A 101,221-nucleotide genomic window follows, 5' to 3' on the forward strand; every position below is an offset into this window, starting at 1 on the left:
CTGCTAAGGAACGGCATCAGACATTTCTTGGGGCTCCATGCTCTGTAAATTGCAGCAGTTTCAACAAGGTCAGTGCTGTGGAATTCAGCTAAAGTATAGCAACTCCACATAACAATGAAAGAGATATATCTTTTTTGTGTCTTTTATTTGCTGTGTCTTCTGTTTTTGCTGCATTGCTTACCTCCTTAGACAGTCTTTGCAAGAGGCGTTCGTCACAAAGACCACTTTACCTATTATTATGACTGCCTGAACCAGTTTGTTCTTGGTTAGCATAGTGCTGAAATGATTGTTCTTTATGCTTTCACAGGTCTGTCACTAAGTGTAGGTAGAAGTAATACTCTTACAGTGTTTTAAACATCTCTGCATCTCTGGTTTGCATTGCTGTTTGCATTTAGGTTGTATAACTAAAGTACTATATAATGTCACGTTAATCACAAACATTAGCATGCTGGTCAGTGCACGGAAGTCATCGCTATTTAGGATCAGACATAATGAAAGATTGAGTGAAATAAATAGTCGACACCTTAAATCATAGTTCAAAAACTTACTTCCCAAACTTTGTATCAGTTGTTTGCTGATCAACAGATTACTGCTCACTTAACGATGGGCTACATATTGATTAACATATTTATTGATAGCTGCACAGTGAACAGGAAGGTAGTCAGATCATTGACCATGCAAGGTACTTTTAAATACAAGTTTAACCACAGCGGGAACTGAACAGTAGAAACACAGATGAGATGCTTCTCTATATGTTACACAGCATTTATATTTCTGCATTGAGCAGAGCCATGAGGTTTTATATTCATTTATTCATGATGCCTCAAGAACGGAAGAGGAAGTATTGCCACAAAACAGACAACAATGACCTGAAATGTGCATTTCCTCTGTTGAATATCTGCAAGAATAGTGACGGCAATGTGTTTATGGTGAGAAAATACAGTTACAATAAGGCCACAATATCACAATGGGAGAATCTAAAGGACCACCCCCCCCCCCCCCCCCCCCCCCATTGCTGAACCACTCCAGTACCAAAAATCAATAACAGCTTACAAACCTAGTTTGTATCACTAGTCCTTTGCTAGATATGCATTTCTGCGCTTCATGATAACCAATTGCATCTTTACAGTATATATTGCTTAATCCACAGTAAAGTTCATAACACAAGGAACAGGTAATTCACTTTAGGGATCACAGTATAGACCACTGATAGATACACACTACAGCTTCACTGTCGAACATTCAGCTTCATCTTTTTCAGGCGTTTGGCTAGTCTGAAAACAAGCTGGCGAAGGATTTCCGTAGCTTCCTGATACTCTCTGCTTTGGTTTCGTCTTCGTTGCTGGAGCGAAAGAAGGAGGAATCCGTGAAGTTGAAAGCGTTGGTCAAAGACTGGGATTTGCTGTAAAACAAAGAACTATGTTCAGCTTGAGAATCACTGATATGCATTGTGAGTGCTTTGCAATGCTAAACAAATCATTAAGATCTAGTAGTAGGGCTAGAACACAAGCAACTTTCATTTCCAATACTGCTGGGGAATCTTGCATTGTGTACATGACTCCTTTCTAGCAGGGGTCTCCTTATTTATTAGACTTTGTCAACATGAGTGCAGTACCACAAGGTGGCAGTATAACACAATGGGCTCAGTTGATCAAGGCTGGCATTCTTTGCCATCTGTCGTGGATTGTTTTCCACTGTAGCAGATAACTGGATAATGCTGTGGCCTCCACTTTACGTGGAAGGCATCTTAGCACAGACGTTAATGCTGATCATAGGGAATCTGCTTAAGGAAACTGCCTGCATTTCATGAAATAGTCTAGGTTCAGAAACCTATGAAACAAACAACGCATACAGCAAGCGTCCGAATTCAAAGGGACAGTTACACCTGAGATGCAATTAGATAGGTGTTGATTAATTTCAATCGACTGCTTCAGAAGGTATCAAACTCCTTGATAAATCATGGCCAATGTTTACAAAAGGGGCTACTTCTATTTAAATGTCATTATTTGCGAGACAGCTAGCTTGCAGGGATACAAGAGTAACATATCTATCATGAGATTGTAGTACTGACATCAGGGTCACAAGTAGGGAATAAAATCAGGGATGGAGTCACTGAAAACAAGTGGACTTTGTCCAGCGTTCAACAGTTCAAGCCTCTTTCCCTACACTATTATTATTTTATTTATATATATATATGATGATGCCTTTAATAGAAACTAAATTTTAATAACAGCTGTTAAAGTAATCATGATAAAAATGTCCCTTTCACTGTAATTTCCCTTCCCATCCTCCACCTACAGTATACACACCCACTATAAACACTTGAACAGTCCTTACTTCAGCTGTGGATGTGGCTGAGGTTTCTGCTGACGGGCAGGCTGAGTCGGTGACTGTCTCAGCTGATTTTCTGTCATTCTTGCAGGGGGAGCCCCTTGTCCCTGGGGCTGGGGCTGCTGTGTGGTAGGGGCAGGGGGTTGCTGGGGGCTGGCTCCCTGTGTAGACAGGCTCTGAGCTTGCTCTGACGGTGGTGCTTGACTTTGAGATTGCAATCCTTGGGGTTGCACTGGGCCCCCTAGGTTCAGTACAAGAAACACTTCAAAATGTTACAACGTTTTTAAAACAGCACATAGATTTTAAATCCAGCACTTTTTTATTTTTTTGGTCTTATAAAATGTTTATAAGACATCAGCTTTTAAAAAGTTGTAAGACAAGACGTGTAGATCACATATTCAGGGAAGCAAGCAAACCGTCATTTAGAATGCCGTTTTGCTTCTTAGATATCAGACATGGGGGTGGGGAGCGGGACAACCAATAATGTTTTAAAGAATACAAAGGAAGCCACACAGTTAACAGCAGAGGGGAAATACTGGAACCAGTCTATTGCACTACAGTTTCATAGGGTGCATGCACCATAAGCAATGCAAGGAGGAAAAACATGCAGAACTGTTTTTAAGAGAATGCTTGTTTATTTTTCAGGTGTTTGTTATTCAAAATGCTTGAGGTTGGGAGTTTTTGCTCAAGGAACCTGCATGGTTTTATAACTGGGTGAAAGATTAAAATCTAATCTAACCAACAAATAAGCGACACACAAGGATTCTGTTTACCACATTTTATTTCCCTAATAACAAAACAAACAAAAAAAACATGATAAAATGATACTAATAGTCATACATAATCTCAAAAAGGGAACATGCATATTTGTAAAATGGCAGCATTTTAATTTTTGATATGTGAATGATGTTGCGACAGGGGATCAGCAGTGTAATTAACATCCTGCTGCACTGATAGTTTAGCCTATATTCCTCAACATTAGCCTGTGCTTTAGCATTATGAAAATATTAAGTAAGTGTTATTGTTCTGTTTGATAAACCACACGATCATCTCATCTGTTCAGGAGAGCGATCATTCTCTTACTCCTTGGTAATTTACTTTTAAAGCTAATTGGCTTTTAGAATCTTGAAAAAAAATTGTGTGAAATCAAACCAAAGAAAAAAAAACTAAAGAAACTTCTAAATAAAAGCAATAGAAGAAATTATAACAACAGTAAGTCTGCAGTGGTGAGGGGAAATAATAAGTGGGCAGAATTAGCAAGAAAATTGGGGGGGGGGGGGGGGGGGGTGAACATAGTAAATTGTAGATTAATGGCATTAATCCCCAAGAGTTAAACATTACTGTAACACAGGATAGCTTTTATAAATACGGACCACTGCTGCTGTATTTGGACATAATACCACTTATAACTAAACTGTACTCGGCTAACATCCAGCTCTTAAATAGGTGGGCCTGAAAACACCAAACATGACTTGATTCAAAGCAGTAACCCTTGGCTCCTAGTCCTCAGTTTAACCACAAGAGAATTACGACACGTTGTTGTTGAGGGTGGGTGGATGTTAGTTTAATGGGTCTTCTAGAAAAACAAAAACCAAATAAAAGAATAACAAATATTGCAACACAAAACATACAGATCTTGCAAAGAAAGCTTTATTGCTAGGGAAAGGGAAGAGGCTAAAATGTCACACAAGAAGCAGGGCACCTATTAAACTGAAGTACTGGATTTAAAAAAAAAAAAGACAAACATGTTTCAAAACCTTTGTATAAATACACAGCAGCATGTAATAGACTTGTGGGAAGTGAAAAGCCCAAAGTAACTGAATGCTGCCTGTGAGTCCTTTCCTACAAAAGAACATTTGACAGTTATCAAGGGTTTTTTTAAAATCTGCCTATTCCTCATGATTGAATCAAGTGGTCGGGAATACTGAAGTTAATGCAATACAGAACCTCATGTGATAAAAGCCACATTGCTTGTCTAAAAGGAAACATCCACAATAAAAAAAAATGAAATTGGTTACTTCATTGTTTGTAATAGATGTTGCCTTGTTGTAAAGTCCATGTGTGCGCAGTAAATCAACCAGGCCTGGATTAAATCCAGATTATAATTCCGCCATAACTGTTATAAGAATAGATACGGCTGTGCCATTAACTTTGATTTAATTTAACATTTTGCATTGGCAATTTAGCATGTGTACATGCATCTAGAGTATAATGATGCAATGAACAAAATGCTTTGCAGGGTATTGGTACCATTTCTGTGTTTGGTTTAGTTGTTCATGCTATATGATCATTATAATCCAAAATGATTATTTTAAATGTTATTGTTAATACATAAAACAAATTGAAATAAAAAGAGAATTACATTTTTGTACAGTCAAATCTCCTACAATGTATTGGTGAATGAAAGAGGAAAATATACAAAATATATAGGTCTATACGATTCCAATGCAAACCCCCCCAAAAAACTATGAGATAATCGTACAGTTTGAACTACATTTTAACACACTGTCTGTATAAGAAAAAAAAGGTCCAGACCTTAAAATCATCAACACTAAGTGGGAAAGGCTTTACACATATGTTCTTAAATACGGTATTACTTTGACTGACAAACTGAGACACTAATACAGTGGTAACATCCAAGCCAATTGGTCTCAGAATATAAGGTAGCTGTTCTGAAATGACACTGATAGCATTTCCAAGAGATGTATTTTACTGCACATACATCTGCACAGGATAGAAAAGTACACCAGAAACCACTTCATTAGAAAGCCCATAAAACATTAACCCTAGATTGGCTGGTTCAATACAAATTATTTACAGCCATAAAATACACTTTCATAAAGAGCTACAGTGACACTGAATTGACAGGTGCGTGCTTGCATGCTGATTGTTTTTGGTAGGTATACTAGATTACTACGCACTCTGATATAAATGACAGCTAAACCGTTCTTTTTAATAGACATGCTGTACAGTAACACCACAAATTCCCCACTATAGGTAGGTATTGTCACACTCACAAAGTCCACTAGATACAGCTTGACTAGTTTAACCACTGCATGCAAACAGGTAAAAAAAACACTGTTTGACTGTTTAAGATACATAAGGATATTTCTGAGATTGCTGGTAAACAGGGCTTAAAGATGCACCCTTGTACCTACCAACCCTAACTGAGAGATAAAGCATAATAGCTTTTCAAATCATTTCAATCTCTTATGACTCTTATAAACAAATAGCTAGATTTGTTTGTTTGTGTTACACTGCTTAAATATGGCAGACCTTGCTTTCTTGAAATTAACAACATAGGTCTAGATACACGAAGCATGAACACACAATTAAATGCAGAGACTGCAATGCCTTTTGATACACTAATGCTTCATGAGTATTTTACCATTATCACCACAATGCCCTATTTGAATCTAAATATATTAATATTGTGAATGTTTTGAGTGTCTATACTTACATAAATTATCATGAGCACAGGCTATGAGGGTTCAAAGTATTCTGCGATATTATTACTGGTGGGATGAACCTAGACGTTCTATTTCATATACTCTTTATAAAATAAACAGCTAATTTAATTTAAAAACTTTTTATACTTCTTTGTTTGCATGGATCAATATTATTATATACAATTATATTCTGTTTACTGTGTTATACTTAATACATTGGAAAGTATTGCACTTGCCACATACAAGATAATGCTTTACAGTAATTTAAAAGCAATATGAGTTTCCAGTAACTGTCATAATCATGGCATTAGTTTGCAGTTTTAGCTAACTGACAAAATATCAATACTGATGTGAGAAGAATAAAACAAACTCTCACGCAGAACACTGCTTTTACATTTTCTTGTGTGGATGTTTGCTTGTTTGTTTCAGCGAAAGTTTGTTTCTCTAATAACTCCTGAGCTCCTTGCAGGCTTGATCCGTGAATCTGAATATGGCTTCAATATGGTGGGGACTGAAACAGGCCTAGTTACAGAATTGAATAACAAACTGTTTCCCCAAAAGATCCTAAAAAAAAAAAAAAAAATCTGCTGGCTATTAAGAGAGCTAAGAACATAATCAATAATTTGTAATAATGTACGCATTGGTGTGATTTGCTTTGTAAGGCAAACACCCTTTTTTTGTTTTTTTAATACATGGTTCCATGGTAAATTTTGAGAAAACTTCTTTCAGTTGGTATTTTACTGTACTTGCATACATACACATAGATTGTTCGCACAGGTGAAAGCATACCGAAAATCATGTCCATACGCTTTGGAAGAAAATATTGCATGGAAAAAATATTATCCCCCTGTACTGTATTTCAAACTCAATGTTGTTTTCAGTACGTCGACTACATCCATTTTGTTCATACTGTAGTTCAGCCAACATTGAAGTCGTTTTATGCATCTCCATCTTTCCAACATCTTATATATATATATATATGAGGTTGGACTATAGGAGAGACCTTCCACATAGATCCCATATGTAAAAACAGTCTTAAATAAATTTATCTTTACCTATTTCTTTATCACCCATGCAAAATAAAAAAATGAAACATCACTGTAACTAAAATAAATACCACAACTATCACACGCACAGTTAAGCAACGGGTTTTAAGTCTGAAACTGCATTTCACCCCACAACATGAGCACACTTTGGAAGTAAAAAAAAAAGAATCAATTTAAAAAAAAAAAAAATCAATCAATCAAAAAAAAAAAATACTAAACTACTTAATAATAATACACAGCAGCACTGGACTTAGTTGAGGCACAATTTGTTATGTACACCATCGACAACAGCCCTGAAAAGTCACAAGTTTTACATAGAAACATCATTGGCAGGCATTACAAGCACAAACATGGACAGGTAAACAATTGGACAGTACATTTTGACACTGCATAGAAAAAACACAGTCCAGGTCAGCATTGAAACACTGCAACAATTGCACTGAAAACTTTTTTCTTTCCTTTTTTTTGGGCTAAAAACTCTCACTTCCACTAGGGGCTAGTTAATTTGCCTGGACTTGTTTTGGTCCTACTGCAATGCCATTACAGTCGAGAATGTACTGTAAACAACCTTGAGGTGGGGGTCTCTGGGGTGGGAGCCTGCTGGGGTCAGTCTGGCCTTCCTTTAATGCTCCACTCTGAAAGACAAAACGAGAGACTGGCAGGTCATCCAATTCTACAAAGGTCATTTAACCACTTAGGGACCATGGCATTTGATTTGTGCAAAAAAAAAAAAAAAAAAAAAAAAAAAAAAAAACTACAGCGACTCTCTATTGCAGCCAAGAGAGGGGTTTACACCAAAACTGAATTCTCATTACTGGTCTTTTTGGGCATTAATACTTATCAAAATAGAAAAGGCAGGGCTGGAGCCATCTGCACTCTGGTTTGAGGGCAAGCGTGTTATATATAAGCCTCCCTTTAGCCAAGCTGAATTGACATGGCTTTATTCTGCTGACAGAGAACAAAATAGTGTTTGAGGAAAACCTGACCTGGAATCCTCACTCAGTATATGCAGGTGGCAGATTTGGTGGCAGTCTGAAAACTGTGAGGCTTCAACACTTGGTGGTGCACTACACAAAGCAGTTGTTCATTAGTATTAAACTAATGTACATGTACACATTCTGTACTGTAGGAGCTGCCGCACCTGGTAATACACGTGTGATACCAGGGTAGGTGGTTTTTCTTTTTAAATTTAGATTCTCCTTTCACTTTCTTGTGTGATAGCATAGTAGTATAGTATATTGCTGTATTTAAAGATTTGCGTCTAGCAGTTCCTACACCTTACTTTATGTAGTTTTGCAGTTCAAAACTGTTTTCAGTCCCACCAGTACATACACAGGTGGTTGCAAATGGAAGCAGGCTGGATTTGTACCTTATTGCAGCCCATTCCATCTTTACCTGGGGTTGCTGGGTGGCAGTGGGTCTCTGTGGTGAAGGGATTGGCATCCTTGGCACAGCCTGGTTCATTTTGGTGATGACCATGTCAGTAATGAGCTGCTTGTCCTCTGCTTGATGCTCCCCAATCAGTTGCATAGAAGAACCCATTACCTGGAATGCAGTGTGATATGAGAACTGGTTATGAGAATTCACTTTGGGTAATGAAGCTTATTGAATGTGTTAATGATGTGTCAGATGAGTTTAGTGGTCTCAATTCAGCCCCCTATAGACAGTGGTCCCTATCACAAAACCACCACACAATTCAGCACAGAGGTTAAGAATTAGAACAGGGGTGTCCAACCCCAGTCCGGGAGGGCCATTATTCCACTCCAGGTTTAACAGGTAGAATGAGATCAGTAACTATTTCAGGGTCTGGAGGTTTAATTGGTTCAATCAAACAATTTAGAACAGGGTTGGAACAAAGACCAGAAGTGGAAAGACCAACCTTGGACACCCCTCAATTAGATGAACACAGAAACTGAATAGCTCCCACACCACCCCCTCTAGCTCGGTCATTCCAGTAACTTTCTCAGGCACCAACATGCATTGCAAAAATGGTAAACCAACATTTCTTGTATTATAGTTATATTTTTATTCAGATGGTTTTGAAGAGCTTTCTGTGATTTCTAATTCTGGAGAAGACGAAATCAGAATCATATGTCTAGCCCAACCCAACCAACATACTTGTTTAATATAGGTGGATAGATCTGTATGAATGGAGTACAAGAATGGGTAATTGTGTCCCTGGAACTGAACAGTTTAAAAAAACCAAAAAAAACAAATAAAGGAAGATCTTTTGCTCTCTTGTATGTGTCTTGGCTGTAGCCAGACACCAAAATTGTTCAAAACAAGAGCAGCCAGGCTTCCTGTAGCTGGATGCTGAAAATATCCCTGACTGCAGACTGTCCAGTGTGAGAATACAGGAAGCAGGGGGAAGAGCCTTGAATTACAGAGGTGGTGTCACACACAAGGAAAAAAAACAATCAAGTATCATCTTGAAAATACTTCAAAGCTTTGAATTATAGTAATATTATTTCCGAACTGTATTACTTATTTTATTTTGCAAATGCCCAACTTTGGACCTATTTACAACAACAAAGGTTTGTGTCTATAAGGTATACATAAACATTGGACCTATTTACAACAACAAAGGTTTCTGTCTATAAGGTATACATATACAGTGTAGAAATGGAACAGTTTTGCAGCAAGGCTTGTAAGCACACACCCTTGTGGAACTGCAAAGCTTCTTGGATTCACAAACAAGTCATTTTTCATAGTGGTCACTTGCGATGGCAGCATTCAGTGTTGTTCTCTGTTTAATCAAACTTGTTCAGGCTAGGTCTTAGGAAATGTGCGACTACCTCAAGCATATTTTTGTATCAAAATTGAGTTGAGATATAAACATACCTAGCCACACCCACTATTGCACCCAACCACACACATACACACATGCATACAGTTATGGACAAAAGTTTAACACCACTTAGAATTTTAGGATTGAAACAGAATAAAAAAAAAAAAAAAAAAAAAAACAAAAAAAAAAAAAAAAAAAAAAAAAAAAAAAAAAAAAAACACTATATGAACACAATTTTTATATTTTATTTAATCATGTAATCAGAGAATGACAAAATGATACTGCAAAAGTCGTCCAGAAGCCATAACAGTATTACAGTGTTTCATTTTAGATTTCAAAATGTCACATTTTTCAATTTTTGTCAGTTTTTTGTTAAGTATATGGAAAACTACAAAGTGGTATGCAATTCAATATGTTAACACTATTCAGCTGGTTTCATGCGACTTTATGAAGCAAAAGTAGTCAATTCTATAGGATTATGTAAAACTTTTGGCCACAGCTGTACATACATACTGTACATAACTTAGCAAAGCATTATCCGTGTAAAAAGAGTCCTGAATGCTTTTAGTTTAGTTTGAAACTTGTGGTACTGCATAAAAGTCAACTTGTTATATTAACTGCATACTGTATTACCATTTTGCCTGCTTTAATGATTTTTTGGCACACGTTTTATTTATTTCAGTTGGTGGGTTTTGCAAAATAACTGTCATACTTCGGTAAAGAAATCATCACTGCACATACTGCTGTATATGAGTTCATACCCTTTCTTCCAGCCACAAGTGGTAGAACACATCAGACTGGGTACATGAACAGCCTTGTTAAAACACACACTACTCTTACAACTGGACAGTAACACCCCTTTATTCAGCACCACGCCTGGTGACTTGCGCTTAGGTAATTTAGCTAGTCAAACAAGCTATTGTGTGGACTGGATTTCTTTTCCAGGAACACACGTCTTCCAACTCGACTGGGGGACTGAGGGCTGCCCTATTGAGTGGATCTTGAATCACTCAGACAATGTGATGTGTGTGTATGAATTTTGTAACAGTTTGACCGTGCTAGACAAAGACAGAATGATTTTAGTGCTAAAACACTGGATTCAGAGTGCGTGGTTCAAGTGCACTTTTATTAAATGAAATAAAAAATAAAATACTGTTAACCATAAAAAAACAATAGTGACCTAATAGGCTTCTAGCAGAATAGCTCTTCTAGCAGTACAACAGGCACACACACAAGTAGCTAGCCTCTCCCTGGAGTCTAAAACATAACTAACTGCAGCACAATAAACTATCCTGCATCTCCTTGTTCAACGTCAGGGCTGTGGTTTTTAATAAAGCTTTTGCTGGGGTGTTGGTCTTTGTGAAATCCCTTCTGTTATGAAATGTACAGACTGAGTAAAATGAGCTTAACAGAGAGAGGGTTAGAAAAGAGAAAGATCTTCAAGCTCCTCATGCATGACTGTGAATTGCCAGTGCAAGGATATCCACGTCCACTCTTGTGTAACCAATAGGTTTCATAAAGCTACGACTTTCAGTATTTCTTAACTGTAGAAAAAAAAAATGTAACCTGCTTCCTGTAGTTGTTTATGGAAAAATGTCGTCCATGAAATGAGATATTTATAAGGACGAGTAATGCGCCTGCAGATGTAAAATAACATAAACATTTACCAAATGCGGGCAAGTTTGATCTGAACAGTGTTTCCACCACGGAACTCAGTGATGACAACTTCACAGGATTTAATACTTGTTACCTTAAAAATAGACTGGCATGTGCAGAAAGGCATCACATTAGATATTATAACTGATTTATTCAACAGATTTATTCAGATTTATTTGACACTTGTGTTTTTTGCATGTGCCAATGGTTTATTTTGTAACTGGTTTTATTTTGTAATTTTGCTTATATTGATTGTTATTCAGACTAATCACTGGAACCAACCAGCTGTATTTGTATCAAATATTCTATTTAAATATCCTATTTCATAAATATCGAAATTGATTCTATTGAGCAATGTATATCCTCAAAGCAAAACCTCTGAAAACAATGGGAAATAAATATTTGCATCAGATTTTTATGTGCACTTAGTAGGCTGTTAAATATATCTATGCTCTAAAGGGATATCGATGCATTAGTAGCCTTTCAGGGTCTAGGAAATTCAGAACCTGTTTTGATTTCAATCTGGATATCTCAGGGCTTTAGACAAAGGCTAATACACCAAGGTTATTCAAAACCTTGTTAATATACAAACATATGGCACCAGTCACGTTCTTCCAACTGACACAGAACTAACAGGGTGACTTGTAATTCATCAGAAAAATACTCATGCATTTCACAGTAATTTGGGACATTTTCCTTGCCTTCTCTGTGTCTATATTCATGCAAAAGAAAATAGCATGTGGAATTTATATAAAACAGGCAGCTGAAATGATTTCTCTGCCAATATTGCTTCATAATGTTTACCACATTGTGTTTTAAATTGCCTAATTAACTATAAGAGTTTACTTGCAATGAAAGCATAATGATATAGCTTAGCGTTTTCTAAAATTAAGGAACCAGAGCTTTTGAAATATTCATTACTTATGTATAAGCAGGTCCTGTTTTTTAAGTACATTAATTATTCAAAGAACAATAACATTTTCATGTTTCAGAGTTTTCGTTTTTCGTTGCTGCACACAGTCCAATTATCCATTTATAAGGAGGCTGAAGTTTGTACATTAGTACGATAGCAGGGTCTTAGGTTTGGATAAGGAAAGGCTATTTAATCTGTAAACAACTTGTATTTCTAGCCTATATTACATGGTATTTTATTAGTAGTACGTGACTTACCTCAGTTATATAATCTTTTCCATCCTTCCCATGGAGGGCTTTCACAGCACAAATATCCAATCCACCAAAAATCTCTGAACAGGTATCCACCCAAAGCTTGTACCTATTCCAAAGAGATGTAACAATATAAACTATTAGGAAGATGTAATAAGCCATACTGAATTCTGGCGTTCATATAACTTGGGAGTTAAGAGCATTTAGGGAACAACGACTGGTTTGACTACCAATTGATGCATATTCAATTACCTAACCCTAACCCACAATTCACAGTATTATTTAGTCAATGTAGGTTGTGTGGTCCCAGTACTGCATTAAACAGATCATTGCCACAAGAATGAGTCTAAGAATAACTCCCAAGTAACGTACAAGCATACAGAAATAATAAAATCAGTTCTATAGATTACCAAATACGGTATTTTGTAAAACATTCACCGCACTTATAATAACCAATATTAACTTTAAATGAAACTGTTCATAATAAGGAGAGTGCTGAGTCAATATCCCTGCAGGGTATCGAGACCAGATGTAGAGCACTCTAATTAATATTTGTGACAGCGAGGGCCCTGTCGCTGTTCTTGTGCAGATGTGGGCAGCTGGGACGCATAACAGGAGACAAGTTGCTAGGCAACCAATTGAGCAGGTAGGCTTGCCCGGCGCTAATCTGATTGGGAGGTCCAGATTAGGGGAGATTGCACGCAGCTCAAAATGAGCCTGCCCCACAGCTTGCGGCGACTGCACCTCCATGGCTACACAGACAGGCACTTTGCTTACATAGAGGAGGACTTCGGGAGCAACAGCAGTAGGTTAGTTTAGAGGATGCTGATCTCAACCAGTATAGAGAGGGTAACGTAGTGTAGTAGGTTCCTGGAGCGGGACGTCTCTTTTAGTGAGGCTAGTGCTCGCCTTGTGTACCAAACTTTTATATTTAGCTTTGCTTTGTTCTGTTCTGTTTTCTTAAATAAATCTGACACTAGGGCTACCATTGCTGGTACCCTAGTGGTGGTACTTTTGTTATATTAAATCTACACGCCTGTGTGGTGTGCCAACACCCAGTGCTCTGTGTCTCTAATTATTATTCAGTGACGACCCTCCTGTTACAATATTAAACAGGATAAATTATGCATCCCTTTATTTTCAATAATTCTTACTGGTTTTAATTCGTGCAGTAATGTGTCCCTGTGTGAAGCAGCATGCGCCTTTGGGAAGATAAATAATTTATAATAGCATGACTGTCATGCAAGTTAATAGCAACTCCTTAATAGCAGCACAACTCAAATAAATAGAAAAATACAAAAAGGGACTTCTTGTTATTGCATTTGATGTATTTTTAACGTCGGGTGCCTGCCTCACCATACAGATTATGATAGACCTGCCTTGTGATGAAAATGTCAGGTTAAAGCTTTGGAACAGAATTGCTTCACCATCTGCTTCAGAACGGAATGTACTGTGACCTGACTAAATGATTCTTCTTCTTGATGTATTTACTGCCAAACAAGGTGTTGGTTGCTCAGTACTTTCTGCACATTAACTATCTGAACCCAACTGCTATTAACATAATGCCTGCTGTAAAGCTAGCTCTATTAGTATTGCTTTCTTATCACAAACCTTTAGTTTGTTTCAAAATATAAGAGCTGTCCAGTTTAGCCTAAATAAAATGTACACCAGAAACACCAGGGAAAACAATACTTGTAGAAAAAAGGTAGTGTAATGCTTTACCTTCATTATATGACAATTAAATTGATTCCGGTATGAGAAATACAAACAAGTACTGTAACTGTAGCGTTGTAATGGGTTCCATTGCCGTTGCTCTTGGAAATCAGTTTGTACAATATAAATCTGTGGTACACTGAACAATGCTAGGCACAGTCAAAATCTGGAATAAAACGGCTTATTCATTTCATCCATAACTATGAATCACGAATAGTGCTAAATTAAGAAACTCTACTAAGAAATAACAGTCATTGAGTTTATTTTACATCTTCGTTATAGCTTATTTATGTAAGAGGACCAACTGATCCTTATAAACCAAGACAACGCCCTTTGTTCCAACGTCATACATAGAAATGTAATACTGTCCATAAATACAAACAATAAGTCATTATTATTAATAATAATAATACAAACTTGGCATTCTTACAGGATTCCAGCAATGCCATAAATGTTTCCCCAGCATGGGTTTCAACAGAAGTGGTTTTGTATAAAATTGGAAATTCATGGCAAAAGCCATCTTGCAAGAATTCTTTTCTTTTTCTCATATCCTCTTGACATGCATTGCTAATGTTAACCTCAGGTCAATCTGTAGCAAACTCACGCACTCACCTGTCTGTCATGGCAACTTGTTCCAGCATGGCTGATCCTGTGTTTGTCTTCCAGTTTCCAGAGATGGAAGTCCTCCTATTGCAAGGGCAAACAGGAACAATGTAAAGGGTGCCAGTCATCAAGTATCTAACTCTTTAAGTTATCTCTGTGGAACCCGGTAAAGGAAAAGATACTGCCAATCGTTATTCTAACTTTTTGATGCAGCCACTGTATATTTTCTTTCAGCCTATTCCACAAAATGCAGATAAAACCACCAGTAATAAACAGAATTTGGTATCTCATATTGAGAAACCCTGTAATTGAATTGCAAATGTGTTGTACTGGTTTGCGGTAAAACATTGTTCTGTTAGTAACTGTAGCAACCAGAAGATCGCCCAAAACCCTACGCAAATGAATGAGGTCCTAAGAAAAGCTGATAGATTCTGTATTTCAGGAGCACATGGCAAATGTATGGGGTCTAATGAGATTAGTGTAGTCTGATTAAGAGAGAGCATTGGCAGAGCTGTGGCCGCGTGTCTTTGCTCCATAAACCAAATGCTGAAGAATTAAAACAAAGCTTCTACAACCGATTTTTTTTTTTTTTTACAAGTTTTAGTATTTATACTGTAATGTTTGTTTTTGCCTCTAAAGTACATTCCCAAACAATTAAATTGAACACTAAGATTTTTTTTTTAAATCTGTTGCATAATATTTATGTTTTATGGAAAACTTCAACGCTATAAATCACCATATAATAAATGCATGAGTAGATAAATACATTATTTTGCTCCATTACATTCATCTGGAAGGAGGAATTTCCCTCAGAGGAGAACTGGTTGTTATCTGAAATCTTATCCAGTGTTTGAACCCATTTCAATAGATACAAAGCTCTTTAACTCCAATATACAAAATGCTGCTGTTTAGTGCTGCCCAAAAAAACAATAGTGTTCTATGACATACTGTTGTATGAACTGCAGTAAAGTGTTTTTGGACAGTGCTACAGGCTACGCAAAGTCTGTATATTTTAAGGCAAATTGGTAAGTCTAGCACGCAAGAGCATTTGAATTAACATTTTAAAGCATTACATTTTACTTCTTTTATTTTTTAAAAGAGGTGCAAAATGTGCATTTGAGCAAAAACTTTGGCCCAGTGAAGCAACATACAACTGTACACATTTTGTTTTCATTTACGATCAGTCAGTAGCAAAAAGCAGTGCTGCAATGCAATAGAAATAAATGGCTTCCATTCTACTGACTGCACTGTAAGTGCCAAAATGATTTATGAAGGGACTCGATAATTAAAAGTAAGTAGTGACCATCACCGCTGTGTCATATCAACACTAACTTTCTCTTTGGGACTGTTTTTTGCAATAGTTTAGTCCTGCTATTTTAACAGTCTTTAATATAAGCTATTTTAACAAGGGATTAGTTTGTCAGTGAAATCAATCAAAGACATGGTGAGGCTCCTTTGTAACTCGCGGTTTGCACCCAACAGTAGATCTGAAATAAACAGGCCTTGCTGACTGACTCTATGCTGTAATCTTCTCATTATAGAAGGCTTCCAGTCCTCGTTCAGAATGCTCTGCCTATAAAAGTTTCATGATCCAAACCACAGACATGTATCTTCAGAACATTCAACAATAACAGACAGATGTGTTCTATAAACTAATAATCGAGAAGGCAGATGTTAATTAGCAGACTGGAACATGTGTTGCCATGGACTACTGTATATTAGATTGCATTGCTACATATAAAGCAGTCAGTACTTACATGTAAGCTTTGTAATTGTCACCGATCTTTTGGATCCTTAAATCATACTTGGAATCGATGTAAGGCTCGATGGTAGTGTAGGTCTGAGTGAGGGCCACCACACTGACAATGTCCTGGAAGTCATGGTGATTGTCTATCTTCACCTGCTCACGTCCAGTGGCAGAGTGCATGGGGAATGGAGATTTGAAAAGCATCCGGAAAACGGAAGAGTTAGCAACCTCCTTTTCATCCCTACTTAAAAAGGTACACATTACATTGCTTTATACATAATATACAATGGTTTAATTGTGTTTGAATATACGTTTCATTTGAACAAACCAAACTAAAGCACAGGCTCAGCTGTGCATAAGAGAGGAGATGTGGAGGTACAATACACATTACCTGTCTATGAGCTTCTGCCCCCATTGATAAATCAACGTGCTTTAATATAAATATCTGCCTTTAGCTTGCGTATCCAGGCTAATTTGATTGGTATATTGTAATCAGTTAAGAGAGTAAAACAAAAATGACAATCAATGCAACTCTTACCTTCCCCATGCCCGAATGAGCATGTCCTATCTTCACGACGACAGGAAACGTAGGCATTGTTATCTGAAAGATATTTTAAAAAGAAACAAAATGAATAATTCCATGCAACAGCAGCCATGTCTATATACTGTAAGTGTGTGACTTCCAATCCTGGACTGCAAGGATCACCTTGTGATTGGTGAGAGTGCAGTTTAGTACCCGTGTCTGTTCCCTATCCCTGTTTTTCTTTGAAGGTGCCCATTATTTGCAACATTTGATCTCCAGCAGGTCATCGGGAAACAGCGTTCTGCAGCTGCTGAACTGGCAACAGGCTTACTGCATACACAGCAATTGCGCACTGAACAGCAATGCTCATAATTGTATCGAAATATTCAAAGCAAATACAAAAAGCTTTAAGTATTATTACTATCACACATCATGTAGCTTTCCACATATATTATGACATGACAAATATGTTGTAATAACCCGTTTATATAACTCAACACTTAATAACAGGTTTATAGATGCTTAATAATAATAAAACTTAGTAGTAATCAACATTTCTTTATTTTAGGGGCATCTAAACCAACGACAATACTGTATATTATTCATGTCAAAAGTGCTGTAACACCCCAGGTAATTACACAATTTCAAAAAACTAAAAGCAGCTGGGTCATGTCCATTTTCCATGTATTTTGAGGCACAATGATCCTTCTCTTTAAATGTCAGTGGCTGTCCAGCAGACAGTTTTGTAACTTTACTAGTGGAAAACTCCATGTGACTCTGTGTCATTTCCCAATATACTGGCTCTGCTATAAGGCTTCCACCCTTTGTTCATTTACTAGGAAAGGGAATCAAATTGACAAATAATACCATCTCTATAGAACAAAATAAATACATAAAACATGAATGTTATTTTCTGTTAGTCATGCAATTCTATACTTAATTTTGTTTCACATTTGGACATGTAGTTGCACTTCTTGTTACCAGTATAAGAAGCGGTACTGATATTAGCATATATACAGTACTGTAAATACCCTATTTTGAATTGTTTTTAATTCAAAAAATATTGTTTAACTTAAAATATGAATCATTATTTACTCTTAAGCTGAATGATGTACAATTAGTATTTCAATTATATTACATGATTTCAATTCAGAGGACTCAATAGTTTGGTAACTTTTTCAGGTTTTTATCTCTTTTAATGTTGTGGTAATCAACACGGATTACACATGCTGTGTCAGGTGATGCATTTGGAGAGTTCACCGAAAATCATTTCAAGTAATAATTCACACACATTACACTTATTACAAAGTGACACCAATAACTCTAAACGTGTTGGAGCACATTTCATTCCAGGAATCTTGTTTCACGGCTGGAGTACAAAGCAAATACCAAAGTGTGCACTTTTTAAGGTCAAATTGAATTTAATGAAAATAACCTGACAGCTACATATGCTCATGTCTTTTTATGGTGGCTTCTGTTTTCTTTTGGCACTTTTACAAACCACTAATATGTGTGTTTTAAGAAACAATATCCCTACTTTAACATTTGTAAACCATGTTTGGTGAGTATATTTCATTGAAAAAAAAAAACTGTTTAAACTCAAAGCACAGCAAAGTCCCTTGTTTACAAAAAGTTGTTTATTTTGATTGTCTTCTGTCTGGCACTGAATGAAGCTGCTCTTTAATACGCAATGCTGTAACAAAACACAGCTCTTTATTTTAATTGTAGGTCAAATGTTAATAGTAACCACCTGTCCACATGTGGGACTACATATCCTTTGAGTGTAATCTCTATGGCCGCACTAATGGACATAAACACAAACAATGGCACAGATTACAAGGGGACTTAAGTGTAAGACATTTGCGTCAGTGCTTCCCACATCAAAATTATTACACTCCTACACTTCTAATCATGCCAATTGTTATGGCATATTGATATTTACATATTGACCTAAAATTCTGTTTGAAAATTGCTTTGAAAATCTGATGAAAATAACCTACTTTTGAAAGTTATAACGCTAGAAAATTCTAATTTTATCACAGGGCTTGCTTATTCATCGTAAGCCTATTTTATTTGGTGATAAATAACAACAACAACAACAACAACTTAAGCTTTTAATATACCTTGCACGCATAAGCATCCCACGCAAACATAAGGGGCAACCAAACTTGCAACCTCACTCCAGGGAAAACAAGTCACGTTTTCCCATTTTGGCAGCAGCTGAAAAATACATCCATAGCATTGGCATTTAACCAAGAATTACAGTAAAGTTCCCTGGAATGGACCATTAAGAGTTAGGTACAATGTTAGGTCAAATATTGGCTCGTAAATCAAGCAATTGTTGTACCAACCATCTTGGGATAAATAACAACTTTGCATTGACGTCAGTACCCTAGCTCAAAGCGGCAGGCTGGAAACATGGTGATAATGAACCAGCACCGTCACTTCCATTGAGAAGCAGAGAGAGGACAGCGAGAGCTTCAGGGGTCCTGTTTTCGGAATAGAGCGAGAGGAGAGAGAACAGTGCACCCTAGTGGCTAGATGTGAGTATGGCAAGCAAAGTGAGTACAAAGTGTGTCTGTTTTTGAGATCCTCATTGAAAAAGTGAACCCTTATGCTGTTTGTGTCCATCTTTCTGTCACACGCTACTTATAGATTATAACTCCACTGAATTTTCCCAAACCTTCAAACTTTTATCATAGACTCCTAGCTTCCTGTTGACTTTTTGAATTGGGTATATTCTGATAAACTGTTGATTTTACTGTATACAGATTTCACAAATAATGATGCTGTTATGATGAACCTCTGTGTAAGCCTTGGTTAAGCCTGCTTTAAAGCTGGCTGTCATTATGACCTCCAGTATCACAGAATGCAGATAGGATAAGATAGAGTAATATAATAAATCTAGTAAAATAACGATTCAATCAAGGTACTGTAGAAGCAAGGGAACCAAATTTCATTTACAGTAAATCTAACTTTAAACAATTATTCAACAGTTATTGGCACCCACATAAGGCAATTAAACCAAATCTGTTTGCAAAATGTGTTCTATTTGTTTCAGTCATCAGCTAACACAAAACATTCCATATAAAAATCCTTGTGGTATTAATATTGGTTATAAAACAATGACATTGATGTATGCAGGAATTTACCAGATATGTTAAACAAACACGAAAATGTGAAAGCTGAGAAAAAGGTTACTAAAGTGCTTGTTAGAATTTTCTTCCAAACTTACTCTTGTACAAGCTGGGGAAAAAATGTTGTCATAAACTGGCAATAGCTCAACAGAAATAATAATGTGTGAATAAGGCTTTGGTCTCCAGAGCCTTTAGATCTGTATTACTACTGTGACACACTGACCAAAAACTAAAACAAACATTATGACTTACAAATGACTGTACTGTACTAGTCCAAAACGGTATAGTATTTTAATACAGTTCTTATATAAAGCAAGCTGTGTTGCATTAGTAATATGAAAAATAAGTGTGATCACAAAGATCTATTTAGAATATTTACCTGTTCCCATCATTGTACAGTAGAATAACAATGATTCAGGGCATGCTAAAATATGTGTATATTTTTAACCTTCACCCCCTCTAATTTGGTGTTACATTTAGAATATGGAGTATTTTGGGGTATCGATAACCTTTATGGAATGAACAGGTGCACTGTTTAAGAATCAGAAAGAAAAAAAAAAGCAGGAACCTAGCTATTGAAGCAACACTGCAAGACATATTTCATCTAAATTGTTAAACATTAATTTCCTCCATTCAAATAATAAAAAAAAGAGATTTGCTGTAAACTGTTTATTTGGTGACTCAGAAGTATGACATCTTTTATTAAATGGGACGGGTCTAATCTGTAGAGGCGGGCTCCTCAGTGTCAAACAAAGACCTACAAAAGAGGTTCCCTCTGTCAGACTGAAGCACCAGTGTAGAAGAACCGATGTGCTGAGAGGGTGTTTTCATTGCAGCACTGTAGCTTTGAGCAGCTGTTTCTACCTTGAAGAAGGACTGAGAAGTGAATACCGTGCAGATTTGCTAAGAGGAAAGAGATCTGCTTGTGCTGCATCATGAGTACTCCTGTTCCTGGCTTGCTGTCCCTTGTACTGCTTCTTCTGACTCTAAGACTTCAGGAGCTGGTGGAGGCATGCAGCTGTGCTCCAGCACACCCTCAGCAGGCTTTCTGCAACTCCGAAATAGGTAAGCTGTGTTAACTGTTCAGTGCATGCAATAAGCATGGTTAGCTTCTCAGCAATAGTGAACCCTCATTGAGTTATCTGAACTTCATTTAAAAAAAAATAAAATAAAAAATATCAATATAGCATTTAAAGAACGACCTCTTGGGAAAGTTTATTTTTAATCCAAAATATTACCCAGAAAAAAGTCTGTTCTATTTCTGTAATGTAAAACAAAATATGTTATTGCCTTGCTAGTGAAAAGAGAAATAGAAAATGGAAATTGTAGTGCTAAGCGATATTGTGTATATACACACACACACACACACACACACACACACACACACACAGACACACACACACACACACACACACACACACACACATTCAGCTTATAGTTTTAACAGATGTTAGAGGGTAGCACCGAGTATACTATATCAAAATAGCAACAAAAAAATATTGATTTTCAATTAAATGACAAGTTTTTACGTTTTTGCTAATATAAATAATTTCCAAATGTGTTCAGCTTACTAAATTCTTTTGCAAGCTAAGGAAACTGTCACAGTCCCACGGTCCATTGAAATGTTGGAGAGTTCTGTTTGGTTTAACATTCTCTTTCCACTCTCCACACATGCGGTCACATTCAGCTTCACAGCCATACAAACAACCCAGTGTGCGAAAAACCACGGAAGTGTTGCAGGGAGTCCACAGCATTAGACAGGAATGTATAGACTTCATTTGCTGTTTCCAGCTCTTTGAATCACCACTGGTGTATATCCATCTACACAGCCTGGACTGAGTTACGCTGCTTTAGTGCTATCAGCATGTAAGGTTTCTGGCATAAATAGCTTTTTTGAAATCTAGAGGATTTTGGTTAATTATAAATGTGCTAAATAAAATGTTTGAAAGTATTTTTTCTTCTAAGTCTTTTTTCTTGTTGTTCTAATCTGCAGCTCTTTGATAAGTTATTGTATGTAAGTGTAAATATTACCTTCCAAAACCTTCTCTAGGTATTTAATTTAGCAGATGTGCACAACCTCCTCTTGCTATAACCCTCAGAGCACTATAAAATTAGAAGGGCCTTTTCAGATCTGGTTAGTTTATAAACAAACCGAACTGAGTTCACCTGGAAATTAACTCTGGAGGAAAATATCTCAGTTCCTTTTGTTTTCAAGTATGCACCTTGGTGCAAAAAAAAAAAAAAAAAAAAAATTCTTAACTGCAAAACGGAAAAAAAAAAAAAAAATTACTCAGTTCGGTTTGATTAAACAAACTCTGAAAGGGACTGGGTTCTTTTGGAGCATTCACATATACTTCCAAAACTAACCGAACCGCACCACACTGAGGTCATCCTTAACGAACCAGTGTGAATGCACCCTGACCCTTAACAAAACATCCCTGGAGGCCATCTCATTCTATCATATTCACTGCACCACCTAAAGCTGTTACTGTTGTTTACCAGTTACAGTATAACAGCACTAGTGCTCAACCTCAGAGGATAGATACTGCTGTTTGCTACTGTACTTAAAATGATTTGCTTCTATATTTTTTACAGCATTACGTTAAAAATACGTACTTGTTTTTGTTAAAAAACAAAATTGCCATAGAAATCTGTTAAAGATTGAAGTTATGACAGAGGACATTTCTCAGATATTTAAAAGACCGAACCAATCATTTTCAGGGACTGCTTTTCAATAGCAGACAGTGCATCTATGTAAATTAATATTATTCAAATTTTCTAAGACACATAGAATTTAATGTTATATATATATATATATATATATATAGATAGATATATATATTATATATATATAAAATATAATATATAAAAAATATAATGTTTTTTAAACAACAAAGAGCGAAAGGATTTCATCACACAACAATTTGACTTGTATGTCTTGTAACTTCGACACACACAGAGAACGTGACATTTAGCAGTCTGTGAGGTTCAGAATGCTGACCCGCTGTTGGTCAGCTTCCAAGCTGCATTAACATTAATGTACAACACGTTTCAAAATTGTCACCAAATTAGCATCTCTATAGGAGAGAGGAAACTGCTTGCATACTGATTAATGGCTTTAAAGACTCTGACAGGGAATCTTTGTGAACATGACAAGCCCTGGGCTCTGTCTGGGAATATTGATTTTATTTTTATTTTTGTAAAGCTGTTATTTAAACAATTTTTATTTTATTTCTAAATATCAGTTTCAACTAGGATTAATGAAGGTATCCAAATATTTTTGCTATTAGCTAATGCCGAGCTCCAGGAAACAGCTACAATTACAAATCTTCGACACAGTTTCTGATCAGTACTTATCTTTTTCATAGTAAATGTTCATACTCAAAGACTGTTCTTTAATGTGTGTGTGAAAAACCTCTTTATGATTTTGGTTCTACAGGTAAACAATAAATAGGTTTTAAGAGTGTAAGAGAGGACTTCCAGGTACAGTATGGCGGCATCTTGGCACATCAAGACTATTTGAACACTGCTAAATCCAATCACAGTCAGAAAATAGGATCTTGAGCTGAAAACGTCAGGACCTGCTGGGTGTCCCTGCCTCGTTTGCTTGCTGTCTGAGTGCGCAAGGCCAGTCCCGAACAGTATCATGTAGTTTAGCACTCCCGGCAAAACCAAGTAGAGAAATTAATTAGGTCTGGGCCAAGCACTTTTCACTGTGACTTTTTTGTCTAAATGATTAGTGGTGTGGCTCTCTGTCACTGCTTGACAGGGTACCTTTGTTACTGAAGACCATCTTTTCAAAACACCCTAGCTACCATACATTCAGCACCACTGGCAGAAAGCACACATCCACTGACAGCTCCTGCGGGCACAGTAAAGACCTTTAGCACTTTGGCAGGGGGGATGGTTTTGAAGAGAGTGTCTGTCTCTGTGTGTGTGTGTGTGTGTGTGTGTGTGTGTGTGTGTGTGTGTGTGTGTGTGTGTGTGTGTGTGTGTGTGTGTGTGTGAATCGGAAATTGATAACGCTGGAGCTTTGGGGCTCCGCCAGTGCATAGACAGGAGAACAGAAGCAGTAGCCTCATGTGGTATGATCCATTCATTGATGCTGTTTACACAGTCTAAGCCTCAGAAAAAAAGATCTCCTCGTTCAAAAATAATGTTAGAAAACTTCTGTCACACAGCAGTAGGTTCACTGTAGAGTATTTTCTAGTTAAATGTGTAACTTTACAATGAAGGTGTCCCGAAAAGGGTAGAAATGAAAATGAATGGTACTGATGACACAGACCTGGCACTGGCCCAACTGAAACAGAGCCCAATGTCTTTTAAAAACAGTCCCTCGATGACTCTCTCAAATACAGGACATTCTCATCACTTTCTTTATACTTTGTGGTGCCAGTGGTGTCTGCCAGTAAGTCTTTTAAACGATGGTTAGGGGGTAATTCTTAAGCAATCAGGCCCTACTGGATGTCATGGGGTATTGAGTTCTTCCAGTGCTGTGGTAAGGTTTTGGTAAGGCAACCATATCTGTTCAAAACTAAAGTAGGCTTTTGTCCAGATGTTGGTGTCTCACTGCAAGCCATTTCTTATAGAAATAATTGTGGGGTCTTTTTTTATTTAATGGAAACATAAAACTTGATGCTATGGAAAAAAAAAAAAAAGATATAATGTATTTAATATGCCATTCCTATGAGGCATATTATTACATAGAGAAAACATTAAAAAGAAAATGACATGGTTTCTAAGGTGCTATATATATAGTGTTTATGGCTTTTTAGAACAGGTTATTAGGTATCTGAAGTTATCATTTATATTTGTTTTAAAAATTGTAAGAATCTCGCATTTCTGTTGCCTAGTACGAAAATGTTTCAATACATACTTAGCAGATTGTTATGAAACTTTAATAATTTTAAAGAAAGGGTATCATTTACTGGTTATTTACTTGTAAATAAACAGAATAGATGGCCTATTGGAAACAAGGATATTCTGTTTAATAGTGTTGTTTGTATTGGGTTATCTGCATAGTATTTTGCACTGTGTATTCTGAAATACAATGAAAAGAAAACTAAGTTAGAAAGAAATAACTTCAAAGCCCTTAAATGCCCGAGTGCAAATTGCATCTTCAAGCAAGACAATTCAATCCATTGCTGTCTCCAACAATCCCACAGAGCTCTGACTGGGCTAAGAGGGACTGGGGATGCAGCTGGGGAAGATCTAAAGCTACGGACAAAAGTTTCCCATCACCCTATAGAATTAACTAATTTTGCTTCATAAAGTCGAATAAAACTTGCTGAATAATGCTATGTTAACTTATTGAATTACATACCGCGTTGTAGTTTTCAATCTTATTAACCAAAAAAAAAAAAAAAAAAAAAAAAGTGTCATTTCGAAATCGAACATGAAATGCTGTACTACTATTATGGCTTCTGGTAGACTTATGCAATATCATTTAGTAGTTTATTTGATTACATGATGTTAAATAAAATATCTAAATTATGTTCTAAAATAAAATTCAAGGTGATAGAAAACTTTTGGCAGTAGCTGTGTACTGGGTTAATTCTCAGTGATCCACTTGACGACCACTCTCCCTTCTAAACGTTGTCTACAATGATTCATGCTTACACTGTGCATTTAGTGAGCTTTACCATGGGCTACACCATGTTTCACTTTAACTTTGCTTTCACTTTGCTCTGCAATACCTTACAGTCCTGAACTTTTACGAAGGCTGATTGCACACTTCTTCACCAGAATGATCAGAAGCATATTTTCTTTCTGTCTCTTTTTACGGTCTCTTTATTGTTGTAATTTGCGCTTTGGAGAAAAGCAGTAGATTTATTGCAATGATTGCTAACTCATCTCGTTTCACACAGAATGTTCCGTTTAATAGCATAGTGTGTTCAGTATTTCAGCTGTAATATCAGATAGCAGATTCTAGCCTGATCAAATACAGTATGATACTTGATTTTACTAACTTTTCAAGGAATTAAAAAAAAAGGAATGTAGAAATAAATATTCCTTTGTGAAGCTTTGGTGAGAGACACTGTAGAAGGGGTTCTGGGGTTTTGGCATGCCTCAGTTCAGCTGACTGCTGTTTTTAATAAAGTAAAAAGCAACAGAAGCAAAAAAGTAGCGGTTGGAAAAAGGGTTTAATGTTCTTAAAAATCTTTTTGTACATGTTTGTGCTGTACATTGCTGCAAAAGGAAAGTATCCCTTGTTACTCAAAGAGCAACCCGGTACTCGTATGAAATATTATCATAACTAATGTAACTGACGCATATCTTACATTCATTAGAGGCAGAGTGTTTCAGGGGGACAGGTTAGCGGTTACACTCTGGTGTACCACAGATACTCAGTGAGGACTAAATTGAGGCTGCAGCAATGCTTTAACTTTTTAAAAAGTCACCAGGTTGTGAAGACTAAAACAGAAAAATATGTATATACAAAGAACATTAGTTACTTGAATATTTCATATCAATATCAAGTTGCTCTTTAATAGAATAAAAAAGTTGGGCTCTGATACCAGTTACCAGTAATGCTGGTTATACTGTATTTACTGTACTAAAGCAGTGATACAATATTATTTCACAAAGACACATTAATTGACTTATAAACAAGACAATTTCAAGAATATAACTATAAATTATTATTATAGAGTTGGCTTTTATTTTTCATAGACACTCTCATGTAATGAATCTGAATTTATGTTCCTGAATGAGGATGCAGTGACTCCAGTGGTCTTAAAGCTGACATCACACGTTTTGCATGTCGGTCATAGTATATAGTATTATGTAATTACATCGGTTTACTGAATAAGCTGCACAAATGCCTTATGGTGTTTGGGCATAGAAATAAGCTTATCTTGGATTGAGCCTGACAGATTTACTGCAGCATTGACAGAACATTATACTCTCGGGGGTCCAACGGTAGTGAAATATAGGGAGAAGTGTTTAGCATTCCAGAGGCTTTAGGCACAGGCAACACTGCATGCCATTACAATAGACAGTTTTGTTGAAAAACAAATGATGTTAAACTACTGGTGGCTGAGATCTCTGAACTGAATGTACAGTATGTGTGCCACACAAATATAGCATTTAAATTGCTTACCCAATTGTGGGCAGAGACAGCATATGGCATGTGTAGTTTGGCAGCGAGGTGGGTGGCAGTGGATTAGGTGGGTTAGGTTTCTAGAGGCATGTATTTTTCTGAAGGCATTCCTTCTGGATTTAATGCATAATCTACAATGCTGCAAGAAAGACCTGAATACAAAGTTTACAAAATGCAAGACACATTTGCCAGTGCTTCATATCAATAGAGCTTGTAGGCTCAGTCTTTTCTACCTCTCTTTGCAAGAATGCATGCTTGCTTTTTGTTTTAAAGGCTGTCCAATAGAACAGATAGTGAAGGGCTTACATGACAAGCAACAGGAACTGAATATTAAGTATGCAGCAGGGTCTTCACTGCCAGATACAGTGAGAATGGAGGCTGTTCAAATGGAAAGTATTCTGTTTCCCCAAACATCATCCAACAACAGCACAAACAGTATTAGAAGAAACAAAGCCATTTCATGCATTTAATTTGTCTGCTTGTACTTTGAGGGAAATTCAGCATGTTTCATTAGCATCATTTTGTATTCTGATGGGAGAAAAACACCCACTTGTGATAAACTCAGTAATTTGACTTTAGGACTCTAAACGTTTTTTTTTTTCTTCTAATTTGGCAACATCAGCAGGTGTTAATCTATTTTCAAAAAATACACTTTGGAGTAAAAGGCTTTTTGAGAATAATTCAATTTGTCGGATATTTCAAACTAAAACCAACTATAATTTACATTCTACACTAGAAGGTGTTTCCTCACATTTAGGAACTATTACAATGGTTTTATCAAACACTTCCTCACAGCCTTTGCAGTAGGTATACATGGATATAGCCTTCATCCAAGATCATTTCTCTAAAAGCAGTGCAGATAAGAAAAATAAGTTTGCCTTTTTCATATGCTATCTACAGTGACTGATATATGTAGGGCTGCAAGGTTAGCATCTGCATCATCACTTTACATTTGTCCCTGGTTTTGACCAAATTGGATGCAGCTTTCTTCAAATGTCTGCATACTTGTCCTGAGAAAACTATTGTATTTTCTATTGGTTTCTAAGAACCAATTACTATAAATTAATGTTCATTTAAGCAGGGTCTAGGGCTGGTTTGTCACTAGGGATTGCCTAGTTACCCTACATACTGATTTTGGCACCTGAGGTTATGTTTTCTAGCCTGTTGCCTGAAACCTCCCTCCTCACACTGATTAATGCAACACTTTTCTGTTACTAAGCAGGGAATGGAAATTGCTTGTCATTAGTAGAGTCAGACCTCAGCAGTTTTTGAGGAACAAGTAAACTGGATTTGCTTAGGGCCTCTCTGGTTAGAAAGTAGGCAAGGCAAAGAAAGAAAGAAAGAAAGAAAGAAAGAAAGAAAGAAAGAAAGAAAGAAAGAAAGAAAGACCATTTGCAGCAGTACCTGATGCAAAAACAACTTTTATTGATTGCAGAAATAAATGTGGTCAAAAATTGTGGAAATGTAATAAATTGATCTCAGCACTGAAATTCCAAAAAATACCTGTTTATCTTTATTTCACCTCACTTGATGCTTTGTACTGTATGCATAAAACATTTATGCATTAAAAAAAAATATATATATATATTTTACAGTAATTCGGGCCAAAATTGCTGGTGAAAAGATGGTCTCCCCCAGCAACAGCTCCTTATCCCACTTCAAGATGATCCAGTATGAAATCAAACTAGTAAAGGTAAGAATAGTAGAACAATGGTAATAACGGACAAGACTGTAGTGATATTATACTCATTTTAAACTGCTATGTATCAATACCTGCAGACCACAGTATCTCACTGCTAGCATTTTCATACATGCTTCAGCATTACACATCTGCTCCTTTATTTATTCCCTACTGAAAATATGTTTCCATACTGACATATTTCTATAGTTTTACTTTGCTTTTAGTTCCAGATGATATACTTCAAAATATATAGGAACAAGTTACTATGGCATTCTTCTGTGTTATGATGACAAGATGTTTCAACTAATTATTTTATATCATTTATTTCCTCACCCAGATGTTTAAAGGCTTTGAAAAGTTCAAGGATATCCAGTATGTGTACACCCCTCCTTATTCGTCTCTGTGTGGTGTAAAGCTTGAAGCTAATAACAAGGCCCAATATCTGCTGTCAGGTACAAAAAACACCAATGATCTGCTTTCAGTTTCCAATTCACAATGCGCTTTCATTTTGAACGCTTTGCCTTCTTACATAAGTGACTGAGATTTGTACACACACTATCCACACGTAGCCGAAACACTAATTCAGCTGTTCGAACATTGAATGAAATACCTAACAGGGTTTGTTTATAATGTAAAACAATTGCCCTCTTCTGGCCATTAAGATTTACTTTCCTCTGATGAGACACTGCTTCAATGTGTGAGGTGACCCTTTTCAATCAGTTTATATACCTCAGTCTAGTAATGGTGTGTGTGGCATTTAAAATATTAACGATACATTAAAAGACAATGGTTTGTGTTTCAAGCGTATAGGGATAACATAGTTAAATAATTAGACAAAAACTCCCAACTGCAAAAATTAACAAACAACGCTTTCATTTTCCATGGCAAGTTTCCTCTTTTCTGTTTATCCATAACTGTGTCACACTGTGTTTCTGACAATAACTAGGAACCTTTAAACAGGAAACACTATCCATAATAATAGGTTCCGCATATATTGCTATAGTTTGCATGACACACCGCTAATAAATGCTTGGTAAAATAATTGATTAATAGAACTACGTGTGACCAGTTTCCACTGTCTATGTTATTTTGTCTCCTCGTCTTAAATCTTTGTAACTACAGTGTGCCTTTAATAAAGCAAGGTTAAACATTTTTGCCCCCTGTCTCACAGGCAGGGTGTGGGAGGATGGGAGAGTTATGATTGGCCTGTGTGATTTCATTGAGCCCTGGGACAGCCTTTCAATGTCACAAAAGAAGAGCCTCAATCACAGATATGAAATGGGCTGCGACTGCAGAGTAAGTGCCTTCCCTCTGACAGCTGCTGCAGCAGCTACTGCAGCAAGACACATGTATAATGTATAAGTAACAGCTTTCTGAAAATAACAACTTTTGCAACTGTGAATTGCTTTTACTTCAACATTTAGTTTTAGTAGACATGATGGTCTAATGGATAATAGTTCTAGGGTTAAAATCAATGGAACAGTGCGTCAACAACTTGAAGGTATCAACAATTTATTTAAGCTAAATAAAAAAAAATACTAATTGTATTAATGTTAGTCATATGATAATCCCATTAATATTAATCATATTAATGTTTAGTAAATATATGTCGCATGGGAGGTTGATAAATATGGAAACCAAAATTAAAGCAGCTTTGCATAGTAGGGTGCCACATTCGCTCCATTTCATTGAAAAAAGCTCCAAAGGAAACTAGGTATATTTTCATCCTGACTTTATCAAGTGGTATTTACTTCACCTCAAGGTTTAGAACTCAATGAAGCTTGTTTGCTCACACTGATTTTTGGAAATTATCAAATCAAATTCCGATGTAAAATTGGCTTTTAACCTAAAGACAAATGGTTATGTCAATGTATTAAAAAAAATAACCGTAAACTTCTCTTCAGATTTCCAGATGCTACACTTTGCCATGCTCTACCACCGCAGAAAATGAGTGCCTTTGGACGGACTGGCTGACAGATAAGAGCCTGAACGGGCACCAGGCCAAGCACTTTGCCTGCATCAAGCGCACCGATGGCTCCTGCAGCTGGTATCGAGGAGGCTCTCCCCCGGAGAAAGAGTTCATGGACATTTCAGACCCTTAAACCCAATCAGCTCTCAAGAGAAGAGACACGAAGGTGATGCTTGTAGTCAGATCTGCTGCAAAACCAGTCCATCCTGCATAAAGAAACTCTTGTGGTTCAATGCATTCCTTTAATTCTGTCTAAAGCACAACTGCCTGCCTATCCACCATTGTGAATGTACAAGAATAAAGACCTGAAGCTGCCATCACCCTCCCACTCCCCCCCCCCACCCCCGGGGGGTGAATAATCCCAGTGGTGGAAGGGAGAAACACTAATTATTAGGTAACCAGACTTCCCTTATAAAATTCTTTGTGAATTAATTCAGTACCTATTGTTAGTAGAAGAGTTTTTTGATTATTTCTTTTATGGGTAAACTCTTTTGTGAATTTGTCTTCTGTTACAAAGGAAAGGAGAAAACTCCTTCCTTCCTTTTCTTGTGTACTGTTATGTTGTGCTATGAAAAGTGCATTTCTGATCAGTGTATGGCAAGTATATACCCCCCCCAAGCTGTATGGCAACCCATGTAGTGTTGCATTTGTTATGTCACATCAGGTAAATTATTCCCTGTCTTAAGCCACTGGAACACTGCTGGTTAAACTATAGATTCACCGGTAAGAGTTCAAGCAGTCCCCTGAATTAAATAAAGAATGGTTTACCGGATATAAGCATATCTGATTAATGACCTGACAGTCAGCTTGATTGTTCATTAGCGACCGAAATAAAATAAAGAATTACTGTAATTCTTATGTATTAGCCACTTTTGACTCCACCATTACTTCTGCTGTAGCACTGGTGTTGCAAAAAGCAATGTATTCCTTAATTTGTGATAAACCTTGCTGCAGTCTAGCAATGTGTGTGAGATTTACAATAGTAAAGATAAACTAAAAGGTAAGTCACAGTTAAAATTATTCAGCAATCTGGGAAATACATTTTGTAAGAGATTTTTTTTTTTTTTTTATGAATGAATCCCAATTTCTGTATACTGTATGATGAGAATGTATATATTTGTATTGTTATTATTAACAATGTAAATGTTTAACTGCACAAATGGTATAAACAAATAGACACAGCATATTTGTAGTGTTTATATTTTAGATATATGCTATTGCATTTCCATATTCAATCATTAATGATGGGGTAGTCAAAGGCACTTCTTATATAATGTCACACTTCCTGATATTGTGCTTTGTAAAACATTACCCTCTTGCCAAAAAACTAAAACAAGCCTTTAATAGATGCATCTGTACATGTAATAACCATGGCTGTCATGTTTCTGTAGAAAACTGTTTTATACAAAAACTATGTTTCTATGTGTATTTATGTTTCCCTGTAGTGGATTTTTGTTTTCTATCCTGTCATGCCAAAAATTGTTTATAAAAGTCATTCAATACAGTATTTCACGAGTCACACTCTTTACCATTCATGTCCAAGGGGGATTCATTCAGTCAAAACATATTGTAAAACACTACATTGAATCTTGTTATATGGCTCTATTCATTAAAAATGTCCAGATATAGGAGGGCACATCCTAAACACACCACTATGTAAACAGACGTGCTAAAAACATGTGCTAGCATTCAGTAAGCTTTATTATTTAAAACACATATGATCTTGCCTGAGGAAAGCTTGATTGAATGTTATCATAGTACAATGCATGGCGCTGTATTTTATTAAATGAATCTGCTCATCAGCATTCAAATCCATCACCATAAATAAAGCATCGGGGGTAGGAGATACTGAGGGTTCACACAACATGGTTCAATTGGCAATTTCTTTCAGTGATCTTACTGGGCTTAAATGAATATTGCTTCATGCTGGTTGAGTTGGTACATGGTTATTGTAGATAGGATTAATGCAGAGATTACATACAGTAAGAATGGAAAAACTGCAAGAGTCAAGCCACTCATACATTCCGCAGATATGATCAAAACTCTCTGCAGATGTCCCTTCTCACATGCTTTCCATGAGCAAAAGTATTTAGTCTACAGCTGGACCGCAAGCAAACACCTGGTTTGCAAGTCTTAATGTTGTACTTGTGTGTCAAAATGTATAGGGACCTTCAGCACCAGCCCTGCTCCTTCACCAAACAGCCTGAAAGCAGACCCTCTACTGCAAAGCTTTTTCTGCAGTATCGTAAAAACATACTCAGGTCCAGTCTTACCATTTCCTTATGGTTCGGGTAGAAGGTCTGCTCTATCAGAGGGAACTTCTCAGCACCAAAGCTCCTGTAGGTGCTTATCAACTGGCCAAACTGCAAAATAAAATAAAACCTCAAGTCAAAAATGCTGATGTTTATGCACGTGTCTTATGATGATGTTCTTATGCTAATGTCAACGTTAGCACCTCTAGACAACTTTATAATGATACCTCTAAATCCAGCCTCAAAAACCGATTGTTTGAACTTGAGGTTAATGATTTGAACAATAACAAAAGAAGCATACTTGAACAAGGGACCCCCCCTAACATTTTGAAAATGTATGTTATTTAGTTTTTCTAATTCTACCTATTTTATGCGCAAAATTCAAATTCAAATTTAAAATCAAATTCAAAGAAGGCTTTATTGGCATGACAAAATTAAGTTTTCCCAAAGCCCTTACACAATGAACATCAACAAAGACAAAATAATGTCTAACAGTTTAACACCAATAGTCTCCTTCTTTGGATGCATGCAGTGTTAATGTACTGAGACGATTACACGACAGCTGATGAGAATTAACCTTTTTTGTCCTTACTGATCAAGAATTAACGGTGCCTTCAAGAAGTTTTACAAATAGCGCAAACAGCAGATGTTTCAAATCAAACCAATGTTTCACTAACACACTGAGGAGCCATTAAGGAAATTAATGTGCAAAGCAACATGCTTTGGAGCTGTTGTAACTAAAGACAGTATAATAATTATTTTGTGAAAAATGAATGGAAAGAGTTTGTAACCTCAGGAACTAGGCAGTTACACAACAGCAGTCAAGATGCTCTAAAACATCAGTTTTTTCAATTTTATTCAGTATTAAACTTTTAAACAATGTTATTTAACAGTCCAATAGACAGGACTCAATCTTTAGCTCTTTGACTGACTATACAGTATAGTACATTTACATAGATGTTAGATGTCAACACATACTTGCATCAACTTATATTTCTTTGACTGCTAAGCATTTCCTAAACTCTGTACTTACCACCCAAGGTTTGTCACAGAGGTTGTAGATAGACTCCAGTGAGTTGATACTGGGAACCCCGGCGTACTGCAGTCCTATAATCATGTTACGGAAATCTTCATTCTCTGCCATACTGAAGGCATGTTGTCGAATGAGGACAAAGTCAGGCTTGAATGACCTGTAGTAAAATAAATCATTGTTTAACATTGCACTTAACAGAAAAAGCATGCTTTCCACAATGAGTTTACTAGACCTGCAATACCTATTTTAAAAGCAGGTGATGGCACAGTGGGTTTTCCAGCACTACCTCTTTGCAATCCTAGAATAAACTTAGTGTCGAAATAAAGGGTCCATAAATGACCAATTGATTGGATGTATAGACAACTTGGAATAGACCTTCATTTAAATGTAATAATAATAATAATAATAATAATAATAATAATAATAATAATAATAATCTCAGTAATAATATTGTGTATGTACTAAATAAACATCTTAGTAAATCGTAATAAATGACACCTTGAAGAGCTCTTAAAAAAATCCAAACAGCAAATCATGGCATAGTGTCTATATAGCACGAGGAACTAATACCAAAAAGGTTGATTAAAAGCCAGTGGCTCCATGAGGCGACTGTCTTTCTTTAGTAAAAATTGTGCGAAAGAAAAAATGGCTTTCACTTCTAAACGTAAATCAGTAGCAACAGAAGCATACTGTAGTGGTGATCACCGTCCCAATTGTAACATATAATTGCCATTCAGTTTAAACTACACCATTAATGGATTCTTAAAATGTTATTAGCTCCAGCTAACCTTTATCAAATAACAAAAGCCAGTGACAGCTAATAAAATGCCAGCCACTTCCAAACTGCTTTTTAAGATTAGTCTGTCTGTGGATAAAATAACCACAATGCCTCTAGGCTAGAAAAGTTACATAACACACCGGAAAACAACAGGAAAATATGTTACTACTCGCCTTGCCCCACGTATTCCGGTTACACTTTACAACGTGTAGACAAAACAGTCTGTCTACTGGCAGTGTAAACATGCCCTGAGCTCTGAGTAAAAGATCAATAGATCTAGTTTCAAAATGTTACATATAATTTGATGAGAATTACAAATGCTTTGCTGAGCACTGCAGCTTTGGAAGCCATTACCGGTTTCATAGGTTGTGGTCAGTATTTGATTAGCGAAGAGCTCTGGTTTAGCCTTTTGACCAGTTCTGGAAACTGTATACTGTATTCAATTAAGCCTTCAGTCATTTTGATGTTTAGCTTCTTTTTCTTTAACTAAAAACTTAAAACGACCAATTTGATCACAAAATATATAGATTTTGGGTCAAAATCCAGTTATTTGCAAAGGTTTTGTTGATGGGGTGACAACCCCTCCCTCACATGCAAAATTTATTGTTTATTATAGTGTTTTTTGTATAAATAACTTTTTTTTCATTCACTCCCATGTTCTACGGTTCATAAATGCGCATATTTATTCCACAAAATAATTATCTATTTCTGTTTAAATGTTTACTTTAACCCCTGTGTTTTGTTTTAGTTGCAGTAAGGGGGTATGATATGTGTGGTCACATGACTGGTTTAAAACAAGGAAAATGCCTTAAAAGTATTATTTTCTGTTGTGATTAATTATTGTTTGAATTTGTATTATTTAGTTTGTTGAGAAAAAAACAACACATGGCCTCCGCTATTGTTAAAATACTTTAAAGGTGTTTTATTATTATTTTTCTGTTTGGGCCCTCCTTGTCATGTGACTCGGAGAGTGTGTATAACAGTCAGCAGTTCCTACTTCCAAGAGGGAACAGAGGCAGTTGCCACTGAGCACTAGAGGGAGGCAGTATATTTTGTGGCTAATTTGAATGCTCTTTTGTTTTACATTTGGTTTGTTGTACTTCTACTATTAGGTATTCTGCCTCTATAATTATCTCTTGTGGGCAGGTTTTGTTTCTTGTTCCAATTATGATACCATAGCCACTATTAATATCTGTGGTCATCTCCAATCAACAATGCATCCCAGGCTCACAGGCATTCTGGGAGCAACGAAGAGTAAGCATGGAAACCAACCAGACGGCACATTCCTGTGCCAGTGTCATAGTGATTGGACCTTTAAATGTGTATTTTTTTGGAAGGGGGCTGCAGTAAACAAGATGAAAACAAATTAGCAAATGATGAATGAACTCCTACCAAAACCACCAAATATCTTGCAGTTCAAATGTCATATTGTAGCAAGACCCTATCAAGACTTCTTGTGGTCACTCAAGAATTGTTCACCATACATTTTCTAGACTTGCACACATGAATGCACAGTGTACAGGAAATTACTTGGGAGTTTTAGGCAGCGATAAATCTTGTTTGCACTTTATTTTTATATTTATTTATTTGTATTTACAGTTATTTTAAAATATCTGGGTTAGTGCAATATGGAAGACAATGATAACTCATATTCCATGAGATAAAGAGATTAAGAAGCTTATTTTGGGCTACAATCTATAAATAAATGCCTAAATGAGGAAGCTAAAAGTTGAAATTCGCAGAAGAGCCTCAATGACTATCCGTGGCTTTATGATTAATTAGAAGTAATCCAATGGGACAGCCCATGGGTATTTTTGTCCATGCACTCCCTGGCAGTATTTCAAGTGCCAAATTAGAACCAAGGGAGTCAAGTAGATACATACCATGTAAGACCACAAAAGACTGTGTGGTCTAAAGCAGAAAACAGAGGACCCATTCTCAGCCATCACTATGATCATAAATAAATACAATCAAACCTCTCTGGGAAGCTGGGAAAGGAGAGTAAGGATGTCAGCGTGCATCAACATTCCTTAAAAGACCATTTGATCTGAGGTTTCCTTTGAAACTTGCCATCTTCTTTAACATTTTTCAGTTGTTTATTTTACGGGCTCTAGATTCTTTCACTGCCACACAGCAGTGTAGACTAATTACTTGTGCAATGTGAGGAAGGTTGTGTTGAATTAGGTTCTATTTCTCATGTGGTTTGTATATATTCTTTGAAGTGTTTTTCAGTCTTATCCAGCAAAATATTTTTAGTTACTGAGCAACACATGAACTGTTCCAACTTTGTACTTTCACTAAGCGATATCCATAAATGAACTGGACTACATGAACATAATGTAATTCTATTTCAGTAGACACCACACCAATCTTGTACAATCGGAAATAAATGTAAACATAGCTATAGGTTGCTAGTTATTAAAATGTAAACAAACCATGGTCATTTTCAAAGACGCCTTCCAATCTGTCTCAATCCGGATCAAACAAAAGGTTTTATTTCTAACTCTATTGAATGATGTCTAGATATGTAATGAGACAATGGTGTTTTAAAATAATGAAAAATAAAGATAAAACGACACACAAACTGTTGTATGAATAATTGTAATAAATAAAGGTAGTTTTAGTGAGGCAACCTAGAGCCTTTAAAACTGCCTTTAATTCCAAATGATTAATGCTATGCTAGATGTTTCTTTCCATCACTTTGGAGGCTCTCCAAACAAGGTCTTTCATTGTAGCTTTTTGTCACATTTGTCATTTGTTAACAATTTGTAAAGTAATTTGTGGAGACGAATAATTATTGGTTGTATCCCCTGAGTAAACATTTCTCGCAACTTAATATAGTATTACTGTAAACATAGCTGGTAATGAGTCAGTGAGTGAAAAAAAGCAACAACTACAATGTTTACCACCCCACATTTCCCTGTAGAAACCCAAGCAGACCACAAAATGGAAACACAATGGATTGGGAACAAGTATTGCATGATGGTCCTGATGTGATATCCCATTGGCACTGGTATGGTACCATTATACTGACTTGGGTTACTAACATGTATTTTTTCATGTAATTAGGATAGAATTGATTTGTCATGTCATATGAAATGCTACCACTGTAGCTGCACTTGTACTCACATTGCCATTGCTACTGAAGATCATTTTGTAATTGAATCCCAAGAACAGAGTAGGACATCATGACCTGACAGATTAGCCCACAGACACAAACAATAACATGGTGCTTCTGGTTTGTTCTGTTAATGCAATGAAAGTACTGATAAAAGTAATGGAATTATGTACACATGAATAGACATTATAATTGTATAGCAAAAGGCTGATTTGTTTGTCTGCTATCTTTCAGCAGTTTACATTTAAAATAGCTGGTTTACACCTCCTGGACCTAAGACACGTCTTATCATGCACTAATTACTAAAACTTCTGTCTTGTAAAAGCAGTTATGCCTATGTGTAATTGTCAATGTTCAGCTATTATCAGAGGCTGTCTCGTACTAGCATTCCTTCCATCCAAGCGCATCCACCAGTGGATAACCCAGTATATTACTATAGGGTTATAGGACGGCAAACATCTGTGTATTGCAAAATATCAGCACAAATAGAAATGAACGGACCGATGCTGAAAGCACACTAGGAGTGTCGCTATAACCTATACACAGACATTCACCGAACCTTTATTGAGTCAAAGAGATTTCGGTCTGTGATTCAGCCTCCCGACAGTAGATGGCATCAAACCAACTCGGGACTTCCCTTACCAAGATCTCGTGACCATGGCAAAAGTCATCTTTTGAGGGTTTTCACCTTGGTGAGGGGCGGAAGTACGAGTATGTAACTTCCAGCCACTGGAGTCAAGTGAAGGATAAGGATACGTGTCAGCTGGGGATTGGTGTTCCACTGACTGCAGAGGCGGGACATTACATACTAAAGGGAACGTACTACTGTGTTCGGGGTGGGTCCGAAAGTAAAATAGGAGGAGTAACGGGTGGAGGGAGAGACTGGTTTGGTGCAGCGGGATTTAAAAAAAAAAAAAAAACACTAACATTTCTTTTGTCTTTTTTTTGTTTATGTATGGTTTACCACGAAGACGATAAAAGACGAGTTATCACGATCTGTTTTGGATTTCACCCCTGCACTCCTTCCCTCACACCATTTTGTTTTCTTTTGTTATTTAATTATTTTGTTGTGTATAGATAATAAAAATAAATTATTTTATTTCTGTACACACAAATTACTGTCTGGACATTCCATTTAATACACTCTCGCCTCACAGAGTCCATCGTCAATTTCGTTAAAAAGAGGGGAACGTTTGATAAACAGAATACAGTTAAGTGGCTGAGGTATTGTTAAGTTACTGTTTTGAAGGAACTTTGCAGTTGAATGGAATTTAGAGAGGTGCCTCAGGAATTAATTTTTAAAATTTAAAAAAAAAAAAAATCAAATTTGGTTACTTGAAGAGCCATAGGTTGCTGACCCCTGGTGTAAAGGGAGGTCAGCGAGACAGCCAGGGGTGCCTAGCCTTTCTGTGGCCTCTTTGTTGGGACAGGATTGTTCTTCATTTATATGAATTATATATATATATATATATATATATTCTTTGAAATATATATACAGCATTGTCATTTTTCAAAGTCAAACAAATACAAATATTAAACGTAGAAGCAGATTTTAACATTTGGCTCTTTTGACTGTGTGTCATTTGTTCTGGCATTACTCCATGTCAGCTCAGTGAGCACATGAATAAGGCATTTGATGGTCTAATTAAACTAATTTACTGCAACAATACCAGTAAAACAGAAAGAAACTCATGCCAATTAACTCTAACACAGTCTGACTAAGAGCCCACTCAGACCATGTTCATGTGTCTTTGCCTCACCTGACAACCTTGGTGCCATTTCGAAACACTTGCATGTCCACATTACAGGTCCCATCAGAATTAGACACCAGGTTGATCTCAGAGAACTCAGCCTAAAACATAATTGAAACAAGTTAAACTCACAATTAATATGAACAACATACACACTCTGGTGGTCTACTGTTACTCTAACGACATTTGTAACAATTCAGTCTGATATTTACTGAATGCAGCAACATTTCCACAAAAATCAAGTAGTTTTCTCCTCATAAGTTTAAAATAACCTTTGCATAATGATTAAGTAGAGAGAAACTATGATTGTTTCCTCGTCCAATAAAAGTGTGCTTTTCACTGTATTAAGGCCTTCATTTAATAAAGCAGTAGAAGTGAAAACACGGCAGGTTGTTAAAGGGTTTTATGATTAAGCTTTAACCCAAGAGTTATTAGATTACAGTTGGCTTCTTTAACAACAGTATGGAAAAGTTTTAAGTGTAAGTTCAATTCGATTACTAATCATCACCAATGAAACTACATTTATTTATGAATTGGAATTTTCCAAAAACCCTTTTTCCTAACAAAAGGTTAATTCAATGTACTGTATCGTAAAGCAGACAACGTGATTTGCCAGCTGCCTGTCTGAATTGTAATACTTGTACTGTTTTTATTTCCCCACAAACACTGAATTGTTTTCTTTTAGAGTAAATCTGCTGAACCATTAGCATTGTACTGGCATGACAGGACAGCCAAAAAGGACTTGAAAACAAATACTAAAAAATAATATATTATTCAGTATTTATGAGACCATGCTTTAAATTGTTCCATACAAAGGCTACCATGTAAACACTACAACATATGTTCTTATTGAATGGCAACCAGCTAGACCCATACCTACATGATTTTTCACAACTAGAATTGAGCAAAATTTCATTTTTTCACATTACAATCTGCTTTCCCACAAAAAATACTTGTATCTGTCATTAATTCATTCTGAATACTTTAAAGCCACCCCAACTACTGAGTGACAGCACATTCCCACATTTCTCTTGGAGACTCTGCTTGTGAGATTTAAAACAAGATTACAATTATAATGGAGGCTTGTTAGCGGGATTTAAAGCTGTATTACAGTTAAGATATGGAAAGGATTTAAAACAGAATTGTGGTGAAATGTACAAAAATGCCTCCACACAAAAACCCCAGAAGAATGTACCTGTGGCCATAGAGATTTTGTTGTGGAAGACAGCAAAGGAAAGAAGGTACAACTTAAGTGTACAAGTACTGTCAAGTTACTACTATACATTTTTTAAAAAAAAAGAACTCAAGTATTTTGTAAAGTAACCAATAATACTAATTTCATAGAGTATATCAAAAATGAAAGCCCTGTAAAAAAAACTATTTACATAAAACTCGGAAATAGCTAAAAATAAGCACCGAAAAATACAATTACAAAAAAAATAAAAACAGAAGCCCTAATTATAGGAAACTGTCACTGCTGAAAATTGCTTTAGTACTACTGCAGTATACCATAGTACTACTACAGTATACTATAGTACTTTTTTGGCAGAGTATAGTGTTTTTGAATGGCACTACAGTATTGTTTTTTGAAAGGGTTTCGTCAGGATTTGCTTTTAGACCCAGAGCCTGCATCTGAGAGCAGTGACGCCAGGCATGGATGAAAAAGATTAAACCCTTCAGAGGAGTGCTAATTGAACAGGGACTCTGCACAGCTAAGAACTCTCCAGAGGAGTTCTAATTGAACAGGGACTCTGCACAGCTAAGAACCCCTCCAGAGGAGTTCTAATTGAACAGGGACTCTGCACAGCTAAGAACTCTCCAGAGTTCTAATTGAGCAGGGACTCTGCATAGCTAAGAACCCCTCCAGAGTTCTAATTGAACAGGGACTCTGCACAGCTAAGAACTCTCCAGAGGAGTTCTAATTGAACAGGGACTCTGCACAGCTAAGAACTCTCCAGAGGAGTTCTAATTGAACAGGGACTCTGCACAGCTAAGAACTCTCCAGAGGAGTTCTAATTGAACAGGGACTCTGCACAGCTAAGAACTCTCCAGAGGAGTTCTAATTGAACAGGGACTCTGCACAGCTAAGAACCCCTCCAGAGGAGTTCTAATTGAACAGGGACTCTGCACAGCTAAGAACCCTCCAGAGGAGTTCTAATTGAACAGGGACTCTGCACAGCTAAGAACTCTCCAGAGGAGTTCTAATTGAACAGGGACTCTGCACAGCTAAGAACTCTCCAGAGGAGTTCTAATTGAACAGGGACTCTGCACAGCTAAGAACCCCTCCAGAGGAGTTCTAATTGAACAGGGACTCTGCACAGCTAAGAACCCTCCAGAGGAGTTCTAATTGAACAGGGACTCTGCACAGCTAAGAACTCTCCAGAGGAGTTCTAATTGAACAGGGACTCTGCACAGCTAAGAACCCTCCAGAGGAGTTCTAATTGAACAGGGACTCTGCACAGCTAAGACCTCTCCAGAGTTCTAATTGAGCAGGGACTCTGCATAGCTAAGAACCCCTCCAGAGTTCTAATTGAACAGGGACTCTGCATAGTTAAGAACCCCTCCAGAGTTCCAATTGAACAGGGACTCTGCACAGCTAAGAACTCTCCAGCGTTCTAATTGAACAGGGACTCTGCGTAGGAATAATATGGAAAAGAAATGGCTGCTCTATAGTGCTGGGACAGCAGTAGCAGAGGGCTTGCTCATACTCACTGTGTCTAAGCATCTGTTTAAACATGTCAATGAAAGAAGAGAACCCTGTAACCTATTACAAAGTCTCGTCACAACCAATGCTGTAATCTGCTGCGGCTAGTGGGCTAGACAGTATTAAAGCAGTATTACAGAGTACCTCTGTTTGTGAACAACTGTGGGTTATGTCTTGCGTAAACCGCACACTATGTGTAGGAAAGCCTCAGAAAGAAAGTGCGGTAGGTACAGACTGTGAGAATACCTATTACTTGTTACTATAATGATCCAGGCAGTATATGGAAATAGAGCCTCACCATGTTGACTAGATTACTAGGACTATCCTTCATGTGGTCTGAAAAGCATTTGTCTTCAGCCCACTGTAAATTAATACTTTCAATCCGTAGTGGCAGAGAGAAAGACTCTGACACTAGTGCAGTCTGCTTGGATCTCAAATGCTTTTGATCTCCTTGTCATTTCTTTACCATTGTTAACCATAATTTTCTTATTATAAGTCTATTTTTTCCTTCTTGACTATGTTTTAACATGCTTTCAATATACCATTACTCTGCTTTACCAGTTTACTGCACATTTGTCATTCAGTGCACATCAGTCAACTTGTAATATGGGTGGGCGTCATCACTTTATTATTAGACAACGGAGCTTTTATATAATGGGGTGTTTTGTATTTATTATTTTTATTGGCTTTTTTGTAATTAATATTATGCTGTAAATTGTGTTATTTTTCATTTATTTGTGCTCTGAAAGGATCTTCCTTGACCAAATATTTTAAGTAGTGCTGCATAACAATCAGCCCATGCTGGAATCCTTTCTTATTGCAAACCCAATATGCATGTCAAGTTAATTCATGACCAGGGTCTTATTCTTATTCAAGAAGAGTAAGTTGCTTGGCACTTGGCAGCTATTATAGAAAACGGAGCATCTTTTTCAGCAAAAGAACAATGAAGCAATTAAAGCAATAACAAACTGATGCATTGTGATCAATCAGAACAAGATCAAAGAGTGTTGTCTTAACAGTGAAAATAGCCTTGCTCTACCTCAGGGGCCTTTAAACAGGAAAGGAATCGCAAGACAGAGACGGAGAAGATATACAGTGCACTAAGGTTCACTCATAGGAGGATAATCCATTACTCACATGTAGAGAATAGGCTTCTAGAAAAGATCTCTAATTACTGTATATCTACATAATAGTTGCTAAGTAAATACATGTGTATTTACACATAATTACAGCATCATTATGCATAGGTACAATGTACTTAACATGTAAATCTTTTTCCACGCTATGACTGTAACTCTAACCCTAGCCCTAATCATTGTATTCATCCCTGCATACAGTAAGGTCGTCACTTGGTTGGGTTTCAATAATTAGGAAGGAGACAGTGAGGAAATGGCAAGAAGAACCCCAGAAAGGTAGTGAGAAACACTGATCATGTGCCCCCTTTAATCCAACACAATTTACTTCTGTGAAAAACAAGGCGAAACTTTGAAAAAAATCTTTCAGCTTCCTTTTCAGCTCAGAAAATAACAGAGTATGTATTTAGCTATAGATGTGCATGTTTGAAATTATTTATTTGATTTCAAACTAAATCTTTGAAATAACCTAATAAGTCTTCCCAAGTCTTTCCACGAGTTATGGAAAGTATGTACAGTACCACTGAAAAATATGCCAAGACCTAATGACACACACATTTCCGCAGCCTTGGCGGTTTGCTTTTCTGGATTAGAGCAGAGCAGTTTCATTAAAAATAATAATACAAGTACAGTTTGCAAGTAGTGACGTCACTATGATTTCTGTGAGGTGGTAGTATACATGTAATTTATACATTATGCATTATCTATTCATAGATGCTGATTAGATTATGCAGTAATGGATTTAAAAGGCTTTATAAAGGATGCAAGAATCTGTATTTATGCTTTAGGGATTTGTTATAAGTGGTTATATACATTTCATAAACGTAATTAATTTTTAAGAATGTAATAATCTATATCCCATCTAGAGATCCCTCACTCAATTTTACTTTTACATTTTACTATGGGGACCCGCAATAAGAAAGTTTTTAAGTGCAATTTCTAGAAACATGTTTTAGTATGACTTACTTGTTCCACTTTGATGTCATAATCCCCATGGACCTTCTTCCCACGGAACATTTTAGCCCTTTGAGAAAGATGGAAAGCAACACATTAATGATGTTTCCTTCATAACATTCATTGGTTATACATGGAAGAATATGTATTGTGTTGGATCGTATTTTTTATTTCACTCTTACTAGATGTAATACTGAAGGAGGTGTGTTATACAGTATACAGTAGTACTGTAATTTGACTCAATACCTTTAGGTCTTTAACTATTATCTTTTCAATTTAAATGCAGTAGTAAGAGAATATCCCTTTTAACTATTGTATGTATCAAACCAGAATCTCTTAGCTCTCTAAGTATTTTTAAATGTATGCTCTTATTTGTGGTTGCTCGAGATATAGGTAATAACAAAAAACATATGAGCAAATAACCACAGTCTTTCCAGAAGCTCGTTAATAATACTGAGTCACTGTTTTTGATACACAACATGGTTGATACATGCTGGTAAATCACAAGTACTTGGCAGACCCCCCTCCTCTCAATAAACAAAACAAATGACTTAACCTTTGAAAATAAACATCAGCCTAAAGACAGTGAAGTCAGTTGGTGGCTGACAACGGTCATTAACTCTTATTTGTTTCAACTCTAAAAGCCGCCCCAATTCAATAGAGATACATGCATGTTGCAATCCATCATTGTACTGAGAACACATTGCTTAGTTTAACAATGGAGCAGACCACCACGTGTAACAGATGCTTCTTGTAAATGCTTGAGCAGCAGTGTCTTTCTCAAGTTCTGAAACTACAGATGCAGCCTATGACTTTATAAATAAACACATTCATTGCTGATGTGCAGGACAAGTCAATGTATTATTAGGGCCTTATATCGCTGGGAGAAAATAAATACATTTCTATACAGAATTGCTAAGACATTTTGCATTACAGGGTTGTACACGTTGATTACTCTGTGCAAGTATGATACTTTTTTCAGTATATCATTATATACAAGCATTTGTACTCTTGTACTGGTCATGGATTTTATCAAGAGTGCAAACATTAGGTACAGTAACAGCAGTACGTATTGTTTCTTGTTACCAATCACTTAAGTCCATTGGGCATTGAAAAAATTATAGAAGAACCATTAGCAGTCTACAGGATGACCTGCACACCAGAACTGATTTGGTAACATGATACTGAAATGGATTGTCAGCGTATATTGCTTCATGCCATTGTAATAGTGTTGGTAAGTCAAAATATCTAAAATTTAACCACTGTTGTACTATTCTGTCTCGTATCATTGTAGCTGCCAGGGTGCTACTGTTGTCTCTTAAAGTAGAGCCATTGATCCATTGCATTGTAATTGATGATACTTGATAATAATGCACAGTATTTATGTGCCGAGCCTAATATGCTGTCTAATATTATTTTGTTATTGCTGGCCGCAGTAAATGGTCATGAGCATGTTACACCAACCAGAGCTGTGTTGCCAGAAAATGATTTCATATTGATGAGCTGTTTTAGATGGCAGCAGATGACAGCAAGCTGAACAGTACCCTGTATGTGTTTTTCTTAACGAATAAAAAGTAACTGATGCGTTGAGAACTTCTATTGACTCAAGCCAAGGTCTTCCATGTCTCTGCTCAGAGAGCTGGCAGACGGTAAGAAATCTGAGATGATTTGGTTTTCAATTTGGTTCGCACTTTAAAACGCAGCAAACAGAAAGTTACCTCTAGAACCGGGAAGTGCAAAACTCTGTCCTTTGATCACGCTGGGTTGAAGTGACCACTGCAGAAAGGTGATTTTATATAATGTAAATAACTTGTTCTGGTACCCGTTTTGTCATTTGCTTCCTTATTCTACTGTTCATAAATGCGCCTAATTATTCCACCAAATTCATTCAATAACAGTATTATCTTTATTGATTGGCAATTCAGCCTGGCCCATCTGTATTTAAGCTCAGCTCTTTGTGTTGCAGTTAGTTCTGTTTTGGACTCCATGGAGAGGCTAGCTACCTGTGTGCTCACCTGCTCTGGTACATAGAGCTATTGCAGAAGCCTTTCAGGCAGCTTTTGCTTTTGTATGGGTAAAAATATTTTATTTTTGATTTAATTTAATAAAAGTGTGCAATCCTGCTCCAGGTCAATGTCTTTATCCAGTACAGTCAAATCTTATAAACAACAATGTGCTTTTGGAAGAATTAAAATAAAAACAGCATTAGAGTGATTTCTCAATGTACTTTGTGAATTCCTTACTTTTTAATCAGTGGTAAAGTATGCTTAGGATCTTTAGGAATTCTTAAATTGGTATTAAATTCAGATAAACAGACTGTTACAGTATACATTATCTTGTATAAAAAATACAAATATGGTCAAATGCAACGTCCCATTTATAATTATAGATATATATATATATATATATAGAGAGAGAGAGAGAGAGAGAGAGAGAGAGAGAGAGAGAGAGAGAGAGAGAGAGAGAGAGAGAGAGAGAGAGAGAAAGCACAGCCTGCAGAATTTACAGTAATTTGCAAACAGATATTAGGCTTCTTCTTTATGTTCAATAGCAAACGAGACCAGGCTGTCATAGTTAATACACCTTTCTTTCCTTTGCTTTTGCTGCCCTCTTCTGTAGAAGCTGCAGAAAGAAAAAACTGCCTTGTATTTTCTCTTGCAGATTAAAATACAAACAAATGCATTTGAGTAAAACCAGTTCAATATGTACTGCCTATGAAACATATCTATCAAAATGCAACATTGTAAATCCCAAAATTCCAGTGGTAATCTCTGCCTTCAGCCATTGCTGTCCTCACACTAGTCCAGCCATTGAAGGTTAGAGCTGGAAACAGATCGACTCAACCAATAGCATCTTATGAAAAAGGTCAACGCAATTTGTCAATACTAGAGTGACCAGCCATGAAAAGGAAATACAGTGCAGTATCTCGTCTTCAAAGGGAATTCTGTAACCCAAAACAGCACACTCAATAACACTGCTGTTGTAACACTTATGCCTGGCTGTATTCTGAGGGAGTGCCACATGCTGTAACACTGCCGTTAATCACTGGACTGTCTGGGAGCTTCCTGGTTTTCTGTTAGGGGCAATATGCTTTTTCCCCACAGTGGATGCAAATGCAGCACACTAAAATGAAACTCTATTTAAATCAGAGGGAGCCTTGGGGATTTCTACCAGTGTATTATCTCAGCTGACAATGCTATGCCCTCACAGCTGTATTCCGATATTCTTCAAGAGACGCAAGCTCATCTGGTCAACAGTCCTGAAACAAACATATTCTAACCTCCAGGCCTTTTTAATATTCTCACAGCTTATAAAACCACAATTAAATCAACAATGTTTTTTTTTTTTTTTTTAATGCCCCCTCTTCAAAGCCTGTAGTAAATTTACAATGGTATTTAACTCTTTCATGCATGGGATATTGAAAATAGCTGGGACCCCCCCCCCCCAAAAAAAAAACAAAACACACATTGCTATACAGTATATGGGGGGAAACGTCTTCCTCCTACGAGGTCATCTTGAATTTGCATCTTCCATGTGTCCCCATATAAAGACTAGAAGAGAGTTTTTTGTATCCGTCCCAGTATGAGGTGGCCATGCATGAAGGAGGTCAAGTCAGACCCATATTTAGTACTGCATGCATGTTGCATCAGTATAAGTAAACTGTTCTTTTTTAGACAGAACATGAGTAACTGCTGCCACCACCTGACTAGGCACTGTGACAATATTATAAAGCCTCACATCTGAGATTGATAACATGTATACAAGGAGAGCTTGTGCTTCACTAGCATTAGCAGGATGGAACTGGTTCAGTTCATGTATAACAATATTTTAGCTTTGGATAATAATTCAGGGTTGAGGAGAACAGAGAGCGAGAGAGAGGGAGACATATGGAGAACTTGTACATAGGAAGAAAAGATCAGATAAAAGCTTGATGTCAGTGCGTCACTTTTTATTGCAATTTTATTCACATATTTCACAGGATGAATAAAAAAAAAGCAGATTGATGTTTCCAGTGCAGAGGGTGAAAATGTAGTTACAAAACCCTAGGAATCAAGAAATAAAAACTCAATTTCAGTGCTGCCTGAATCCTAAATATGCCTAATAAGAGCACTCTATGACACTGTGTTTGATCCTTGCTGTCAGTAATAATACAGTATGCTAGAAGCTAAAACTATACATCTCATTACTTTGCCGTGCAATTACAAAGTCAACTATCACAATGTGGAGTTAGAAACTGCACCATTCTTGCAGCAATGATGGTTAGTATTCCATGCTTAAAAATGTGCACGTTGATCAGGCTGTCATTAATTATGTTTAATAAAATAAACAGCTGCCATACAGGCTTTAAGTCTTTTTTTGTGCTGGTTGTAGAGCTTTTGCATTTGACATATTCAACAAAATGAACATATACCCAAATCAAACTGTAAAACAAAGAGGTATGATTCCAAATATATAATTTAAAGCCTTAATCACAGCTGCAAAAGCAGTGTCTTTGCTTATGCACTTTTCACTTGGAAGTTGCTCAGGTGCTTCATAATTTGACCTTTAATCTTTGCAAAGACCTAATGAGATGTAAATGCAGATTTCTGTACCAGATGGCCGATTACAGGTTTTTGCAAAGAGCGATCAAGCCGACTTTAGAAGATGGTACTGTCCTTCATCTTTTTACAAGGGAGATGCTATTTTGTATGAACATAATCACTGTTCTTTTTTTTTTTTTTTACAGGGCTGCATGAGTGATATTCTACATATCATTATGTAATCAAATACAAAATTAAGTTGATTTACAAAAAATAAAATATATATGTTTCTTGCTTTCAAATACAGTAGTGCCATAATTGTATAGTTTCAGCAGGTGTTCAACAGTATATGCTGGTCATGAAGCTCAGCATTAGTGTTATGTCAGTATAATGATTTGCTTTAATTGCAGAATTAAAAACCTTAACTATCTTGTCTACTCTAAAATCTGAATTGGGAGTTAATAAATGTGTGAAATGTCAATGCCAATTCTGACCCCATGATCTTTTAACCACAATTTGATCTACTGTTTAAAATGCTGTCTCGAGAGACTGAGATATGTCTGCTGCATTCTTTTTTATAAGGTCAGACTCGTAGGTCACAGCTAAAGTGATAAACTGTAGAAAGGTAGTGAGAAAGAAAAACAAATTGATATTTGACATTTTAAAATGAAGTTAAAATCTCCCAGAGGTGAAGTTAAATAGTGTGCACTTATGATTATTATGTAAAAGATGAGAGCCTTGAATTTGAGCCGCAATATAATGAGGATACTAGTACAGATAGCTGAAATATAATCTCAGACACTTGAGTATTATGCAGTTGTGCAATATTAATATAAATATCAACGTTTTCTGTCTCTGCTACCTAACAAGGCTGTTATAAACTAATCAGTGTATTGCTAAACCTTAGTTAGACAAAAGCAGTGAGAAACAGTATGGTGTACTGGCATTGAAGTTTGTATAAGAAGATTTGTATTACTAAAGAATCCGAGGATTCATTTTCGGGAAATTAAGAAATACTGTATAATATCTGAAAAATAAATACATGTTAAATCACATAATATGAATTTGATATAAAGTATGAGTATAAATAGCCACAAAGAACGGCGGGAAGTTGGTGTGATTGACTCATAGGTGTTCAACAGAAGACAGCCGTTTATTTCAGTTGCTAGTATCAGCTCACAAAGTAATATCACATTACAAGGCATTTCCATCTGTCAGCTGCAACACATGCACAGGTTTGCATTAAATATTCATGAAGTCCTTTGTATGAGAGTAATGCACTGATTGAGAGGCTGATGTATCGTACAGCACAGCTCTCAAAAAGGGCAGTACTGTACGTGACTTTCTCCCCCATCTTCGTACGCAGTCAATCCTATCCTATTTACCCGATTTGATAAGCTCCACTAGTGACTCACACTACTGGCCTATATTCTAGCTATTATAAATACACGATCCATTAAAAGAGCATGAAGTGTAAAGAAAGTTTTCAAGGTACATTAAAGCCCTGAAAGTTAAAGATTTGTCTCAAGGCCTATTGATTGAATACGTATGAAGAGCTTATTTTTATGAATTCCCCGGAGCAGTCTTATAATTTGTGACTAGGAAGCAAGTGAACTTCTTTTAGACACATTCTGTAATTGTATGCTGAAGCATCCAATGCAGAGGTCACTCTTACTGCTAGATAACTGACTGTGGACAAGGTAAGATAACTGCCAGATAACTGAATGTGGACAAGGTAACGTATCAGCAAGTAATGGTCATTGCAGAGTTTAATAATGCTGTGCTTTTTTGTATGAAGACAGTTTTGATATGCATTTATATAAATGCATAAAACTAAAAGCTGTATAAAAATACCTCAGTAAATCCTATATATTTCCTTTTCTTAACACAGATAGGGTCACTGCAGATAAGCAATAAGCTTTAAGTATGATTACATTGAGTAGTTGTAAGGAAACCAAGTATTGCATCTGCAATTATGATAAAGAGTAGTCTGCTATTAATTATTGACTTCAAAAGACCCTGTTTTTACTATACTGGCACCGGAGTAGATTTTTATACCCCAAAGGAGAGTATTTCTCAATAGCACGCTGATTCCAAATCTGTGGTTTGCATCCTAGGGTACTGCAGTGAAATTGAAAACTCTGATAAAGACAATAAACAGCAAAATAAAGTCAGTGTATTCTGGAGATCGTTATTGATGCACTTTCATTAAAGAAAACAGCAATGCAAATGCAGCAGAGGTATAAATGCCAAGTGCTTGAACTATACCAAGGATCAGCTGAGATGTGGAAATGGTACAACAGCTAATGAAAGGTATGTACATTAAATGCTAGGAGATACGCATTTAATAGACAGTATAATACTGTATAAATTGCACCTTGGAATAACACGCTTTATAAATGGAGATGTATGTTTGTATGAATTAAATAAATATTGCAATTAAAATGTGCAAGATTTTTGCTAACTTTTTCAGCCACGGTGTAAAGTTTCAAGAACAGGCTGAATTTAGAACTACTAAAGGAAACATTTAAACTAGAAGTCTTTTGCAATGTCTTTAAGACATTTGAAGACTTAAAAAAAAAAAAAAAAACTTTCTAAGTTTCAAAAACACAAAACAGTATTTAGTTTATGCTTTATAAACTGGGCACTATTCACAAAAGTGTAAGGGCTATTTTAGAACCGTTTTTTTCAAAGGTTCGTTTTAATGTATTGCATTGTTTGCAGTTCATTAAACCCTTTTCCAAGTTTATAGAGGGTTAGAAGTTTGAAGTAATTGAATGTTTATCAGTACTGTTTAAAAACAGGCCTTAACAAATCATGCCTTAAAGTTTTGTGAATTATTCTTTATTCAAACACCTGCCCTTTTGCAATATGACACCTGATCTCTCTATTGTGAAAGTAATGTTGCAGGGCAGTGTTTTAATGTACTCCTGTTTTCTGGAACTCACTGCCTTACAGCAGGGGTAACTGAGTATAAAAGATCTCAAGAGATGTGCCATTGTAGGGTTTAAACCAACTGTATGAATTTAAATAATAATCTTTTGTCATAAATAAAACAATTAAATGCTTTATTCTTAAGGAGAAGCAATTCCTTTGATGTAAGTCTCCATGTGGAACCATGTGACCCTAGGGATGAAATCATTAATATACTAGGCCTGAGTGCCCTGCAGGGATATACACAGTCTTAATATTTAAAGATGATATTAAAGTCTGAAAATCCAAAATGAAAGTGTTTTCAAGCAGGAAAAAGAAAACCTTGATTAAAAAAGCATTGGAAAAGATGTCATATACATCGTTTTGAAAAGGTGTGACTAGTCTGATCTCCCCAGTTGGGGGGGGGGGGGGGGGGGGGGGGGGGGCATGTAATAGTATCTGTAGGGTTGCATAAAAATGGTATCATTTGCACCTCTGTATTTGCAACAATAGGCAGGCAATGTGTTGTGTTGTAGCTGTATGAGTGCCTGGCAAACAGAAAAGAGCATAGCTTATTATAAGTGGCATCATAATAAAATGGATTTGATGCACTTGTAACAAAGACATTAAACATCACGTCTATCGATTTTGCTATTTTTTTTCAGACAATTGTATCCTTTATCATTCTATTATGAATCTTTAAGTTTCTCAGGGGTCGTGTGTGAATCTGCAAATTTGTGCAAATCTGTGTCAACTGTATATTTACAGTGATTACCTGTGGGCACATGCATCTAGTTTAGAGTACCCATAAAGCTTAATGGAAAAGTCTTTCTATTCCCTTTATTGATCTCTAAATTTCAAAATCTGATTGCTGTAGACTGCTAATGGTGTGGTCTTGAACTGGATGCATTTTGAACAGGGGGAGAAAATATCCTACATAAGAGCACCAGACAGACAACCACAGAAAACAAGCTGCAATCAATCTATACTCATCCACCTTCAGAAGTCCCATCTTTAATGAGAACACATTTTACAATTTTACAAAGAGCTGTTTTTGTGCTCTGTGAACTGACTGCCACGTTATTAAAAGCTGATGAGGAACTGTGGTCCTATCCATATTTTTCTCTTTCATTAATTACACCTCACATCGAAAGCTGATAATCACATTTTTTTATAAAGGCACTTGTGTCATTGCACGGGATTTATGGAGTGCAGTAATTGCGGGACGATTACTAGACTAACATCACTGAAAAAATAATTCATAGAACCTACTGTATTGTAGTATTGTAACTAGAGGTATACTTTCTTGAGTGGGAGCTACCAAAATCAGATTATTTTTAAACCTTCCAGAACATATTAAAAATAATTGTGGGAGGGCTGGAAAATGTACAAGTACACCTTTAATATAAGAGGTTTCTGATGGTCAGTTTAGAAACCCCTCATTACTACGCATTCATAAAGCACAAAGCCATGAATCTGTTGTGAAAAATCTTCAGTGTTTTTGAGCACCATTTATATGCCAATCATTTATTGAATGGCAGGATGGTGACTGTGAGCCAAAGACAGGCAGCAGCTGTCCCAAAGCAATTACTGAAGAAATTATATTGTTCTCGTCATTCAGCCTCATGAAGAGAATGAGTACACCCTGCATTAAATCAAACAAACGTGGTCTATTAACAGGGCTGTTTCTATCCCCAAGCTTCTACGCTAATAACATAATGCATTAAAAGCCTTGTAAGTAGAATGGATGGATTGGGTTTTTTACAGTCAATAACACTGTTTTTCAGATTTCACAACAATGCATTTTTGTTTTTAAGGGAGTGATTTCAAGTAAACGGGATCCAGGAGGTAATGCTGATGTCCACTATATGCATTGTCTCTGGTAAAATACAAATTAAAACAAGCACAAGAAACAGGAATGCACAAGGGAATATTGTTTTTTAAATTTGCCTGTGGAGGTTGAGTGGATTTTGAACAAATCCGTATTTAAAAATAAATCAATGGGAAAATAAATAAATAAATAAATAAATAAATAAATAAATAAACAAACTACAAGCTAATTAAACTGATATGCCATAAACTGGTTATGTTTGTCTCTGTAGTCCCAGACCACTATTTTCACTGAGATAATCTAAAAAATAGCAGAGTGAAGAATTTTCTCAGGAATACACAAGGCCTCTCTTGTCAGACGGTGCTCTTGAATTTGGTTAGGAACCTGTTTTTTTCCACATCAGCAGTGCAATGCACCTTGAAGAATGTTTTGCATTTTTATTCATATACTTACAATGCAACTGAATGCTTTCATGATGGAATCAGTTCTGCCTACTCTCTTTCCGATGACAACTAACAGTTTTGCGACTTGAATATTGATGTACCTGTTGACCCTCTCAAATAAGACGGAATAGATGAGATAGGCACTTTTCATTCAGTCACAAAAGTTCAGTCTGTAATGAATGACACCCCAATGCGAGAAAAGCACTCGCCTAACTGCTGAAATATATTCTTTTTACAAGCCATGCCAGACTGCACTCATTGTCATGCTTTCAGTAAATGCAGTCAACTCGATTTTATGCCCGTTTAAGTAATCCCCAATTGGCAATCCCTCGAAGGTGTTCTTCAGGAAAGAAAAGATTTTTCAGGTAATTCACACATGCAAAGTCTTTTTTTGATGGGTATATGTCATGTGTAATTTTAGCTTTGAACGGCTGGAAGACTAAATTGAATCTATTATCAATCTGTACATCTTGCACCAAGAGTTACTTTCATTCCTCACACCACAGTCTCCCAGTTGTAAATGTAAGCAGTCTTCAACCACTACTGATCTAAACCCTTTGGTGATCAGTTCCCTGCACATTGTCATAGCACACTGATAAACAGCAGCTGTGCATGACTCATTTTAACGAGAGCCTTGGAAGTAAATAATATACCTCTGCTTTTTATATGGCAGAAAAATATACCATGGTAATTAATGGGGTATCAAAGATGACACCACACTGGGAACAGGCAGTGGGGAACCAAATCCAATTAAAACCATTTACAAGGAAGACATATTCATTATTAAACAGGGCAGTGTAAAACGCTTTTGTCAACAGGGTTATTCATTATTTTAAACCTGATAGATTTGTGGAAACTAACCAAGCAATCTCGCTGGTTACTACATAGGTGGTTCGTTCATTAGAAATGCACAGGACCAAGCAAACAAATGAATGCATGAGGTCCAGATACAAATTCTGAACACAGATACAAAAAGAAGCAAAGGAATCAATGATAATAGCCCCAACTCTCCAAGAGCCCTGGACAGCAGTTGTTATTACTAAAGCCTAGGTAAAAATGTAATCTCTCGATGCTCTCAAGCACAATAGCTAGGGAATGTGCAAACAGTGTTTGTCACAGCATTGAGTGCATCTATTTTAATATCCCAGAAAAAAAAAAAAATATTACAAACATCAAGTATCACAAGGCTGTTTATCAGCACACCAGTACCAGTGCAATATTTGGTTAAATGTAACACAGAGACTGTTCTTCACATTTTCACACAGAGACAAAAAAAAGCATCTTGTGTTAAAATAAAAAAAAAAAAAAATAAGAAATTTTAATATAATGCTGAGCAGTTTGATAAGTGCTGTACAGATAGTATTCTAATGGGAATCATTCACATTTTGTATGTTTGCTATATAAATGTTCTACAATATTTGCCAAACATGGACCTCAGTGAATCACAGTAAAGTAATCAAAACAAGCATTACAGTATAAATTGAGATATTTCCCTTAAGCAGTCCACAAAGTCATCCATATCACAACAGCATTTTACTAAACCAAAATAAACGGATAGCCATTATTTCCAGGCAATTGTACAGTTTCCAAGAAAGCAGAAATCAGTACCCAAAAAATATACATACTGATGCCTTCCTTATTCACCAATCTGCTATAAAGCAATCATAACTGAGTGAGACCAGAGCCAATTCCCTGTGGGTAAATTAATGCATTAAAATGTGCATGGGATATATTCACAAATGCAAACCAAATACTACAATACACTATGACAGAAAGTAACATTTTATATTAAGTTTCTCTAATTACGATGTATTTACCTAGTAGTTACTTAGTAAATGCATGTGTACTTATACATAATTACAGTGTTATTATGCATGGCTACAATGTATTTAATGTGTAACTAAGCAACTACTATGTAAATACACAGTAATTAGAGGCACTTGATGTAATGTGTTACCTGATTTATTTTGTAAAATAAAATTGTTAATGCTATAAAACTAGTAATACAATGACATGTATTTGAGTTCTTCAATTAACCTCCAGAGTTGCTTGCTAAGTTATTAAATGTACATTGGTCTCTTGAAGAAATAAAGAGATCATTGCAAAGTCAAGCTGTGCTTTCTGATCATCTCAACGTCAATGTCATGAAACCGATTTGAAAACGACAGCAATGCCAATGCTTTGCCTGCTCCTTCAGTTTACAAATCAGCACAGTGCAACCATTACCTACTTGTGGTGCCTGATATCTCTCAGAGAGTGAGATTGATTGCCCTGTGGAGAGAAACACTTGATCTCCAGCTGCATATCGTGGCCTTTCAGATTAAATCTTTTTTTCAGCCAAAGCAAAAAATTAGTCACCAAAATTAATCTTGTCTTTAATTCTTAAAAATAATGACAAATGCCAGCATGTTTGTATTGAAAACATACAGAATACATAGCCTACATTATAACAAGCAGTATAATAACCCTTATACAGTAAAGTGGCCACATTAGTAAGTCACCTGCTTCTGACTTCAGTAACCTTGTTCATTTTCGAGGGTGGGAGTTTCTTTACTGTCACTGCAGGTTTAGTTAATGGAAGCAATGAAGTATGCAGTATTAGCTTTTTGTTGCATAGGTTAAACATTAAGAGGCTTCATGAATTGAGTTATTAGTATATGTTTTTGTAGTTGAATTGTTTTCACCCAAGGAAAGGCTAGGAAACTCATGGATTAAATTGAAATATCTAAATATACCATTTAGTCCACATAACCCTATTTTTGTATTGGAACTTGTGTTTTTATTCTATTAGTCATAGAATAAATATCTTGATAACCAGGCTCCCCAGATAATTGCTGTGGAGGGTTGCATTGATATAGGGGCTGCTTGTGCCAACAAACCATTTTAATCAGCGCTATAAGATCAATAAACAGTTCTGTCAAATAGCCATCCTGATCCAGCATAACCCACTCTCAGTGCTTTGACAATGTGAGTAGGTTCTAATATGTCCACAAATTATAACAACCCTAGTTAAATAATACAGTAGTTTAAATACAGAAGGCATAATGACCTCATGCTAGTGTATTGATTGCAATATTCAAAAGTTGCACATCTATAGCGTAAACATTTATTGATCAGTTACCGAATTCTCTGGGAGATAGCTCAGGTACGGAGATGGTCATGTATCGCTTCAAGCACATTTTCCTTCGAAAAGGGTCTGCAAATAATACCATTTTCTTAGTGAGTCACTCATGTGGTATTGCTCCTCAACAGAATTTAGTTCATATTGTTAGTTGTTACATACAAAACCGCCTACATACTCAAAAGCAACTATGATTTAATGCAATCTAGGTTATTATAAAAATATGACAAATTGAGCAAGCTGTAATTATCCACCCACTTGTTTCCGAAACCAACACTGTAAATTGAATAGAACTGCTGATGAGACTACTTTATAAGCAAAGGGAACACAGAGTACACAAAAAAGTTGAGGTTTGGGATCTTTTGCTTACATGAAGTCATTGAATGTACAGCAAATATCTGTTTAATACACGATGCATTTCCATTGTAAATGGCTAAAAAGTATTATTGTAGATTAGTTTAACTGGTACAGTAGCATTAGTGTGTTAATATGGGGGGGGGTATGGTGTAACATTTGACACCCTACCGTAAGGCTAATTTCATACAGAGTGGATCACCACCAGGCAAGCTGGAACAGGACGGTGCTCAAAGAGGCATTTCTATCAGATTATAGAGAGTTTGGCTTTATTTATCAAGCACAAGATTTGGAGATGTAGGTGCTGCAGAAAGCAGGTCCAACCAGCAAGCAAAATACCTCTAGTGGAGTCATTATTTGTTTTGCAGAGTACAAGACTAATCAGTTTTACAATTTGAAAATTCTACTTATTGAGCATCCAAAATGTTCACTCTGCATAGGATTATAATACAAGTGGCTGGTTACTTAATTAGAGTTCAGATAAACAGCATTCTAAAGGTTAATAATAATAATAATTTATTATTATTATTATTATTATTATTATTATTATTATTATTATTATTATTATTATTATTATTTAAATAAGGCACATAAATAAAAGTTATTAACCCTAATTAACATTAAACCCAATCAGCCCATTATAATCTAAAACTAATTTGGATTGCATAGAGTTCAAAATTTAAATGTGAATGCGCAGTATCACTGATTCATTGGAGGATTTTGTTGACTTTCATCCCCACAGTACAGGTCAAAACCATTGGCAGATATAAAATATAAAAGTCTTTTGTGCATTATTTATCTAAAGCTTTGTCTTAGGGCACAGCACACCCTTTCACAATGAGCTCTACACAATAAAGAATATGAAATGTGGCATGTATGCAGTGTAAAATCAATGACTGCAATCACTTTAAACTTTCACTTCAGATTATAGCTGCATCTCTAATTGCATATGCATCATAACAGATCCATTTTAATTGGATCAGTATAAATAATTACAAAAGTATAAAATAGTTTTCCTTTTTAAATGGAGATGGCAGAGAAAAGAGCTTTGATTAAATACAGTATGAAGCAAATGACAAAACCTTCCACAAGGTGCAGAACGAGGAAGATTAAATGATTCATTTGTATCCAATCTGCAGTTAATTAATTTCAAAGAGATTTTAAATTTGGAACTAATCTGAATTATATTTGTGAATAGAAATATGTTATCGAATAATGTATGGAAGCAGTATTCTTTCAAGATTAATGGATTTTAGAAGTATGAACTGAAGACACATTAAAGTACTTGATATGTCTCATTTTTTTTAAATTGTAAAAAAAATAAAGGCAATTTAACGTGACTGAAATCGAGTCGACAGGTTGTCGCTGTGACGACGTGCTGCACGTGTTGCTTTGAAGGGTTTGGCACAGTGGCATTTCAAATATATATTCAAAGCCATAGGGAATCATTTTGTCAAATTTACACCATAGGCAGAATACATCCTACATACAGTGTTTGTCATATTTTTTACAACAATGACCAATGCAAGTATACATTGACATTGCAGTCTTGTCAATGGGAACACAGTGGAGTAGCTCACCAATCAAGCACTCAGCTGGATCCCTTACAGTTATATCTGCTCAATCAGTGTCCTGGGCTGGTTTCATTGTTCAGAAGAGCTGACTTCTCATTCTAGAACCTTCACTTAAAATCTCATGTTCCATTTTCATTAACTTTATACTGAGCAAGATCCCAGCTGCGTATCTCCAAGAATGAAACTCTGTAATGTTTACTGGTAAGCCTGTTGATTCAAAATACCCCTAAAATTATTGTCAATTCAAAGAGTAATCCCAGATAAGCACATTATCCCCATTTCATGTTTGACTTATTGCTGGCTTTAACAACAAACTGCCAGGAGAAACTAATTACAATCATTGGTGACATATAATGAGGTCAACAGTACTTACCCCCGACTCCAAGCAGCATCACTGGGTGATGAATAGTCTGTGATGTGAAATAGCTTATGCAAATATAGGGGGTCTATTCAGTTGATCTAGACAGTGGCAGGTCAACATACTTTTACAGTTTAAATATTAAATATTAGCAATCCCAGTATTTTACTTTTTAAGACAAAAATGCACATTTAAATCCACCACTGCTGATATCAATTGAATAGACCCCTGGTAGGCCATCTGTAGCACTGCTTTAAATCTTGCAGGTGTACTGATGTTGTGGAGTGCTACTTATGTGCTGCAATCACTTTAAATAGAGAGTACGGTGGTGTGTAGGTACTGGATCAGTTCAAAAATGAGGTATGCATAGTCCTTTATTTACATGACTAAGTGGTCTTTTAATGGAAACATTGCCAGCCATTAGTGAAGGACTGAAAATTCACCACTGGCTTTGCTCTAAATGTTTAATACATTGTTCTAAGTCAAAGTGCCACCTACGTTCTAACAAGTTAATCAAAATTATTCATTGCACAGTGCTCCACCAAGCCCAGGGGAATTACAAGTGTTCAAAACTACATGGTAGCATAACTGGTAAAAATAAAGCTTGTCTTGTCTCAATACCTAGTATCAATAGATGTATCTCACTGAATTCTATGCATTTATGAATTCTATGACTGCTATAGAACTATGTGTTCAGTGATATTTCTAGTCGATAGGTTTGCCACAGAATTGTATAACTTTGTTATATTTTATTTATACCCCCACTGTTTTATGGTTCTGGATGATTTTCTATTCAGTACAGCTAATGGAGGCACATTAGTAGAGACATGAACCAGCGGAGCACCACATGTAGAAAATGTCACTGCTGCAGTAGAAGAGATAACAGCAGATTTCTCACAATTGTATCAATTATGCAGGATGAATAAACCCCCTATAAATCATGAAGCACAAAGCACGAGGGAAGTTTGAAAAATACCAGACACAAATTAAAAAACATTGTACAGCACCAAATAAAATGCATCGTGTAATGCACTTTACTAAATGCTAGGAGCAAAATGATTTTCAGAAGCTGGCTGAGCCCTTATAAGACATATGCATTAAATATATGTCTTTATTTGCAGTGAGTCATTTGAAACAAGTGTAGCAAGATTGATATGCCCTTTGAAGAAAACAGGTCTGAGGTACAGAGGTTATTTACTGGGGCTTGCCTCATTTGCAACACTCGATTACCTGCTGCAGATGCTGAGAGCGAGAGCTGACTGTAAAAGAATAAAGAATCGGGGGCTACAGTAAGGTACAGACTTCCAGGAACGATTAGTAGGAACAAGATGCTGTACTATTGATATTAGAGTTTCACTGTTTTTCTATCACTTGATTTGATCTTTTTATTATGTGAATTATTTTTTATTAGTTTCAAAGTTTATGTACAGATGTTATTTGATTTGTTTTGTACTATTACTGCCATAATTATACAAACATTGATAAAAATGCTATTTGGGTGAGGGCGTTTTCTAAAGGAATTGCCTGTTTGGACAGTACCTACTTGTGAATTGTTAGTTTGTGCAGTACCTGCTTGTATACAATGTATTTGCACAGTATCTATTTGTATATTGCCTATTTGCACACGAACCAGCATCATTTTCTTTAAATTCTTTCATAAATAAAAGCTGTTGGCACTTTGTTTGACTAATCTTGTCTCTAAGCCTGTTTAATTGAAATTGTGACCAACTTAAGGTTACACAAATATGACCCAAAGCAGCCTTAGGCTAATTCACAATGGACCCCTATATACAGTAGCTGTGCCACTGAAACATTTAAATCTTGTGATTATCAATGCTAAAGAACTAGAGCCACTGTAATGGAGTAATGGAGTTGGGTCACACCAGATTCTTGACGTGACTTGGAAAAAGCATTCAACACCTTCCCTGGGGAACAATACTGACTGTCTATCTTTTAGATCAGAATCAAGAATTTACCAGAGGCAAAAATTAATTCATCCACACCTTTCACGTTTGAGATCTATAGTCTTAAATGAAAACAGACAACCTGCTGGCAGGCAACTGGGACCAAGCACAACAGTTTACTCCCAGTGGAGTTTTATTCTAATCAATTAACCTTCCATCCAGATAGGTTTTTACGACTAACTGTATTATGTAAACTTCTGGTGTAGTCTTAAATTCATCGCTTAGCCTAGGACATTGATTTTGCAAAGGAAAAGATTACGTCAGCCCCGTTGTCAGTAACAGTAATTTATTCAGTTCAGAAGCTTGTCAATCGAATGTCTCTGCACAATCTGAATGCAAATGCTATCAATACGGTGACAGTCAGATTACCTCTAATCAGACATCTTAATAATAAGCACAGAATGCAAATGGATATTGCTCATTTACTGCTAGAATTTGGTTGTACACCTTGCATTGGTCATTTATGTAGACAGAAAACTTTTTTTTTGTTTGTTTTAAATCTGCAAATCTATTTAACAGGATTGGTTACGACTACAGTTTCCAAGAGAGCTTTAGGGAAAACAGATTCATAATGAAAAGGAAATATACAGTGATGAAAACAACTGAAATAGCTTGACTTTTTTATATGATCATCCAAAACAATATCAGTAAGAGCAGTATGATAAGGATTTCAACTGTGGCTAAATTAATATTTGGTCATTTATAAAGTTGGTTAAGGGTGTCAATTATGCCAATTCAGATGTTCTCTGTTAAACTGGGTGTCCACACCCCACTGACTGTACCACATATCAAAATGATCTGAATGTGTTGCACCTTTTCTAAAGACATTTCACACCAAAAAAACCAACATATTATTAACAACTATGCCTATAATGTCTGACCTCCCAGCCCTGTATGAAGTACACAAAGTATTTGATTTTCTAGCATTACAAAGTACAACTTTGTTAATGGTTACTGTCACTGATTTCAAACATATTTTCAGTCTACACTTTCCCCTCCAGTAGCTGCAGAAGTCAGTTTTAATTTGAATGCTGCTGACTCGGACTGTTTTTAGATGCAATGTAAATAAGCCCTCAGATTTTTGATTCCTACAAAATATCTCAAACTTTGTTAAAATGAGCACATTTGGATGATTTACAGACCCGTTTACAGCAGCCAGTGCATTTGCTACAACCAGATCAAAAGCAGGTTTTTGTCAATTTTGTCTGGGCTAGAGGTTTTAGACCTTATTAGATTTTGCTGCTGATCTTGCACAGAGCTGGAAGCTACATGGCAATAACGCATATCATTTGTGAGGTGGCTTATATTGTTTCATTCCGGATACTATACAATACTGCCATAATGATGGACAACAAATGAGCCATTTTCAGATATAATTTTGTACCAAAATGGAAACAATTAAAGGCAGCTCACATAAACTGTGACAAGCACACTACCTCCAAGTAGGCAAAGAACCCTACTAATCTTTGTGGAAACCCCGCAAAGGGATAAATGTGATCCAATCACTGTGTTCTCTAAACAAAACCATTCAGGGAATTGTGAAACACAGAAAACCCCTCAGAAAACAATTAAGAGGGATTGGATTAAAATACTGAGAGACAAAAAGAAATATGCTTTCTGCAAGACCTGCTGTAATGTCATGAACAGACTGTTTGAAATGGGTTTTTAAAACAAACCCTGCACTATTGTACCCCTGGTATGTCACTATTAGTACAAATGCATTGATCAATCCCATGCTAAAAGGGTTCATGATATGTTAAGGTCACAATGAATGTCACAATAAAATATGTATCGCAATACATGCGATGGTCCTGCTTTGTGTGATACTGTATGCCCTGACAAATAATACAATTTTACAGTTTCTACTTAAAGCCTTTTTCAATGTATTCAAGAAGCATTTATATCAGCTGTACATTCAATTACTGTAAAATTCATTATTTACTGCAGTTTTGGAATGCTTTTGGTCCTCAGTAATAATACAGGACCAAGTAATACCAAATAATAACATTCACAATAATAACATCACATTTTTACTGTTAAACGTTAACTCTGATTTGAAAGACTTTCTCTGGAAATAAAACCGTGGGTGGGTGGCTTTGATTGCACATTGCTTGAATCACACAGTCTTGTTCCTCCAACACTAATTGACATGTGAAGACACCCAGTCATTTAAAGGCCAGCTATATTTTTTTGGTTTGTTTAAGTCATTAGCGATTACCAGGGAGCAGTATACATGTCCATCACATTTAGTCGTAATTACTGTGGAGAGAGACAACAGGACAGGATGAGAAAGACTGCAGTGGCTTATTACCTTGTCTACAAAAAGGTTGGCATACAGAAGTAATTTGGACTTATTCCCTTTTAATTCTATTTAAAGAAACAGTAGTCATGATACATTTAGTTAGGAATCAATTATCTCTTGTTATGATGTTTCCCTGTTTAATTCTCCCTGTGGAGTACAGCAAGGAGGCCTGGTCTAACAGTTTATTCTAATAATATCTGATGTGGAGCAGAGGTATAGTTTCACAGTTTTTTCATAGAATCAAGGTTTGGGTGCCTTTTAATCAGCCTCCATTTGACTGTATCCTTAAGATACCTCCCACAATTAACAGAACGTTTTCAATTTTAGTGAATGTATTTTTAAAATGCAGATTACAGAGTAGGGTGATGGTGGTATATAAGTTGGGCTTCTGTTTTCTGGTTTTTATTCATTTAATTTTTTTAGTGCTTATTTTTTTGCCATTTTAAAGTTTTATGTAAATCAGTTGCTTTCCAAAATGCTTGGCGTTTTTTTTTTTTTTTTTGTGTGTGTCAGGATATGTATAGTAGCTCGACAGTACTTGCACATTCAATTCCCACCCTCTTTCCTTTGCTGTCTTCTACAACTAAATCCCTATGGTCACAGGCACATTCTTCTGGGGTTCATGTGTGTAGGCATTTTTTAACATTTCGCCACAATTTGCAATTCAATTTTATCTTATCCAACTGTAATACAGCTTTAAACCCTGCAAACGAGCCTTCTATTTGCAATCTCATTTTAAATCTTGTAAGCAGAGTCTCCAATAGAAATGTAGGAATTTTCTGCCACTCAGTAGTTGGGGTGGGTTTAAAGTATTCAGAACGAATCAATGATAGATACAAGTCAGGAAGGAGGGACATTGCCCAGCTGCGCTGGGGAAGGTAGTTTGTTTTTGTTTGTTTTTAAATGGGAAAGGGGTGAATTGAGTATCCATTTCCAGTGTTTTTCTGGTGTTTTCCTGTGTTTCTTGTCTAGATACAGAAATCAGAAGCCCTATGTATAACTCAATCGCTGTTGAGTAACAGCATAGTTTTGCTTTAGTCAGAAAGTAATTAATGGTATGGATGAGAAGGTTTTCTACTGGGTGAATGAGCAGGTTTTCCTTTTTGCTAGCCTGGATTTGTTTTCAATTGAAATCAGCAAATACAATGTAATTGATTTGCCAGAAACGATTTGAAAATAAATCCCTAGCAATCCCTGCTACTGTTTTCCTCTCCAAAATCAAATCAGCATGCAAAGATGCACCTAGGCATTTTATGATCTCTGGTAATCTTCCCAGAGGAAGGATGTAGTTGTTAATTACATTTTTGCCCAGAATGAAAAAAGGGTTGCCGTAGGGCAGGTTCTGAGGCAGCTTTGTCTGTTTTCGCACACAAGTGGTATGCCTAACCTTTTCTGTTCTCTGGAAGTTTTCTGTAAAGCCGAAACATAGGAAATTAACAAAAGAGAGGAGGCTATTCGGTCGATATGAGCTTGTCTAATTGATCTCAAAACGTTGTCAAGATGGGTCTTAAAGGATCCAAGTGATTCTACCTCGACAATAATAGTAGGTAACCCATTCCATAGCCTCACCACTCTCTGTGTGAAGAAGTGTCTCCTTCTCTCTTTCCTAAGTCTATCTCCCCTAATCCTGGTTTCTGCACTGTGCTGAAAGCATTGGTTAGGGTTAACTACTAAGGCTTCAATAATGTCACTCCGAATTCTTTCTTGTTCTAGGCTAAATAGATTCAGTTTGTTCAGCCTATCCTTGTTCCTTTAAACCCTGAACTTGGTCTTGAGCTTTTTACTGGACTCTCTCCTGGGCTGCATTGGCTCTTTGGTACTGTGGTGACCAGAACTGGACACAGTCCTCTAAGTGCGGTCTCACCAGTGCATTACACAACATCATCATAATCTCCTTGGATGTGTATTCTACGTATGGATGATGTCTAAGCATTAAGCCTTACTTTTCTGAAATTGCATGAGCAGGCTTTGAGAAGCAGTCTCAATTAAATGTGCAGCAAAATTCAAATCCTGTGACAGCACCTCGAACCTGGTTCCACACTTCGCTGCAGTGATAGACAAGGTGTCCTGCTGCGGAGCTAAATGTGGCAGGGAAAGCAAAAGGGATGCACTGAGACTGCTACAAGAGGAGCTGCAGACAATTAACACATCGGCAAGCTCAGTGGGGGGTGCTGATCTTTACCTGCCCTGAGATGCAAGCTAAACACGAAGGCGTTATCCATGCACGTTGTTTGCATAATCCTTGCAGTTTATGTCATCTCAGTGCAAGCAGTTGTCTCCACAAGAGAAGCAGGATGTGGTCTGAACTTGAGATATTGAATATTCATTCAATATATGGTTGATTTTGACTTGCATTCCATTGAGATAGCTGATGGTTTTCTTTTATAATTGGCACTGGTTTTACTCTATTTTAAAATAATTTGGGGATTTTTATTATGCACTAGTAGCCATGCCATCTTTTACTCCAATATGTTATCAATAGTATAGATTTATTCCAGTGTATATTTGGCAGAGGCAATCCAACAAAGTTTCCCAGAACTCAGAGAGTTTCCTGTTCTCCCAGCATGGTCCTGGAAGCTCCTTATTTTGTGATTGAAGGTGCACCCAATAAAAAGGCTGAAAAGAACTCTAAACGTGTGATCAGTTTCTGAGAATGTATTAATCTGTTAGCCTAAAGTACACAGCAATCTTAATTTGTTAACATTTTGTAATCATTTATTGTGCTGATTTCTCCTAATGAGTTTAGCAAGTGACACAAATGTCAACATGGTTTATAAGAACTCAATATTCCCTTGGATTTCAAATGTCATGTCAGCACCAACGTAATTAACAAAACAGATGATATTTCTGCCCTTGTGTTTTACAATGATTGTACTTTCAAGAGTGCGATCTCAGCAGCATGTTCCTCACTGAGGACATGTATAGAGATTAGGTTGAAATAATATTTAGATAATCAAAACCAACCATTCCTTTACATATTGCAATAAAAAAATTTAAAAATCTGATACAATTTCCTTAACCTAGTGAAAACACATTGCACAACTGGTAATAATACTGCACATCAGTTTGCAAAGCAGCATAGTTCATTTATCTTACAGACCATGCTTTGACTTCAGAATTCAAAAGGCCATATGCAACTGACATATGAATAACCTGCTGCCTGCAAGCTAGATTTTGCTGATATCGAGAAAATAAATATAACATATGAGAGAGGACAGAGTCATAACAGAAACATGATAATCTTCTCCAACCTGACTGGCACTTGAATGCCATTATACACACTTTACATTAACATATTATATTTGAATCGTCTACACAATAGTTCCATTATTAACAATGTAATTACAAAGTAACGATAATTACAGTCAGATGCATATGAAGTCTATTTAAAGATACATACTACACTTATTAACATTTGCCTTACTATGATGTACTATACTCTATGTAGCTATGCAGTCATTCTAAGTGGTTCTGGGGTCTGTTGCTCCAATAAAAATGCATTTAAAGGAACGATGTCTGTCAATGTGCAGGCATGTCCGGCTGCTTTCACAGGCATTAACCGAGATAGGATCTGCAGCGGGTCAAAGACCTAAACGCTTGTTAACAGGTTAAAGGTGAGACTACTTCTTGTAATAAAAGTCCATTGGTTCCATTTGAGATACTAATATCTGGCAAATGTCAATTCTAGGCGCTGTGCTCTTGACCAGTTGCATTCGTAATATATTCCTAATTTTCCTTACAGGATCCCCCATACTTCTGTATTGCAATAACCTGTTATAGTATCCCCCTAAAACATCATTCCTTATATGTAGTGCTCTTTGCCTTGTCTTTGTGTTGAGAACTGTCAAGTGCCAATTTTTATTATATTTTTTATGATAGTGTATTTCTTAAAATTTCTTTCCTCCAACAAAATTAAAGAAGATCGAACATACTTGTTAATGATCTCAGCTCTACTGCTGGTTTGATTTAAAATTAATAATTAAATGCTCTCTTTCTTATATGTTAAAGAAAACAAGCATGTTTATGTCTGTAGCTCGTGGGGTGGGAAGGGTAATAGGGTAACACGAGTCATCTACTTTACATCAAGGAAATCTTCATGCTGTGTTATTCATTTTACATTTTGAATTAATTGATAAAATCATTGAGCTATTAAAAAAACAACAACAACAACAACACAGAGTACTTCTTAAAGATAAAGGTGGCGTGGGTATAAACCTCACAGTTACAGTACCTTACCTAATGGATTGCATTTGTTGTTTCGATTCAGATATACAGCATCAGGACCCAGCATGTTGACTTATTTAGTAGCTGAATGAAAAACAGGCCAGGGTAGATGCACAGTTAATTCAACAATAAATGCATGCCCACTACTAATCCATTTTTGTTCTTTATTCATTCAGGATAGCAGCCCAGAGGCAGATGATTAAAATCATCTCCACATACAGATTATTTTAATAAAAGAGTCAACATAATTCAACAATAATTTAGATCTAAAATCTAATCAAAATGCCAAATTATCCTCTAAGCACATCAAACACATACAGTACAGGAGGCTGTAACAAAAAGAATAAGGTCACAGTACACACACAGTATGCAGAATCTCACAGAACACGTCGTTTCCAAGACGTAGCCTTTAAAAGATCTAGCCTACAGCCAGTAGGTTATGCAAAGCCAATACCAAGTGTAATGATCATACATAACCAAACAACACTTGGTGTGAGTAAACTATGGTTTTCAACCACACATGTAAACCAATGATCAGCACTGTTTTCACTGCAGTAAACCTGCACAGGGTTTTTATAAATGTATTAGTAATGGTATCAATGCCAAAGCCAAGAAACCCTTCTGCACACCTATCATCAGTACTAATACGGTTTCGACTCTGAATCTGCAATTGCAATTTTCCATGCCGCTGGAGCCCATATTTCAATATAATGTGAAGAGCTGCACACATTTCAGAAAGGAAGATAGAGAACCCTACAGGGTGACTGCTAATGCTGTTTAAAGCAGTGTAGTTGCTAAGAGAGTCCTACTTTGTAGCCACAAATAGAGCTGGCTGCACATTAATAGTGTAAAGCTTTATGTCATGATATATAGTGATAATACCATTTCTTATTATGCATTAGTTACATGTTATGTAGCATTGTTTTACAATGGCCTGTTATTTTAAAAAAAAAAAAAAAAAAATTATAATATAGTATCCTTTGTTAAATATTTTTAGATGCATTACTAATGATTTTTTAACACACCCTTAATTGAAAGATGTTAGGGACTATATGAACTGAGTCCTGTTCACACCTCAAAATCACAACTGGTTGTTATTTCATTGTGGGGCATCAAATTGATTTCCAATCAACAAAGGGTTATAACAGCATGCTGGGACTTGCAGAAAGTGAATGTGACACTATGAATGGCACGGTAATGTATTGTATTATCTAAAATGTTACAAAACCAGCAATAACTGAATGGCCGTACTAATGAAGAACTGGGTCTATACATCTGCTGGGTGAGTGAGTTTGCCAATATAGATAACAGGTTGGTTACCTTACAGAACACACTGTGAATGAATGTTTAAAAAGCCAGTAAGAACCCTCTTATCTTTTTGCACTAAAGGTTGGGGCTCTGCTCAGAGAGTGTGGGTGGATTGATGATTGACGTTTTCTTCAAGGCTGAAGGATTCAGCAACAACCGCTGGAGAGTAGCCACCCACTCAGGAAGGAACAGTTGCTGAGCTGTCAGAATGGATGCTGCCCTGGAATGTTTTTTCAAGCCTGGTCATATGCAACTGCTGATTAATCAACTGGCAATCAGCCATAATGATTTACAAATAATAATAAAAAAGAAGGAGAGAGAGAGAGAGAGAGAGAGAGAGAGAGAGAGAGAGAGAGAGAGAGAGAGAGAGAGAGAGAGAGAGAGAGAGAGAGATATCCAGAATAAAGCTCCCTTATAAATATTTGTGGGGAAGCCTTCCTTAACATTAAACACAGCACTGTTAAACTTTAAAGATGTGTGGGAATGTAAACCAACTGTAAAACCAGTGGCGATTGCACAAAGAGTAGCTATGAAAGAACGTAGCAAAGAACATGATTTTATGTATTAAATCATAGATTGATTCTTTCCTCTGCTAGATTTCTGAAAGATCATTGTACTATATATATTTTGCAACAAAAAAAATTGTAACCCTATACCCTATTGGCCTCAATTGTTGCGATTAACATTTATCGTCAGATTGAACTTTTTCAGTTAATGACCTGACCTAAGACTTACTATTACACCAGAGAGCCTTGCTCTCCCTGCCAAATCTTCCAGAAACTCCTACCGATTCTCTGTTTACACAAGCACAACACTAACCCAACAGGCTGAAACTACAGCTGGATTTTGTTGTGTGGTTTACTGTCAGGTAGTATAATATCACTGTTTGTTTCAGAAAGGCAACAGATAGATAAAGATTTAAGATGCTTCGCTACATGATAAAATCGATATCTGACCTAGTGTGGCATGGTGACGTCACGGTCCAAGCTGTTACGGGCAGGAAGCGAGACAAGCAAGCTGTAGTTTTAAGCGCTGTTGCGCACTTTTATTTACAAATAAACATGAAACAAGACAGACTAACTAGCAAATTAAACGGCACAAGGGCCAAAACAAACGGTCTATATAAAATTTATGGACATACAATGAACACACAGCACAGCATAGCAATAAAACTCTGACCAACACCAACATTCATTCTCTAATAATGCTACACTAACACCTATGAACTCCTATTTTATACACCTGTGGCTGGAGACTAATTAATCATTTAATCACGTATTCAATTGTCAGTCATATCCCACATGTTTTTGCAGGGGAGGAATTGAACCCACTCCCTGCCACACAATATTCCTCACACGGTGCAACAGCAGGGTTTTAACCCTGCCACGCTGCCACACCTAGAAAGTCCAGGAATCAAGAAACAGATGATGACAACACACATGACGGCACAGAGAATAGGCTCATACAAACAATTCAAACCTGCATGGATTAAAGTCAAATATACCATGTCCATTCAAGCTAGTTTCCTAATTCCATACCTTAACTGTGTGGTTTATTGATGAAGTGATTAGGATTAGGGTTAGGGTTATTGATTGGATTTTGTAAAGCTGTGCAAATCGTCTATTGACCAGAAACATAAAGCAGTGCTTCTGCGCTTGGGGTGCATTTGGGCAGACAGAAGATGTGCAGTGCCTACTCAGCAACATCGGCTAATTCAGGAAATGTCTGGGCTCAAGCTATTTTAAATAGTGAAACGTTCCAAAAGGTTTGTGCAGTAAGATGAAAAAATAAAAAACAGCCCTGATTAGACCTGAGTCTGGTCCCTTTCTTAATAATGCAAAAGGCCTTCTCACCTTCACTGCTCAGTGGTAGCAACCAAATATCTAGAGCTGAGTCTATTGAAGATCAACAACAAGCTGCACAGGGTGGAAACCAGAGGGTTTGAACAATGATTACTGCAGCGTAACCACCCACATGCATGAACAACGGATCTCTATCCTTATTCACGACCCATCCTGTGTCCCTCAGGTATGCAAATGAGTAGAACATGATGCCTTGACAGAAACTACAGAAAAATAAAATATACATTTCTATACAGAAACGCTTTTTCATGCAGCTTATCACTGTGGATCGTTATGACAAGCTGTGCTTCTACAGCATGCATCAACAGCTTTATATCATTTGTTATTGGCAGGCTAAGACCATTTTCTGGCCACTGTGTGGTTGAAATGTTTTTACTGGTCACAGTACTGTGAAAAGATGTAATACAGCTGTTCTCCATACTTGTCAGAGAGCTGTAAAGTTTGTATGTCAAAAGTAACATCATTTTTCAGAAGCCGTTTGCCTAATCTTGCATGCTGATATGCAATATTAGTATTTCCAAAATCCTTTTTGATGAACCGTGGGAATATCACACTGCGATCAATTGAACCTGTCGTGTTTTTCTTTGTTTTTGTTCATCAAAGTGTAATAACGTGTAGGCGGTGTGTTGTAAATTGTTTAAGTGTAACATTCTATTAAGCCCTTTACATTCTGAATATTGAGGGCATTGAAGGTTAGTATCATGGTGCATCTTAAGATAAAGGCGTCTGCCAAATAAATAAATAAATAATAACAGCACAAGCTAAACCATTCTCATAATAGTATCTGTGAAGGTGATGACGTGCGTTGTGAAGGCAGATCAGGACTCAGGGTGCCAGTGGTAAACATGGCGGAACGACAGAGATGGAATTGTAATGAAGATAGCCAGTCAATGCAGGACTTATAGATGGAACCTGCTGTATGGAAACCATGGCAACAAAAAGCAGCAGGCATCAGTAAAGCATCACATGATGAAGGCATTGAGAAAGGGATATGAATGCGCAAAAAAGAGCATAGCTTAATACTGGAAGGGCAACCAGTGTTCTTGTACAGTAAGGACTTATGGAGTAAACTATGGGATTAGATACTTTTTTTATTTATGTATAAAATACATCACTGCTGTAGCCTGAATTCTTTCTGAAACAATGCAGAACATATTATTGGTAGAAGCAAATATTTAAAAAATACAGAACATTCAAAAGCAGTCGTTCCACGATGTGAAGAGAGGCCACAAGTGCTTAAGTGATTTGTTTTTAGGTTAATACCTCATTCTACAATCAATACCAACCAGCATGCATTCATGGGTAATCTATTGAAATCATTCTTTACATACCCTGCTACCCTACACGGGTTAACTATATTACACGGGTTATTATATTATCTGTTTTTACACAAATAAACAACAGCAACAAGAAAAAAAACAGAAAGAAAAGCTGGTATGATTACACATCAGTCTCTCGAAAGCTGAACCATGTTATACCTGTACATGCAGGACAGCCCTCAATAAACAAGCTTTCTTTGAACCGCAACATTTTAAATATAGATGCTACATCTTATTCTCCACCTGCGCACAGCATCTGAGCCCCAGGTCTGGTGCCTTGCAGGGGTGTTTGAAAGAAGTCACTTCTTATTCAAAATCCAATATAGTCAAACGTCTGTCACAGGATGAAATGTCAACTGCATTTCTCTTTCACTTTTCGTCTTTTAGAAAAAAAGAAATAACATGAACAAGCCATACCATATAGATTTTTTTTTTTTTTTTACCTCTAATGAGCTTTCATTTGCAATGGCACTATAATAATAATAATAATAATAATAATAATAATAATAATAATAATAATAATAATAATAATAATAATAAATAGAATCTTAGCACATGTTCAGTGTTTAACACTGAAAAGCATAAGCGTCCTTTGTGTTTTTTTAAAAACAGTTATGGGTAGCTTTGATGAGAAATACATTAAACTAAGTTTCACTATGGCAAGAATACTATACTGTGGACTGCATATTGATGAGGTTAACCCTCCCAAGAACCTTTTGAAACACAGTCAAATTTTCTTCTAAATGTTTCATTGACACTAATCATAAATACCAATAAATGTAAAAGAAATACATTAAATTCAAACTATGCAGCAATGTAATGTTATGGTTATGAATTCCCACATTAAAAACAAGATTGTACTGTAAAAAACGTTTTTTTGTTTTATTTTTGAATTCAGTCAAATGTTTGACACAGGGGAGCTCATCTACAAACAAGATAAGATGTGCTGCAACTGTGACAGCTCTTTAACAGTAGCTAGTTGACAGGTGGTTTATAAGCAGTTTAGAAGTTCCATCTGTTAGTGCCATACACATTCTTAAACTACGTATGGAAGGATGACTTGCCTTCATTGATTGATTGTGTTGTGGGGTATCGAACATGAGGAGACTTGCATTTTTACAGCAGGAGAAGGGAGGTCATTCCTTTCACTGTGCATAAGTGAACTGTCTGCAAACACACTTTAGCCCATAAGAAATACACTACTGTTTTAATACTTTTATACTGGTAGATCTGTAGTATTTTTATTTTGCTTTCATCTCATTGTAGATACTGTGAATTATATGCAAATTCACTCTACAACTGAATTGTTGTCTTTTTCAGCTCTCCAATTTCTCATTTTCGCAAATAAAGTAATCAATTTCACTTAAGCATGAAAGCTTTATCTCTAGCAGGGAGAATGTCCTGGCTTCAGTGGGCAATCACATATTGCCTTTACTTTCAAGAAAAGCTTCTTCTGTGAGAAATCATTTGTAACTCCCATTGTGAGTGAGGTGGAGCATTATTCCCATTAGTGAATGTCAGGATTGCAACTATAATTAAGAACCGCACAGGAAAACGCTTGACACAATTTCATCTTCTCTCTTGAGTGCATCTAACAAGTCCTGGATTCTAGATGTTCTAGAGCCACTACTGGATTCTAGATGTTCTAGAGCCACTACTGGATTCTAGATGTTCTAGATCCATGTTAGCTAGTCACCTCACATGCTGACATATAATGTTTCCTTCTAGCTATAACAGATTAGAATCAGGATATGTTATGCATAGTTAACAACCCCTATTGTTGGTTTATAAAAGACAGTCATTTATTACAGTATCATTGTCATCATATACTGCTGGTGTTAGCTTTTTCACTAACACCAGCAGTATATAATGACAATGATACTGTAATACATGACTGTACCTGTTATCCCTTCAATAATTATGATCACCACATTTAATAACAAGCTTATTCATGCAGGTAAATAATAATGGACCCTTTAACCAAAGAGTGGCAAAAGAAACATCATTAAATTGCCTTCTATTTCATTTTTGGGTGATTGATTTTGTCACATACTTGCCCTTCATGGCAGCCTGTGTTGCCATATTGCTCTTTTCATTTTGAAATTAGGCTGCCAGCACAACAGTTTGGAAGGGGATACCACACACACTGATCATTATATAAAAAGGCCTCTTGTTCCCACTGCTGGTCATATGCCATGAGCAGCATGTTAAGACCTCCATCAGTCTTCTGCATGCTGACTGGTACACTCACAGGAAGGACTGCTAGCACATGCATTAAGAGTGTACAGCAGGGGGCAGTGTGTAGGGAAAATCAAAACTACTAATGTTTACTCAGATGAAAAAAAAACCAATATAGAATACCAATTAAAAAAAACCCAGAATGCAATATCTCTGTAATTAGGGAGCTGTATGTTTTTTTAGATGGGAATACCTCAAGGCTTATTGTTTTTAAATTTCATTTAAATCTGTCACTGGATTCAATTACATTTTCACACCAGAAATAGCATTACCAGGCATTCAGTTTTTGCCTGGAGGCTGGACTGTCCTAGATTTCAATTCTTTTTGTCCAGTCGGGGTGAAAATATTCAATATGCATCAATGAACTGCCTCATTGAAGATGCCTCATAACATGATATTGGATAGATAAAAGCCCTACTGTACATAGCTAGCGTACTTGTCCACCAAATGGTGCTTCCGTGAATTAATAATACCAGTAACAGTAGGACATCATTCAGCTAAAATAACTGCATTTCCCTCACTGGTAATCTCTTCCCTTTATTTTTATTCTACTTACAATACCAGCAAATGCTACTAAATTCAATGCTTTTTGCTCCAAGCTTGTGTGGCTATGAAAACATTATGTTAAAGTCTAGACAGTACTCTGCACTAAAGAAAGAAAAGGAAAATACCTGAAGCTGCAGCAATTCCATGCAATGCAATGAGTTTACAATGCTGAACCCTGAGCCTGGTGCAGATTGTGTTGCTCACATACTTGATATTCCCATTTAAAACAACAGTATCTGCAAGAGTAGCAGGGAGGGTGACTGGCACCACCATTTTGTGCATTAGTGCATTCTTCAGAGAGAAGACTTCTGTTTTGATGGTGTCGTCAGTAGGGAAGTCACTATACACACTTGCACAGCTAAATATCAGATAATGAATCAAGCATTGCATCTGCAAAAATATAGTATTTGAATGTATTCGTTTTAATATGGATGTCTGAATACATGTATGAATTTTGCAGTATTAGCATTTGGAATCTTTCTGTCAATGCAATTTGTTCCTGGTTTGTCTCAACAGAGACAATAGTGATGAATTCGATTTAAGGTACTAGTGTTGAATGAATTCACCTCCACCTCCTCATCCGCTCTTTTCAACAGCTCCGATGGTCTGCCTCACCACTGTCTGATCTGAGGGAAAAGGGCATTTTGCATAATGTGGGGCTAAGGGATTGTCATCAGGGATCATTATGATCAAATAGAGAACAATCAAAAGAAAAGAAATGCATATAAATAAAGCCTACTTGATATTGCTCAGCCCTCATTTTTACTACAGTGTGGTGTGCATCACAGTCTAAACAGGGAAGCGCCCCTGCCTTCACTGTCAGCGATCGATACAGAAAGAAACTCACACTATCTAAACCTCAAACCAAAATCCAAAGATGCAGTGTCACGTTCTCCTATCTGAAAAGAGAACAGCAGTCTGTGCAATAACTGTGTTCACACAGGCATTTTATTATCTAATACAAATTTCTATTTGATTATATTTCAGTTTGTTTTTTGGACCTGCTACATCACATCTATGTTCTGGAATGCATGCTTCAAACCAGGTTAGGGTTTGTATGCAACTCTATGATGGGTGGATTTAGAGATCAGCAAGCAAGAAAGTATAACAAATGCAATTGCTTTGTAGATGCTGTTTTTTTTTCCTTTGTCTATGATGTCTTTCTTGCCTATGACAGGGTTTTTTTGTGTTAAAAAAAATACAACTGAAAATGCTATGTCCCTGTGGAAACCATGTGTCCTGTTGTTTTTAATGTGTTCTCCAGCATGAATCTTCAGAATCTATATAGTGCTCTTTTTCACCAGTCAGTGTACTAGTACCTGAAGCAAACAAACTGAGACTACTTCTCGGGAGTTCATTTGAAGGGTTCACATGTTCTTTCAAACTAACTTTCCATTCAAACGATGATTGCTCTTATTGTGCTGCATGCACACGAGCATTTTAAAATAGTGCCGGAGGGAAAGAATTACAGTGTGCTGCGAGAGGGTCAAGACAGAGGAGTGCGATTAACATGCATCAGAAAAAAAATGCATCAAAAAAAATGAGTGTGTTAATTGCAGAAGTTAACTGCGATTAATTGACAGCCCTAATTTATATAAATTTAATAAAAAACATACACTATTTTACCAGTGGGGAAAAAAACCAATCCTGTCTTATTTTCATTCTCTTTAAGTAATGACAAGGGGGAAAAAATGATTGTCTCTAATAGATGATTGTGAATCTCTTTGACCTCTTGCTATTGTAGTAATTTCAATCACAGTACATGGGTAGTAATATTAACATTTGTTGCCCAGCAACAGGTTAAAGGCTGCCGTAAAGATCCTAGTCGTGCATAAGTTACATCTTGGAGATTTGCTGATGTATGGAAAATAGATGTCTGGGCCCATACCATCTGTCTATATCATATGATCAGACATAGCATTTTTTTTTCTATTACACATCAGAAACCATTAAAATGCCAGACCCTTTTAAAAGACTCTACAGCTCATTCGTTTTCTTGAAAAAGCATATTTATCAGCCTATAGATAAATCTAATGTTATAACAGGAGAATATTTCTGGGATATTGTAATTGGATATTGTTGGGATTCAGTTGAGTCCCTACGACTGTGTGTGATTATTGGACTGCTGTTAACTTTCCCAGCATTCCAATAATTCCCACAATTCTCTGTTTATGTATCCTTGTAGAAACGGTTGAAAAACTCTGTTCAACAATGTTCAGTAATTTAATGGGGAATTTATGGTTGAAGGCTAACCAGAGACTACTTGTTTCACAGATTATGAATAGAAATGCAAACCCAGCAGCTGTGGCTAGGGTTAGCAGTAACAGGAACAAGATCCCTATGGAGTGGAAAGTATTGATGGCAAAGTCTCACCCAAACTCATGCATGATGTCTGTTATCAAGAATCTGAAGTGCCACACACATACATATTGATAGTTACAGTTTTCAGAAGTGCTGCTGGTAAAAATACTATAATGACTGCCTTGGGCTATATCTCTTGGTCCTGATTTCTTTACCAATCCTAGTCCATCAACATGTATTCATTCAATTATTCTTGCAGACAACCTTCTTATTGAAAAAAGCTTTTGGCTTTGAGAGCAAAATAAAAAGGCAACCACTACATCACAACTAGAGCCTGAAGAAAGAATATGGGCTTTTAAATATGCAAGTAAAATGAGAGCTTTTCTACAATCTCTGCATGGTATACAGTATTCACAACACACATCAAAACAGCTATTGACCATTTTTCTTGTTCAAACCCCTATCAAACTCCAAACGCCTGGTTTGCAGACAATTGTTGAAATGTTCCTAAAAATGGCTTCATGACATTATAAATTGAAGTTCCCCTTCCCCTGAAAACAAGACACTATCACAGATTGATCATGTGCTACAGATAGAGCATTACCCCTGCATGACTGTGGCAAACAATAGACAAATAATAAACAGACCTTACCATAACATGCATTGCAATTGATAGACACTGACCTTTTGGTAGGCGTAGCAACTAAGATGCAAGAGAAATACATGCTTTTATTCATCTTTTTTTTTTACTAGTGAATGAAATGTGATTTGCATACACACAGTGTAAACCTCAGCAGTGTTATTAGCCCTCGCAGTGGGCTGGTTAAAGATTCATATTTAACAGGTTTTCGAAACATAGTGTAAAGGAATAGAGCCCATTTGCCAGGAGGTCTCACAAGGGAAACTCCCATCGATATTAGAATATGTGTAAGATGATGTCACAGTCACAGAGCAGGGTATACATACATACAGAATAGAGAAAAACGTTCCCATTCAGTTAACAATATTCCAATTCATATCTTCATGTGTAGAGCACAGCCTGGCTCTGGGGTGCAGGCCACATATGTAAAGTATAATAGAGGCAATCCTCAAATAATAATAATAATAATATAATAATAATAATAATAATAATAATAATAATAATAATAATAATGAATGGATATTCAGCAAACCTCATTTTTTTCTATCAGAGTAAGCAGCATGTACTGTAGCATCTGGTACCTAATGCAATATTAAAAATGCATTTTAAAACAGATAATTATGACTAAAGCAATACAGAAATATTTGTATGTTTGGAGTGTGGGTAGTATTAAGGAAAACTGAATCCCTTCATACAGGTCTTCATTAAAATATTCATATATTTAAACAATGTTTAGGAGATTTCAGCCCATATTAATATAAATTATAGTTAGCATTTTAATAGTGTTCCCACTAAAAACACACACAAGAAAAGCATAGGATCAATTTCTTACTTTGCTGTATGTGTATTGTTGTATTTATTTATTTATTTATAGTCACTTTCCAAGGTTTTGTTTAGCTTCTCTGATCCCTTATTAAAGCAGTGTTTCCAAAACCGCTACACGCCCCCCTCTTTCTCACCTAACTTCCTGGCACCCATTCTGGGTCTAAAGCATGTTTCAGTGACCGGCCCCTGTCATCTGTACCCTCAGCCTTAATAAACGAGATGCACCTACCATTCATTGTGAGGCTCATCAATGACAAGCAGCAACTTGAACTTCTTGGACAAGGAGGTGGGGGTCTGTTCCACCAATCCGGCTGAGGCGGCCGTCTGCTTGACAGCATTGGAGAGAGAGCTGAAGAAGCCTGTTCCGGGGGACTGGCTGATCTGCCTCCTCTCCGGGGCAGGAGATGTGGAGGAGGGGGCAGGGGCCGGGGGTGGAGGTTGCTGGGGCTCCGGCTGCTGGAGATCAGTCATGTAGCCATTGGGCAGGTTTGCAATGAAATTGCTGTCCGAGAGCCGTCGCCGTAGATAGTTCATCTTGTATATCTGGACTGGAATTCAAACGAGAAGCCTGGTACCGGACAAGGCGATAATACTGGGAGGACAGTGAGAATCACGATTCAGTTTGTGATGTGCCGTGTAGCTGCAGGGCTGCTTCAATCAATAATAAGCAAGGTCCTGATTCACTGCTGGATGCTGAGCTTTGTAATTCAGTTCTCCATGCAATGTTAAATCTTTCACTGCCTTTTCTTCTGAGATCTCCACGCCTTCTGTCTCTTCTTTGTCCCTATTTTCTTTTCAGTTTAACTGGACCTCTCTTCCTTCACAGCTATACTGACTGATCTGCAGTCAAGCACCATCCACCACTGCTGTGATTCTCTCTCCTCCCTCTCTCTCTCTCTCTCTCTCTCTCTCTCTCTCTCTCTCTCTCTCTCTCTCTCTCTCTCTCTCTCTCTCTCTCTCTCTCTCTCTCTCTTTTTCTCTCTGTCTCTGTCTTCTACATCACAGGCAATCTGCTTCTGCCGTCTTGCAGCATATTTCCAATGAATAAACAAAGGGAATGAGGGAGAATGCTTTTGGATGAGCTGGATTTTCCCCTTTTGCCTCTGTGACCTTTCAGCCAAACCTTCTGCCCAGCAAGGGGGTGATTGAGCAAAAAAGAAAATGGCTCAGCAAATTAATGAATTGTTTGAAAAGAGGCAGGGGCAGGCATCAGTAGCACAGTCTCATAGGACTTTCCTCAGGATTATTAACCCATTAATAACCCGTAACTGCCCAACCCATTAATAACCCGTAACTGTCTGTTTTGTTGTTTTCATTTTGTTTTGATTTTCTACCCATATAAATGCCCAAATGTGTTTCATGCCTGATTAAATAGTAACAGATTTTTCTTTCAATTTTCATATTATTAGTTCTCCAGCTGGAAATAAATTAGGTTTTGTAATAAGGTCTTTGCAAATGATAAAAAGCAATTATGCAACATTCTGTGAACCATTGAGATGATTCTAAAAAGCAATTTAAACATAAATGTTAAAAGCTTGAAAAAAAAAAACACAATTTGTAATTCCATAACAATAACTATTTTCAGTTCTACACTAAATTAGCATACTAGTACAATATTAGGCTACACATCCCCATCTCTTACAGAAAACATTTACAGAGCTAATATAGCCATCACACACTTTAAAGGTATGCATCTTTAAAAGTATAAGAGATCTCATACTACCGCTACCCATAAATGTATTATAGTTTGAAACTATATTCTCAAATTTTAGTTATTAATCTATATTTTTGTTACTATGTCATTACTACTACATTTTAACAGTTTTAAGAAAACCGTAGATTATGGAAATTATTTAATTAAACAATCAGCTGTATCAATGTTTCATATTTTTAAGCTAACTGTTTTTTTTTTACTATTTGATTTGTAGTGAAAAGCCTTTATCATTCTGTAATTAGCTTCAGCGTTTCTTAGCTAATTTAATTATGCTCAGACCTGTCTATTTACAGACCTCGGAATTGAAAGATAACTCATTTAAGCAATGGCTTGCCCTGAATTTCAATTACATTCCCTCAACCAAACCTTTGACTCTCATTTCATTCAGACGTTGAATTCAAATGTAACATGCATTTACTATGGTGATGTATGCATGCATGGATATATGGATGAATGTCATGCAAAGTATGATTCTGAAGTTTTCATTTGTAATCTCAGGAGAGATTAAAATTGAATCCCAATTGGCCTGCAAAACTAAAAGAAAAATGATATGGTTTAGCTTTAAACAGCCAGAGGCTATTGTAATATACTTTTTGTGATTAGTCTTTATTTTTAATATAATATTTGTCTTTTGCTGTCCAATGTATATAAACAAACTTACTAAATTGTTGGTATATTGATGCAGCTTTGGACTAAGATTTATTTAAACCTATTAAGCTAACTTCTTTCAGCATGCCAACAAGCAAGCAGTTTTATAATAAAGAAAATAACTGAAAGACAGGGTAATCAGGAAGAACACTGCATTTTTTAATGTGCTTATACATTTTTGTATATCTTCATTGCAGTAAGATTAGGAGAAATGTCTAAATTTGCAAGTTAAGTTTCTGCTGCTTTTCAAATATGTGTGTGGATGTGCTAACTCCTTTGTATTTCCAGATTAGTCACTTCAAATCATTATTTCTTCTACAGCATTATGTGTGAACTTTAGATTCAATATTTAGATACTAGTAAACCTACTGTATGGCTTCACAGAACATTGAAATCCACACTTTCTGTACCCTATTGCTACTAAAGAGGAAAGTCTGCTTAGCATATTTAGAACACAATTAAACAAGCACAAATACATCCACTTACTGGTAAATCCTTCCAGCACACTGGTACATTTTTTATTTTATTTTTTAATTAAACTGTGATTAAGATTCTGTTATACACAGGCCAAGAGTAATGAATACAAAATATGTAAAGCCAAATACATACATTATTACTCTTCATTGGTGTAGTCCCTCATTGTGATGTAATTGAAAGATATGTTAAAAAGTATTATATATATATATATATATATATATATAAAATAACAAGTATACTAAGCAGAATGCACATTATGTTTATTGTAACTATGCATAATAAAGATTGTAATTCTGCATGTAATTCTGTGTAAGAACACATGTATTTACTAAGTAACTACCATGTACATACACAGTAATGAGAGACACAATGGAAAGTGCACCAGTTATAAAATGGATTCACTCCAATTATAGTTTAATTCTAAGGTTAACTAAAGCGAGAAAGGAACACTTGCTCTTTTTTGTCTCGGTGTTGGTGTGCTGGCAATGCTATTGATAATGTTCTATTTGCAATCGGATGCAGGTCTCAATTTCTATTACATGCTGTTTAATCACCTTGATCACCTCCTGTCAAGATGCATCATTGGAGAAATCTGTACATATTCTTAAGACAACGAGGTTACGGGAGAGACCAAAAAATAATTAATGCATGATAAAAAATATATATATTTTTGCTTAGTCCAAAATTTTTTATTTTACATCCGGTTTCCTAATTAAAATCGCAATCTAGGATGTTTAAAATGTATAATCACAAAGCATGTGCATTTCCAAAGAACATTCAATAACAACAGACATTATACCTCACTCAGTGATGTAAAATCAGGGTTCATACCCAGACAGAAACTGCCTGTTCTCGTGTGTAATAATATCACATGCTTGCTCGTCTTTATTCTCCCTGTTTTGGGAACTTTATCTACTGCTGAGTTACTGATGATCCCTGGTGAATTTGTTATCTGCTGCAAACAGAAAGGAAAAAACAAGCATAACCAAGTGAGGAATAAGAAGAGAGATATTTTTGGATAAATAAATATCAATCATAATGGTATTAGAAACCTCTTTCAGAAAACAACATGAAGAGGTTTTAAATCCTCACGGACACATTGAACTCAGAGGTACTTGCTGTGATAAGGATCTGACAAGACATTATTTGGATACTGCAATATCCAAGAAGATTGTGGAATTAAATGTCTTTTTAAAATAGGTCACCCAGCAGCTGAACTGACACTGTGAAGACAGGCATGTAGTAACGAGGCATTTTACTTCAAACTTTGAAAATTTCTTGAAGCATACAGTAACTGAGTCCAATCTGAATGAAAAGCTAAGAATAGAGCCAAGAAGGGGAAATTATTTTAGCCCAATTTTTTTTGTTTGTTTTATTTCCAAAGTGAAAATGATATTCTAAATTGCACTAGCATATTACTCACATAATTAATGTGAACGTGTTTTCTGCAATTAGTTTTCATTTCTATTTTTGTGGCGGGTGCATTCTACATACTTTATTACAATAAATTTTGTTGTAAATCCCTTTTAGCAAATGACTATTTTTTGTGATCGTTTTTCCTAATAGGTAGCAGAAGTGTTTACACATTTATTTAGAACAATATTTCAAAGTGTCTTTATCATCTGGAAAACAATAAGTCACATGACACCAATATGGCGGAAATCTTAGGTCACAGGTCAAAGTGAAGTGTGCAGTTGGGTTTTGCCCGAGGAGTTTCCTTAATAATGAAAACAAAATGCTGACAGCTGCAATGGGTAATTACATTTAAGCAGTATGAGGGGCAGTGGTGGCAGGTTTACAAACTCATACAAGCTACCCTTACAGGGACACTTAGTAAATGAATGAGCTACATTCCAGGATAATTAGTCAACGGTATTTCAATTAAAATAGCCATAATTCATAACCTTAGGAAGCAACCTGTTTTTACAACTATAGTAATGAGGTGAATGCCATATGGTTTTCCTTTGTTACCAATTAGGAATATAATGGTTGAAAATATTATCAAATATATTTATTTCTAGTGAGAAAGTTGTCACCCTAGTTGACTTTTTGTTGCAAAGTAAATAAAGCAAAATAATAGCAGAGTATACACAGTGCATAAATAGACATTTTTTTGTGAAAAGGTCAAAACAAACAATGCAGAAATAAAATGGCTCATATTTACAGTAATAGAGCTTGACTGACAGAAGCACTAGCCTATACCGATGTTGAATTTGCTAAGAATTAATTCAGTCTGCTTGGAGACAACCCAGATTCCACCTTCTAAACCTCACTATTTTGGATAGGTTACAATATAATAATTGCATCACACAGAAATGTGCTCCAGATAATTTCCCTCTCATGCCTGAAGAAAACCCCAAAACTGTAACAGACAAAATCTTTATTGTGCACATTGTTGCTGTGTGCTTTGCGTATGCTGGGGACTGGTTCCAGCTGTGTAGCGCTCTGCCCAGCACTGTGTAATGAGGCTGAAACCTTGTGAGTGAAAGATACACAAAGCTTGCAGCATCCTCTTGTGGCACTAATGGAGATCCTGCTGGCTTTTAAAATAACTGTCTCTGGTGGCCTATATTAAAGAGGTCTAATTATATCTCAGATATCAGCACCCACAGTCAGTGGTCTCCACTGAGTATTACTGAGTATTATATGTACAGGTAAACATCTCTATGCAAAACAATGTCATCAATATTGATTCGTAAAAAGAAACAGCCCAACGTGATGCCTAAAGTTTAAATACAGAATCATAAAATACATTATAATTAATTAGAATACTGTAATTTAATTCCAAAACAGAAACAGGTTTAAACTGTGTTAATAAATCCTTAGGACAATCTTTGACAAAAGTGAAAATAAATATGAAAATCCTATCCCTCAATTACAGCTTGACAGAAGAAAGTGATTATGCTGGTATCTGTCACTAATAAGGACAGAGCCAGCTTGCTTTAGGTACAGAGTATTAGTGCATTATTAATTCAAAGAAAAATGGTGATCAAAGAAAGGTTATATTTAGAGGTCCTGACAGTAATATTAATGTCTAGCAACAACCTAATGACAACATGAAAGGCACTACCAAACATGAAAGAGGTCAAATGCTACCAAAGATGTGCCTGTCACAAATTTGATTCTGCACTTCAGTGAAAATGAAAAAAGGAATGGAAAGACATTTTGACGATGATATGGAAAATCCTTAAATGACCATCTAGTTTCCAAACATGAAAATGCAATACCTTCTTCCTCTCCTGTTGCAAACATTCAAAATAGCACACAAATCCACTTAGCTGAAATATGATTATAGAACCTGAATGGAGGTGTTTAAATATGCATCACTTTTTAATGACATAATAACAATAGGAGGCAGTGTGGTCTAGTGATTAAAGTCTGGGGCTTATAACCATGAGGTCGCCAGTTCAAATCCCACCTCTGGCTGCCTCATTGTGTGACCCTATGCAAGTCATTTAACCTCCTTGTACTCCATACTGCAGATGAGATGTTACATCACTGTCCTATTTTAAGTGACTGCATATAGTTCACAGCCTAAAGTAAAGTGCTTTGTGATGGTGGTCCACTATGAAAGGTGCTATATAAAAATAAAGATACTATTGTTAAAGAATTTGCTTGCAGTTTTGTCATGAATAATAATAATATAGCACTGAAGCTTTAAATAGCAATTTTGAACATCCAGATCCTGTGTATTTAGTAGCCAGGTCATGGCACTGCTGCTGTGGGGGGTGGAAAATTTGCATCATGCAAGCTGATGAACCTCTGATGAATTCGTGCATCATGCATGTTGATGAACTGCACACTGATGAACCTCTGATGAATTCCTGCATCATGCATGCTGATGAACATCTGATGAATTCCTGCATCATGCACACTGATGAACCTCTGATGAATTCCTGCATCATGCACACTGATGAACCTCTGATGAATTCCTGCATCATGCACACTGATGAACCTCTGATGAATTCCTGCATCATGCACACTAATGAACCTCTGATGAATTCCTGCATCATGCACACTGATGAACCTCTGATGAATTCCTGCATCATGCACACTGATGAACCTCTGATGAATTCCTGCTCATAAAGGCTTGACAGAGATGTAAAGTGACTGTCTATTATTGTTCAGAGAAACCGTGGCCTCAGAAGATCCTTACAAAGGACAATTTATCTTCAATCGCACTTGTTTAATTTACTGTATGGCACTGTTTGATTAAGATGATGGCTGCAGTCCATCCACTGAGTACAAGCACAGATTTACCTGATGACTCATCACAGTGTGTCCAGTTTATTCACTAAAACCATTTGTCTTTTAATGAAACATCTCAAATAAACAGCTGACACATTCTGTCAAGAATAAAAAGAATAAATAAAAAGAAGAATAAAAGGACATTATTGAAAACACTCACACACACACACACACACACACACACACACACCTTTTTTTCACAGGGTATCTACAGCATAGTTGTGGGTTTGCAGATCACTGTTTGGCACCTACTGTACTACTCAGCTTCAAAGCTTACAAAAACCCATTGGCTGAAAGTTCTAGCGATTCATATGCAATGGACTGAAATGCCAAAAGGATTTTTTTTGTTTTTTTGCTAAATCCCTAAAATATTAGATAAACACGTTGCTAGTACCAGCATTAGAAACATCAGCAAAAGTTTTGCTCTATTTCTCTATATCATAAATTAATGTAGCCTCCGACCACTAGAGGGGGCGTCAAACACATTTGGTGTGAAGTTCTGGTCTTGGTTTGTTGTTGCTTCCCGCGTGATTGTGAGGTTTGCCATATGTTATTACTGAACGTGTATTATTACTTAGATTCGATCGGTGTGAAGTTGTGTGAATAAGTAGTTCACATTCGTTTGCAAAAAAATACATTTCGTAGAAAAGGTTCACTTTAGCCGGCGTCACGCTGTTGATATGTGCTCAACACAGAAGTACTAGCAATGCCTTCATTAGAACGAGCTGTAGTATAGTTTGTTCTTTATTTGTTTGCCCTTACAGTGTATGTAGATTCCCTATGTAAGCTCCCCGCTTTATTGTGTCATGTCGGTGCCGGCTATTCAGAGCAGTAGTGTTTTGTACTGAAGGATTTTGTCCCAGTTCCAACAGGACATCAGCCTGGCTTTTACGTATGGCTCAGGGTTGTTCAGACAAACTGGGACCACCCAAGGTAAAATGGGGGTAAGAGAGAAATAACAGCTCAAAGTAGTTAGTATTTTCTTGTTTTGTTTTGTTTTGTTTTTTTTCTCACAGTTTTATTAACATATTTTCAGAGATATATCTGCTTTAGAAGATAATTCTACACAACGTGACGACATTTTCATTTGTCCATGTCATTATCTTTGGTAAGAAGAAAACATACCAGCAACGGTAATTCATGTGTTTTATTTCGATCAGTTTTTCAATCACCTTTGATTGTGTTGCGTTTACACAACATCAGATACATTAATTTCAACTGCATGGATGGAAATTATTGCACAGCAGTTTGACCCATTCCAGGTTTTACTGCTATTTTGATTAGCCGCAGTTCTATAAGTAAGGTGTGTTTTATCAAACTCATAGTAAAACCAGGAATGGGTCAAACTGCTGTGCAATGGGAGTCTTATTGCCATCCCTGAACAATGTGATGAAAGACACAAATTAATATTGATGATGCAAAGTGCAATCATTTTAATCAAAACCTGGCACCTAATACATAAATCTTATATCTCCTAGTTCCTCTGTGTATTGCACTTTTGTACAGTACAGCTAAAGCTATCCTGGTGTATTCTCATGTATTTCAATCTTCCTCCAGAATAACATGATAGACTTTGTGATCGCTGTCGATGATCCTCCAACCTGGCATACTATGAACCTGATGCAGAACTGGAAGCATTATTCCTTCCTGCGCTTCTTGGGCCCCAAACAAGTCAGCAACGTGCAGATGAATTATGGAGCAGGAGTCTATTACAGTACATTAGTGCCATGTGATGGCAGGGTAAAAGAACCAGGGTGTCAAGCCTCAGGACACTAAAAACAATGTAACACATAAACAATTACCCATCAACCCCTTACTGTATTACAGCCAATGCAGCTGCAGATTCTATACCTGTAATATATTTAGCATATTTAGATAGATAGATAGATAAAAAGGTGTCTTTGTATTTTTATAATTTTATATTTGCTTATTTACAGGTGATCAAGTATGGTGTTATCAGCACTGATACATTAATGGAAGACTTGTTTCACTGGAAAACATTGTATTTGTCTGGGAGGCTCCATAAACCAGTAAGCACAGTGTACATTCATTCTTATGGTAGGCTGAGCTGCAGATAATGTAAATGAAGTTAGTTGTTAACTAAGGTGCATATTTGTCTCTGTATTTGGCCATATTATTTTGCCAGTGTACTATACTGAGGGTTTTCTAAAATCAAAGCTTGTTTTTCCAAGGCAGTGGAAGTAAACCCAAAGCACAATACCACAGCAGGTGTTTAGAGAGTGCATATTTGTCTCTGTATTTGGCCATATTATTTTGCCAGTGTACTATACTGAGGGTTTTCTAAAACCAAAGCTTGTTTTTCCAAGATGGTGGAAGTAAACCCAAAGCACAATACCACAGCAGGTGTTTAGAGAGTAGGGACATCTGAATAAAATTAGAGGAACCACTGCCATGTGATTCTTCAATGATCTAAGGTTCAAGAATGTATTCAAAAACCTTGCTCATTTAAATGGTGCATGTACAATTTTCAGAGATTTTCAGAAGGATAGCTTGCATCATATCATGTGAGCATGCTGTTTCAGCTCATACTAAAATAATTCAAAGCAGTAAATTTAGTAGTCTGCTTTTTATTTAAAAGTTGTCTGCAGTACTGAGGTTTTCTTTTCCCTAAGAAACTATGCTGGGTGTAATCACCACTAGAGGGCAGTGCTGATTTACTTGTCAAATATTTGTGGAAACAGTATTTTTTTATTTTTTATGAATAGACCATGCTATCTATGGAACATCTGATCATACATTTTTATGTGTCAGACTGTACTGTGTACTGCTACCACACATCTAGAAACAAGCAAATTATTTTCTATACTGCACTTACAAAGCCTGTCTGTGTAGGTTAAAATCCTGGTGCAGAATGAGAATGGAAAGCTGCAGGCTGCACTGGACAGCAACCTTAAGAGTGTGGTCACTGCAACTATCCTCATGCTTCCAGAGAGCTTCTCAGAAGAGGATCTGTTTGTCCAGATAGCTGCACTTTCGTATGCAGGTCAATTTCAGGTTGTAGCTCTCATTGTTTATTTGTGCATGCATTTAGTTGAGGGATTATCTGCATGTAAACTGATCTGTATTATTTTATTGGCATTGTTGCTGGCCTGCGCTGTTAAATGTGATTTTGTGGTTCCAGGAGATTTTAGGATGGTAATAGGGGAAGACAAATCCAAGGTGCTGAACACTGTCAAGACCAACCTGCCTCACTTTCAGAAGGTGTACAGCTTTCTTTCTTCAGGATTGCCCACAGGTGGTTTACAAGCAGCATCAGGGCAAATTGGAGGTGGGATTTGTGCTTCTCCCCATCTTAATCTGCTGCTTGTTTTTATTTATATCCATCCATCCTTCTTTCTATCCTTGTGTCCTACTTGGCTTACATGTTAGTTTCTCTAGGTATTATAGCTAAGGACTGGACCATGCAAGATCACGGGACAGTATGTAAGATACGCCACTCTCTAGCTGTGGTTTATCTGGGGGAGCATTCAAATCTTATCATACATTAGAAGGACCAAAAACAGATTGTTGATTTTATTTGTGACCTTTATATTGGAACCAAGTAAAAGTAATAAAAATGACATGTATTACCATATTTTAATCTGTAACTTGTTCCAACTAGTGTCACCCTCTGGTAAATTAATGTCAATTATTGTAAATATTTAGAGTGGTATTTGTTTTCTCTGGTAATATCTGCAGATTGATAAAAGCCCAGAGGGTCCCAGGACTCTCCAGCAGCAGATCACCCGACTTGTGGACCCCCCAGGAAAGAACAGAGATGTAGAAGAGATGTTGCTGCAGATGGCCCAGGACCCAGACTGTGGATTAGTAGTACAGCAAGGTACTGTAGGCTTGAACCAGGTGCTTCCATACCATACTATGGTACTGGGGAAAAACACATAGATGAGCAATGCAGTCCATCAGCAAACAGTAATACAATAGGGCATGTTTACACTAAACAAGTCACTGGGGCGGGGAACCCTCTTGGTTCTTTGCTAGACTATTAAACTATAATTGCTTAGAACATCTTTTATTGTTTGGCTCATCTCCTGTTTTGTTGAGCCAATTCAGAGTATCTTGGGCAAAAACAGACAGTGTATATAGCACATTGAAAGCGGTTATCAAAGACTGCATTTAATTGATTGCATGGATTCCACAGCTATGGTCTGGGTTGATTTATATATATATATATATATATATATATATATATATATATATTTATAATATCTTTCATGGTTATAATTGGTTGTTAGATTTTATGATTAAGATAGAGTTGTACATCATGTTTGTTCAACACCTGTTTTCTGTTGTTTTGTACAGTGTATAATAAATAGTAAATAGTAACAATGCTTTCATCTCGTAAGTATGGCCAATGATTAAGTTAGTGCTTCAAATCATGATATCTGTCTTTTTTTAAGGTATATCTGCAATAGTGAAATCTTCAAGTATAATCTATATTGCAAAAGGAATTCTAACTGCTGGTAAGAGGAACTGAGTCTTATATATGTCCTCTGTCTAGTTTCTAATGTAATATAAAAAAGGGGAAAAAAATAGAAAGCATAGTTTACTAGACACTGATATAGATGTGATACAGCCATAATAACTGTATGTATATCTGATGGACATGTCATATTAACATTAGTGTATAATGATTCTTAAAACAGAAATATTATAAAGAAAATATAATATAGGGTTCTGTGGAAAGATACAAGCTGTTTTTCACCCTACTCAAGGTCTGTGGCCAAATATTTTCAATACTTCTCTGTACCATTCAGTATATATTGTGGAAGGGGTGTGGGTAATTCACTGACCCGGAGACAGACAGGTGTATTTGGGAAACACCACACAGGTGCCCAGTTTTATTTTAGACCGGTTCTTTTTTTTTTTTTCTCCCGGCAGAGGGCACTGTTGACCGTGGGCTGCCTATCAACGATGATAGACAGCACCACGGAAATACCACAGCTGGTACACGAACCGCAAATGCACTCGCAGGTGCTCAAAGAAATAATAATGAAAACAGAAGGCGAAAAGAACAAGGGAAAATAAAACAGTAATAAAACTACAAATAAAAGGTGCTGCACTCGGCAGCGTTATCCCGGTCGCCGCTACCCGCACGACCCGGATCACCGTCCTACTCTCTCGGCTATCTAGCCTGCTCTTTCACAATACGCCGGGGTCTGCCCAAGGGTTCCCCGCGCTCTCTCTCTCTGTCTCGCTGATTCCCGGTCCCGAATCAAAGCGTCCGCACCCTTAGCGCGTCTAAGTGGGCAGACCTGAGGAAACAACAGAGCGTTATTATATAGGACCAACAATCACCCAAGACCCGCCTCCCAGCCATTCAGAGAGGGGGAAAGTCCACACACACACTTTCCCACCTCCCCGTGTCATTGCCATGACTCACAGGCGGCTGTTGGGCGACTGCCGCCCTCTTCCTGCAGCCCGTGAACACGCCAGCAGAGTCAGCACAGATCTCTCCCTGTTACAATATACATTTAGTTTCAAGATTAAAACAGCATTCTTATGATCCCTGAATGTTTCCTCATGTTGGAGAATACAGCTAATGTTAATAATAGATTTGTCTATGGAGTAACTTCTTATGTTATTTTGTCATAACTGTTGTAGTTTAAGGTTAAATGACACTTCTGTTCCTCATGTATCCTGGCCTGTTGAAAACTGTGTCATATATAAACTCCTGAAAATGTGGAAAGGCTCGAGAAGGAAGTCCCATTGATCTATCTTTGTGCACTGTTTGTATTATTAAAGTCACCTATTTTGTTAATATCACAATGTGTGCCTGTGTGCTCGTGTGGAAATGTTTCTTGCTTATTGAAAGGTATCACGTGAATTTTGAAGTTTTTATTTCTCTCTGAACTTGATGGCCAATTGATATTTGAAGCGGTATTAAGGAGCGACTCTGATCAAAAAAAAAAAAAAAAGGGTTTGGATCTGTTAGATATGAGAGATCTAGTCATTTATTGAGAGAATTTAACAGACGAGTACATACAGTACAAACAGTGTGCTCCTCAACCCGTGTCATGACTGGTCATCCTGCAGAGATGATACAACCACTTAAAACATCAAATAAAATTCCTCTTCCATGGCTGCTCTGAAAACCTCAAGATCAGGAAATGCTTTCATCCATTACGGGTGCACTGAAAAGCTGACTTGCTCAGGAGGACCCTTCAGATATTTCTCGTCCCAGTGTTGGAGATGAATTGAACCTGTGTTCCTTCCTTCCTCATAGCACAGATTCTTCTAATGCAGCTGCTGCACCAGCAAACAGAAGATGTGGAAAACTGTGAAGACAACCCTGAATCCTAAATGCAGTTATTTCGGCTCATTGGACTGCAGCTCCTATAGCGTAACCTGGCTTGATAACTGAACCCTGAAAGATCACCACATAGCAGTAACAGGAAAAATAGTAACTGTTAGAATAACGGCTGGTTCAGTTTAACATGAAGCTCAATTAAAGATTTCTAAAAACTTTACGGTAAATGTCTGAAATGTATTCAGTGGCTGGACTTCCTGCTACTCTTTGCTGTAGTGTTTGAAATCGAGGACACTCCATTGATGAGACGATCATTTATAGGTCTCCTAAATGCACTGAAGCAGTGAGAGGCATTTCTGCCAAATGTTTGATTGGTTTGGTGATCTTTACCAGTCTCTTAGGAAGTAAGCAGCATGTAAAAAAACAAAACAAAACTTCCAATCCATGAAGAATAGAATTGAAAACTGAAATAGTTCAACTCATTAACCTTGGGGTGGTTGTTGTGTAATAATCACCTGTGTTCAAGAGTTTAGTGGGATTACTGAGTTTAGGAATTTATAGTAAACCTGATATATTTACAATACTGCTTGTACTGAAAGCTTACATGTGTAACCGCATTTTAGATTACATTAGGCCTGCACCACTGTTTCAGCCAACTGACTGATAAGGTTTTTTGTGCCAAGGTACATTAATATAGTGCATTTTTATTCTCAATCTCAAAATGACATAAATGGGTTAGCTGCAGTGATTTTTACAGCCTGTGGTCAGAAGCCTATTGCATGTTATTTAATATATTTATTTCACAACAGTATATGAAAATGGTCACGTTTGGGTTGACTTGATTACCTTTGTCAAATGAGTGTATAACACTTCACTTTTCATCCTTTAGGAACGTCAGCGTTTAATAGTTTTGCGAAAAAGGCCATTGTCAAAATGTTTTTCTACTTTACTTGTAAGACCCCCCCGGAGGTTGTAAGAAACACAATTTAACGGTGCTCAGTGTACTTGAACCGCTAAAAGCTAACAGAGTCTAGGCAATAAATCTTACTAGACAGACCTGTGAAACCTGAGTTGGAAACCACATTTCAAGCGATTCTCACAGTATAAATAAAAATCTTAGTGGAAAAGCATTTATATTTTGTTTACTTGAGCACCAGCATTAGTTTTGGCATGCAAGCATTTCCAGTAAAAAATATATTTTGTTTATTACTGTAAAATTGTTATTATGACATTCGCATTTGTTGTTAGACATGAAGACAAGGAAAGATCATAAAACGCATGTCTTTATTGATTACATCAAAAGTACTGTAGAAGAAAAGGTAAAAAGGTATTACAGATAAACCACAAAATGTTAATAGGAAAAACATAAAACAAAGAGTAACAAGGCATTTTTAAAACGGCACAGGTTACAATCAGTACTCCAAACAAATTTCAAATCTGAAACGGATTTAGAGTCGCAAGAGTTTATGCTGTAAAAATACATGATGCAAAATACAGACTGCTTTCCTGCTTTCCGGCCTACTCTTCAATCACACTAAACAGTCTTTTAAAAAAAAAAAAGTGCAGTGAAACAGGTTTAACTTGTTTACATTTCACTTTGATATGTCAATATTTATTCAGCAGTTTGTGGTCTCCACAGTCAAAGCAAGGTTGACTCCTCAGGGTTGTGGAAGGTGTGTTTTATTTAATTTTTAAATTTTTTGTTAACCAAGGTCTTGAAATGTTTTGTGTATGATAATACCTGTTTCTTTAGTCTGTAATAATTTTAATTTATTGTATAATAAAGACAACAATGGTAATTAGAAGGTTTTGTAAAATTGTGTTTCATTTATTTTTTAAATCGCTCTCAGTCTTAGCCTTCATTGGTGTTGCTTTAGTCCTGTAGCAGAGCAGAGTACCCTCTTACCCAGGTGTTCTCAAAACGTTTTATTATTTTTACCTGTGGCTCACCTTTAGAGCTCCATTATGGTCTAGTGGACCCTTAATATTACACAAGTTAAAACATTAACAGATAAAGCCTAACCGCTCACTGTTTGGGAACCACTGCCCTAACCTACTTAGCCTCCAAATCAAAATACCAAACAAGCCCTACTCTGTTTCCATAATACGTTCAACTGGCCATTTGGCATTCTGCAGTTAATGAAAGTTACACAGACTACAGAAAATGTCAGTGTGAATTTACATGCTGTGTCATTGCTGGTGATGGTGCAGGCATCTGCTTCAGGTTATTATTATTGCATCAACATGTTATTCGCTTAATGTTATTAGATAGCAGAGGCCACCAAAATCCCTTGTCCTTTAATATCTAACTGCATTGTACTGAACAACAGGAATGTAATAACAGACAGGAAGGTGAGAGCAGATGGTGAGTACTGGTAAATAAAACTGCAGCAGGACCAGCCAGGAGGGCTGGCAGCTGGCATGTTCAAGTTCTGGTCAAACAAAGACTTCAAATCTAAAGTAACTTTTCATGCAAGGTTCCTCTTACTTCCTGCAAGCTTAGCCCTGATCGAGTTGTATTGAACTTATGTTTGTGTGCGGGGGCGTCTGCGTAGTGCTTAAAAGGGTTTGACGAATGAGAAGGAACTTTTTTCATTCACTTCATTAACTGAATTTAACAAGTATGTAAAATCCATTAGTGCTTTCACTACAAATTTTGTTTATCAATACGGCTTTATGAACAGGGCTCAGCTATTGCAGTGTTCATTTTCATCAGCATGTTCTTTAACAGCAGTCTAGGTCCATTTATTGAATATCAAGTTTTATTCATAAAAAAATAAATAATTCTACAGGACCACCCTTTTCTTACTGTTGGTCTTAATAAATGTGCGTTTAACATACTAAATATGAAATGATGTGCCCTGTTTACACAACTCTAAGGATTGTTGGAATTTTTGTATTTATTTATTTTTTAATCTGGTTTTTAATCATTAAAGCAGATTATGAAATCTGTTTTCAACTCAACACATTTTTTGAAAAAATGTTTAATTAAGGGGAATGTCTATAAAAAGTCCTTAAATTAGTGTTGGGTAAAACGATTGCTTAAAATGGAAAGAAAGTTGCAAAGAGAAAACACATTGTGTATCACTGGTTAGATTTAGCCAATAACAAAATAATCTGAAGGATGATCAGATGTAGCAAACACTACACTAATATTTGTTCATTTAATTCTACATTGTTATTCCATCAAATGATTAGTTTTGCACAGGGATGTTTAAGATAAATATTAGACGTGGCATGTGGTGAGCGGCTTGTCTGAGTGAAGGTAAACCCAGAGGATACAGGTGCTTTACACATTTATCTACGCTTACCAGATAGAAAGATGCTTCCTGTTCCTGCGGTGCTTGTAGAAGATCTTCAGTTTCACTGGAGCTCATGTTTCATTGCCCGTTTATCTGTAAAGTGAAAGCTGAGCAATTTGGGACATGCTCGAGGTCACTGGAATACAGTTACCTTCTACTTTAAACAAAAAAAACTAAACAAAAAAGCTGAGAGGAGGACCGTTTTCCTGTAGTAACTGGGCACTAAACACAGTCATCTAAAGCATATTCTAATGAGCAAGTCATGCAACCCCACCTGACAGCTCCTAGCACCTCATACAACATTTTAGAAAAAAAAAGCTTCTTGTCTACCTTGACGAGATAATAGCAAAAGCCCTTGAAGCAATGGGTCTACTTCCAAAAAATACTAATGGAGAATATTCAGGTTTACTTTGTGAAAAACAAAATGTTGGCTTCATGCCATTAAGTGGCAGTTAGCCTGAAGTGACTAACAAGCTGAACAAGCTGAACAAGTAAACCATTGTCATTATTTTTGAACTAACTGAACATTAATACTTTGTACAATTTAATATTTCATATTTTTCCCCTATATATATATATATATATATATATATATATATATATATATATATATATATATATATATATATATATATATATATATATATATATATTTGTTATAATATATGCACTATGATAATAATACGTGATGACTAAATATGAATAAACCTACCACCAAAATTACTGACCATGTGTGGCTGCTTAACCATGGGGTTTACAGATGGTTAAGACCAATATATATAAACAGCAGAAGCCCCTGAAATTGGGTCTGCTTCACCTTGAAGGGTTCAGTTGCTGACATGACAATTCAGACATCTGTACAATGAACTCATAGCAGCGTTTGGTTTTTTTTTTTTGGGGGGGGGGGTTAGCTATTTTGCCTCAAAGGGACAGAACACTTAACTTTCTCTAGTGTAGGATTTGCTCCCTGCCCACAGGTTGTTGCTGGAAGGTAGTATTATGAGCTCAAGTAAAGATTTGTGGTTACGCCGTCTGCCTCTGCACCTAAGAAGAGTTCATAGGGGCAGTTTCTCAAAATGAGAACTGCTTACAGAGAACTAACTTACAAACATAGTTGTGACAATTAGTTCAGTTAAAATGCATATTCAGACCTTGCTGCTGCTGCCGTGTGTGTGTGTGTGTGTGTGTCTGTCTGTCTCATATTATTTGTGTTGGCCCCTAGGGTTGCTACTTTTCCCTGGATCGTCCTGGCTTTGAGGAAGGTGTCTCAGTGTTATGCCAAATAGTATCTTGGGAAGGAAAGTGTCTTATTTGTAGGCCTGCACTTGCATTTTCAATTGTGCATGCCTAATTTTATACTATTTTGTTGTGCTGTTCTTCTTGTGGGACTGATTTCAAAGCTAGAGGAGATCATTTCTTTATTTTCTAATAATTGGATAATTTCCTATACAGACAATGACAAAAGAGACACTGCTAGGAAGGGGAGATGGCACAGTGAACTAGTATGCTATGTTGTTCTCTGCAGTTTTTTTTCCTTTCAGATTTAAGTTAATTGTCCTTGTAGTCAATGAAAAAGCAAGCTCTTTCATGGAAGTAAGATGGCACAGTGAGCTAATTCACTAGTCTGTTGTGTTGCTCATTTTGAGGTAATGTGTTTGAATCCAGCAGCATTCCTTCCTTTAGTTTCAAAGAATTGGTTAAGTCCCTATATATTCAATGAAAAAGCAAACTCTTCCACTGAAGTGAGATGGCCCAGTGCATTACTTTGCCAGTATGTTGTGCTATCTGTCCTTGAAGGACTGTGTTCAAATCCAATTGTCCTTCCTTTATTTTAAAATAATTGGATGTTTTCCTATATAGACAATAATTCACTTGTGTACTATGTGATTCACTTGTGTACTATGCGAGTCGAGTTCAAATTCCTTCCTTTTCAAAGACTTTGTTCATTAATCTTAAAGTCAATGAAAAAGCAAGCTCTTCTATGGAAGTGAGATGGCACAGTGAGCTAATTTACTAGCCTGCTATGTTGTTCTTTTTGAGGGAATGTGTTCGAATCCAGTTCCTTCCTGCCTTTGGTTTCAAAGAATTGGTTGTCCCTATATATTCAATGAAAAAGTACATGCTTCCACTCAAGTGAGATGGCACAGTGGACTAATTCACCAGTATGTGGTGTTGTTCTTCTTGGGGCACTGGGTTCAAATCTAGCTGCTACATTACTTTATTTTCAAAAAATTGGTGAATTGACCTTATATTCAGTGTGACAGAGAACATTCCTGTGGGAGCTGGTGGTGCAGTGGGCTAAGCCCATGGCCTTCTCTCCCTGAAGATGGCAGTTCAACTCCAGCTCTGGGTGAGTAATAATTGTTCATTGTAAGTAATGATGTTGGTTGTGTTTCCACAGATGGGGAGAATAAGAGGTAGTGGAGGCAGGAGAGGATAGAATGGGGGGTGGGGTCTGGCCCCCCCCACCTGTGGGGAAGTGTAAGGTTAGGGTGTTGCTATGTGAAATGTGACACCCTGTGGGTATTCTTCAATAAACCTTATTGTGTGGTCTCTTTTTTAATAGTCAATGCATCAAAAAAAATAAAAAGGAGTTCTGAATGCTCATCTGTCTCAAGTAGCAACAGCCCAACCTTCAACTCTCCTCCCAGGTGGGGGGGCCAGACCCCCCCCTTTCTATCCTCTCCTGCCTCCACTAGAGCTACTACCTCCTCCCTCCATCCATCTGTGCAAATACAGCCAACAATCTTTACTTCCCTCATGAACTTACCCAGAGCTGGATTTGAACTGCTGTCTTCAGGAAGAAGAGGCCCTGGGCTTAGCCCACCACACCACCAGCTCCCACAGGAAATCTCTCTTTCACAATGAATATAAGGTCAAATCACCAATTTTTTGAAAAATAAAGGAAGGACGCAGCTAGATTTGAACCCAATACCCCAAGAAGAACAACACCATATATTAATTGGTGAATTAGTCCACTGTGCCATCTCACTTAAGTAGAAAAGCCTGCTTTTTCATTGAATATATAGGGAGTTAACCAATTCTTTGAAACCAAAGGAAGGAAGGAACTGGATTCAAACACATTACCTCAAAAAGAACAACACAATAAACTAGTGAATTAGCTCACTGGGCCATCATACTTCAAGATAAGAACTTGCTTTTTCATTGACAAGAAGTTAAATGAACAGTCTTTGAACAGGAAGGAAGGAAGGAAGCAGGATTTGCAAAATCAGGCATGCCAACCCGCTGCAGATCACCTACACACTCTTTTTGAATGACAAATTGTCATTGTGAAAAACGTTGCTAACTGTAATTGAGCAGAATGGTTATTAGTCCAGGGTACTACATGGTGCTATGAAAAAGTGCCTGTCTAAGTTGTGCAACTTTATTTAAACCAGAACCCATTTTTTATTGATATATGCCATTAAACAACTCTAATATTGATCAGGTTCATTCCCCCTAGTTTTTTATTTATTTTTTGCTTGCAGGAAATTGTGAGCTGGTTTAATGCAATCCAAGAAGCATGTTGCTCATACCTGAAAACAGCTTTCCCCACTGCCACCCACTCCAATGTAAGAGCACTTTGCGGGGAGAGGAGGCACCACTTCTGGCTTTACAGTATTTTCACCTGCACTTTCATGGTAGTGAGTAACACTAGCTGTACAGTCTGTCCATTGACCTGGTTGGTAGGAAAGCATGTGTAAGCATTTAGAATTTTAAGTTAACGGAACTGTAGGTAATAACCAAAAAGCTGTGTTTGCACTCGTACAGAAACAGCGGAGTGTGCTGGGGTTCAGCTGGTATGAAAGTCTGAGTGACTCTGAACATTCCTTCATTAGTTATCTGGTCCTGTACTGCATGGTTCTTATCCACTTTCAGCCTGCACAAAACACAAAACTCTGGGCAGTTCCAATAGGTAAATATAATTGCAATGTGATGAGAATTTCCTGCTTTAAAGGTGTGAGGTGTCATGCTAAAAACAAACTTGTGCATTTACAGTGGACCACCAGTTGTTAATCACGCCAAGTCTGTGAGGAGCACAGACCCACTCAAGGAAGCCAGGCACATTTCATAGGCCTGAAGAAACCCTGGCAGAAACAGAAGGCAGCACTGCCACTCATGACAGGACAATGGATTGGAACGGTTGTCCTGACACTGTAGCAGTGGGCACTGGTTCCCTCAGTGCTAAATTCCAACACAGTGTGGGGTAAGTTGAGACAATACAGAATAAACATGAAATTGGAAACAAGATTCAACTAAAAAAAAAAAAAAAAATACAGGAAAGTTTAATATTCAAATATTAACAGAACTAAAAAGATCAACAACACATTATAACGCCTGTGAGACTGAGACTGCTCAATAGAACCACCAAAGCATTTCTGGCTCCTTTTATACATGCGGCTACTCCCCAATTAGCACCAATTACCTAATTAGGGAATGGCCACACCTGTGATTGCTGGCAGGGACAGATTTAACCCCATCCTTGCCAACCTTACATTCCCCACACATTTACAGGGGCAGGGCTACTGTACTGCAATAAAACTGCACCACATGTGTGCAATAAAAACACAGTTCATGAGTACAAACTTTTAATGAAGCCAACTGATTCTGACCATTAAAATGTACTAACAAACCCCAGCATGTGTGATTAAAATACTGTTTAAAAATCAATACTTGACAAAGTAGTAGCTTAATTCTCAATTTACCCGGTACCCCTCTCCCACAATTTCAGTTCTCTTGTAGGCCAAGGATAGCTTTCAGGGCAAAAAAACACTTTACCTTTTTATAAACAAATGACACTGTACAGAAACAGTAGCTCACTTAGTAGGCTATTAGTCAATGAGTCAACATATCTCACTCTTCACAAATTAGATGTGACAAACAATTTTTTAAAAAAGTTTTACAACTTGAAATAACATACAATAACAGCTTCCACACACAGGGTGGTTAATCACATGACTATTACACTAACAAGTGTTGTCATGGAAACATGTCATCACGTGACAGCAAGTTGTGCAGTCTCTCAACTAACCCTTGTCTCCCCTAGTTTAAACTAGTTGCAATGCTTTTATATCTTTATCAGCCACTTTTTAAAGAAATGTTATGAGGCATCAACACCACCAGAGGGCAGCCATTCACTTTTTTTCCTACTTTACACGACGGCCTGAATTTGCTGATAGTCCTTCAGGATTCATTCACTGGAAATACAGTATGGGCTAGTTCAGACACACCTTTCTGCAGCTCCTGGTATCCTGTGCGAGTCTGCCAGCAATGAATGTGCCCAACCTT

At 36.7% G+C, this 101,221-nt stretch overlaps 2 protein-coding genes and 1 pseudogene across 2 annotated transcripts; 2 read left to right on the forward strand and 1 right to left on the reverse strand.

Annotated features, from left to right (window-relative positions):
• Positions 1-643: 643 nt before the first annotated feature.
• Positions 644-80,169, reverse strand: LOC121298008 (synapsin-2-like). Its single transcript, XM_041224692.1, has 13 exons — positions 79,505-80,169; positions 44,645-44,702; positions 39,851-39,942; positions 34,195-34,351; positions 33,183-33,272; positions 17,036-17,098; positions 16,508-16,650; positions 14,760-14,834; positions 12,441-12,543; positions 8,222-8,371; positions 7,395-7,461; positions 2,338-2,572; positions 644-1,402 (listed from the first exon to the last, which is right to left on the reverse strand). Exons 1-13 carry the CDS (start codon positions 79,807-79,809, stop codon positions 1,270-1,272), a joined length of 1,671 nt encoding a protein of 556 aa, XP_041080626.1. The 5' UTR covers positions 79,810-80,169; the 3' UTR covers positions 644-1,269.
• On the forward strand, positions 20,934-31,251 carry LOC121298009 (metalloproteinase inhibitor 2-like). Its single transcript, XM_041224693.1, has 5 exons — positions 20,934-21,222; positions 28,855-28,952; positions 29,278-29,392; positions 30,112-30,236; positions 30,845-31,251. The coding sequence occupies exons 1-5, from the start codon at positions 21,093-21,095 to the stop codon at positions 31,040-31,042; spliced, it is 666 nt and encodes a 221-aa protein (XP_041080627.1). The 5' UTR covers positions 20,934-21,092; the 3' UTR covers positions 31,043-31,251.
• A 6,999-nt stretch (positions 80,170-87,168) lies between the features above and the next one.
• LOC121298474 lies at positions 87,169-93,078 on the forward strand (annotated as a pseudogene).
• The last annotated feature ends 8,143 nt before the right edge of the window (positions 93,079-101,221 follow it).

The sequence above is a fragment of the Polyodon spathula genome, chromosome 23 (genome assembly GCF_017654505.1).
Source record: "Polyodon spathula isolate WHYD16114869_AA chromosome 23, ASM1765450v1, whole genome shotgun sequence".
NCBI classification, from domain to species: domain Eukaryota; kingdom Metazoa; phylum Chordata; class Actinopteri; order Acipenseriformes; family Polyodontidae; genus Polyodon; species Polyodon spathula.

Coding starts and splice junctions, on each gene's coding strand:
- LOC121298009 (XM_041224693.1), top strand. CDS start 21,093: ATGAGTACTCCTGTTCCTGGCTTGCTGTCCCTTGTACTGCTTCTTCTG. Junction 21,223..28,854: donor TTTCTGCAACTCCGAAATAG/GTAAGCTGTGTT, acceptor TATATTTTACAG/TAATTCGGGCCAAAATTGCT. Junction 28,953..29,277: donor ATGAAATCAAACTAGTAAAG/GTAAGAATAGTA, acceptor TTCCTCACCCAG/ATGTTTAAAGGCTTTGAAAA.
- LOC121298008 (XM_041224692.1), bottom strand. CDS start 79,809: ATGAACTATCTACGGCGACGGCTCTCGGACAGCAATTTCATTGCAAAC. Junction 8,372..12,440: donor GAAAAGATTATATAACTGAG/GTAAGTCACGTA, acceptor ACTGCATTCCAG/GTAATGGGTTCTTCTATGCA. Junction 7,462..8,221: donor CTGCCACCCAGCAACCCCAG/GTAAAGATGGAA, acceptor TTTGTCTTTCAG/AGTGGAGCATTAAAGGAAGG.